The sequence below is a fragment of the Nipponia nippon genome, unplaced genomic scaffold, assembly GCF_047370975.1.
Source record: "Nipponia nippon isolate SJK-2023a ecotype South Korea unplaced genomic scaffold, ASM4737097v1 scaffold_4, whole genome shotgun sequence".
Classification (NCBI taxonomy): Eukaryota; Metazoa; Chordata; class Aves; order Pelecaniformes; family Threskiornithidae; genus Nipponia; species Nipponia nippon.
In genome coordinates, this window is record NW_028262358.1 from 12257185 (window position 1) to 12371088 (window position 113904).

The window sequence follows — 113904 nt, forward strand, 5'->3', positions numbered from 1 at the left end:
CCGTTCGGTGTGGCAACCTCTTTGCTTCTGTAATGACTGATTTCCAGAACTAAGTAATTCACAGGACATTTCTGAGTTACTGGAGCAAATTAACTGGCATTCTTTCTCACCTCTTGTGCTCTTGCTAACTGGCAAATGAAAGGCACAGACAGGCTCCCTGTAACTTTTAGAAAAATACTGGTGAATGACAAGTCAACATTTTGTACGCAATCTATCCATCTGGTACAGCTCACTTTGAAATAGCCCCATCAGTCAAATAAGAAAGGAGAAAGTTTGGTCCAAGATCAATGTTTTTTATTATTTCAAACTCAGACAAATATATTTCCGAAGAACACTAACAATTATTTTCACAAGCATATTAAAAATATCTGCCTTGCAGGAAAGGTTATAATACTAAAATTCATGCTATTCAGATCTCAATAGCATAATAGCAAATTAAAGACATTTTCAGCTGTATAAATCACTACACTATAGTGGACAGTAAATAGTATTTCCTGTTTTTAGGGCAAACAACAATCCAGTGGCAGTGAATTTACCACAAAATACATGTATTGTGAGTACAGCTATATCTAGCTTTAAAAGGCAAAAGCAGATCATCTTCAGCCTCTCCTGTTGTCATTAAACTTCTCAGCTATTTTCTGCAGCTCCAAATCCATAGCAGCCAGGTTTTCCACTTCTTTTTCCTGTGAAAACATAAAGAGTGTTTTAACACATCAAATAACGTTGGCAAATGTTTTGTTCCATGAAAATGAGAGACAAAGACCATTTCTGAGGCAGACATCTCCTGCTACTTACTGGTCCCTGGGCAGCTTGCTGGGGTGGGAAGTGTTAACAGCAGTGCAGCACATACTTTGATTTGTGCAATTTCCTGCTTTTAACTGAATTAGGGCTGGGGAAAGCATCAAAATACTTGTTCTGAGAGCTGGATCTAATTACAGCTTGACTTTTAGCTTTAAAGCGCCATTATCTAGTAGTGACCTCCTGCTATCTCACAGCTGCTGCCTCCTGCACCATGCAGTCACTTCTGCCCAGGTGAAGCTCCTGTAGGAGGCTACAGCCTTACGATCACAGTGCTTCTGGCTTATGACACACAGCAAGCACAGTGTGCAACAAAAGGAACACCTCCACATTACCAGATGCTAGGGAGAAAAAAAAATTATGCAGCCAATTCTTGTTTATTGTGATGACTTGCTAACACCATTTAACCTCTATATAAATTAGTATTAAACCTCCACTGCTCCCAGCTCCGCTTTATGCAATAGATACAGTGACATACATGAGGAGCATCCAGCTGATGCGTGTAGACGCAGTTTTCCTGGACACCGAAGCAGAATGGGAAGTCCAACAAGAAAAGGATTCACATATCTGGGAACCACATGCACGAACTGGGCTTACAAGCGCAAGCAAGGTAATTTGTAAATTGCAAGCTCTGCAATTACAGCCGGGAAGTCAATGGACAGCTGAATTTCACTCTCAGTGTCCAACTTACTTTTCAAATGTACATTTTAAACAACCCCACAGACCAAGTGGTGCTTGCTAGTTACCTGTCTGCCCCTGCTGCAACAGGCACCTTTGTTTTATTAGTCTGTAAAACCCTAAAGGGAGAGGTAGGGCCCAAACAGGAATAAAATCTCCTTTCTCTTCCTGTCTTGCAGCAGACAGAAGCTAATGAAGATGCACATTGTCTTTATTTTACAAACTGTGCCCTAGGGTAGTTCCAGTGAATTCATTCAAAGAAAGATTTTTAAATCACTGAAGATCTGTCTCTCAATGTGACTTAATCTTGTTTGTGTTTTTCCATGCAGTTTACCAGCTGCCTTGGGAATGGATTTAGAAATGTGCATGTAAAGTCAGCTTCCCCTAGCTTTTCAGAAAAACACCTGCACACGTACCTCCTCTTCTGTCAGAGGCCTCTGGCTCCGACTTCCTCTGTCATTCCTGATCACGTGACGCCTTTTCGCGTCTTCTCCAGAACTGTACAACTCTGGAAATTCAGCTGATTTCTTCCTGTAATTCAGAAGTTGTGCAAGTTGATCCATCTTGTTGTATTGCCTTTTCATATCGTATCTGTTCATTTTGCTAAGATTCCTCTTGTCGGTGCGTCCGTGGTTCAGGGCACTTAGGATTTGCTTTTTCTCCCACCAGTCATAGTCATTATATTCAGGGAAAAGACTCTTCTCGTTCAGGGTGGGCCTGCCTTCCTCTTTGCCCTCCAGAAGCTGCTCTCCTGTGCTGTCCCTTTTCTCAAAGTGACGGCTTTTCCACCACAGCAGTGGGTAGAAAGGGCTGTAGGATGCCGTGGTTCTCTTCTCATTCTCTGCAGGGAAATGGCTTCCGTACTCTTCCCTCTCTGCATATCTTCCCTCCTCCATAGTCTCCTCTTCATTTTCCATCTGATCACTGCTGTGATGCTTCTTTTCTACTTCCTCCTCCTCCTCACTGTTGCCAGGGTAGCGCTGCTGCTCTACACTGTCCTCAGTGCTGTAGCGTCTTCTGGCCTGCCCTTTGCGCTCTCGAGTGTACACTTTCTGTGACCCTTCGTCTTCACTGTCCCACAAGCGGTATCTCCCTCCAGCACGATGCTGCTTCTTCTTGCTGCCACCGCTGAGATACCTGTCCAGCTCTTCCTCACTTTCATCTCCAAGATACGTCCTTCCCTCAGGATGGTGCCTCCTTGCCTCATGTGATCCATCACTGTGTCTCCTCTCCTCTCGCCATTTCTCATTGCTTTCTTCACTGTGGCGATGCCTCTTGTTTTCTTCTTCACTGCTCTCTTCACTCTGCTGCCACCTTTCTCTGTACTCCTCGCTTCCCTGGTCTGCATGCCTCTTCTCCTCCACCTGTTCAGACCCATGCCTCCCATGATAACCACTCTTCTCCTCATGCTGCTGCTCAGACTCTTCATGATGTTTCTGATAGTGGTTCCTTTTGTCCCAGAGATGGGCCTCCTGTGTGTTTGATTGCTCAGCTAGTTCCTCTCTCTCGCCACCATGGCCCCTCTTCTCTTCAGAAGAGTCACCCATTCTATGCTTCCCATGATAATGTTTGGGTTTGTAGGGCTGCTTTTCCTCTTCTGTTTCTTCACTCTCATCAGATTCTTCATGCTCTTGCTGATGGGAGAAATCACGTTCCTTAGACTCATGGTGGTATTTTTCACTTCTGTCTTCCTCTGCCTCTCCCTCTTCACCTTCATGAATTCTTTTGTAAGGGCTCTGCATTCCCTCCTCCGAATGCCAGTGGCCTATGGGGCGCTGATCATTCCCATTAGGTAACTCCTCTGTGCTCGCACCTCCAGAGTGGGACTTGTTGAGAACAGCATGCTCTACCTCTCCGTCATGACGGTTGCTCTCTTTGCTTTCTTCTTCATTGTGGTAGCTCTTCTCCTCCTCTCTTCTAATTTCCTGATAGTGCTTCTTCTCTTCTGTATGAAGTCTCTCTTCTTGAATAGGTGTGTGGTGTCCATCCTCCTCTTCCTTGTTTTTACCTTCCTCGTGAGCGAGTTTCTCCTCATCACGTCCTTTCATGTACTTTTTAGATTCCTCTTCTGCCTGACTTTGTTCTTCCTCCAAACTCCCAGTATGATGTTTTTCAAGCTCTACTGGGTCTTTCAAATGCCTCACTTCAAGTTGTTCGTTTTCACTTCTCTCTCTGTCATTTCTACCACCTACAATAACAAAAGCAGCATAATGATGTAATCCAACTCTCCACTGAAGCGTTATTTCAGTTTAAATACATAACTGGCTTCCGAAAGTAGCAAGAAGATTTGGACAGAATTAATTTTTTAATTCTGCTTTTAAAATTAGTCATTTTCTCATATTTTGTATGTTTGCCTGGAAAATCATTAACTAATTTTTTAATTTTTAATTAGGCATTTTAAAAGTTCCATTGAAACTTCCAGAATTATTTTTCCTCTTTGGATTTTTTCTTTGTTTGTGATCACATTTAAATATTTAATTAACTCTCATTCCCATTAAAAAAAAATCAATGGGATCTGGAGTTGTGTTCAGTTCTTTGGATGTCAGGCCTTATCCATCACATATGCTTATTCACAAAAAAGACAACCATCTATTTCAAGCTACTCGAAAATATCTGGGGCTTTTAACAAATTTTAAAAGTTCTAAATTGACTGAAAAAAAAGAAGTCTGTAACTTTGCAATAATTATGTTTAACCAAATCATGCTCCTTCCACTATTTCCAAAATGCTAAATCAAAGTCTGACTCTGACCACAATGGTTACAGTATATTTCTATGAAGACATTTCTGCTTCACTTGTGTCTGAGTAACATCAGGAATAGATCACAAATCCTGAAAGTTTTCAGACAACAGCTGTACAGATTTAAATAGTTCATTATTTCTGAAAAGCTTCTCATTATCTGATATTCTTGGAGGAGATCTGTCTAATGGCACAAATATGGTCCTTACCCTCTCTTTCCAGTAAGTGTTTTTTCATTTTCCAAAACATTTCTGAAACTAACAATGTCATAAACAAAGCTCGATGCCTGATGGCATTCAGCATCTCCTAGAAGTTTGGGGATGCGTTCAACACAAATACGCATATTCCCAAAGCCCAAACCCCACCCTCTTCTGATGACTGTATAATGCCATGCATTATTCCCTCTATAAACAACCAGGACACAGATGGGTTTCATTATTGCTTCTTGCTGGCAGGTAAGTTCAAGAGCCTTTTTATTGCTCTGTAATCAAATAAATATAAGCAGAAAAGAAAGATGTGCATTCTGCAGTTTGGCACAGTGTCAAACTTAACCACACTTCACTACAGAGAGTAATCAAGCATGCAAACAGGCTTACACCTCGACATTGAGGCAGCTAAGCACCACGCTGCAGGAATGAGCTCATCTGAAATGAGCACTCCCACAGCGAGCTTTCAACACATGTCTCCAGACCTCCAAAATCAGTACTACAAACTTAAATGGTTTGTGGCCTGAGCAGAAGACTCCTGAGCTGGGTGCAGATTCAGTTGCCACCAGGCGCAGGAGCCCTACTTATTTAAGTGGCGGTTATCTGAAGCCAGTTCCTACCCTCTGGGATGCATTCAGCATGTGGTTCAAACCCGGTCGCATTTTTTTGACCTCTCAGGCTACCTAAAGAGCTTGCCTAGTTCTCTGACTCTCCAGGTGGCTTAAGTAGAGAGCCACACATGTTAGCTAAGAATCCCTGACAGTTACCAGGTCAGGCTGTTTGCTCTTTGAGCAAGACAGACTAAACAGAAGGAAATCAGAATTTTGACACTGAAATTTGGAGGCACCAGTTTCACACGGGCTGAAATAACAGTTCACCAGCTCCAACACAAGAGAGAATCCATCTATCAAATTCCTTTCACAAGTTCAGATAACATTGTACTTACTCTTCTTCAGGATTTCTTTGCATTCAGGATTAATTGGTGGTGCATTTGGCTTAGATAGAGCGTTGGACAGAACTTCCACTATGCACCGTGTTACCTAAAAGAAACAAAATGGGAGGAAAAATTCTCATGGCAAAAATGAAAATCCTACTTCTGACCCAGTTAGTGAGGAAAGCTAATTTAAGATTAGAGTTCAGCCTAATATTTATGAGTTTTGAGTAATCCCCAGCTCTACCACAACTTCCTGTGCATTTGGGCAACAAGTGCTTTGCTCCTCACTCCCATACCAGTAAGTATGGTCAAGTTGTTGGTTGTGAGCAAGCGCTCAGAGCGTCAGTGGTACGAGAGTCTCAGGCTGACAATCTCGGTGGCTGGATGGGAGGAGACAATCAAACATTTCTATAGCCATTTGTCTTAACTGTTTTTAGTTATTACCAGGTGTTTACTAATCTAAATAATCACACTGTCAACCAGTGGAGAGGGTCTGATGTCAGGTTACAGGGTCTGAGAGCAGCTAATGGCATTTATTTAATCAAACAGGTTAAAAATCTCTTTCCAAAGCAGGAGATGAGAGGACTGCATTAGAAAGTCCATTACATAGTTGGTAACTGTAGATATTTCATCTTTCCTCAAAGTTACCATCTCACTTTTTACACTCCAATAACATGTACTATCAAATAATACTTCAGATCATTTTTTGGGCAGCTGTACAACGTAGAGTTTCAAAAGTACCACACTGATACAAGAAGACAGCTTCCATTTTCATCAAATGCACTGAAGCGCATGCAGGTAATCTTCTGACAGCTAAAGGGACTCTGAGTTCCACATCACCAATGATCTCTTAAGAGTTTACCCTTAGGAAAAAAAGCATTACCCTGAGAGTTTAAAGACAAAACATGGAGAGCATGTGACTGGTATTTTCTGAAGTTTGCTCTGACATACAGCTACTCACCATTTCTTCAATATGGTCTTTTTCCACTGGAACTGCACTGACACCTAGAAGAAAACCAAACTGTTACTCATTAATCCTAGCAACAAGCATCACTGACAGGAGTCCTCAGTCAAACTGGTCTGATGGGTTGGCTTGAGTTTTGTGTTGGCAGGTCAGTAAACCAGATACATTTTGCATTATATCTTTTCTTATTCGGGATGGAAAACGCAGCCTAGCATGAGAGAAGAGGCATGTTGACATTTCTATCAGAAAAAGAATATACACCAAAAAACAGAAAGCAATATTTATATTCCAAGACCGGAGCTTTACTACAAGTCAGGTCATCATGTAGTTGTACCTGTTTGGTGGTAAAAAAACCAGGAAACAAGCAAGGCCTGTTTGCACCCCAAGAACCTTTTGGCTTCTGCAAGGGGCTCTGAGTGCCCCATCACCACCTCCCCAGTAGGAGAACATTCTTCAAGGCTTTAAAGCAACTACTGTCCCAATCCTACTGAAGAAATCCTGTCTTGGTTGGATAGGAGGTGGCTCCTGGAGGGAAGGACAGAGCCAGAAGGGACAAGAAAATTTCCATTCACTGAGTGGTCCATTATCACCCCAAGAAGTAAACAAAAAAATCAATCCCAGTGGAAAACACTACTCCGGAAGGAAGCAGCACAACCCATCTCTCTCTCTCTCTCTCTGTGTCCTGAGGACATGTGGGGTAATTAACACCTCCTTGCACCAGTTCTACCATACCTGGTCCAAGGTATTTGCTTTTGGAAAGAAGCTGTTGCAAATGAAACCTCCATGCTGTTTTATTTTGCGATCACTGCTGCAATATGTCTCCAGCTGGTTAATGAGCTTGCTGCTGTGCATTACTAATAAACCATGTCAATTCTCATCCACCTTGAGATTTGCAGAAGTGAAGTTAAGTCTGCCAGCCACACATGAGTATATAGAAGCAAGGCTTATTGTATCATGGCTTCACAGACTTACCATATGGTATATAATCACAGTACACAAACGTACAGCTTGGAGTGCAGTTCTGAAGTTCTTACACAAGTCAGGATATTCTTAAATACATCTATTTATATACATGTCTCCGCAATACTGCTTGGTTGGGACAGTGAGAGATCTTCTGTAACAGATGAACACAAAGCAGATTATGGATACAAAGGGGGTAAACAAAGGTAAACACCTTACAGCATCAGGAAAACTAACACGGCCCCAAGAAAGTTTCCTGCAGAGCAGACAGGAATGCGTATCCTTGCACTATTGAAAGCAGCAAAACCTTTCTTCTTTTCTGTGTCTGCAGAGGAAGCAGGCATCCCCTTGAGCAGTGACTGTGTAATAACCGAATACAATACAATAATAACTCTCTTGATATTTCTACTGTCCTCTATTTTTGCTCTCCCAAACACATATGTGCTTCTCCAGCCCCCATCTCTTCTCTGCGTATACAACTGCAATCAGAGAAGGGAACCCACACAAGGATAGCACAGAAGGGATTCCCCTAAAATAGCACCATATCTCTACCCCATCCTTTCCCCAGAATGCCAGGTGGTGTATGGGGGAAGATGGTGCTATACAGAGCCAACCCTCTCCCCCATCTTTTGTGCTCAGTGCTGACTGAGCCAGGCTTTAAGTTACTTTATTTACTAACCTAGTATGCAAATAACTACCACACTGCACAGCGCTGATGCCGCTGCAGTCTAACCTGCCTGCATCCTCCATCTGAGCATGGAGGATAAGGATGTACATACACATGGGGGCAGGAGACTGGCAGCAAAGTCCCTTCTACTAAAAAAAGTGTTATGCACTAAAAGGACACTCTCCCAATCCCACAGGGGTTGGGGACACTGCTCTTATGGCACGAGCTGCCCACAGTCACCACTTACATGTAAGCAGAGGGGATGACCCGCTTCATTGCCTCTTCTTGACGAGGCTCCTCTGGTCCTCCAGCCCACGAGAAATCATGACATGCACACGGGCAAACATCTGGTTTTGTCCTTTTAGTGATGCTGCCATAGCACATCTCCTGTGAGTTACACCGAGTTGATGTGATAAAGCACAGAACAGACAAACTTCTGAACGTCTTTTGCTCTTAAGAGATGCCAACGTCGGGCTGCCTCTCGAGCACTATGTCAGTGGTGCAGAAATATACAGTCAGGTTGTACTCACTGCCTTTGCCCTGTCATTCCAAAGCTCCCGACTCTCCAAGGAGATTTACAGATAGGTTAATGACCATTAAGCAAGTGCTTGCTTAATGATGAAAGCTGACATGCACAGACAAAGAGGAAGCATTAGGCTATCATAACAATGTCAGAAGAAGTAAATGATATTGGACATGTCACATTAACCTGCCCGGAGGAACAAAATGAGTATCCAATTCATCCCAGAGCCTGAAATAATATATTGAGGCAGCTGCTCTGCCAGAGCCAAGATAGGAAGCCCATGGGGAGCCAGCATGCCTCACTTTAAACCAGTGCTGGCAGCGCTAGCCTGTGCCAGCTGGCAAGAGCTCCCTCGGGGCCACCTGCCAGCTGGAGATGGCTGACCAATGCCTCTGCCTTCCTCTCCACATGTGCTCAGGAGGGGTGAAGCCATCACTCCGGCACCACCGACACTGCCGGGTGGCAGGGCACCCACCCGCCGGGCTTCCGGGGACACAGCAGACGGTACAACCGCGGGGTTTCACAGCAGAAACAAAGTCACAGCACACACGGAGATGGAAATCCTTCCCCTGCCCATGCAGAAAACCAGACCACAGACCTACAAAGTAAAGCAAAGCCCTGGGCCTGCTTCCTCCTCCTGAACCAAATCTGCCCAGGCAGTTACAATCAGATTATTTGATTTTGCAGAAGTGCTGAGCGCTGATGAAGATCACAAAAAAGGATGAGAAATGCACAACAAATTCACGCAGCGTTTGCTTGCATCTCCAAGATTGGGACAGATCTTTTGGTGGGTCCCTGATGAAATCCCCTCATGGCTTTGTTTCATCAATGCTGATGACTCAGTGCAGTGCCATTGCTCATCAAAATGTCAGCAAAAACCCTTCCTAGGAAGGATCACAGAAACTTTGGCATATTGATTTGCAGAAGGAGCACTAGAAAGTTCTTGAAGTTAATGTTTCACTGATTCCCAGCCCCAAACAAACTCCACTGATTCTGACTGACATTTGAAAGCAAGATAGCCAAAAAGGATGCAAAGAGATACCTGACCTGTTTGATGGCATAAACAGGAAAAAGTATTTGGTAAGAAATGGCCATGGGGTCTGTGGAATAAGTCTGGTGAGCTTCTCTGGGTTGGCATCCCTCCCCCCCACCTTCTACCCTCCCCTTTGATTATAACAAAGGCACTTGAAGGTAGTCAACTTCATTACAGAGTTTCTGTACAAGTCCCAGAAGTGTTTCCATGTGGAGACCTCTAATATACCTAAAGCTGAATTACTCAACCCAGAATGACACCGATTCTTTCAAGAAATGATGTAATACACATAAAAAGCTATAAAGCCAAGCGATCACCTCATCCTATTGTGTTTAATCTTCATTTCACAGTGTGGTTTTAATATTTAATGCCACAAGCCAAAAAAATTTTCTGTTAGTTAAAGCAACAGACCTACTACTTCCCAATCACCTCCCAGTATCAAGCACCAGCTGGCAAAAATCTAGCAACACCGCTAGAATAAAATTATACCGAGGAGTCTTTGTGGAAAGAAACCGTATCGGGGGAGAAAAATAAGTTAAAAGCACCCGACCAGCCCCGGCGCGGCGTGAGGCGAAAGGCCGGACACCGTCTGCCCGGCAGCGGCGAGCAGAAGGGGGCGGCGGCCGGGGCACAGCGCAGGCAGCCCGGCGGCCCGCCGCCCCCTCAGCGCTCCGCTGCCCGCCGCTGTGGCGCTGGCGCCTTCCTCAAGCCCCGGCCCGACCTCACCCTCCCTCTCACCGGGCCGGCCGGAGGGGCGACCCCGGGTGACGCAGGGCGGGCCGGGCATGACGTCATGCACCCACCGATGGCGCCACCCCTCCGGCAGCGGAGCGCTCCACCGCTCTTCAGAGGCAAACCCTTCCACCCCCCTCAAACCACCCCGCAGCCGGTGGGGCTTTTCACTCGCCTCTCCCTCACGGCCAGGGCGGGCTTCGCCGGACCCGCCGCTGAGGGAGCTCAACGGCCGCCCTCCCCTCGGGGCGGGTCGCGCCTCCGCTCCCGCTCACCTGCCAGGGCGGCGGCCCCCAGGAGTAGGAGCAGCGCCAGCGGCCCCATGCTCCGCTCCGCTCGGCTCGGCTCCGGGCGGCTCGGCGGCTCGCCGCTATTTAAAGGGGGGAGCGGGGGCGGAGGAGACGGGCGGGGGGCGCCGCCGGGAGCCTGCGTCACTCCGAGCCCCCGGGGGCGGCGCCGCCGCCGCCCCCCCTTGTCCTCTTCCCCCGCCGCAGGCCGCCCCCTCCCCTCCCCTCCCCTCCATCCCGGCCCCCGCGGCTCGCCAGCACGGGGGAAGTTTCTCCCAGGCTGAGAAAGCCGAGCTCATTTTCCCTTTCCTTGCAACTACCACATCTCTTCCTTCTGCCTCCCCCCCCCCCCCCCCCATATTCCTCGTACCCCATTACATCTCCCCGCCCCGCCATCCCCTCAGAAAAGAAGAAAAGCGGGGTTTCCCTGCCCCTTTCTCCTGCTCAGAGCATGCGGCATCATCCTTGGGTCTTTCCCACCGTCAGAGGATGCTGAGCCTCTGCCTACAGGGAGGAGGTGCGGTAATCCATCCCTCTGGAACAGCTTTCACAAGAAATCACCGCTGCATTTCCACATCCATTTCTGATCTAAGCTTTTTCAGGTGCTGCTGCAGCCTTTTTTTCCTGCAAGGTTTCTGTCCCTTCCACTCAAATCATTGCCCGCCCCTGCACACAGCAAACCCAGAACCAGAGAACGACTGGAAAGTGATCCCCGCACTTATGTCATCTGGTGAGTGAATGACACGCAGTGCTCCTCAAGAGTTTTACCAGGGAAATCACTGCTTTTAGCATCTGTCTCCACAGGCAAACCTCTTATTTACTGTGATTTACTCTGGGGAGCCAGAGCAAACCTACAGAGATCAAGTTTTACATAATTTTCTTAAACAGCCCCCACTGTCCTGATTAGTCCTTGATGGACTGGAAAGCACAAATGACAAGCTATGATGAGCGCTCCACAGAGCAAGTCTGAACACTCCCCCCAGTTCCCTCCAGAGCCAGGCAAAGACGTAAGACCAGGACTTGTTTTGCTTTTCCTTTCATTAACTCTCAGAGGGCCATCTCCAAATTATTTGTACTTTTCAGCTGTTGTTTTTTGTTCTCAGTGCTAAGCAGGTAACCCTTTAATTGCCAGTGTTCATGGAGGACAATGGATCTATACACGAAAATGGCAGTTATCTCTGTTATCATTCTGTGTACTATTATATTGTGTATTAACACCAGGCTGCTATAACCATATATTCTTTAAACATATAAAACAGGACACAAGGACACAACACTCCAGTAAAACTCACATGCAGCTTCATCTGTGCATAAGGAAGCCAGGAACTTCAGCTCCATTTGAAGCTTGTTTCAGAAGACAGCCTTCAACTCCAGGAGGCACAGCCAGATACCTTGTTCACCTTGCATTCAGATTACCATTTCTGCAGAACAACAGAACCCGGTTACCCGGCCACCACGAAAAGCAAATCAACACTGCAACATCTTCTCTGCTTCCTCAGCCTCCCCCTCCTGCATGCCGTTCCCGTACTGCCTATACAAGCCCCATCTCCCCAGGCAGATGATGCTTTGGAAATCACCAGCCTTGACTGTGGGAAGTTGAGAGCCGGATTCAAAAGACTGAAGAATTTCACTGGCTTCAAGGCCCCCATGTCCTCCCCCGTCTGAGTGAGGATTCAGCCTGGCCTCAACTTCCTCAGCTGCTCACAAGAAAGATTTTTAGGTGAAACATTTGCCATTTAAGCGTTCCCTGCTTCCCCAGGCGTATAAATAGCACTCTCTGGTTATCCTTGTGTAACTGCTCTACTCCAGCATTTGCTTGGCTATACTTATCTTGGACTTGACAGTCAAAAGGGGCAAGTGATACAAAGATGCTGAATAAAAATAGGCAGCTATTTTAGTATCTATGAGGTATTTGTACTAAATAACTGTATCGCACAAGTCCTGTTGATAGTCGGTAGAACCACTACTGCGGAAGCCTTCTTTGCTGCAGAAGAGACAGCTGAGATTAAGCAGTCCCGCACCCCTGCCTCATGTGGCTTCTAATCCATCCCTTGCACCACAGCAGCAATCACTAGGGCTTCATGGCTGTTTTCTCTGTGCTGGTTGGTTTATTTATATTTTACTTGTAGGATTTCCCTGAAATGCTCCCTCACCTCAGCACTGTGTGGGCTGATCCCAAAGAATCAAGAAGTCTTGTATTTGCCATTGATAAAAGAAGATGTTAAAGTACTGCTGGGGCATGCTTTGCCATCAGTTATATCAGGGTCTACTGGGAGCACATGTTAATGCCTTCAGATTTGATCAGAATTGAGGTTACAAAGATTTGCAAGTTTTGCAGGAGGTCACCCAAGAGGTCCGTGACAGAAGCAGGGAGAGAACTGGATGGAGTACATCTAATTCCATCTTCAGCACCTAAGGGTAGGATTTCAAAACATGATCCCACAGACTTTTCTGCCAGCACTGGAAAACCAGACAAAGAGAATCCAAGCACCTTGCCTGCAGTTAATTAAGTCAGCCTATATTTCCAAAACAATGTCGCTTCACATGGACTTTTACAGCCAGGTATTAGCTGGCACGAGCTTCCCCTCACATTAGGAAAGAGATGTGACTGCATTAAGTGAGGATTACAGCAGGCGGTGGCATGTTTCACTCGATCGGTTGTGAGTGGCACACACCAACCTCCCTTCTCAGATGTGTCAGAATTTCGATTGCAGTGATATACATGCCTCATAATGTTGTGACAATCTACCACTTTATGAATAAACAGTATTTATCCTGCTGGATTCTCTCAAATACAAAAGCTTTTTAAAAAATACACATTTGGCTCATGCTAGAAGTTAGCAGACAAGCGAGTTTCTGTGTCTGAGCTCCTAAATTCAGAGGAGACTGCTCGGGGAATATGAGGATTGCTCTCCTCTAATCAGATGTGCTAGTGGGATTATCTTCATTCTTGGATGCCAATTAGTTTTCATAGAATGAAAATCCTGCAGCCCATTTCATGAACAAACTCATCTCTTTCATTCAGAAGGTGCTAAGGGGATGGATCTGGAGAAAAACATCAATCAAATCTGAAAAGCCATCACCATCTATCCAGCGACACCATCTATGCAGCTTCACTAATGGCAGCAAAAATCCTTTCAGAGGTCCATGCATATGCAATGCCCGTTGCAACATAATGGCTGGTGCGGTTGCACAGATGCATAGGCTTTGCTTTCATTATACATTACCGTATATATATTTACCCATAGCTCACTAATACCAACTATTACAGTGGCTTACAGCTGGTGCAACATGTAGTTGAACCATGCCACAGGAATTCAATTATCATCTTAGTAGCTCTACAGTGAGGCAGGATCAGGTGCCCGGCTCATCTCTCTGTTCATGTATGGTAATGGACTTCAGAGGAGTGAAAATCCATCAGACACATCCACTGGAGAGGGAACAGGCCAGTGCTCAGCTGGATCTCGTCTGTGCTGCATCCAGACAAGGGGCCTGGCAAAGCAGCAAGGACAACACTTCAGGGGTGCATATGCCTGTATACACCCCAAAATCTTTGCATGCCTCCAGCCAAAGCCTCTGTGAGAGGTGGCAGCCAGAACCATGCTCAGACCTCCTCCTTCTTATTGAGCAAAGACTATTTATCCTGCACCAGGCACCTGCAGTGATGCTGATGAACGGAGCTTGCTTGATGAGCTATGGGAGGATCTGACAAACGACAGGGACAGAGGTATCAGGAACAGTGTCTGCTTGAGCTAAATCCATGTGAGATGAAATGATACCGCTGTTAGATAAGGCAAAATGCTTCTAAGCACACTCTGCAGCAGCCTGTGCTTGGGTGGATTGGGCTGGTACAGTTTGTTACTTGTAATGGGTGGTCAGTCTGCATATTTCGGCTTAGCCTCCCTCTCATCCAAAATCAATTAGTAATAAAAAAATGCACGCTCATAGGAGAACTGAATCTACAGGATGCAAATCACCTGAATGTACTGAGATGTAAAACCACCTAATTCTGTATTTACACAATAACCAGCTTCCAATTTAAATCTAAGATGCACATCTTTTTCCTCCACTGAAATATTTTGGGTCATTTTTCCCCTGAAAGTTAAACACACCTGTCACTGCCTGTGGCCTTAGCTTATCAATGAACTGCCCAGCAAACTGAGATCCAGTTGAGAGACAGAGGAGCTGTGAAGAGACCCTGTGTGGTACAGGTGTGTAATTTCTGTAGCGTGGGCAACTATCTTTTTTTCCTTTCTATATTTATACAGTACCTCACACAGTGGAGGTTTGTTCATGCCACGTGCTCTTAGGCAGTACAGAAACAACTGCTAGGAACTGACTGCTAGTCTTTAGTCTCAACTTCAAAGAAAATCTAAGGAATCTGCAGGACATTTCAGCTTCAGAACCAAGAGAATGTTAAAAGTTCAGGTGGACTCTTCTCAAATTGTCTTTCTCAGTCTTCTTTAAAAAAAGATGATTTTCCTCACTTGTAACCCTCTGACCTTCCATGCAGGATCCTTCTAGCTCCAGCTCTTCAGTGATATATCTATATCACAGAAATAAGGTCAAATGTTACGTGGCCAAACTGAAAAGAGTTTTAAAATATGCCCATAAGACATGTAATAATTGTTAAGGGATATTAAAAATATATGCACAGACTCTGCTATGGTCTTCTGGAAAAAGCCCTATGCCAGCTGATATAAATCTTCAGGGCCTCTGTATACACTCACAGGCTACAGAAGCTCTAAAGGTACCACCAGAATGCAAAAAAAACCAAACCAAACCAAACCCAAAAAAACAGCCAAACCCAAAACACAGGTAAGTGAGAGAGGGAAGACCGAGTCTAAACACAACCACTTCCCTGACATCCCAGGTTTTCCACATGAACATCTTCACATACGCTCACACACACCTACCTCCCTGCCCCAGTCATTCCTCCCTCAGTGTTTGTCAGCTCAGATGGGAGAAAACTAGATTATGCTGCAATACAAAAATAAATACACAAATAAAAAGCAGACTTTGGGGCCTATAGAATGAAGGACAGTTTTTCCATACTGTACTGTGAGCATGATTACCACTAAAAAGCAGTGCCACTTCCTAGGTCCTTCCCTGACAGCAACTTGCCAACCTTGCTTGCTCCAGGCAGTAAATGCAACTTAGCTCTTGCAGTTACACTGGTATGGCATCCATGGGAAAGATGACATTGATGTGAAACAACATGCACGTTTCCTGCCCTCCTACAAGAGAAAGTAGGAATTTGCCTAACAAACACCATTGCGCTGCCGGGATTTTTAGTCACAAGTCTCTTTGTGTTACCCATGCTGCCACTTCTCACCTGGGTATAAATTCCTGATTTGCTGTCATAAAACGATGTGCTGGAGTCCCAGTCAAAACCTGCCACTCCAGATGAACCGATCATCAAGCGAAAATGCAGCGTTGGATCCACGGGAGCCCTTACATGATTACTCATGGCTTTATGAATTCAGCTATGACTAAATCCTCTCCTAGCCTCAGCTGTAATGAAATTGCCTTGCTGACAACAGGAGCAACCTCCACAGCCCCAGATGCCTCCTCCTCTGCAACGGGGTGGGGTAACAGCACCCCAACACCTTCCTCACCAGAGATGAGTCCTGAACAAAGAGCAATAGCACCCCTGAAAGCTGCCAGTGTGTCTTGCCCAGCCCAACTTTCGGATGCTTGGCACCGCTGCAGGACCAGAGCTGCCAGGCAGCTGATGCCCAGAGAGCAGCCTGAGAGCTGTGGCCCATCTCACCCTCCGGTCTGGGCACAGTGGAGCTGCACACCTAGATCCACCACCTCCCCCAAAACACCCACAAAACAACCCCTGCCCGACCCCCCCAACATTTTTTTTAAAGTACGTAATTAACCACACTGGTAACCTCACTGGTGAAGAAGTTTGGGGCTTGTGCAGTAGACGGTAAAACAGGATGGAAATTTCTTTCAGCAAGCAAATTGCTGACTTAAGGCCTTGTATTTTGAGTGCTGCTTGTCATTAAGCAAAAATTGCTTTTACAGTTGCCTTTGCACTGCAAATAATTTCATTTAGGCAATGAAACAGCCCCATTCAATGTTTCTGCCTGCATTTTGTCAACTGTGTATGTTCCATTTCATATTTACAGACTGGAGCACTAGTCTGGCTTACTTAGTAATTCGTTTCTTTAAATATTTATAGCACTTTGACTCTCAGCAAGGGTTCTGTTTGGTAAGAACAATATTGTTCTGTTGTTGATACTGTCATGGAAATTTCAGAGGCAAATTTCAATTTTGTAAGATAAAAATATATAGATTTTTGCAACAGACCGTAACGATTTCAAAGGAAACTTTTTATTGCTGAACAATGTATGTACTGAAAAAAAAAAAAAATCCCACTATGCCCTTGCACATAATTCCAGACTGAAAAGACAGTGCTGAGAGATCTGTTTCATGACACCAGTATGCACACGGCGAAAGGAATTGCCAAAGAAATTTTCAATCACCTCTTTTTAATTGCCACTGGCACTAAAAACAGAAACCTAGCTGCAAAAAGACCCTATGAAAGAGAGAGCAAAACCTGCAAAATGCAAGAGGAGTTTTTGCTAAGATCTCTTCCCACTAGAAAATCCTTTTTTTTCTTTTGCACACCCTGATTTTAAGACTTTTAGGCTCTCCGTGTCAAACACTGTGGTGCTTATAAAAAAGGCTTAAGAGGCTTAAGTTTAAAGGCAGCCTTGGGAACTGAAAATACCTGGCAGATACTCCATCAGTGTAAATTTGCCTCATTCCATCGACTTCAGAGACTACATTCGAATGATACCAGCTGAGAGCCAGGACCAGAGAGCACATCCCTGGACTGTCACTTTAGGCTGTGCTGTAGACGTGTGTGTTTTCAGGCATTCCCTCCTGGGTAAGACGATAACTACCTATATTTGTGATGTAGGGAAAATTTTCCAGAGGCAAATGATAGTTATAATTCCTCTGCAAAATGCCATACGGACAAGGTAGGGCCTGTCAGGGATGTTGCCTTCCTCACACACAACCACCCTGTTCGCTGGACACCACCATCCTCCTGCTCCTGATTTTTTTCTAGTCTCATCTCCCTCGTTACAACTCCAAGGACCTCAGACAGTTCACCCTGACAGCGAGGCAGAGGAACCAGAGGAACCGCATTTCAGTGCTGACCTGATGAAAACACCCTCAAAACAGGCAAAACACGCTCCCTGCCACTGCAGCATGCCAGCTGGGAGAGCAATCCCCCCAGCCTCTGGAAAAGCAACCACCATAATACGTAAAGTCAGTAGGAATGAGCAGCTGGGAGTGAGAACAATCAGTGGAAAAAAACCCAACAGATAGCGGCTCTGCAAGCCAAGCGGCAGTAACTGCTTCTCCTTGCAGGAGAAGTGTCCAGAGTTTGGCTCCCCAAAAGTGAAGGCTTTCAAACGCAATCTAAACCTTCCCTCCAACCCTGAAATAACCAAGAAAGCACCTCTCAAGGATAATCAGAATCTTTTCAGAGTAGAAGAGCTATTCTGCAAGAGGTAGAATTAATGACACATGAATTCAATGACTTTGAATGTGTACCCTTTCTCCCCAGGGATCCCAGCTTGCTCCTGCATCCCAGCCTGGCCATCCACCTGCTCCAGTGCCCTGTCCCCACCTCCCTCCCTCTTGTCCCAACCGTTTTAGTTGGGCATGGTGCAGTCTGGAGCTGTGCAAGTACTGACTGGCTGACAGGACAAGTGCTGAGCAACCGGCTGGCAGGATGGACATGAGCTGACTTACTTAATTGTCTTTCCCTCAGGGAGGCATTAATTTGGGTCTCTCTTCCCTATCCATCTCCCAGTAACATTAATTTAGGTCCTTCTCTTCAAACACGGATGACCACAAACCTTCTGGCTTTGCCACCTCTGTACAAACAGGCAGCACTGGCATACCAAAGCTCCAAGCACAGATGATACACATGGACCCCATGGCCCCACGCCAGGGCCACCGCTCTGTCCCTTCTCCAAAGATCTCTCCCTAGTCAGAGAGAAGAGCACGGTCTGGCAGAAACTCACCTCCACATTGCCTGGCACTCATTCACGATCCCATCCATCTAGCTGGTCTCGACAAGAGGTTTATGACTTTGTGGCTGTCAGAGAGCAGATATTGGGTTCCTGTTGCACTCCCTGGAGAAGCACCAATTTTCAAGGAGCAGCTCTTACTGCAAGCAGCGGAGGTTCACTGCAGCTGGCACCTGGCAGCCTACAGGCAGGACCAGGCAGAGAGCAATGGGCATCTTTGCTGACATTCAAAATCCCATCACACGTCTGCCTCTGCAGCTTTCCAGCCAAAAACCCTTGCAATGTGCTGCAGGCCCCCAGCCAGGGATATAGAGCCAGCATACAGCCTGCCAGGGAACACAGAAAAAAGCCTTTTCAAGATTAAATGCCCTCACAAGGTGGAAACCAGCAGATGCCAAGAGCCATGACCTGTTATTCAGGGGTACTAATGTGGGAACCTGCCACCACTTCCCTCTCCAGACCTTGCAAAGGTGGCTTTGACCAGCTGGAAGCCCAGGCCTCATGGGAAGGGGGCGGTGCCAGCTCTCCCACGGGCCCTTAGCACCTTTGCTGCCATTTGTGTTGGGCACTACCTGGTCCTCAGACCTGTCTCTTGAAAAAGCAACTAAAGGACATACTCCTTGGCACAATCTGTCTGGATTTCCAGTCAGTGACCATGCCTACTCCCTTGGGCTTCGCCCCATATCTTAGCCTTAAGCAATGCCCCAGGGTTTCCTCATTCTTTCTGCTAGCAGCTAGTGCTGGCCACGCTCAGACAGGAGGCGCTCAGGGGTGACTCAGTCCAGCCACTCCACGTGACGTTTGAAAGGCTGAGCAGAAAGCATTTTAAACACTTTGGGAAGAAAACAAGACATGTGCTGGTGCAAGCCCTTACAAAAGGCCCAGCATCCAGTTATAACCCTGGGTGTGGAGAGGTGATGCAGCGGGAAAAGCAGAAAAAGTGACCGTGAAAGAGACCTCTGCTACCCTGGACATGGGGAAGAGCAAACCATAGTGGGTGACTTTGCCAGCTCTCACACAAGGCATACTGAGCCTGCAAAGTATCATGCCCTGGCGTTGGGAAGAGAGTTCCCACATGCCTCCTCCTCCATGCAGACCCATGTTGGGTGACCACCTCAGGGAGGATATTTCAGCTCAAATGGGTCAAGTGTGGCAAACTTACACTGGGAACAAAGTTAATAGGACACTTTCATTCAAGGTTAGGAGCACCCGATGCTGCCCAGCCAGCATGTATGGATGACTGTCCCACGCAGGCTGAGCAGCCCTGAGGACAGCCTGGGACCGCCCCAGCCCACAGGCTACTGTGCTTTGGGAATATATAGACAGTTATTCCGTGGCCACCTTCAGCTGTGTCCTGACTCTCTTGGGTGCCAGCCCACGCCCAGAGCAGTGACGCTCCCTCAGGGACCCCCCAGACCCAGGGAGGATGAGGGGACAAGGATGCAAAAACATGCCGGCCTCACAGAGCAGATGCTGAGTCGCCTCTTAAACAAGGGGGCTTGGATCACAGACACAAACCCATAATATTTCAACCTCTAACTGCAGCCTTTTTAGGGGAGTTGCTGTTAGGCAAAGATGTGGGTGCAAATGCCCTGTCCTCTCACTCCTTCTTTGAAGCTCTCAGATACCCAGAACAAGCTGCTGGGAACGCAGAACAAACCAATTTGTGAAGGTTACACTGAAAATGCATTGCAGGGCATAGCATCGATCTCCCCTATCCCCACCTCAGTATCTTTAATCACAGAATAATCCTGTTTCCCTGGCAGGAGGTGCTGATTTTAGTACCAATTTAGCAGCATTCCTGGCCCATGTACTGCATATTACCCAGAAATGCAGTCATTACAGATAACGCTGGATAGTGTTACCTGCCCTGAGGTTGACTGACATTTCCCGTTACAACAATCTGCCTTCTAGTGCGAGTGAAACTTTGTTCAGCTCGAACTGAGGTGAGATTTTCCATGCCAGATGTTCTTTCATTACAAGACTTTCCCTCTTAATTCACAGTGCCTGCAAATAAATAGGCCATTGCAAAGGCAATTTAAATAAAGGTCTGACCTTTCAGCCATGAGTTTTCTGGCTTTGGTTAGCTCCAGCTTAATCACATCTTATTATTTCATGCTCTGTGTGCTATGTGCCAGTTTTTAGTTTTAAGGAAGAAATGCTGGCATATGTGGTTGGCTAATAGATGTGTGGGGAAAAATAGTCATTAGGGAAAGCCCACAGAACAGGGTATTTTTAAAATGAACTTTTGTGTTGTGGGAAAACACATGCCCCACACAAAATCACCTACACTCAATAATGAAATAGACACATTTATATAGGATGTATACTGCCTGTTAGCAGTATAGCAGTATAGCAGTATACACCGATGTTAGCAACTATATGTCCTGATATACCCACACATACCAAAACACCTCAAACTCATGGAGAAAGATCCTCTGCTGGTGTAAATGGTCCCAGCTCCGTTCACAGGCTGGGACCTACTTCATTGATGCCTGTTGAGGATCTGCTCCGGCACCTGCCTGCTGCAGGAGCTCAGCTTTCTCCCTGGCTGCCTTTCGGCTCCAGGATCAGGCAGGTCGTTGGCATGAATCAGTGCCTCCCACTAGCAGCTGCGTGGGAGGGAAAATAAAGATTCTGCTGGAGTAGGCATAGATACCAAACATCCTGGAGGAGCTCCAAGCCAAGGAAAGCGGGGAATGACTTAGTAGCAGGAGGATTTGTCAAGGATGACAAAATAGTTTGGATCAGGCATTTATATAAGGTTCATTCTGGGAATAGAGAGGCAGTGCTCACTGCCTGCCAGACTTAATCCAAAGATGAGCCCCAAGGCAACCCAGGCGGCTGGTGCACATGGGCAGGGGGCTTTGTGCCTGCAGCAGTGTGAGTCACCCCTCTGAGACACTGAGGGACGCTGGTCCAGCTCAGCTGGAAAATACCCAAGCCGAAGTGGACACATCTCAAACAGACCTCGGGTGGGCTCTGGATCTGGGCCATGCAGCAGGGAAACCCCTCGGGCACTGGCTGTCAAGTCCTCACCATGTCTTGTGTTCCTCCTATTTGGCAATGACGGATCCATTTTGGCCTTGCTTGTCATACCCTACGGGGCTGATGTTATTCCCCATCTTTTACTTCACTTACACATTTCACTTGAAGATCTTGTGGGATCTTGTATACCCCCAGCCCTGAAGGGTGTTGTGGGTTTTAGGTGTTGTCCTAACCCAGGCTCAGAGCGCTGCTCCTCTGCTGTGAGCCAGGACACTTTCTTGAACAAGCAGAAGGAAACAAACCCTTGGAATTTTTCTGCAGTGGAAGGCACCAAATGCCTTTGCAAAAGCAACCTCCACATACTACCAGAGCGTACAGGGGGATGAACAGAGGTGACAGCGGGCTCATGGGAAGCCCAAGGCTCAGGCACAGCTTCCTGGGAATAGCCCTGGGAAGGCACAAGGCACACAGCTGCAGTGGCTCACGCCAGGAGACGGAGGGGAGGTGGGTGGAGGGAACACGGGCTGTGGAGGGGACACCTTTGCTGCTTCAGGCAGGGTCATTGCAACAAGGGAGGAAACAAATGTGACTTGCACACGTGCAACTTTCGTAACAAGAATCAAGAGTCCCTGTTCTCCCTTCTGTGCAAATTGCCAGAGCCGCAGCAGTATGATTTAGGGAAAGCTGGGAAAATTCTCTCCTACAGCTCTTGAAGAGGGCAGGAAGCAAAGGGCAGGAGGGCGCTGAGAGGACCTGGGATCATTCTGCTGGGCAGCTCTGCCCTGGGGTCACACAGCCGGCCCTGCTGAGCAGCAAGTCGTGCTTGGCCTAGAGCAAGGGAGGGATGTTTCCCACTGTGCAAAGGTGCCACTTGCAAGCCATCCTGCCCAAAGCGTGCAGACAGCACAGGCAACAACTGGCAGGAGAGTTTCAAGGAGACTATAACTTCAGGTGTGTTTTTTTGCCCAGTGGCTAAATGTTCAGTGGTTACAGCTAGGTCTGCTTTTGACAGCTGAACCAAAGCAGCCCAGCTGTCTACTGAGCTCACGGTGGTGGAGCATGTTCAGGTACAAAGTGGTCCAGCATCGCCTGGTTCCTCGCCTCCAGGGAAACAGGTTATTTCCTGCCTTAAATAATGCAGTGGAGAAAAAATAAAATGATGGGATGGGTCACAGAAGCAAACAAAGCGAATGGAGAGAAACCAACAGCAAAGGGCCTCTGAGAAGAAGATGATTTGTGCTTTGCCGAGTGCTGAAACCACAGAAGCAACAAAGCTAAGTGCAAGCCAGGCAGATAGGAAAGCACTTCAGCCCCTCAAAAGGAAACACAATTTCTCAGAGGTTATTGCACAGGCTGGGAAGAAATCTACAGAACATGGGGACATTTCTGTGAGGGCCTTGTACCACTCTTGGTACTTAAACACCCAGAAAAAAATGTTCTTTACCTGGAAGAAGCCATCATCTATCCACCCACGGATGGCCATACTTCTAGGCAACTATTTCAATCCTTCCGAGGGCAGCTAAGCAGAGTTAGATCAAAACTAATGAGCCTCTGACTGTGCTTCTGTGGCTTCTTCCAGTCACAGAAGGCAAAAAAAAAAAACCCACCCAAAAGGCAACAGGGCTGAAAATCCTTGAAATGCTTGAAATTTACGGAATAGCAACATGACAGGAGACGGCAGATATTTCGCATAGTAACAGATATCCAGATAGTGTAAACTCAGCAGTGTATCAGGGGTCACGGCAGCAGCAAAACTGGGACATGAGCATTGGGATCAGACATGCCTAAGGGCAGGAACATTTGCATGGGCGTGTTCATCCTTTTCCATATGTAGGGATAGGGCACAGGGACAGTTAGGTCACTTCAAAAGCATTGGGCCTTTGGAGTAAGAGCATGGGTTGGTTCATGTCTTTGACTTCCAAAGAGGTGAAAAATAGCCACAGTGCAAGGCCTTTCTATATGTAACTGCTACAACCAGCTGAACTCAAATATCCTACATATAGATTCCCTCCCATCCCAGGAGGGAATTTCAAGCTTCATGAACTTTCATTTGTTTTCTAGGAAGGTGCCCCAAGCACATGATTTCTGGTTTTATGCACAAAGGCCACAAGTTTCCTCTCCTTCATTTTGCAACAAGTGTGGGGGTTCTGTCTGTAAAGGCAGTGAACCTAGAAGTGTTTTGCAGTAGCACTTCCAACCATACAAAGAGCATCACTTTGGCCAACTATCTCCAAACCATATCGCAGGATGCCAGATTATCACCCACCTAAACAAGGGCTGAACTGAGTGTCATCCCCTATCCATTTTCCTTGTAGGTAATTTACCCTTTCTCAAAACTTTGCCTCAATCACCTACCGTGCAAATCAGCGTGGACACAGGAATCAGACTCATACTCCAAAGAAACCAAATACAGTTAAGACTTGTCCTCTAGACAAGACCTGCATCAAATTTATCACCTGCTCCAGAGATGTTTATTCCAAGGAGCTGTCTCTGCCCTTCCTTCTATCTCAGTGTGAGACACACATCTATTTTTGGCAGGCTTATTGGCATGAGCTGAATATTGTACCTGGAAGCGAGCAGTGCACAGAAGAACTACAGGCACTCCTGACCGTGAGGGGCGCAAACTTTTCAAAAGACTGTGTGTTTCAGTAGGACAGAGCTTACCATATCCTCTGCAAGATGCCAGCCAAGATTTGTAGATGTGAGTCATGATCCAAATTTTTCAGCTGCATCCAGTCTGTTCTGCCTACATAGCTCTTTAAAATCGAACAGTTTCATGCTCTCCTCTGCCGGTATCTACCTTCATGCTCTTTCAGCAGCCACCTATTCTCTGTTTTGTCATTACTTGCATCTCATTTCCTAAAGCGTTGAAGAGTAATGAGTCCTCTTATCCCTTTTCTTGCTGCATCAGAAATTTCTAATACAAAACCTGGGATGTTAAAAGCGGTGTCTGTGCAGCTCCAAGAGCCCAGAGGAGCTGAAGCAGAAGAATGACCTCTCTAGAGGTGCCTCGCCTCCCTTTTGGCCCCCAGTGTGTAGAGAAGCAACACAATCCCCCCAGAGCGGGACCCCAGATTAACCTCCTGCATGGAGACGCACCTTCCAAACTAAGATTCCCTCATTTTGCCATCATTTAAAACCCTTAGTAACAAATGAACAGCTATTCCCTTGAACGTTTTCTAAATCTCATTCAAAAAGCGGATAAAAGACAGCAGCTCAGGTTTTTCCAGGCCCCAGGAGGAGCACCCTGTGTGCATCCTTTCTTCTCACAGCCCCAAACAGGGGTTTCCAGGCAGATACCTCACATTTGTTATGAGTGGGGAAGGCCACGTCTGGCTCTGGGGCTGATCTAGGGTCAGACTAGAGTCCATTAGGACTTCCTTTCTCTTCCATCAAAACCCAGCAGGTATCTCTCAAACATCATCAGCAGCAGGACTCTCCTAAAGAACAGGACCTTCATATTTTGCTCCAAGCTTTCTTTGTGGAAATTTTATGGGTTTGGCTTCTTTTTTTTCCTTTTTTTTTAAAAATCATAGAATCATAGAATCGTTTAGGTTGGAAAAGACCTTTAAGATCATTGAGTCCAACCGTTAACCTAGCACTGCCAAGTCCGTCACTAAACCATGTCCCTAAGCACCACATCTACCCGTCTTTTAAATACCTCCAGGGATGGGGACTCAACCACTTCCTTGCGCAGCCTGTTCCAGTGCCTGACTACCCTTTCAGTGATAAAATTTTTCCCAATATCCAACCTAAAACTGCCCTGGCACAACTTGAGGCCATTTCCTCTCATCCTATCAAATCTGACTAGGGGACCAGGTGGTTTTAGAGCTAACCCAAAGCACAGACCAATTCATAACCAAACCTAATACAGCAACTGAAGGAATTCAGATGCAGTCCTCTGACATTTCTAGCTCTCTCTTTCTGGGAGGTTATTTCCCTTAAAATGTCAGTTAAAAGGTTTTGCACAGCAGCTCATATTGAATTGTGTGGAACAGCATAAATGCTGGTGAAAAATTATAAGCAACAACATCTGATTCACACTGAAGACCTTTCTTCCTCCCTGTACATCCCTAGCAATAGCTCCCTACATCCGTCAGTATTAATGCCCTTGTAGTTGTGACAGATCTGTGGTGGTTAAGCAATGTGAGCTGGCAGGGAGAGGCTGGTACTGTTACTGTAATTATTGATAGCACACTCAAAAGCACATTTGTTTTTTCCAGCTCTATTGCTGAAGCAGCTGGTATCACCTTTCTCCATAATTTTTGCCCACAGGATGTTTTTCTCTGGATTCTGACAGGGCAGCACCTGCAGATATATTTACTACTACAGAAATGATGCTGGATCCTCATCTCCACTCCTTTTTTTCCCCTAGCACCATTAACTTGAGCAGCTGGGGGAGCAGTTGAGGGTCTCCTCCAATATTCTGTGTGCCCTCCAGCATGTGTACAACACCCCTGCCATAAAAACAAGCAAACACATCAAGCAGAACCACCAAGAAGCCAGATGTATCAGTTTCACAATGATTCAAGGACAGCAACCTAAACTCAGACAGTCCCAGTATAAATCTATTTGCAAAGAGAGATTGCACCAAGTCCAAAGATCTTGGCCATAATTTGCAGCCAGCTGGGCCAGCAGGGCCTCTTCCTGCTCTGGTTAAAGTCAGCAGCCAAATTTCCATTGCCTTTCCTGGAAACACCTGCAGAGCACAGCAGCCTTGCCAATCTGCCAGGGGCAGCGAGGCAGGAATAGCAGCCCCATGTGAAACTGCAGCAGGGAATCTGACTTACATGAAACACAAACACCCATGCTGGGATCTGGCCAGCACGGAAAGGGAACAGATAAGAGGTCTCATCAGCTGGGCTGGCAGAGTAAGAGCTATCTCCAAACTGAAATGCTGAAGATCAAATGCTAAAACTCATGCAAGTGGTGTGGCTGTACTGGAGTAACCACATTACCTGGGAACCTCGATGTTGACCCCAACTGTCCTTTCTTCTTTCTGCTTTGCTAATGTGCTGTCACCTTCTGTATATCCCTTCCTCTTGCTCTCTGTGCTGCCTTGAACACATCCACACTGGAGAATGAATGGCTTCCCCAGCCAGTGAGCAACATCACCACAGCAAACCACCCCTTCACTGGACAAACCAGTGGGTGGAAAACATGCACAAAGGCACACGTCTTCCTGGCAGAGGGAGTAAAGCAGCAAAGGAGCCACTGAGCCAGGAGGCCTCCAAGAGAGAGACCTTAAGTGGTTGTATGGGGGTTCATTGCTCTGTTGCTGACTGACATCAGGCTCTTTGGTCTCAGAGAGATCTGTTTATTTTAAAGGGAAAACTCCTCCGGGGATCTCATTAGCACCATCATGAAAGACAGAAAGGAACTGGAGACTAGCGGAGAGGTGACGGTGGGCAGGGAAACAGGACAGAAGCGCTGTCAAGCTGCATTTAAACTGGCAGGGGAAGGAGCCTGGGAGCGCTCTGCCCTGTTGGGACAGCCTTGCTGCCCCAGGGAAGGGCTGCCTCCTTACCCTTGTCTGCGGGGTGAGTGGGTGAGGGATGGGCGGGCAACATCCAGGAGAGCAGCTGCCCAGAAGCTCAATCCATGGCACCTACTCACCCACCTGCACTCCTGGGGCAGTTTTCCCCCTGCCAAATCCCTCCTCCCCCTGTGCTCTCACTCTTCCTGGGGTCTGTCCTTCTCCTCTCTCCCATCACTGGCTAGACACTGTTGTTTGTGGGGGGCAGCAGCTCTGGCCAAGTTCGTGCCTCTACAACTGGCAGCAGAAGACAAGGCACCCATGGCTGGTTTGCAGTGGTGGACCATGGCTGGTTTGCAGTGGTGGAAGGTGCACTGGCATCGTTACACAGCCACCTCACTCTGCAGTGCTGAAGACTGGTCTGACACAGGATCCTGGCGCCGTACACATTTTAAGCTGATTGCTCCTTGAAAGCTGCTTCCACCTTTCTGAGGACTCCATTGCAAGAAGGGGGTGAAGCAGTCTGTGAAAGAGCAGTTTAGTGGATCCAGAACATGGGTAGATTCCCCTCTGGTAGGCTGAGAAAAGTCACAAAAGCAACACATAAAAAAAGCAAAGAACCCACAAAAACAGGAGGAAAAAAAAATCCAACTTAGTTAATTTGAAGCAACACATCTTAGTTATAACTGCAAATCAGCTTAAGAAATTCAAACAGACATAAGTTAGGCTCCCTGTGCTACTGCTCACCAGACGTAATATTTGTTATTACAATTTCTTCTATGTAGCACCACAAAATGCCAAATAGGATTGTGCTTCTTTCAAGAACAGCCTGTTCAAAGCAATTGGTGAGTCTTGCCTGGAACACCTGGCAAAGGGGAGGGATACATTCATCTCCCCGTGTCTTGAAGAAATCGAGGGGAGATGTATATCAAGGAAATGAGTAATACAAACAGTTTGGCTTTCAGCAGACTTGGAAATATATACAGCAGGTTCTAGCACAGGTTTGTAAAAAATTAATTAGCAGTGAGTGGGAAAAGGAGTGATGAGTGTTATTCTCTGTGCTGCAGTCTTCTTTAACTGAGTAAAAGTGACTGCACTATAAGATCCCAGTGAAACACCTCCTAAAATTAAGTGTTTCTCCAGAAATGGAGCTGTTCATTTCACAGTAGGAATCATCAGGTATTCTAAACTCTATCATGTTTCATTATCATTAAAAATCAATGGGATTTTGGAGCCTAATTCATCCAGCTGAGCTCTGCTCTGCTTCTGTAAGCACCTAAAATATGAAAATCTGCCATAAAATAATGAGGTTTATTCTAAATTTTAATGAAAATCTAACAATAAAAGCTTGGAGAAGACAAAGCTCAGAATCTTTCCAGAAGGTTTCTTTGACTTGCAAGCCTCCCAAGCAAGCTGTGAAACAAAGCAAAAACTACATCATACATTCACTCCCAGTTTCCACAAGCACAAAGCAAAGGAGAATTAGGCCTGCCAAATTCATATTGATGCATCAGACCCACAGCACTTTGGCAGTGACCAAAACCAATTGCTGGCAATTAGTCCTTCAGGTCACCTCTTAATGTCATAGGGCAAACGATAGTCATGACAACTCAAGCTGGGCAACCAATGCATTAGGCGAGTTCCCACAGCAGCCAGTGATGATCTTGACAACTAAAAACAGAGCAAGAAAGTTCTGAGTATAAACAGCAGCAGAGCTTGTTAAAAGAAGCAAAACTTTGCTGTAACCAACCAATGCCAGATGATCCCCACTGGAAAGCAACCACCTCCATGGTTCAAACACCTCACAGAACATTTTCCTTCATCCATCAACACACCAGGAAAGTAATCACAAGGTCTTGTGCAGTGCCAACAAAGATAATAGAGTGTACTCAAGCAATGAGCATTGGCTTCCTCTCTGTGAAAGTTCTGGGCTCAGACCCCATGGTAGCAGAAATCAGCAGGGACTAATGGGTAGGGAGAGAACTGGAGAAAGCAGCATTGCCCCTACAGAATTAACCAAGCAACCCACAGTCTTGGGCATGCCAAGATGTGAGCTCTGCTTTTCCTAGTTACTCTGCATCTTACAGCAGTCAGCTACCAGGGCAGCTGGCACCAACTCTGCATCTTCCCTATGGATACCTCTGCAGAGCCCTTACTCATGGAGGTATTTCGGGTTGCTCTTAAACCAGCTCACAGGAAAAAAAAATCCCCGTTCTGCTCAGCTGGCGTATTTGAAGTGTTAGAAACACCACTAAGGCGTTAAAGCTTTTCCTTCTCTTTTTTTATCCCTCCTGTTAAAAAAAACCAAACTGCTCAGAAGCCGTATTTCTTCTCTCTCTCATGCACACACACACTTTTTCTGTCGAAAAAGCTCACCCGCGTTGCAGTCATGATCTGTGGAATCACATGTCTGTAGGTAAACATGCACAGCTATCAGGCACCCCCGTGGAGGCATAGGTGTTACAGTATCAGTCAGATACAGAACAAAATCTTAAGTTTCCTTCCTAGGTCTGGGGCATACCATGCCAAGCTCGTTCAATCAGTCTGTTACAGTCAACAGCACTTGGACAACCACGCCTACACAGGGGCTGAATTTGGGCTGGGCCACTGTTTAGCTGGGGTAGGGACATAGGTCAATTTAAAAGCCTGGTATGTAAAAATCATCGTGTTTGATGTCCCAGCAACAGACGCTGTATCACCCATCACCCATCCCGATCAGTCAACACATCCCAAGCATGGGGTCCCCAGATGGTCCTTATGCGGTGCTGCCTTGCAGAGGCCAAGGTGGCAAGGTCTGCTCCAGATGAACCCCTCCATGGAATATGTGGTGTTGAAGGTGGCGCTAAGAGGAACAGTGTCTTTCCAAGAAAGTCACCTCTTTTCGGAGTAAAGCCGGGCTCCAATGACAGAAACAAACCAGCACCTTGCTCACTTCTCATGTGGCACATCAGGGCTATGTTCTGTCCGTGTTTGTTTCAAGAGGAATTGCAGGACGTCATCTGAGAGTCCGGGTGTTTTCTTTCTGTCTTCCAAGACAACTTCTCCCTCAGCTGGCTTTGAAAAACAAGCAGTAGTGGGGTGGTTTGGAAAGATCTTACACCCATCTCTGTTCAAGACCACCTGGGCCACTTGCAGGCAACGCGATGCGTATTTTGTTCCATCCCGGTTTGCTAGCTCTGAAATCTTCTGCAACAGACATCGTGATGCAGCTTCGTAGGTGGGATCCATTCTGTCTGGCTGTTTTTTGCAATACATTTTGTAGAAGCCATCAAGAGATTTCCTGACACTGGTGTCTTCCGCACTGTCACGTTCATACATCCACGAGAGAGCAGCATCGTTAGGTTCAGTGGGCTCACACAGCCCTGCTTTTGGATAACATCTCGCGTTTGCTTCCTCAGAGCCTCCAGCAGAAAAGCTTGCAGGAACTGCAGAGGGTAGATTGTTCTCTCCTGCAAGCACAAGATCAATGAAACTCATTAGTCACCAGGTCATCCCTGTGGCAAAATCTTTTTTTGTCCCCCCTCACTGCAGTCTGGCAAACAGTCTCTGTGCAGGAGTGAGCTAAGTACTGCATTAAACTCAGCTGGATTGCCAGAGGGGCTTGCTGCATAGATTCATACAAGATCGGCTGTATTTAGGGATCTCATAGCTGCCCCAGCCTCACCCTACTGCAGTGATTGAACCTACCTGGTAATACACACTTCCTAGCTCCTCTCAGTCATACTTCCAAAGATGTGGAAATTGGGATCTGCTGTTGCTGGAGACAACAGCTAACCCACAGGAAAGTCTAGTCTGCAGCTGAAGCAGTTCTGCCTCTGTTTCCTTTTTCTCCCTTTGTCCCCGGGTCTAATTCCTCCCTTTTCATAGTTCTCAATTTTATTTTTACAGCACAATGTGCAGTCCTGTCCTTCAGCTTTCAGCCAGATCTAGAACCTCAAAACCAACACTGTTATGGTGACTGCATAGGGTTTGGGAATGGGGATTGCGAAAAGGGACCTTGTGCTTCCCCATGAAGTCTGATTTTTGCAGTCCAGCTGCACTAAACACTCTCCACATCCTGCAGGAATTTTTATAGGTAACATTTATGTAAAGGCCAAGGACTTATTCTTGCCAAGCTCTTCTCCTCCTTCCTTGCTGACCCACATCTCTGGATAACAGTCAAGGCTATGGTTCTCCTGCTCCAATGCAATCAAGGGGGATGCTTTATACTTGCACATAATTAATACAGCATCAGCACAGAGACTCTTGGCAATGACGTGACCAGGATGATCAGCAAGCCACACACAGCTTCTAGTATGAAGAGCCTCCACAAAGGGACCTTGAATTGGGGTCTGGTACCCAGGGAGTGCCTCTAACTGCAATCTCATCTCCAAGCCCGCCAATGCCAGCCTGTTTGCCAAGCACCTGAGTCACCAACAAGAAAATTTTCCAGGACTCAGCCAGAGGTTGCACAGCCGTCATCTGCAAGTTATGTAAGCAGGATGCAGCGAGTCAGAAAATAGCTTGTTCTTTTCTAATTCTGTGAAATATGAAGCAGAGTGCAGTCCTTCATTTCAGTAAGAGACCATGTTCAAAGGAAATCTCAGTGTGGTGGCAGAAGGCTGTTCTTTCCCTCCCAGTACACAAAGAGCTACCCTCCCCTTCCTGAGTGGTCAGAGATTCATTAAAAGGAAATTAAGATGTCTGTGCAGCCATACTGTACATTGCCTCTTTCTTCTTCCCCCTACTTTTTAGCTTTGATCTTTCTTTTTCAATTTCACTTCATCTCCAACTCTGCAATTTTAAATAGAACTTTTCCTGCTCTTGCAACATGTCATGTCCAATGCAGTACAAAGAAAAGCTTAGTGGCCTTCTTTTAACATCAATATATGCCATCAGAGTAGTGAATCAGAGCTAATCAAAGAGAACAGGTCCATTTTGCCTCAATAATCTCTCCGCCTTGGTGCCTATGTTAAGTTAGAACTGAAGCCTCATGCATCTCTGATAATTCAATCAAATGGCACTTGCACTCAGGCTCCTGTGGCAATTGCAAACCCTTGTGCCATGTTGTCGTCTTGCTACTTCTTACACGCAGCTCACAGCCGTATTTTGTAAAAGAGCAGCAGCTGCCTCCAGCTACAAATCTCAACCCTACGTGATCCAGGAAGAGCAAAATCCTCTTGGTTTCATGGTGTCAGGGGAGACCTTTGCAATGCTGTTCTACCTTTCTCCCGCGATCTTAGGTTGGATATTAGGAAAAATTTCTTCACCAAAAGGGTAGTCAGGCACTGGAACAGGCTGCCCAGGGAAGTGATTGAGTCTCCATCCCTGGAGGTATTTAAAAGATGGGTAGATGTGGTGCTTAGGGACATGGTTTAGTGGTGGACTTGGCAGTGTTAGGTTTATGGTTGGACTCCATGATCTTAGAGGTATTTTCCAACTTAAATGATTCTATTCTATTCTATTCTATTCTATTCTATTCTATTCTATTCTATTCTATTCTATTCTATTCTATTCTATGCTAAGCCAGTATGCCCCATAAGGCAGCCATCCTCTGCTGAAGCACAATCCACTGAAGAAGTGACTGGTAAGTATTTCAGGGGTATATTTAGGGGTTTGATTAGCCAGAAAGTACTCAATTATATTATTGGGAGAACAGTTTTCTTTCAGTTACTGATTAAAATTTATGTATCTCTATTTTTTAACAGTAGGCCCTATCCTCTTAGTGGATTATTTTTCCAGCAAAGCCTTCTTAAGGCAAGACATGAAAAGTTAGATGCAGAATTCCCGGAACCAATCTATATCCCATGAAGTTGCACCTTTCCTGAGCTTTCCTGACAATTTTCCAATACCTTATCAAACTATGTGCTAGGACTGAACTTTGTAAATACACTCAACCCTTTTCCTCCCTAAAAGCTATCAGTCAAGGTAGAGGTCCTTCCTCGACACCCTCTAAAGAGCCGACACTGCTATTGTAATGCACAAATTTCCTGAATGATTTATAAACCAGTGGGCACAAACCCAGTAGCTGGATGCCTGCAGGGTCCAGAAAGAGCTTCTCAGCTGGGGCATACGTACAGCACACAAGCACGCCACGTAAGCCAGCAAACATGCTGCTAAAGGCAAAGGCAGCATTAAACTAATGAATCCCTTTCCCTCTTCATGCACCTGCACCCCTCAAGAAAGCTGGAATTCCCTAGTAACACATAGCAGCGTTGCTTCAAGGCTTAGACCTCTCTGGCTAGCTCTCATGAGCAGGAAAAATGTAGTTTTGTAAACTCTTTACCCTTCCATGGCAAACTTAACAACACAGCTGTCACACACACCCTTTTGTTGGCTTGCCCCAACACCTACAGAAGTCAACGCAAAGATGAGCGGGGCTGAAAACTCGCACTCCATTCGCCTGAAATGGAGTTTCATCACCAATCTGGCCCAAATTATTTTTAGCAATTTTCACTCATTTATACTACCAAGCATGTGTTAAAGGGAAAAAAACAAAAACCAAAAAAAGCCCCCAAAACTGAAACAGGTCATTACTCATGTCTTGATTTCATTCTCACACGATAGATAATCACCAGTAAGAATGCATATTATTTTGTCTGCACCTCCACTCCATGCTAATTGAAGTTTAGCACTTGCAGCTTATTAGTAAAAGACCGGGGGCTGATAAAAGGATATTCTTTGTGTTTATAAACCCACTGATGAAAATTTAAAGTGTCCATCTGGTACAAGCACATAACCCTACCGCCCGAAGCACACAACCGAATCCTGCTTTGTCTACAAAAGCAGCTCATGTAGCAGTTTGAGTCTCTCTCTAACTGTGTTCAAGCACAAACAGTCAGAGTGTAAAATAAGACATCTCTCACACAGCAGAGCTGTTTGGCTAGCTTTCTGGGGAAAGAAATCCCCCCCAGTTCAGGCGGGCTGCAATCCCTGCAGCTGCTAGTGCTTCATTAGAGCCGGTGTTGCTGTGATCTCTGTCTCTGTCCCTTGCAGAGGCTTAGCTGGATGCCAGCAGCTGCTAATTCTCTAGTTACAACATCTTTAACTGGATTTGTCCAAGCCTCCTGCCCTCTCCCACACTGTCTCACTGCCTTCCGGGGACCCTGCTTATAAGACATGTGGTTGCCCTCCTGCCCAGACCACAAAGGCGCATCCTATTATCAGGGTCTGGGAGATTTACACTTTAGATGTGAGCATGGGAGAGCTAAACCACAGTGTTTGTCATCAGCAGTTCTATGAAAATGGCAATTATATCGCTTGTTTTAGGGCAGGAATCATTTGCCCTAGGGCTTAGGAATGACTCATCCCTGGCACAGATGGAGCTTGAGTCCAAGCCCACTAAAATGAATGCCAATCCCATACCTACCTCAGAGCTGCTCTAGTGCTCTCCGGTGTAAGACACCACTGGAGCAGGCACATTCAACAAGGGCAGCAAGCACCATCTCTAAATGGTTCAAGCCCTTGATGCCTTTCAGCCATTTGATTGATCACATACTGTGGATAACTTGGAGCAAGGGCTGAATTTCTCTGGGAGCCTCTATTGTGCCACTCTAAACAAGGACCAAGAAAACGATGAGACTGAGAATAGTGAATCATTTTTTTGAACAGAACTAAATTAATCTGGAGACATGCAAATTGGCTTTATGTTCACAGCAGTGATTGAAGTTCAACTGGATGTTAGTTAGATGATGCTAGAGCACATCCCTGTGTTGTAAAGTCAATGATAGGACTATTATCCAGAGTATCTCAGAGTGATAGACATTATTCAGGTACTCAAATCTGAGATCATGTACTGAGAAAACGTGCCTGCTTCCTGCTACAGCCATCCTGCCAGCTGTGAAGGCCTGAAGAGACCATTAGGATCAGCTTGTCTGAACAAATGTCCTTGAACAAAGATTACCAGAGAATTGAGCAACACAACAGTGGAAAGGAAAAACAAAGGAAAGGAGAGAGCTAGATGAGAGAGAAACTCTTTCCTTGGGTGAGACTATCCCAACAGTCACCAACACTTTACCTACTCTCCCTGGGAGTAGATGGGGCTGAGCATAACTGAACACAGCTTTTTTTCAGAGTAGCTGAAGAGCAGAAGCACGAGACATGTGAGACACAACTCCAGCTATTGGCTCCCATGTCAGAGCTTAAAATACTGCCTTGCTCGAGGCACCACCATGATTTTATGCCAAGTTCAAGATCTGCAAGAGACCACAGACCCTGCCTCTTGGCACATCGCAGTTAATTGGTGCTCCCAAACTTTTCCTCAGAGAGGAAGACAGAAGACTGTCCTCTGTCGGTCACAAAATCAGCCACTTCTTGCCCTGGACACCCCATCTACCCTGGACACTGCAACCTATACCTCAGCATGCTCTTTCTGCCCACATGAGTCTTCTCCCCACTGTGACTTGTTACAGTTAAAGTCAACACATTCTCAACATCCATGGGCAATGATGAGTCATACAAAAAGGACAAAAATGACCAGTTGTTTTGGTTGATGGTACCCATTAAAAAAGGGCCATTCAGAAGTTCCCACAGATTTTATTATTTCTCTTTTCTCATCAACCTCCCAGGATGTACCTGGGGTGAAAGCAATCATCCACAAATAAGAAAGGGTCCCTAATTTTGTGGTTGCTATTAAGTGATAAGACAAGTGCACACAGATGCCATCCCTGAGGGTTGCTACAGCCGCCTCACCACTCCTAGAAAATCCTTTCTTGCCTCTCCATCAGCCATGTCCATATGGCATGGGAAAGCTCAAGCAGAGGTGATACTACTTGGGCTTGAGCAGAGCTCCCAACTGACAGCAAATCTGTGCCAAACCACGACATTTGGGGGATGCGTCTATCTGCACAGGAGGCAAGAATAGGTCCCATGTCGCAGCAGAGCTCCCTACATGTCCATGCACCTTACAATTACATGTGTTGAGCACTTGAGACAGCTAATGCAGAGAAAACCATCTGTATTGTCCTTCCACCTGGCTGATTTCCAGTGGGAGTGTGCATATCGTCATGGTAAAAAAACCCATGTGTGAACTGCTGATTACATCCCTTTACATGAAGTGGAATATATTTGCATTGTATGTTTCCATTACTAATATTTAAATTGGAATAGCACCAAAAAAACAAGTATCAAAAAATCAAGTATCATTCTGCTAGGTGCTGTACAAACACCTATCATTTTGAGTAAATGACAGATCCTAAAGCCTTTCTTGTATAGTATTGAAGAACTATGGTAGAGTTTACAATTTCTCTGCACACATCTCTGCCCTGCAGAAAACAGCTGCTTTCTTCTTGCATCGTTGTTTGGGAAACCTTCCAGCATTTAAAGCAAAGGCAAAATGGAATTTTCAATGACATTATCATTCAAAAAGACTGTTGTAAACAGGGAAAATTTTTTCCTGTGGGTATTTAAATTGTGAACTGAAAGTGAAAATAAGAATATAATAAGCCTTGCTACTTTGCTGTCTCCCTGATGACACACAAACCAGCCTTTTCATGCCATAATATGGAGTGGGCTATAGCTCACAAGACAAGATCTGTGAGACTCTGCTTTACACATGATGTAACTAGCTATATTCTTCATCTACCAGCCCACAGGAGAGGCACATGTTGCTGTGTCTGATTGCTGAGGAGCTGGCCGGGAGCTGTGCAAATGCTGGCTGCTCTGTCAGGAGACCTGGAGGAGGTGAGCATGGGAGGGTGGGCGAAAGGCAGCAAGAAGGGAAGGAAGAGGCTGGAGAAATTTCGGGTATGGAGCAGAAAAGGGAGGCAGTGATGGAGGAATAGCACTGGGGATAGCCCAGTATTGAGTCAGGCTCCCTGCTTTTTTTTTCTACCTGCTGCACATTTGTGGTGTGAAAAGTTGGGGGGGCTTTAATTTGCGTGGGATAAGACGTAAGCAGTTATTCTGGGGAAGCATAAACCCTTCCCTTTCTGTCTAACTCCCCTAGGAATTTGAAATTCAAGAAAAATAAAAAGCCTGGCAAATGGTAAAGTGCTTTTGAAATGCAATAAGGAGGCATAGCACACCCCCCTCGACACTCTTCCAAATGTCACACTTGGTATTAAACTCTGCCCTGCTCCAAGAGCTCACAGCTGATGCCTGCTGCTACTTTTAAGACGGCTAGAAAACTCAGTGAAATGAAATCTTTCAGAGAACGCACTAGTTAAACATGCTAGATTTAATAAACCACAGAGCAAGTCAGCTACAATATGAACTCCTACAAATTAACACTCTTTATTTGCTGAAAGCCAAGAGATAGGCACCACTGTCATCTCACAAACCTGTTTCTAAGCAACCAAGCCCCATGGTCCAGGGCAATAGGTATGGGCAGAAGCAGCGGCAGCATCATAAAAACCATCACTTGCGGCTGTACCCCAAGAGCCTGCTGACAATATATCCTCAGCCAGGCCCCAGAGCAATGGGCATTGGATGTAACTGTCTGTGAGCAGCTGCTGTAAGTGAAACAGCATACAGGAACATCTCTCATTGCAAAGATCCCAGGTATCTCTGAAGAGATGGGCAGCAACATAACTGAGGTGTCTGAGATTTTATTTTTACAAGGCAAGTTCCTGCCTTGGAGCTCATCACCATTCTAAAAATAGTAATAGCAAAGTTAAGAACTCTTCAAATAGGTATATTTAGAGTGGTTTAATTTACATGACTCTGTAGCCAGCAAAAACCCCTAGAGCATCCTATTTGTCTCAAACTGTGATTTTAAAAAAGCTTCTTAAGATCTAAGGTTAAAAATTCTACTATCACGAGTAACCTTTCTCTGGAACATAAATAATAAAAACCCCTGTTTATGTAGCTGACAACATTAACTGTCAATTAAAGTTATTATCCAGAAGATGAGGGCATCAAGGGGCTTTATTAAACTGCAAGTATCTGCTGATTTCCTATTACATATACAGTCTTGGGAACTGATAGCCAAACTCCCCTTGTCTATGTAACGCTAAAGGCACCAATTTCCAAAAAGAAACTCTGACAAGGCTTCTTAAGCTAACTGCTCAGCTTCCAATTAGGCATTAGGACAGCACGGGGAAGCAACTGCAAGAATAGCACCATGCATGTTCATGGGCACAGACACAGCAGTGCTGTGCTAGACCAGCCTGTCCTTAGGCACAGCAAAACATCCCAATGGGCTTTCAATCTTTGACAGACGGCATCCAACATGAGCATCCCCACGCCAAGCCTCTGCGTCCTCTGTAGGTAAAAGTAAGAACCATCCTCTCTTGTCAAGTCCCTTACTCACCAGGACCACAGCATGGCTCTGCCCACGGGGAGGATTCACACCATTTGAGTCAAGTTTGATCCCTTTCCTACTGTGAGCAGGCAGAAGCCTTTTATTAAAAAGATCAATTTTTCATTCTTTTCATCAGTAACTTGCAGTGTTGCTTTTTTATACATGGAAGGCTCTAATTTAGCCCCAGAGCATATTTGTCTTTAAGCTCATCCTATTTCAGAATAAAAGCAAAAGTCTGGTCCTTGACACCAGTGAGAAACAATTCTGCCTGCCTGATTCACTGCTTAAGATTTGTAAAGAATTTTATGAAGGAAAACTGGGGTTTGTGTTTTATGGTGCATGAAGGAGCTTTCGTACTTTATTCACATTGCACAGCTAAAGCAAATGGTAGCTGTTTCCCTTCATATTTTTTTCCTGTCTAAAAATTATAAATTCCAGTCTGGTCTACTCTGTTTTTTCCAGCTGACTCTATAGAGTGAGGTCTTCATGAACTGTCTTCTGACATAAGAAAAATTTCCCAAAGAACCCTAATTAACTGAGAGGGAAGGAATTTTTATTCAGCGTCTGGGTCTGGTTACTAGCTAGTTAACTCCAGAATTCAGAAAAGGATTTGCTATGCCCACCTCTTCAGCTAAGAGCTGAGAAAGTCCTTTGGGAACCTGAGTCATTCAAGGAGACCTCTCGAAGAGACGAAGAGGGACTGATGAAAGGCAAGATTCTTCATAGTTCTAAGGTAAAAGGCGAGCAGAGAAAAATCCTTCCTCTTTCTGGCAAGACACACAAAGGAAAGACACTGTACTTTTAGACATTCTGCAGATGTTGACATGCAGAACTGATGAAGCTGTGAGCTGAAATTAAAAGAGGACTTGAACATCTGTCTGGATGGCAATTAGTGATCATAGACAAGCCTAGCAAAAAAAAAAATCTGGAAGAGTCATTAAATCCCATTCTTCGGGGCTTTAACAAATCCTCTGCTAGAGGCAAGAATGGGGCCCAACAGGCAGCACATTGGATGCCGCAGACACCCGTTTTGGAGGATGGGGATGAAATAGAGGGGGAAACTGCCTCTTATTCTGAAATATTCAGTAATGGCTGCTGCCAATGACAGGAAGCAACTCTAGATTACAAGTATTACTGAGTAAGACAATATCACTGTATTTGCAAGTATTAAAAAGAAAACAAAACCCAAAGCAATATCCTTTCTCGATATATTACATACTTTGTCTTTCATTCAGAGTCACACGTTTTCAGTACTCAAGAGGACTGACAATCCTCAGCTGATGCCTTTGGCAAGAATAAGAATAAGCAGACAGCTCTCACTGGAGATCAATAGCTCAAGTTTCAAGATTATTTTACAAAAATTCTACCTCCTGCATCTCCTTGCAGAGTGACATGCATGACAGTTTGCCTGGAAAAACAAGAATATGATGCTAGCTAAAACGGAAGAGGAAGAGCCTATCATGACAGTATTTCTTTAATGAGAAGAACAGACTAGAAGACCAAAATATATAAAAATCAGCAGAAGATTTGCTTTATTTACAGATTGTGTGAAGTTGGAAAAGGAGAGGTGGGGGGCATTGTTCAGTGTACACTGCCGTACACTGCCTTTCCTTGCCATTATAGCACTTGAAAGTCCAATTCATTACAATGTTAGCACCCACAAACATAGATAGAGCTTACGCTGCAGAGATTCACATGCACTTCAGCTCTGCTTCCAACCAGCTATGCACAGCTGTGGACACAAGTGACATGAGAATCATAGGCAGAAAGGCAGTTTCTAGACCAAGAAAATACTGCAAAGCAAGGTATTTTTAAAGCATCCTTCTTGAATTGTAGGTAAAATTATACTATTTGCAAACACTGTTGAGACCAGGAGAGTTATGACCACTTATACCACCATTAGCCATCTTCATGGAAGGCCCTGCACTTGGAGGCCTGAATCCTGATGTGGAATTGATGCTTGGGTACCACACGGCATCTGCTGTAAAACTGCTGTATGGAAGAGAAAATGCTCTAAAAACTGTGGAGGTTGAAAAACGAGTCAAATAAGGCAGATGAAGGTGAAGACTGACTTAAATATAACTTCCTCCCAATCCTTTACCCCCTCCAACCCGCACAACTGTATGTCACTTAGTCAAATGCATCTGTGTGAGTTTGTTCAACTTTCTACCAACTTATTATTTAGGTTCAGATCCCAAACCAGTGGATTGATTTTCAGAAGTGCTGAATACACAGATGCTCTTACCAAATTTAAAAGAAGCCATAGAGATTTGAGCTCTGTTGAAGACTATGCCACCTAAGCTTTCATTTTACTAATTCTTCAGCAGCAGATCACTACAAGTTGTACAACAGAAAATCAAGAGAGGTACCTTTTGGTTCTCCTATTTTACAGTCCTGATCTTTCATTTTTGTCTAAGGCCAAAAGCATGAGTGTGGGAATGCCACAAGAAATGCTTACAGATGGACTGATTCTCTCTAGATGTGACAGAAATAGCTGAATGTGTGCAGTCTGTCCCTCTTCAGATCAAAGCTCTTCACCTCCGGTCAGGATTGATCTTTCACCAAGAACAACGGAGGAACACTTGCAGAGGTGGTTTCCTGAATTTATTTGCAGTAAGATGATTCTAAAACCATGGTTCTTGTCTGTGTCACGCTCCTGAAAATATGCTGCATGTCAGACAAGCACAGAAAGGCTTGCACTTCTTTTAGAAGCAGGAGTAGAAAAAAAAAACCACAAAGAAATAATCTTAAAAAGCACAGGCAAATAGCAGGTACAAAGGTAAAGAAATCTACTCATATTTTGGTGCAGATTTGAAGGCAGAGTGAGGCATTTTCCCAGTCTCCCTGCAGGCCTGACGTGGCTGTGTGCATTGAACAGGCTGTGCGGAGATGTAGCCAGTCCAGAGTGCCTCGGCACAGAAAGAGCAGACCTACGGCTCTGTCCTCTCCCCAGCCCCACCATGTGGGATGTGGAATCACACAGCTTGGAGCTGCTTTCTTCTGCATTGCCAGAGGAAGCTTGTGCATCAGCTATTGGTCAAAAATGAAAAACCAGACTCAAAAATAAGAATGGAAGCAAGATACCAATCTCCAGCTATCAGCTTTCCACAGAGTAATAAATGAATCATCCTCATATTGAAGAAATCAGAGAGTCAGATATATCAAACAGTCATCAAGGAAATTTTCAAGAAACAGAAAATGCAATTTCAACAGAGCAAGCAAGATACACAAGTTTAATAACTTGGAAGTATTTGCTCATCCCTAGTCTGTGGCATTTTGGCTTGCCACTTTGAAAGTACACTGAATAAACATTTGAACGATCTAGTTTTGCTGCACTATTACTTGAAATCAAGTAATGAGTAGAAAGATTATTGGACTAGAGTGACAGGCACATTTATGGACCATTCACAAATCTGGAAGCTTGAGAACCACAAGGCCTTTTTCTTAATTACCTACATGCTGTTTTGGGAATCACTGAAAATCTCTTCCATCAAAACCACCTTGACAGAAAATTAGGTTTTGAACAGCAGTGTTTTGCCATTTAATCACTCAGCTTTCTGCAGGAATTGCTGTGTTGCTAATAAAACAAGCACCTGAAAACTGAAACCAGAAATGGTTATCACATATGAATTGCATTGGAAATAAATCCTCAGGCCCTTAATGGGCTGCACGCAGCTGCCAACTTTTCTCAGGCGGTGTCACGGCTGTGGGACGCTATATGCCTCCAAATGGACTAAAAAAACCTGAACGGCACAGGAGAAGGAAGAAAGGAGAAAGGAGTATGACTTTAAAAGCTAAAAAGGAGAAAAAATCACTGGGCAAGCAACTAGAGCCATCTACATTCCTATCTCCTCACTTTGTCCTCTCAACCACTCACGGGAAAGGCTTGGCAATACAGGCATTTCCTTGCTATAATTCAGCTTTGCCCTCTAAGGCCAAACAGTAAAAGGTTTCAGTCACTCAGGATTTGTTTGCATCCCTTTAGCTGGCTGCATAGCCTATTAGTCCTGCTTTTTAAGAAAATTTCTTAGCCATGAGCAGAGCTGGGTGCACTCAAACCTCTTAGTTCTGCCCCAAACCAAACATTTCACCTGAATTACTAGTGGACACAACTCTCGGTAAACTATGGAGGTCACTGAGAGCCCAAATCCTGTTTAAAAAGCAAACAAAATAAAACCCCATGTTTCCCATCCCATATTGAGTATTACACAACAGCAATTCTGCACTGGGATGGCTCTGCTGAGAGACTGCACAGACTTTATCAGGAAAGAGTCTGGTGCTGTTTGTGAACCACTTGCTCGGACAGTTTTTCAGTAACACCTTCAACTACTGACGAACTGTGGTTAGTGATGGTTACTGCAACCACATAATGTTTCTTCACTACAGTTTTATGGCACAGATGTTTTTAAGCCATACAGAAGAGTCCAGATATATTAAGATCTTGCATTACCTACCACACACAGCTTGAAAACATTTACACAAATACCTGTGAACAAAATAATTAATTCATTCCTGCAAAACAAGGCAAACAAAGGGACAGATAAGCGAGATCAAGTTAGGGCAATTCAGATTTTCCTCTATTAAAGTAAACATTTTTCACCCACCTTAGGCCATGAGATTGCCTAACTGAAAATACCTACTTCATTCAAAAATAATCACACAAGTACCAAGATAGGGAAAAAGATAAAACTCCTTTTAAAAACATAGGAGAGTTAGGGCTTGTTACTGCAGAGATCTACAAACACTGTAATGTATGTTTTTCATAATCCATCTGATATTTGCAAGTGTAAATATTTGCACCATTTACAAACAGTAAAGAACAACATCCCAACTATTTTTCAAGGTGATGTGAAAGCGTTTGTATGACTTTCAATAGAGTAGTGAGATGAATTATGATCATGTTTGTTTACAATTTGTTCTCTGAATGTGGGCTAGAGAGACTACAGAAACAGACACCCAGATACTGGGAAACACCAGTAAGTTCACAATTTGTAGCTTATTGATCAGACTCTCAAAATTGCCTGGCTCTTTTTGCAAAAGTGAAGCAACCAATGTTACTGGGACATTTAGCAATTTCCATTGCTCTTTTGTCATCTGAATGAGAACACGGATCTCCACATGCAACTCCTTCTCCCTCCAAAACAACACCAGAGAGGAAAAAAAGACAAGAAATAAAAATTATGATAATAAACATGAGTAAAACTGAACAAACAGACAATCCACAGATAACAGGAGTTCTCTAGAGTGTTTCTGAGTCCAGACAATCAGTGGCTGCAGCACAAGTGCTAAATGCATTAAAATTATTTTCCTAAAACCGACACAAACTAAAACCAACCCAGCTACCTGGGCATGTAACCAGCTTTCTGCACCAGGAATCTCCAATCAGATGGGTTTAGATGTATCCTTGGACTAGTGATGGGGATTCTTTAAGAAACAACAAATTCCTTCAATATGGTGGCCTTGCTCAAAGTCGGGTTTTTTTAACTCTGACCTCAACCACTGAAGATACCTCAGCATCTTGCTTTTGGACATACATTTTGAAGAGCATGGGGAAGGATAGCATGCTTGTGAATATTGCTCTACCTGTTGAGAAAGGCTTGCTGGCCCATGTGAAAAAATAATCAGAAAAGAGAACATGTTTTGGAATGAGTCTACACTGAAATGGAAGGCAGAGGTGTATATAAATTAAACCCCATCAGGGTGCTGTTTAGTACTCTGAGAGCCAGTTAACTAGACAAGGTGAAAAAGCCATTACAAAGTGGAATGTCTCTCACTGAAACACAGAGCAGAACAGTTACAGAAGCTGAAAACTCAGTTCAATTAACAAAATAGCTTCAAATCCATGGAGCTCATAGTTCCTAGGTAAGTAGCACCAATCCAGGCCCTGAAATTATTCAGGGAGCCTCTGGGAGCAGGTAAGTTTTCCAGACCCACATGCACAGCCTGAACCAATGGGCCACTTCTCAGTGATGGAGAAAGGAGGGTTAACACCACCTAAAAATTTGGCATGATAGGGCTGTTCAGATTTTGCTGGACCATTTCAGATCTTGCTACTTGTAGTCAAATTATATTGTGGCTAAAATTAATACAGAAAACTGAAGATTATTTTCATAAAACTGTGAAACTTGCTCATTCCAGCAATGAAAATAGCTGCCAACTTCAGCTATTAAATCTCATTTTCAGACAGGTGTTTGAACAATGGAAGTTGACACATATTTTGGAGTAACATTTCCTCTCCTTTTATAAATGTCAGTTAATTAATGACTGGTCACCACTCCTGGCAAACATTAATACAAACATAACTAGTAATATTAATCATATTAATATAGTCATTCACTTATTCAAAGAAAAAGGCAAATATTTAACACAATGAATGCCTTAATATTGGACATCTTTATCCAGTGATAAAATTGGATATGTATGATATGAGTATGATATAAAACAGATCCTTAACAGTGAAGGTAGATTCCATTTTTCAAATAAAATGGTAAGTTTACCACTATTCAATTTCTTACATCTAGGCTGGAGATATTCCTGACAACGGTGTTCTAGTGCAAGCTAAAGTCTCCTCATTCTTATTTGAGATTGGTTAGTGGGGTGGGATTTGACAGTCCAGATAATTTAGCTGATCGTATATTCAGGTAATTGTCTTTTCATTTTTTTTAACCCCCAAAATTTATGATCAGCTTAAGAATTTTGTTTTAAAGGGCCTAAAGAAAACATAATTCAAACAGATTGGATTCTGTGATTGTAGTAAATACATCTGTTTTATTTATAAATAAAGCCCAAAATTCTGAAACAAAGACTTCAGTGAACATATTTAGCTCAAGTTTTAGGATTGATTTTCAAGGGCTACTTAACAGTTTTTTTTAGATTGAGTGTGGACAACATGAGGAATCCAAGGGCGTAAGTAATTAATCTGTATTCCGCTACCTTGACAACCCGCTTCCTTAATCTCTTTCATTTTCTCATTTCCTCAGTGGATTGATTTTTCATAAGTCATCCCCAAAGCCTCCGTACCCTCCTAAGGGAGAACATTTCTGCAGAGTGTATAGACACTTGTGCCTCTTAAAGAAGGTGTAGCTACAGGTATAAGACCATACCAGAAAATGCTCATATCCAGGAGTGACTTGGACATGAATATTGTTAACTTACTAATAAGATGGGTAGGTTCATTTCCCACTAATTAAATTAAGTCAGGAACAGCTGTCAGGAAATAAAGTTGACATTCAGGGGACCCTCATCTCTGAAGTTTTAAAACCTCTACGATCATAGCACTGGAGTCCTTCATTTCCTCCACTCTACAAACAAATCCACTTTCCACTTTCACATTCTTCCACTTCCTCTTGGTCACATTCACTACTGAAGGTTAATTGTGACTCTTAAGACAACAGGAGATATATCTAACGCTTTCTTTCACTGGAAAATGTTTAATGCATTAAGGGCACAGAAAAGGCTGGCACCCTTGAGCGAGCAATTGAAACAGGATAAAATAAAGGTCACTGAGAATGAAAATAAAACAAATATCTGTCTGTCTGCACAGAGGCTTAGTTGTGACCTTAGTGCCCCCCCTCATCATTCTTTATAATAAAAACGTAAGAGGCCTGTCTGCTGCAGCACAGACTTGAAAAAATTTAGAGATTAAGGTATTCAAACAGAGGTGGAGACAAAAGGTGCATTTTAGTGACAGCAGCACTTGTGATCTAATGGCAACATACAAGCACAAACAGGGCACAAAGAGCTAGCAAAGTGAAGCCATCCTGAAGAATACATGCAAGGTTAATCATGAGGTGTGATCCTGTTCTACTTTTTAAACACAACTGCACCATCACTGCCATGTACTATAGAGTTTAAAAGATCTTGGGGTTTTTTTCTTTTTCTTTTTTTTTTTTGACCTCCTGTGCAACAATGAAGGCTTATTCATCCTCCTACCAAGCCATGAGGAAAAGGAGGCACTTTTCGTTATTTAAATCTGCTCCTGATCAACAAAACACTGACACTACAGGAAGCAGAGTCAATCTGAAGACAGCAAAGGAGTGGTCTGTCCTGGAGGAGCAGGGATTGTGCAAAGCAGGAAGAAAGACATAAGACGTTTGCTACCTTGCAAAGAGGCTTGACAGAAATGATGGCATCAGCCCATGCTGCCTCCTTTCAAAGCCTCACTCTTTGTGGCAGCGTTCACACTGTGCGGTCAACTGCGTGATGAGCGTTCCCATGGCTGAAACAGCGCATACACGTGAGGTGTGATGCTCGCCTGGTCCAGGCTCCAGGGAAGCCTTTGGAGCAGAATCACCACAGCACCGTCCACACCTGCCCTGGCAGCTGCAATCCCAGGGAGGAAGCAGGCTCTGCTGCTCTGGACCACGATGGAAGTGGCGCTCTCTCTCCAGGTCTGCCACTGTCCACCCTGCAGAAGTCATTTCAACATGGAGGGGTGGGATTTAGTCCCCCAGGAAACCACAGTGTGATACTGAGCCATACTGACGGACTTGGCAAATCACACTGAGGAAAATCTCTACTGGAAATCTTACAGTGGAAGTCCACTGGGAATTTCAGATGTGGTTCTAGGAATTAGGTGCCATCGTCAGTAGCTGCTTTCTAACATCCACTGCCCATCTCAGTGGGGTCCCCTCTACCCTCGTGCACTTACACACGTGTCTCACCGTGTTTGAGAGATTAGACTCCCAACACAGATTTTCATAGATTACAACCAAGGTAGCAGCGGTGTTTATTTTCTCAACCACATTATAGAATTTTTCCTCATGTTGCAAAATATGAATTTAAAGAAAATTTGAAACAAATGCAAATAATGTCAGTTCTTATGTTTGTACAAAAAGCCCTAAGCTTTTTAAATGCAATTTATGTGAAAGGAGACAAAAGGATTTTGTACTCTTTAGCAAAAAACAGCCCAAGGAAAAAAAGGTGATTGAAAAGAAATTACATCCTGGCTACAGGTAAATTATATTACAGACAGCTAGTTGTCCAACAGGAACACTTTGGACTGTGATACACATCAAAATAAATTTAATTACCCTTAAAAATCAGAGAATCTGCAAGTTTGCCTAAAAAATAGGAGATGAGCTTTTAATTGTTTTCACTGCAGACACAAACAAAAGACACTGATTAACTTACAGGGCTCAAGAGAGGTAATTATTTTGCAGCAGATGCATCTGTAAGACCAATTCTGTGACAGCTCCAGATTTAATCTGCCCTTGTTTTATGAAGACCATCTGCACGAATTATTTTTTCCCTTAGATTTTAGGTTTTGAGATGAACTCTGCTCAGACAGAATGCAAAACTCAATTACAGCCCAGTATCAGGATCTCCTGATGCTAGAGACACATGCTACAGACTAAGTCTAATGAAAGCTCCCTAGCTGAAAACAGAGTTTAATTTCCTTTAAAAAAAAAAAACAAAACACATCCCCCAGTTTTGTAAAAATATTAAAAAGATGACTGAAAACAGATGAACAGATTACTGAGCACATATGAAAGGGAGAATATTTTAAAAGTTTTTTGCCTGGAAACAAGCTAAGATGTATTTAATAAAATACCCTCTTACAGCTAATGTGCTGTTTCATTCTGCAATATTCTCTACCCAAAAAGCAGAGCATCTAGGTAACAATATTCTGGTATACTGTAAATCCACAGACTTGAAAAAGTGTTTAGCAAGAGATGCAAATATCTTCATATCAACTTTCCCAATGCTGTTTCTCAGATCATTGCAGACTGCAGCACTGACATCCTACTCTCTCCATGCTCAGGAGTAGCAGGGAAGGAGAAAAGTGCAATATCATCGCACAGTAAGCGCCGACATTCGTCGGCACCACCCCAGCCCATCCTAACCTGGGTGTTGAGTCTATCCCCAGCAGCCACTAGACTTTGCAGTGCTCCCACACTGGCCACCCTGGCAGCAGGACTGGGCTGGGGGCTTCTTCCAATAAGGGCAAAGCAGACTGCACTGAAGAGCTGGCAGTCAAAGAGATGGGGAGACACAGAGGCCAGCATAAACTAAGGCCACAGCTTAAGTCATCAGACAGGGCTGCAAACTCGAGCCTCCAAAACACTGACCCAAGCTCCCTCCCCCCGATCACCTGCCTCACAAGCTGTTTAACCGAAATGGCCGGCTGCAACCCAACACGCTGGCTCGCTGTCACACTCATGCGTCATCTGGCAGATCCCCTCGGATTTGCTGCCTCTCTGACCTGGACTGTGCTAAGATTTTCCTGTTCTCAGTGTGCTCCATGCTGCATTTCACATGGGGCAATACCGGACCCCAGTTCACCAGCATCTGTTTTACGATGGACTACCAGACCAGCTCAGGGTTATTTGGCTGGCTTTGACACTGGGCATACCCACAAGCAACTCAAAGCCCCCAAGGTGTAGGGAGCACTCCAGGTCCCAGCCAAGGAAATAGTCATAGGGTCAGCACAAGAGTTGACTATGAAGAAAAAAGCCTTAGTGGGCAGAATTAAAACTGGAGTCTCCAGAAAGGCAGAGGAATCCTTCTTTGGACAGCTTTCCCAAAGATACTTTTAGCCAAAAACTATCCATGTTCATTCTTGATACAGTTGTGAGGAGTTCAACTAAATTTAAGGCAAAGGGCTATTTAATCAGTAGATGGGAAAAAACCTGCATCCCTCTATCTCCTGCCTCAGGCCAACAGCGTATCAATATTACCAATATAGTGTCTGTCAAACAACCTGCATAAAAATCTGAAGTATTTCTCAAACCTATTTGCCCTCACCGTCATTTTAAAGGTCCAAGGCTCAAGGCAGGTTTCCACAGTTTTGACAAACAAAAGCATTAGCTGTATGTGACCACCAAATGAGTTCATGGCTGCTTCTGAGAAACCTAGTCATCTCCCAGGCAAGGCTTGAACTCTTCCCCAAGCACCCATACCCATGCCACTCCACGAGCACTCATCTGCCGTGCATTTAGTGCCTGGAGCTCTACACAGACAGGAAAAGTACAGTAGGTTTTATTTATTGAAATTAATCCACTGAATGAACTATACCATCCATGTCAAGTCTTCTCTAATGGGCACTGAGCAGTATGATTTCAAGAGGCATCCACAGATTAAGACACCGTACAAAATGACGCGATCAGTACTCACTTCCATGCTCTCCTTTGGATGCACATGCTCTGCAGGGTGTTGTGCTCTATGTCATCCAGCCCCAAGAGCGCTCTTTGTATTAAGGTATAGCTAAGGTACAACAGATGGTTTACTGCATCTCTTTTGTCTTAGTTTTTTTGCCTTTAAGCAGGACTTAACGTGCACCAATGCACATTTGGGACAGTGGTATTTTTCAAAGACCGCATTGAGCTTTAGCGAATATTTGCATGAACGTTAATGAAACCAGAGATGTTCCCGCCAACACTACCAGAGGAAAAACAAAGATGGTTTTGGGCAAAGTGTTACAGAAAAGGACAAGAGTTAAATGAGCATAGTCATGTAGATGATGTTCTAACAGATGCAGAACTGAGAACATTAACCTCTTCTCCAGGTTACTAACAGCAGCAAGAAGAGACAGGGACAACTATATTAAAATTTTAGTGAGTTACCACCAACCAGCTGTAGTTCTAGATACAATTTAAGTTCCATAAGTAGTTAAGCTCTTGCCTACTTAGTTATGTTCTGCGATGACATGTAGTAATGGTAACAAGCTATCTGGCAAGACCAAGCAGCACCCAGCTCGTGGTCGTGGTCATGGTCCAACCATGAGAAGAGGAAGCAGAGACCAAAGAGTGCTACTTGGCACACCACCTCCTTTCCTGTTTTGGTTCCTCTTACTGTTGCAGCCTTACTATCAAAACAAAGGCTTGCTGAAACCTGCCACGGGTAAGGGCAATACACCCTTCCAGGTGCATTACTCCTCAATAACTGGACTCCAAGTAAAGTGGTCTAGGTAGGTGACCATCCGGAGTATTGAGTTGACAGCTGATATACCAATATTTCCAATGACATACACTCTATAGTCCCTACAGTGTTTATTCTGACAGCATGACTCCTCTTTGTGCAGACAGGAAAGGCGCAGAGAGGGAAAGCCTGGCAGGTACTGTACGCAGCAGTAAGCTGTCCAAGCAGAGCAGTGGGGTGCCCACAGCGTTCACCCAAAGCTCGAGTCCTTGTCTGGTCCCTGCACCCCTGAAGAAGATGGGCTCTCCTTCTGCTTCATTGCTTGCTCCCTTCTTTCATCACAGGTGAAAACGCAATATTGGACCCAAGGCACATGGATATTCAGATATGTATCCAAACTGTCCATATATGTTTCAAGCAACAGGCCATTTCTGTTGCTCATTCATTAGTCACTAAAGCAAGAGCAATTAGGGATATTATGGTGTCCAGAAGAGAAGTAAAATCCATAGGAACATATTGGTTCCTCAGAGAGCAGCAGAAACAAATGTTTTCAAATTAGCAGTAAACATCGTTTTGCAAAAGGAAAACCCCAGACACATTATCGGATGTAACAGCTTCCAAAACAGCAGTGAAGCCTGATTACTTTCTCATGCAGTAATCAAGGGAGGGAACTAGATTCCTGCAACAAGCCAGTAACTTATTGGCTGAGAAAAGCTATGGAGGTCTGTTTGAGAGATGAACAGAAAGGGCGGGCCCAGCTACTGCCTGGCAGGGCTTCAAAAATCTTGGAAGATTCAGAGTAAATCCCTTCACTAAAGCTGCTGAACCAAACCAAGCTTTCCATGTTCTCTCAAATTTGGCCACCCAACTGTTTTGGGATCACTCTGGTCTTACCAATATCTACTCCAAGGTGAGCAGGATCTTGAGGCACATAGAATTGTAATAGTTCTAAGGAGGCCAAATTTGCCCCTACTTGCAGCAGTACAGCTCTGTAATACTGCGTTCCTTTCCATGGCTTAGCTGCACAGAGAATTTGGCTAAGTTTGACCACTACACATTCATTTGGTACCAGTTCGGAAAGGCAAATTCTGTTTTTACTGCACAGCTGAGAAAAGGTGAACTGGCAGAGACTCCTGCCAGATCCTTTCAAAAGGATTTCCTTCTGAAATCATCTTACTCTTAAGAAGTGATTAGACTGGTTTGTTGTTTATTTTCTTAACGGGATGATCAAGAATGGGGAGACCATTGCTATGATCCCAGAAAGCACAGACTGCAACACTTCAACATAAAAGCAGTTAGACATTGGCATCTAGAAACAGCACAGTAGTTTTGTTCTGTGCTACAGGCAGGAAGACTTTGGTCAGCTAAGGATGTAACTAAGCAGGTTACTAGTCTGAAGTATTAAAACCAGCCACATGCTGTTCTTAAAGGTGGATTATTGCCTGAAAGATACCATTAGGTTTTATATCACCTCATTCTATGACCAGCTCTTCAGCATGATGTAGAGAGAGCAGTTGACTAATCCATAATTGAACAGGAAGGTTCATCTACAAATATTTCATTGCCAGGTATTGTGAATACGAGAGAAGTAATGAAGAATTTAAGTGAATATTTTGTGCATGTGCGTGGGAAGAGCATGGGCAAAACCAGCATTTCGTTTTCTGCGTGAAGACTCACATTTGCCAACACGTGTTCGCCCTCTTTCCCCATGTGGTCTAACTCATCCTGGTGGGTATGCATTTCACAGTTGCTAATTATACAGCATGATGCTTATGTTCTGAATATCAGATCCAACTTTCAACCTCATTTTTGCTTTCATCCTCTGCAAAAGAATGATTCCTCTTCTTTCTCTTAAGAGAAAAAATTTCAGAGCTAGATCCTCATCAGGAGTAAATTACTAGCTCCATACCAGCGGACTGTTGAGAGCTAACAGCAATATGTGATTTCTTAACAATGCAAAAATAATCTCCCTTTATATTCCAGCTGGGCTGAAGAATACTAATATTCCCTCACATTCAATCTAACACAGGACTGAAACCCACTGGCGCAAACTCAGTGACTCAGCCAGTGGAGCTAACTTCACTTCTGGAATGCTGCCACAGGCTCTGCAGATAACATGCGCACACATGCGATTAGACAAGTGCCTCATATAAAATAATAATTAACAGCAATAAGAAACATCCTACCACAAAGCACTGGTGCAGCATGAAATGGATTTTCTCAAGTTATTTTATTTTGCATCTTCTGTTGCCTTCATTATATTTTAATTAAAACTGCATCAGGAGAAAAATTAACCTAGGAATAACCTCATTAGACATCCAGAGAAGAAGCAATGTAGAGCAATGTTAAATTCAGCAGGGATTACAGATGATAGCTCTGTAGATCAGGTTCTGCTTCAATTCAGCACTTCAGCAGAAAGTTCACCCCTTCAAGAAATTACTGACAGATTATAAGATATCACAAAACAGATTCCACTTGTGCCATACCATGACCAGGAGTAAAGATGATATATTTCTCTGCAATCTTTATAGACCATAACTGCTTAAATCATTAAATTCAGAATAAGTTTATATCATGAAGAGTACAGAAGGACTTGAGGCTAGGCACCAGGTCAGCATATTAAGCGTAAGCGCTCCTTACGTCTGCACAAATTACTGTATTTTTGAGGTATGCTATCTGTGGGTTATCCATTAAGAAAGTAAAATACCACTGTAAAATTTACTCATGCACAAATACAACCTAAGCTGTGGACCAAAAAAAAGTTTGTCCCCTCCTCCAACTCTCCATTGCCTGCTTCTCTACTCCAACAACCCCCTTACTTCAGTTTCTCTCCTGCTTCTCCTTTTGGGCAGGTTATCCAAGGATTTATTTTCAAGTAACTACTTATGACATACAGAGTATTGAAGGCAAGACTTGTACCCATTTAAGCATTGGTATAAGCTTTGCTATCTGCAGAATGGGAATATCTCTTCCCCTTTTATGAAAGGGAAAGGAAGGAGGTATCAGGCAGGATCAGATCAGAAGTATATCTAGTCTAGTGTGGCCCTCCACTTGTGGTCTGTTCCAGGTGATAACAGGGAGATGTGGTAATGGGGATATGTAGGTGTGATCTGACACTTGAAATTAGGCAGCAATTAGTACAAGCCTTGAAACACCATCCTATGTATCCAATATCTCAGCAACACTTGTGTCAGCAAGAACTATTGACTTACCTTGCTCTTATTATCGAAATCAGTGTATAATCCCCTTTCTTAATACTGCTAAGCTCTTAGCCTCAATAATTTCCTGTAGCACTGGGTTTTATAATCTAATTACATGCTGTGTAAGGAAGTGCTTGATTTTGATTCTACTACCCTTTCTTTTCCTTGTCTTCCAACATATGCAGAATCAACATTCATACTCCTCTCTAGGTCATTACTATTTTCTGGATTTAACTGTAGCAAAAAAAAACCCCAAACAACTAAGTTTTGCATAATTCTTTGAGATAGAAGTATGCGTATAAAATGGACCACTATGGCAATGCCAAAGTCCCAATTTATCTAGAAAAAGTTATAGTGTACTTGCCTGCTTTCCCATGCTTACTTTTTTCTCGTTCTTTTTGTCTCATCTTTTCAGATTTAAAAAAAACCAAACTTTTCCTGTCAGGCCTCACAGCCTGTAAAAAGCTGGGACCTCCTTTAATACTAACACATATCACATCATTACTTAGAGATGTATAAAGCAGTCTGTGGGCATTTATGGAAGGTAGGAATGCAAAGGGCTTACTTTCTTGACAAATAACTTTTGGAATAAGATGATCTCTGTAACATAAGTAGCGCTATCTTTATAAAATAGAGTCAACTTGCAAAACTCAAGCCGCCACTTGCTCCCACCTCTACCCGGGAAGGAACATAAACAGAGCACAGCTAGAAATCCCTCAACATGCTGAAAAGAACAGTAAGCAGCATATAACACAAAATATTGTCATTTGCTTGCCAGTGCTTATTACAGCAATAAGTAACCAGCTGCCTGCTACCCTTCACATACAACCTTAGCGTGGAGGCTCACTGTAAACACAGAAGCACTGCTCAGCCTGACAGCATTCCATCTGTCTGTGGAGGAGATTTTATAGGAATATATATGTGCATGCATAAGCCAGCCAAAGGGCTCAGCTACTATGAAATCTACAGCATGCAACACCAAGAAGGAAGGGGGATGGGGTGGTGTTAAACTCATAAAATGAAGGAAGAAATCAGATGCAGGGGGGCTCCAGGATAAAACTTAATGTACTATAACCCACACTGATGCTGAATCACTGGCCTATGTTGTTTTGTTTAAAAAAATACTGTGGATGATGAAAGTGTGCTGTATTTTATACTCACAGTCTGCTACTAAAGGGTTATGAGTCACTATTTTTTGTGCTTTTATGGTGTAGCCTCATCAGCTGCACACCAATGAGCTCAGTAAAGTAAACCAGAGAAACAGGCAAAAAAATTGAGGCCTGAATTAAGACACACAGAGAATTAGTTTAAACCCAGTGCCAGATCCCCCCCTTATGTCATTTATTTTTGTGATAGGTACCTGAGCTGGGAGGCTTTACAAATATTTCACCTGGACCCAATCCATGCAGTGTGGTGCAAGCCAAAGGTTACAGAGGAGATACTGAGAAAAGCAGGTGAATGCAAAGGCAGGGACTAAATAACTACACAGAAACCCAGGAAAAAACTCCACAATGATCTCCACAATCCTGGGATTAATCCAGGCCATATCACTGCAGAGAGCAGGGACCTGCAGTCAGAAGATGGTAATAGCTGTCCAGGCAGTAGCACTATGTCCTAACTCGTCACGCAGCTATGGAGCATCCCCTGGAATGCTCCAGGCACTGGATCCACCGTAAGCTCTACTCATGCACAGGAAATGAAGGCATCCCTGCCCACAGCCTCCTGCTCAGCTCTTACTCCAAAATTGCTGCGGCAGAATTAGGTAGGAACAAGTTGCATCTTCTCACAGCAGTACGTCTGGCCTCTACACTAAGCAGACTCCTGGGAGCACAGCAAGGAATACAGCTTCTCATTTCAACAGCACCAGCATCCCTTTTTTCTCCTCCCCACTGCCACCAGCCACAGAGGATTCCCAGAGATATGTTTCTCTGCTGTCAATTCACAGCAGCTTCAAAGAAGCTTCGAAGTCAAGGAATAAATTCAGAAGCAATAAGAAACCATAGCAATCAATCAGGGCAGATGTATCTTATTTTCTCTTGCTGCATTTCAATGACAACTGTCAGTGCAGAGCCTTTTGGGTCTGATAAACTCTAGATCATTTTTCTAGCACATAGTCACGCTGTATGTCCAAGAAAAGGTTTGAATGATAGAGAGATATGTGTAGTGAAAGCCTCATGGCGAAAAGGAGAAAGTCAGGCTGTGCATAAATGATCACTGGTGTAACAGACGCCCAGAAGAGGCTGAACTTCATACAGAGAATTTAGGCCTCTGAGGGTCCTCCAAGGTGTTTTATCATAGAATCGTTTAGGTTGGAAAAGACCTTTAAGATCATCAAGTTGAACCGTTAACCTAGCACTGCCAAGTCCACCGCTAAACCATGTCCCTAAGCTCCCCATCCAGCCGTCTTTTAAATACCTCCATGGATGGAGACTCAACCGCTTCCCTGGGCAGCCTATTCCAATGCTTGACTACCCTTTCGGTGAAGAAGCTTTTCCTAATATCCAATCTAAATGTGCCCTGGCACAACTCGAGGCCATTTCCTCTCATCCTATTGCTTGTTACTTGGGAGAAGAGACCGACCCCCACCTCGCTACAGCCTCCTTTCAGGTAGTTGTAGAGAGTGATAAGGTCTCCCCTCAGCCTCCTCTTCTCCAGACTAAACATCCCCAGCTCCCTCATTCACTCCTCGTAAGACTTGTGCTCCAGACCCTTCACCAACTTCATTGCCCTTCTCTGGACACACTCCAGCACCTCGATGTCCTTTTTGTAGTGAGGGGCCCAAAACTGAGCACAGTACTCGAGGTGTGGCCTCACCAGTGCCGAGTACAGGGGCATGATCACTTCCCTAGTCCTGCTGGCCACACTGTTTTTGATACAAGCCAGGATGCTGTTGGCCTTCTTGGCCACCTCAGCACACTGCTGTCTCATGTTCAGCCGGCTGTTGACCAACACCCCCAGGTCCTTTTCAGCCAGGCAGCTCTCCAGCCACTCTTCCCCAAGCCTGTAGCATTGCATGGGGTTGTTGTGACCCAAGTGCAGGACCCGGCGCTGAGCCTTGTTGAACCTCATACAGTCGGCCTCGGCCCATTGATCCAGCCTGTCCAGGTCCCTCTGCAGGGCCTTCCTGCCCTCAAGCAGATCAACACTCCCGGCCAACTTGGTGTCATCTGCAAACTTAATGAGAGTGCACTTGATCCCCTCATCCACATCACTGATGAAGATATTAAACAGAACTGGCCCCAATGCTGAGCCCTGGGGAACACCACTTGTGACTGGCTGCCAACCGCGTTTAACTCCATTCACCACAACTCTTTGGGCCTGGCCATCCAGGCAGTTTTTTACCCAGCAAAGAGTACACCCATCCAAGCCATGAGCATGAGCGGCTGGGGTTAAACCACGACACGAGGTCAGGCTGACAGGCCTGTAGTTCCCCGGATCCTCCTTCCGGCCCTTCTTGTAGATGAGCGCCACATTTGCTAACCTCCAGTCAACTGGGACCTCCCCGGTTAGCCAGGACTGCTGATGGATGCTGTTTTGCATAACAGAGCAGGTGAACCTGACAAATTCCAAGGCAAACGCCCTACTTTTAGAATCAGACCAGGACAAAAAGAAAAAGAGTAAAAATCTTGCTAATAGAGTAATGAAGATACATCCTTCATTACTGTACGAGTTCACTGCTTAGGCCATGCAGGTACTTCATACAGACTCATATACCTTATCTCATGACATTCAGAGACGCTCAAGAAATACCAGTATTTCAGCACACAGTGCTCTGGTACATGCTGCTTACATAAGCTCTCTGTGTCAACTGGTAGTAAAAGAACATTCTCTGATTATTTATTTATGCAGCTCCCAGGGGCTGTTTGCTATCTCAGCAGTAACTATGATGAATTACATAAAAGCACCATCAGAGTGGGAGAAACACTGATGTACAAACATGCTCCAACACGTGGCGTGATGCAAACTGCTGTCTTTCCGTGGACTGCACCAGAAGGCAAAGCTTTCCAATGTGAGCAGTGAGGCTGGGTGCAGGGCAGGGGACACATACATCCACCAAAGAGGCACACACTTCAGAAAATCAAGCAGAAATGAAAGCCACTGTCAGCAAAACAGAGTATGTAAGAGAACAAACATGGAAACCAGAGTTTTTAAAGAGACTTGAGGAGTCACATTTCTTATTTATGTGTTATATCATCAGAGTATCAAATCTCCATCTAAACTACAAACACTGCTCGCAACTGGACTGAAGGTGATATGCCCCAGAGCATCTGATTAAATGTGTGAAACTCAGGGTTTACTGGAAGCTCTGTAGCATCGTTACCTGGGTTCTTTGCCTTGAGTGCAGCTGCATTTCAGGCCAATGCAGCTATACTGCTTCCCCAAATGCCCACGCTAACCTGGGTGACCCACACAGTGCCACGCTATCAAAGAAATACCCTGGTGGGCTGGTACAGGATGGCCTCAGCATGGCTTTCCAAGCCAATCTGCCCTTTTTCATTGTTTTGTCCTAGCCAGACATCCTTCATGATTTAAATTGAGATTTTTAAGCCATTTTCACAGATCTTTACCACCCACATGTAAGTGACGCAGCTGACAAGCTGAGACACCAAGGCATGCTCTGCAGACAGCAGGGAAGGGTAATGCTGGTTTTACATAACAAAGTTATCACAGGCATTTCACATTTTGCCACTTGCTGGCTGCTCAACACAGCTATATACGTCTCGGGTCATTTTTGCAGTATCTGCACTATGACAAGACCATAATACCAAGCTGCAAAGAGCAGCTTTACTATACAAGAAAGGAGCCAACATCTTGGTAGTCCCACACAAAAGCATCTAACACTGATGAAAAGATGTCATGAACAAGTGTCCAGGTAACAGGAACAGTCACACTCCTAAACAGCTTTCCCCAGTTATTTCAATTACTTAAGGATTCATGGCATGCATTTTCATTTTTCTTCAAGAAAAAAACAGGTATTTTGTGGAGATGTTTCAGCTGTACAGCATTTCTTGCACTCCACAGTGATTGGAAACATTCAGGTGCACACCAACATGTTTCACAGCTGCTATTACTGTATTATTATAGCACTTTATTATAAAAACACATACCCTGGCTTACAGGCCTCATGATTGCTTTGGAGTTTCTCCTCTCCAGCTCTTAGGGAAAATTGGAGTTTCACTGAAATTGTTTCCTACAAAAGATTCTCCTCTTCCTTAAAAGCAGAACTAAAAATGGGACAAGTCTAACCTGAACACCCTACAGCTGGGTCTGCAGGAGTTATAGTCCAACCCCTTTGTGTTCCCATTCTCCTCTGTGGTCTTTGCCCGTTGTGTAACTCTCATGTCTGTGAATCTTTTAATGCAAATTTCTTGCATGATTTTAAAGCTAAAAATACACCCTAGAGGTTTTGGGTTTTTTTTAAAAAAAAAGGAAACCAAACCTTTTTCTCCACAGTAGTAGAGAAAATGAACTTCTTTCTTTGCCTCTCAGTATTTCAAATAGAGCACTCACTGCTCAGACATACATTGAAATCTGGTTCATATTATCTTCGTTTAGACATATACCAGCATGAAAAACCCAACCCAACTTCTACAGGAACACAGCATTGCAAGAGGGATGGAGAAATCCACTTGCTGGATTTCACATCAGAAAGAAGCGACGAAGGGAACCAGACATTCAGTCTGCTGTGGGGAGGGGGCAGCTCCCAATCCAGCACAAGAGTAGATTTGGAAGGATGTCTTTATCTCCAGGACCCGCTCTCAGGTGTCACAGCCTCTGTACATCAGATCATGGAGAAATCCTGTCAAAGCTTTGGTGTTGTAAAGAAGGGTCACTTTATGAAATCCTCTCCTATGGGTCTCTGAAGAGAGATTCTCAAAGTTGGGAAACAACACAGCAGAGAAGGAAAGACTGTCTTCCTGCAGCACGGCCTTCCTCCAGACTCTGCAAAGAAGCCTGGGAGAAAAAACAATAATTGCGTCCTTCTGCTGCACACAAGTGGCACCCAAATTCACTGCTACATCAAGAAAGCAAAGGACACTCTCCCAGCCCTCTGCACTTTGCTTGGTGAAATAGTTTTTGGATACCTGGATCCAAACAACATGAACACACTAATCAATAGTCACTTCTCAATGGTAAGAAGTACAGCTATGGAAAGTTGTCTAGGAATTCAGCACATAAAAATGTAACTTGTCTGAAAAAGAGGAAATGTACTACAGTTAAAATGGTAACCCAAGGTGACCAGTAAAGAGGGAATGCTGTCCAGCTCCCACACACCCGTAAAATATTCTCTTCATCACTGCCATTGCTATCCATCTTCCCATAGCCTTCCAGCCCCACAATTACAACAGTGATTGTTCCTAGAGCTCCACAGCTTCAAAATAATGACAAAATTAATCAAAACCTATTAGCTAGAGATTGAACAACAAAACCCATTTTGCACAGGATTCCTGGCCTCTCCCTCAACCTCACAGACACTTTAATTTCCTCTTTCCCTCTCCTGAATCCTGCACTTTCATTCAACTCATATCCTTTCTACTGGCACTTCAGCACCCTCACACAGAGCCACAATATCGCTGAAGGGAACAGAGTTGGGCAGTGAGGCAGATGAGGATCTCTGCAAGAGCAGCCTGTGCTTTCGATTCTAATCATGTGAAGGAAATGGCTCTGCTGCTTGCTCAAAGACAGCACCTAAGTGAGAACAGGTGGTAAAAACAGTCCCTGGGCAAGACTGAGCTGATGAATCCAAACAAGGCATTTCTCTCTTTTATAAAAAAGCCTGCTCTAGGTGAACCTGCTTTAGCAGGGGGGTTGGACTAGATGATCTCCAGAGGTCCCTTCCAACCCCAACCACGCTGTGATTCTGTGAAAGATCTAATGAAACTTGAAGAATTTATACTACAGCTTTGCACTAAAATAACTGTCACAGGAAAATAAGAATCTCTAACCCCCATCTCCCTGCCTGTGACAAGCCAGAGGCTCATTGTCATGGCAGGCCAGGCTCCACTGCTCTGGAGCACTCAGTAAATCCCTTGCAGCCACACACAGAAGCACGGAAGAGTACCAACACCAGTGTGTGAAACTGGTATCATGGGCATTAGTGCATTTTGGAGTCATGCTCTTGAAGAACTAGACAAGGAATGATATTTACTTGCTGAAATATCGTCATAGGCCATGGCTTCCATGCTGGCTACCCAGAGACATACCAGATGGCACACAGACCTGTTAACACAGCCTTTCCCTGAAGATTCTGGAGCCCAACTAAAGACAATTTATAAAGAAATTTGTTTCAAATGGGAGCTCAGCGTAGTGAAGGCAGCAATCTCGAGCAGACATGTGTTTTACAGGGGACTATTAACTTCAGTAAACACTCTGCTCCCTCCAGCAGCATCTGCTGACTGCCAACATCCAGCATCCAGTTGCTCCAGGACAGATCCACTTCCACTGGTGACTCTGAGGGGTGAGGAACAGACCTAATGTTTTTGAAAAAGCTGAGCAGGGCTGCAAAGGCAAGCTTCAAGCACAGAAGAAAGTTCACACCGCATACCCGATAAAAACCTATGTATGGAACAGGGAAGCACCCATTAAGGAGGAACCCAAAGCAAGGATCAGCTTTTCAGCCATATTTGCACTGTATTTTGCAGCTTTACAGAGCCAGTAGCATTTGCCTACCCAAAGACACCCTTATCCCAACCTGATATCAGTCTGTATCTTGGTCAGCAAGAATTCTTGAGGTCTTCTTGTAATACCCTAGAAATTCTTATTTGTCTTCATAATATTTAATGGCGTCATGGTGGTTACAAACGATGGCTGAAAGGCACAGACTTTATGGAGTCTAAACTTGTCTATCATTCCTCTGTAAAACACATACTTGAATGGTTTCTGTTCCCAGTCTACAATTTTCCATCTGAAAGGAGTCCACATCTGCACTTCAGAAGATAGAAAATGATTCATAAAGAACTGAACAAACTCTTGTTCTCTGTCATTTATTTACAGGATTTAATTCCTTCTTATTTAAACAGCTAATGCTCACTAACTGGCCTGGTAAGATAAAATAGCATTGGCATAAGTATGTACAACATTGGCTCACAGCCACCTTAGGAACAATTGCCATAGTGACATTACTGCAGTCTGAATTAGATTAGGCCACAGCAATGGACAAACATTGATAGCTATGACAAGAGAAATAAAAGCCCAGGTTGGAATGACAGTTTAGATAAAGATAAAGAAGAAATGGCCCACAGGGACTCTTACACCACAGCCGCAGGGCAAGGCGAAATTAAAAGTCCCCAGTCCCACTGGTGGGCAGATGCAGCTCTATTACAGGTCCCACTGTCTGGCACTGATGTGTGCTGATAGCACGGCTGTTATTGCCAGCAAATGAACTAGGCCCCTCTCACACCAGACAACTGGTAAAAGATTAATGAGATCTGAAATAGATATATATTGTTTGAACATGCCATGTGTGCACTTCTTAGAATTTTACAATATTGTATAGCTAACAGCCAGACTGCTGTCGTCAGTGTAAAGCATTCCTAGTCGGTAATCTCCAGCAGATGGAGCTTTAAGAAAAGCTACAAATCCATTTGTTATAATAATGAAATTAGCTATATGGCATCCTGAAAGAAGGTACAAGCTTTTGTGCACCCTCCTTTTTGAAATGAACACCAATAACTGTTTGTTATCATGACATTTTATATAGATACATAGATTCCTCTCCTCACTTGACATTCAGTAAATCCCTGCTCTGGCTACTGAAGTATGATCACATTTATTTTCCTGAACCTGACTCATAGGCCTGTCTGACCTTTTTAGATCACTATAACACTGTCTTCACGTTTTAGTTTTGCCATTTTAAGTCTAAGCCAAATCCTTGAGCCTTATAACCAGGAAGAACCAGAAAACCACCTTGGAAAACACAAGGACTACAAGTACAACAAACATTGAAGGCAGATGCAGAGCAAACATTTTATTGAAAACTGTGCCAGCAGGGTTTTGGAAGTAAAGCCAATAAAACCCATGAAGTTTCCTGAAATAAAAGTCCAGCAATAACAGTTGATTTAAGGATCATGTCGAAGACTCAGCACATAGCACAGGGTGGGAGGATAGCATTTAGGACTTATAGTCTTTAATTACAGGTTGACAGAGTAAATATTTCTGTGCTGTTTCGAGGATGACCTACTGAAAGGTCTGTATACTTTTTGGGATATAAAGGACCACGTTACCCAGAATCCACAGCTGGTGGGTGGCTGTATGGGGACAATGGAGACATGCAGGGGAAAAAACACCACCCAATTTAGCACAGAATAGGAGACAAGGCCGTGAAAGTGTAAAAGCAAGGAATATTATAAGGGAAGGACTGAACAGACTGTAGCGAACAAAAAGACCAGGAAAAGAGCAAAACACAACTTGACCTACCTGCAGGGATCCTAGACTTATATTACCAGGTAGTAAGAGACCTTTCAGGAGAGCACCTTTTCAACACCACTGTCCTAGTCCAGGCACAGTTCAGCACCCGGCAAGGAAAGACTTCCCTTCCTCCAACATAGGTACCAAATTGGGGAGAAAAAGAGAGAAAAAGAAAAAATCTAGCAAAACAATGCACAAAGAACTAAAAGCAAGGACAGACTGCTCTGAGCCATGTCATAGACACCACACTGTGCACTGTTCTTGCGCCAACATCTCTAAAAGATCACTGACAAGCTAGAAAGGACACACAGAAGGATAGTCTAAAGCTGCCTAAAGTCTTGGAATGGCTTTTCTTTGAGATAAAAGTAAAATACACCAGGTTCCTTTAGCCTGGAAAAGTACAACAGGGACAATGTGTTAAGATGTCTGTAAGACCACAAAATGGCTTGGAGAAAGAAACAGCAGTGATCATACACTGTTTCTTAGCCTGCAGGAACTCAGGAGATTCAGGGGACCAAAGGAAGCAAAAGACACAAAACAAAGCCAGTGGTTCCCCACAGTCTCACTCCCACATTGAGAGAGATAGAGAGGTCCAAAAGCAGTTAGACAAATTTCTGGAAGGATCATTCATCAGGAGCTAGTGACACAGTGATATGCCATCTGTGGCTCCTAAACCAGAAGTCCTGGAAGCTAAAGGCTTGCAGGGATGGGATCACTTCTGTGTGTACTGCTCTTTAAATATCACTGCTACCTGCTGCTGAAGACAAGTTACCACTCAAGCGATCTTCACTCTGACCCACTTTGGGCATTCTCATACTACTCTGTCCTGCATTTTCTTCTTTGGAGATGCTTCCTGTTGTATTGTGTGTCAATTAAAACTGACAAAACCACTTAAATCCAAAGTTCATTTGTGCGAGGCCTTGTCAATCAGACTCTGACACCTCATGTCTCCTGACAAGTTATGTCAGTATTTGCAAATGAGGAGTCTGAAGCATTTAAAAGAAATCTCCACAAAGTGAATGGTGTCTGAAAAAATAAAATAATCTGAGACATTTTTGCACATAGGAAAACAAAACCTCACTAAATATCTTTTAGCAATGTAAGGGATGCAGCAGCATATATTCAGTTAGTAAGCCTTGCTACGTGTAAGCACACGTAGCAACTCGGTATCCAGGCTCTAGATCATATAGTGCACCACAGCAACTCTGCGTCATCTTCACAACATAGGGGCTTCACATTTAAAATGGAAAATAACCTAGAGAGTTATGAGCTACCTCAGAAACACATCTTGTTCTCAATGGTGAATGAGAAGAATGTGTTCTCTGATTCATGGCTTAATGGTTCCACTGGAACTATTTACCGTTTCTTACTCTGAATCTTGTTTCACCTTCTCTGACCAAACAAGGACGAAATAAACTTCCTTCAAAACTTTAAAACAACAGGTTCTTTGTGCCTGGGTCAGACAGGTACAAGGTGCTGCTGGGCTTTGTTATCCCAGAAAGCAGCTAGAGACTTCACTGTCCTTTGTATAACAGATAGCTATGGAGCACAGCACAGTCGCTGCCCCATGGAGCTCATCAACCATGTGAGTGAGATGCACAGAGCCCACAGGTACAAGAAACAGAGACCACAGCAGTGAAAAGCCATGCCCAAGATCACACACCAGACCAGCAGCAGTGAGTGAGACCAATTGGATAGGAAAGGGACTGTAAGAAGGTGGGATAAGAGCAGAATTCGGCTTTGAACCAACACATTCAGTCTTAAATGTGTGGCGTATTTGTTTGCCTCAACTCACTAACTGGTATAGAAATTCTAGGTATATAATCACCCTTTAAATACTTGGCAATATCTTTGCAGAAGGGTGATTTCAGGAAAAGAAAGACGACTGCCTCTGGAAGTCTGGCTCAGATCAGATCATTGAAGTGCTGGAGCGTGTCCAGAGGAGGGCAACAAAGTTGGTAAAGGGTCTGGAGCACAAGTCTTATGAGGAGCAGCTGAGGGAACTGGGGTTGTTTAGTCTGGAGAAGAGGAGGCTGAGGGGAGACCTTATCACTCTCTACAACTACCTGAAAGGAGGCTGTAGTGAGGTGGGGGTCGGTCTCTTCTCCCTAGTAACAAGTGATAGGATGAGAGGAAACGGCCTCAAGCTGCGCCAGGGGAGGTTTAGGTTAGACATTAGGAAAAACTTCTTCACCAAAAGGGTGGTCAAGCATTGGAACAGGCTGCCCAGGGAAGTGGTTGAGTCTCCATCCCTAGAGGTATTTAAAGAACGGATAGATGTGGTGCTCGAGGACATGGTTTAGTGATGGACTTGGCAGTGCTAGGTTAACGGTTGGTCTCGATGATCTTAAGGGTCTTGTCCAACCTTGACAATTCTATGATTCTATGATTCTAATAAGTTCTTTGCTATTAGATTTCACCCGAACTACTTCCTGGGTAAGAAACTGGCAAATCCTAAGGTGTGTGCATCTTCAGCCACAAGGTTTCCCCCCTTCCCCATCAAGACTTAGCATTAAATACTAGAAAGCAGATATGTATCAATGCAATGCACAGAAAGTTTTTAGTTCTTCAGGGAGCTGAGCAGCAAACTCCCTGGACAGTCAGGGGAAGCGCAGTCACTCAGCTCTTGGCAGGGCTGTGCTCTATAGACCCAAACCAGTATTAGCTGGCATCAGCAAGGAGCTCTGGATCAGTCCCTAGCTGTGAAAGTTACTGTCTAGTACCAGAAACAAAAACTTCATCTCTGTCATGCTTATTAGAGCTGGAGAAGCCCTAAATTCAGCACCATAAACACATGCATACATACATCATTAAAAAGAACCTCCAAACCAGTACCCCCATTACCTTCCACAGATATTTAGTCTGTTGCACTTTATTAACAAAAGGTAACTCATTACACAATGGCAATTTGTTACAGGTCGGGCCCACTCCTAAAGCTACCATGGGGATAAGCCACCAGCTTCTAGCTCTACAGTAATCATGCAGTAGTTTGACTGTACAAGCCTTTGTACAAGGCTATAGCATCCAGTTACAAATTTGATAGGCAACTGCTTAGGATGGGCTTTAGGGGGGAAACAAAACTCCTGCCAACATTTAGAACCACTTAGAAACTTAGAACATTTAGAACCATTTAGTAACCACTTCACTGTTTAAAGTTTGATGGGAGCACCCCAAACTGGAAATCAACCCACTCTGTTTCTGCCCCTACATAGAGAGGCTGGCAAGGGTTTAATGAGCCTACACGCTCAATTAAAAACAACGAATGAAAGCAAATGATAGTGATGGTCCCTCAAAGTCACTCTCAAATATACAAATTCCCAGTTCTGTATTGTGCCAGCACTTTTTAGGGATTTGGGGATAACATGCAGAACACGTATAATGCTCCTTTCCATATTGAAAGGCTTGGTAATTAGATTGGTGGATGGAGCTGAAACTGTGCGCCTAATGAGAACAAACCTACCAAATCCTTTTTTTCTGGGAAAAAAATATGAGCTGGGTAGCAGAAGAAAACACTCTGATCAGAAGATGCAACTCCAAACAAGTCAATACAAAACCTCAGACTACAGCACAGTTGTTCCCCAGCACCTCCCAGAGACAAACTCCCAGGCTGTCCTTTACACACAGAGCCGCAGAATCTGATCAGACAACTTCAGTGCGTAAGCACAACTCCTTGTCTTTGTTACTGAAGCATTTCCTCTGGACTTCATTTCTAATTATTAATGGTTTAGTACAAACTGTTCATTTTCAGAGAACATTTTGCTGAAGCATTAAACTCTAAAAGCCAAGTCACATGTCTCACTTTTTCCCCTTAATGATACAAGTATAGTGCTCTAATTCTCCCTAAAATAGGACTAGTTTTTTTCCTCAGACTGTGAAGAATAAAGCACTGTCTTTTTCTATTCCAAGATTTATTTTTGGCTGGATGCTTATGTAACACATTACTGAAAAATTAATTTACAAAAGATGTAAGACCTTCAGCAACTCAGTGGTGCTAAGTGCTTTATTTCTTGTGTTGTGTGGTTTTCCTGTATTCCTTTTACATAAGGTACCATGAATTCCACTTTGCAGCTTCATTCAATATTCAACAGAACTGGGCCACAAAGAGATGACTGGAAAGTTAATGCTGCCAAACTCACCAGAGCCATGTAGATACCTGACCCAAGGGCCTGCTCATGACTTCAGTGGAGCTGCATAAATTCAAGTCCACTGAGCATTTGCCGCATTGGATCACAACACCTATACAAAATGATTAGGATTTGAAACATTTTGCCTTTTTTTTTTCCTCTTGAGAAGACTAGAGTATTAAGAACAATCTATTATTTTGATCGTATCTGAGAGTGTACTTGGTTAGAAATCATTAATGAAAAAAATATACATTCACTTGAAAATAGGTGCTTCTTTGCTTTTCATAAGTTAAACAAATCACTCACCTTGACAAATAACTGGATGTTTATACCAGTATCAGGGATAAAAGAGAAAGTTGCTAAAAACAGAGCTTTTGGAAAGGCTAAAAAAAATGACAGTTGCACCCCCAAAAATCATCATATAACCAAGCTTTAAAGACTCTTCATTAACATAACAAAATCAGATCTCAGCACAGCTGTAATTGTAACAGACAGAAGTAGGAAGGCTATTCCCAGACAAAACCAAATACTTCACCAACAGACAACATTAGCCACCTTATGCCAAGATCCATTCAGTAAACAACGTGCAACCAACAGTCCCGAGAAGTATTCCCACATCAGCCTTGGGGATTGTTTAGCATCATTTCTCAACAGCAGTAAACTGACACAGGACTAAGCTCAGTACCATGACATACAACAGTGACATACAACCCCACCAGCAGCTGAAGGAAAGAAAAAAAAAAACAAAAATAAACCAAAAAACCCAAACCACTAGCCCTCTAAGTTCCAAGCATGCAAGGCTGGTAGCATCAGAAATGGGTAACATTGCTCACTAGAGGGCAGCAGGAAACGAACCAAAATAAATTAAAATCCAATAACTCCCAAAATAGGGTTCATGATCTTCAGCAAGGCCAAGGTAGTTATGCACAGGTCATCTAGCTAAAAAAACCCCATTAATTCCAATGGTGTTTAGGATCACAGTTCAGACTGAAGAAGGTTTGCAAGTGGGAGAGCATGTCAACTTTCTGCAATCAAAGGAGACTCTTCGTAACAGTACAAAGCACCTTTGCACAGCACCCTCCCCTTCACCTCCACATCAAGCCAAAAAATAAGATATTCTTTGGGCAATCTATAACTTTTTGGTAAAGAGAGACTATCAAATTTCTGTATCTAACCACGGCAGCCAGGAGTGCAAGTACCAGTCCTTAGCTCAGCTTTGGCTCAGTCTGAAAGTGATTGAAAATATCACGTGTGTTTTGGATTTACAAAGTTAACATAGACCACTTAAATGAGAATATATATAAAGGTTTTTAGCCTTCAGGCTGTCTTCAGCATGGCCAGACAAAAACCCATTTTTGGAAATTCTGCTACTTTTGGTTAACAGTTGTAGCTGAGACAGCCAAGCTGTAATTTCTATACCAAGTAATGAATGAATACAGTAAGTTCTGGGCTGAACTGAACCTTCAAGCAGCCATCAAGTGCCAGCCCTGAAAGGTTGCTGCTGACATGACAAGTACAGCCTGCTCCTTTCATTTTCAGCTTCTACGTCAGCACTTGTGCACAACTCCCACACAGGAAAAGCCCAAACCATGCCAGATTTCTTCAGTAAACATGACCCACTGCTGCAAAAGAGATTAAGCAACTCTTGACGGGCAAGTGGATATGGGAAACAGGAGAAAGCATTTAAGGACAAGTCAGAGCACATGCACCAACATTAGCATGACTCCTCAGTTGCTAATAAAAGACATAACAACCCACTGCAAAACTAAGCATGTAAATTCACTGGGTACATGTAGCATTTTTTTCAGAGAAATCACAATCACCGATAGAACCGAGAGCTGTGTTAACAGGCTGGATATCTCTGCTTTGTTTAACACACATGCTTGGTTGATTGAAAACCCATAAAAGAAACCGGAACAGCACAAAAATCATGATGGCTTTTATTTTTGAACTGGGATAATCTTGTGATCAGGTGTCCTCCTGATGTGAGCAGCAATTTCAGCAGCAGTGCCGTGGCCCAGACTGACTGATGTGCCTGGAGCTAGTGAGTCTCCAGTGAAATGGTTCTGCTCCGTTTCGCCCAAGCTCTCACGACTTCTTCCAAATGGACTATTTTTGAAGGCAACCCACAAAACCCACAATTGATTAAAAGGAACCTACAGCCCTGGGTCCCCGCTTTTGGAGAGGCAACTAAAAGCTGAACACCCCCAAACTGGCTTTTATTACTGATTTCTTTAAAAAAGCTACCCAGCTTTTAGATACACACAGGCCTGTCCAGTCATACAGGGAACTCTGTTTTCCTGCTCCACCCCATCTCTCCAGCATCATCCTTCCTCTCCTACTGTGATCCTTCCTCTATTTGTTCTGTTCCTGTGACTACCTTTTCCGTGTACCTTCCCCTTCCACTGGATGGAAGGGAAAGGTACCACCCATCCATGCTCCCAAGGACACAGCTTTTTAACTACTTTTCATTACAAAGAAAAAGCGATTAAGGGAGAAGCTACAGGACAAACAAGGAGATCGCTAGCCCCAGGGAACAGCCATGAAGGCAGATGGGGCTGAGCTCTGCCCATGCTTCAGACAGGCAGTTTCCCAAGCACGGTGCCACGGCTGAGCTCTCAAACGCTGCCTCCAAGCTTGGTAGCATCACTTCAGGGCTGTGCTGGCAAACCCAGCTCTGTCAGACCACGCAGCATGGGCAGAGCCCAGGACCTTGCCTGCACCACATCCATTGTCTATTCTCTAACCCTTTTTTAGGCTCCAATTTTTCCAGGCAAAGACTATGTTTCCACTGTCCCTGATATGCTCTGGTTCAGTGCCCTACAAGAAAAAAGAACATTGCCCATGACTTATTTAATTGTGAACAACCTTTTTTAGCTGCCTTTCAACTATTAATCCAAATAATTTAAGGCTTCCCCACACACACACACCTGAGTGCTGCCAAGTAAGAATTTTTGCTGGAAACTTTTCTTAATCCAGAGGAAGTAGTAAAGTGTTGCTGCAGCATTGTGCAACTGAGTGATGCAGATTAGAATCACTATAAACAATTATTTTTTTATTATTTTCCAGTATGGGATTAAAAAAAAGGAAGCATACTGAAAGGTTCACTGATCCAATTCAATTTTCTCTGTGTATCATCACTTAAACACTTGAACTCACTATGACAATAAGCTGGAAGTACGCATGTGTGTTGCAAGAGCAGAACACTCACTCCCGCACAAATCGTAAACCCACTCATTTATACACAATTTAAGACATTTAGTAGCATTCCCACAGGACTACTGTTTTCTTGCCTAGGGATGCCTGCTTTAAGGAGGCCCTGTTTTCATGGCTAATGGGTACTATCTTCTGCTATTACAAGTGATGGAGCCTCTCCAGACTAGTAAGACCTATTACTAGTGACTCAGGCACTAGGAATACCTCCATATCCATTTCCAGCTCCTGAGGCTGGGATGGCATGATATTTCAGTCAGTCTCACTCCAGTTCATGTGACAGATGTCAGAAAACACAGCCTGTGCTGTCAGTCTGCTTCTTTGCTAAGGAAGCTATCCCATTCCCAGAGACCTAATGGCCTTTTGGAAATGCTTTTGAATCACTAAGGAAGATCCCCACCCCTAATAAAAAGCTTTCAAGTTTGATGAGAAGACCCATCATCCATCCTGCCCAAGCCCCAGGATGCAATCTTCCGGTCATACTGTGGGGTGCAAGCCATAGCCACCCCCACTCTCCTAATTTATCTTGTGTCACAGCAGCAGTTTACAATGTCTCATGAGAAAACAAACAAGCAAAGGACTTTCCTTTCCCAAGGTATGTTTGACAGAACTTGCTTGTCCAAGAACATCTGATGCAGGCAGACTGTTTTTAAAACGGTCCTCCTGCCTCTTCTGCCACACTGACCAAACTCAATGACTTAGAAAGCTGAAGTTGCGTCAAAAAAGAGAGTTTAAGTGAGTATGTGTATTGGTTTGATGCTGTTATAAGGAGAAGGAAACCGAGATGTTCAGACCATGAACGGAGTTCAATGTGATACTTGGTTATTTCACTCGCAGGAGCACAGGGGAAGTAACCATTTTACAGCATGCATCCCACACTTATGGCCAAGTAGTTTCAGTTGCGAGGGGTCTCTAGAACAAGCAACGAAGGAGAGGGTTCGTAGGCCTGATCTGCCTTCCTCAGCACACCTGGAATCCCTGCTGACACAGGGGTGGGTTGGAGACAGCATGGAGGCAGGATCTGGCCTCTCAGCATACCTTGGTACTGAGCTTCAGCTACATATTCCACACATGCACGTAAATGACTTGCCCAATCCTGTCATTTGGATTTAGAGCTGCCTATCTTCATTTCTGCATATGTCACCGCTGCTATGCCTCAGACCAGTCTTAGGACTGCTGAGTGGTCATGCAGTTCTTCTGTGCATCCCATTCATCAGGGCCCAGTTGCCCAGAGCCACACTAAATGGTGTTTAAGCAACTAAGCTGCCCTACAAACACTGCAGGAACTTCCTCACAGCTCGCAAAATTTCTTCATACCTGTGACACAGGGCCTGTGAAATCTGAGTAGACAAATGCCTTCCAGCCTGTCTCACTGTTAGAGGAACTTCCCCATCCTCCTCTCCCACGACAGCGGAAAAGGCTTGCTCAGGACATTCCTCGTAATAATGGTCACCATTCTTACGCACAAAAAATAAAGCAAAACCTCAAGCCAGACAGGCTATTCCTCTAATGCAATATGGATTATGGAATGTGATATGGATCATGGTTTAAAGTAAAGGTAACAGTAGAAGATTTGCATCATTAGTAACATAAGACACATGACTTCCTGGTCTGCATAGGAAAACCAAAGCAAGGATTGCTATCTACTGTTTGCAGATTTCATTACAGTTCTGGATGTCCCACAATTAGAGGTGAAAACAACTGCGCCTGTAAGTAGTCAGCATCAACATAGCTAGATTAGTTTGGTAGATCCCACTGCTTAGCTGTTTAGCATGCAAAATAGTGGAATTCCCACTGAAAAACCTCACATGTCTAATTCCAAGCCAACTCCTTGGAACTAGGCCAAAGTAAATCACAGAGTGCCAGAGGAAGAAGAGGAGCCAAACCCTACTTTTACACTACTTAAGACTCCAAAGCAACCAGAAATGTCATTGGTGACGTTTCACCTGCTCAGGTGCATTGACAAACCATCTCCACGCATTATTTGCTGATCAGATTTTACCCCCTCCCCCAATATTAAATATAATTACTAAACATTCAGCCCAGCCAGTATGAATATATGGCAAGAAGTGTCACTTGGCCAGTCCATTTTGATTTCACACTTCTTGCCATATATTCACACTGACTGGGCTGAGGGGTGTAGTAATCAGAACGTGCCAGCTATCCCTTGATCTTCCCAGACACACCATTACTCCTGAGAATCTGGACTAGTGGCTGACCTAAAATGCTAGTGCTGCAGGAATCAGTCCTCCTTCAAGTGAGGAAACTGCTGTCTCCCAAGAGTTGAACTGAAGCAGGTCTCATCACACTTACGTCATTAGCACAAGCAAACATTCACTGTTATAATTCCAAAGTAACGGGCTACAGAGGCCACATCCTGAGCTCATGACTGGAAGATACATGATGAGCACGTGAAGAACGTAAGGAAAAGTTTAAAAACATTTCTTACTGAGTATGGTAATTTGAGACAGTATTTCCTACTGATGCCTGGAGGGTTGCTCTGTGGGTTAGTTCAGGTAACTCTCTTTTTCTGAGAACACACTAAACATGAAAAAACAGTGTTGTCAAATCATTAGCAGCTGATAGTATCCTCTGAACTTATCTCCTGTATCTCATCAAGCCACAGTTCACACTGTTCACACTGTATCAAGCTGGAAGAGACTGTAGTTCTGGTAAACTGTGTTTAAAGAGAAGGCACCAGTATCAGACTGCTGTTACTCAGCCAAACGACACACTGCCTAAATAGATAATGCACTGGCTGAAGAAAGAGCATGTAGAGAGGCGGAAGCTGTTACCTGTTGGCAGAGAGGGAAGAGTATCCACAGAACAAAAAAGCTCCTCGCTGTTTTCAGAGCTGTGTGGAGGCAGAAAGCGCTCCGCTAGGTCACAAACAGAGGGTAGGTCCAATACGCTGCTCTCCTCCGAGTGATGACTTGGTGACATCTCTTTTCGTTCCATGGTCCCACTGCAGAGACACAAATGCAACTGAGCTGGGTTTTTAGAGCATGAAAATGTAAGCAGAAGTCAACACAAATGATCTGGTATTTCTGCACTGCTTTATGAGCTGAGAGAAGCTGTTCTAGCATACTCATACTTCATTTAAGAAAACAAGAGCAAATTTAAAGATGTAAAGGAAGAATAAAACCCATAGACAACAGCCCTCAGCCCTAAGTAGGATAACGAGGAGTCTACAACAAATCTGGCTTTCCTAGAGGTTTCCCAGAAGGCCCCAAAACTAGAAAGCTATGGAGTATATTCCCTTCAGGGAATATACTTTCCACTGATGATTCCAGAAGTTACAAGTTAAACCCATGCCTCCTGGCTCTGTTCATGAAGTTCATTCTACTCACTAGTATAAGGAAAGAGCATCTTAAAACTTGGTAGTCTCAATCTCACAGGGATGGCAAGGATTTCCTGGTGTGGAGACACTAGGGCAGCTGTGTTGTATACTCTGTGCACAGCACTTTAGAAAGCTGCAGTTGAAATATTCCCACTTCCCAACACCCCTCTCTTGAGCTCCCTGAACCAGTCCACCACCGCAGAGGGCAGGAACACACAGCTGGGTGGAGAGCGGGGCAGGGCTAGTGCCATCCAGCTCTACACCAAGGGCCACAGTGGATGGGCAACTCTTTTGGACAGGATGAAACTAAAGTGTTCCAGTCCAGCAGCTCCAAGCACAGCCACACAAGTGTCTGGGGCAGGAGAGGAGTGAAAGGCAAAAACTTCGTGGGTTACCTCACAGAATAACGGAGAGAAGCAAGTGGGAATCCTCAGACTGAAGCATGGTTAGCACTGATTCAGTAAGTGGGGCTCTCTGTAGACCTTGAGGACAGATACCTGCAAGGAAAGATGCAGAAGAGCCTCAAACACCCTCAGTTTTCACCTGATACCTCAGCCACTAACCTTTGGCCACCCCGCACAACACCTTGTGAGGCAGCTGAGACTCTCCGCTAACGGTAAAGGCTCCGAGCAGAGCACTGTTGTACTCTAGCTCACACCTCTAGCAACACCAAATGGAGCAGGAATTGACCCAGCCCTTACTGCAAGGCCTTATGCCAGAAGGACTTTCAGGCAGGAACTTCACTTAAACACCCACTGAGCACTGATGACGAGATTGAGTGGGGTAAATGTGAACTGACATTGTGGGGTTTTCCTCTCACTCAAGTAACAGATGAAGCTTTTTATGGAAAAAACATGGACAGAAAGAGTGCTTCTCGTGAAAGGTGAATTTAGTTCCCAGGATTCCAGGAGATTTTGTGCAAGTTTCTTCCTTCATCTGTTTCGTCTACCTATATGAAATAAATAAAAGCAGATTGTGGCTATCTGCACTGCCCCCTTCACCAGCTCTATCCTTCTGCTAATTTGGTAAAGAGTGATAGGACACAGGAACCAGATCCAGTGATCAGGCAATGGCTTGGGACCCTGCAGGCTCACATTTATTTCCTCTTCTATAAAATGAAGAAGGCAACACACTCTTCTATCAGGGGTGTTGTCAGTGAGGAATGTTACAGCCACAGGGGCCACAGAAATCCATAGAAGGGATCAGTACTGAAAAATGAAGTAAATACCCCCCCGCAGATTATTTTTTTAAAAAACACCATTCCTGAGGTGCTTCTGTGTTGAGTAACCTTGTAGGTAAGACGCACCTCTGACCTTTGCAGAATGCTGACTAACTCGCTAATAAACAGAGCGGAGATGTTGGCTGTGATACTGGAGGAGACCAGCTGCCTTGCCTTGGAGGGACAAGCAAGGTCAGTGCATTCACAGAAAGTTTCCAGGAAAAACAAAGCGGAAGGTTAAAAACAAAACAAAGCACACAACCCTCTGCCCCCCAACAGTCACATCAGAGGGAAGCTTCTCCTCCGTTGCTCTTCCTGTCCCAAAACACAGATGATCTGGGCATAAGGAACACAGAGAAGGAGAAACTTTCCTCAAATATTGTTTTCATGATTTGTGCTACTTTTCAAGTACATGAATATTTTGGAGAACAGAACTGCCTATTTCAGTTCTTGGTCTGGGAAAAAACCCACACCAAAAACTCAACCAATCCTATCCCTCCAAAGGCAAGTGGGAGGTTATAGCAAGATGACCTGCTGGTGTGGTACCACAGAAGCTTAAGGCTGTCATTGATATGGGCTTCTGTGATCCTGGTTGTCTCTGCCAACGCCTGTGCCGGCCTCCTTCCTTGTATTGCCACAACAAGGATAACAACATGTGCAGCCATGTGATGATCAGGTTCAGCTAAAACAAATCACCTTTTTTTTTAAAAAAAAAAAGTTTTCCCTTGGATCAGCTCCCTCTAGTCCTCCAACGTTTCAGAGCGCAATTTGACCGTGCAAGGCAGCATAAGTCAAGGCTATAGTAGTTCTACTCCCAAAACTGATGGACAGACTTGTTTGTGAGGCTAAGGAAGACCTGGACCTTCAGGCACATGGAAAAGACACACTATTACCTCTGTGCCATACCTGGGAACAGCACTGATGCAGAAGCAGTCCCCTTGGACAGAGTCCAGGAACAAACAGTCTGTCACTGCTTCAGGATCCCCTCCTTCTTCCTTCATGGTTTGTCAATCCCAGCTCACTGGAATGAAACAAACAGGTTGGTTACATGCTTTGCATCAGCTGATCAGGCTGACGGAAGGTGTGACCTTTCAGAGCACATATGCCAGCCAATGTCAACAGTCAGTCATCACATACACCGCTGTTTGTCAGGTCTGGCACAGAGAAAGGTTTTTTCTAGGCATTAGAAATAGCACCTCTACTGATGCCCTTGAATCTTTTGACAGTGATGGAGATCTCCTGGAAAGGTGTCAGTACACTCTAGAAATAAAACCAAGATTTTCTTTACAAGAGCTGCCAGATGGGCTGTTTATTCAAAGCCTGTAAAGCAGAGAAACGAATTACAGATGGCATACTTCCCTCCCTCTTGCGGAGGAGCAGTAATTTCCCCAACAGGTTTACCTAGCAGTGTTTTGACACCAACACTGATAGCCTGTGCTGCATCAAATCTCAACCAAGAAATGCATTTTAAAAGGGCCACGAAACCTGGCCTGCAGAGCAAGCCACAGGCCCACGAAACCCAAATCCTGTTTCCCACCCTCTGCCATTACCTCATTATTTTCAGCGAGCAACCAAGACAAACATACTTTCTGGAACAAACTGGTTTTGCCTCCGGACCACCCTCGACCAGCGGCACTGTGCTGCAACAGGGAATTTCCCGGACAAATGCACGCCGCCGGTCCTGCGCAAACACGCCAGATCGACAGTTTGCCACAGGATGTGCGATGGGCACGTTGGTGGGTGCAAGGCGCTGCCCTTACCGGCTGCCCGGCTCAGATGGTTTGGGGGGGGCACAGGAGACGGGGTCTTCTTCCTTCCAGTCTCGTTTCTTTCCCCCTTCCCTGCAGGCGGAGAAATGCCTTATTTCTATAACCGCTCCCTTGGCAGCAAAGGCAAACGAGAGCAACACAGGGCAGCCCCCCACAGGCCTGGTGCCAGCCAGGCCCCCCCAAAGCCAGAACCCCCCACGGCCTCGCGATGGCTGCCGCCTCCGCCCCCGCCACTTTCTGAGGAAAAAAGCAGGCTGCAGCACCCTACGACCAGCTAAACATCGCGGAGAGGAAAAAGGGGAAAGCCAAAATCACGCCAGGGCTGCTCCCCGCCGGGCCGTACCCCCACAGCCCCCCTCAGACCCTCCTCTCCGCTGCCGAGCGGTAGATGACGGGCCCGGGCAGGCCCCGCCCCGCTCCGAGGCCGCCGGTCGCCATGTCGGCGAAGGGCAAGGCGAAGCGGGCAGAGCCATCTTGCCTGCGGGCAGGCGCCGCTGGAGGGGCCCCGGGCACGGCACTGTGGCGCGGGGCGCGACGGTGGCCAAGCCGGCGCTGACACCGACCCGGGCGGCAACGGCAGGCGCGGCGCTCCGGGCCGGCAAGAGCGTCTGCGCGGGGCGGCGGGGTCGCCCCGGGGGGCTGCTGGGCCGGGGCGCCCCGCGGGGCTGCGGGCGGGCTTTGTGTGGGGAGGGAGAGGCAAGAGCCGAAAAATACATACAGAGAAATTGCGGGGGGGGGGGGGGGGGGGGGCACGGCAGGCGGGGAGGAAAGCAAAGCTGTTTCCACTCAGGTTTTCCACAATTTAACTCGGTTTTAATTCTCTGGATTCGGAGGGGAGAGGTTTTGGTACCTCCGGCCCTCACCTGGGTGTGGCGAGGCAGCAGCGGGGCTGCCAGCGGCGCCATCCCGCAGCTCGCACAGGGGCTTTTGCCTCGTCCCGCTCGGGAGGTGGGTGGTTTCCACCACTGCTGTACAAGCCCTGGCCCACGGCGCAGCCTGGAAAAGCCCTGAGGAGTGGTGAGTGCAGGGCTGTGCTTGGTCCGTGGGGTGACAAAAACGTAGCAGGGCCCAGACAAAAAAAAAAAAACCCGCAATTCTCACTTGGGTTGTCAGCAGGTGGGTAGGCTGTGAGTCTTTCTCCTAAGGCTTACGGAGCCCATCTACAATTATTCATGTGCAGGTCAAGGAAACAGGAGGCCAGTCGTCCGCTGCTGTGCGCCATGGGCGTCCATCGTCTCCCACATGGCATCGAGCTTAACCGGCAGCACAGTGGAAGCTTTGCAAGCCCTGCTGGAAAACAGAATACAAACCACACTGAATTTGGGGCATACACATCACTTAGGCACATGGCACAATTGCGTGCTGTGATGGCTGTGACAGACGTGGTGACAAGGACCCCAGTGGCAGTCATGGGGGAGCAACACGCACATCCTGACCCTCTAATGGGTGCCACACGCTGGGTGCTTTCCCAGCAAAGAATTATTGCAGTGCCGCCTGACAGAACGTGCGTGGCACAGCCAGACATCCCGGGACACCGCCGCCGGCAGAGGTCAGGGAGCAGCCCCTTCTATTGTTCCGGCAGGCAGTCGGGCAGGAAAGCTGCTGGCCGGCCTGTGGAGGAGAAGTGTTGCCAGGGGAGAGCTGGCTGCGCTTCTTGGCACACAACACCACGAGTGAGACTGGGAAGAAGCTGGTAGTTTTTTCCAGGAGCCTTTGGACTGCAAAGCAGTGATGGCAAACTGATGTGTTTAGAAGGAAATTTAAAAAAGTTAAGGGAAGAAAATAAATTTGAAGTTCTGTCATTGCCAAGAGGGTTTTGTTTGTCTCCCAGGCGACCTGGCTCGAGCCAGGGAAGGTTCCCACAGGGAGAGCCTTTGAGTCTGCTTTTCAGGCACAGCAGCTGTGACTGCCTTACACTTACAGCCTCCCTCGAGCCAGGCCTGTGCTTTTGGGGTCACTGTGCAAGTAGAGGTGCAAGCCTAGCTACCTCCTAGGCTGTAATTAAACCCAGACACTGCTCTAGTGCCAGGCTACCTCTTGCCACTGTCTGTCCCCAAGAATTAACCATCCCTCTGGGGAGTGGGATGGCCCCTTTTTTATGAGCTGGAAGGCAGCACTCCATCGCTTCATTTTCTTGAAGTGGGGCTGAGCTGGGGAATGCAAAACAGCTGCAGATCTGCCTTATTTAGCTATGGGAGCATATGCAATATTACAGCATCCAGCAGCCAGCCATCTCTCTGATTTCACCTCGCTGGATCATCCCAAGTCTGCCATCAGAAAAGCTCTGGCAGTGGGGAACTTGGTAGGTATTGCTGGCTCCTGGAAAACCAAGGAGTTCCAGCACACAGAACTGACAAGGAAGCTGTAGTGCTTATTAACAAACATCTCCAGCTTACCAATTTCTATTTGTCATAGTAGGTGGACAACCAAATCTTTGAACTTATCTTCATTTCCCTCCTCTCCCTCAAAAGGGAGAGGTTCTGTGCCCTCCCAACAGAGCAGTGCTCTCCCCTGGTCCCCCTGCCATTATAATCTACAGTCTTTGCCTTTATTCCTTATGGACTGCATTATCAGCAAAAAGATTACATTTGCCTACAGTATTCAAAGCAAGTCTGTAAGTGTGTACTATGCTCCTTCTTTTTATCAGTGTGTTAACGTTAGCGGCAGCAGCCATGTGTGAAGTTGGTTAAAGTGGAAGGTACATGCAAGCCAGGAAACACAGAATTAAACCCCAAGCTTGACATTTAGCAAAGATCAAACTACTAAGAGTCACACATAGGGAAAAGGAAATACATTTTCTGACTATTGCAGCAATAGCTCTGTTGCAATGTGAGTTTTCAGAGTGTTGACAGTCTCAGGGCCAGAGTCTTAAGCTGTACAATTTCATGTCGTTGAAGCTAATGTGTATCTGCTGACTTACCATCTTAAAAACTTCATACATAACATGAAGAAAAAAAGTCTGTCTTCATAAAAAGCAGAACTAGCAAGTTCATGTCTTTTCAGTCCTTTCCCACTGTCACACCACAGGGGAGCAACTCTGTCTACTCACTTCCTTCTTTCACAATAGATAGAGCTGAATTTAGTACATGAAAACAGAATAACAGCTGAAGAGCTTCTATTCAGCAGGAAGTGCCCAGGGCAGAAGAGATGAGAGGCAGGAGATGAGAGGCAGGAGACACGAACAAGGTTGTTTTTCTCACTGTTGAATTATACAAAGATTGTTCTGTTGTTTAATAGAAATGATTAAGCCGAAGTTTGTAGTCTACATACTTAAGTGTTTTGAGTTCACTTCCTCACAATGAACTAGCCCCTTGTTCTCAAAACTGAAAGCAAGAAAGAATATCAGTATATTTAAATTTATTATTTGCATGCATTTTACTTCCCAGCTCTAGAGACTGTTACTAAAATGGATGGAGGATCAGGCTGTGCTGGATTCCCATTCTAAAGTTCCCCTCAAGCCCTGCAGACAGTGCTTTAGTGGCCTTTGCTCTGGAAAAGCCTCTTTTGGTTGCCCCAGGAACAAGCGTTTTCAGGCTTCAGGCAAGCCAATCTGAGAAACAGCTCTTCAAACCCATGAGATGAGAAACTGCAAGCAGCAACTCGTCACTTCTTCCAGACCAGTAAGGTTTGCTGGTGGTACTGCAAATAGCAAAGTGTAGAGGAAGGCTGGAAGAAGAGCTCTTTTCCACCACCCCACCACCCCATAAAAGGTAAGACACCTGGCATTCTCAAGTAACTTTTCTGACAATCATCCTCCCCTCGCCTATAGCCATGTCAGCTCACCTGCAGAGGCAAGAGGCTGCTTGTCTCCAAGCTCCCAGGTCTAGGCATATTATCCATCTGATTCCTACCAAGGCCAGACCTGGATTAACATACTTTGGGGAATATACTTGCTTACCCAGGAAAAAAAACAAATGATACCTGTGCAACTCCAAAATAAAAGGTTTGGTTGCCCTAAAACTCATTGATTTATCCATCTGTGTTATCTGATCAGATGAAGAGCATAACCAATCCCCACAGATGTGCCGCAGTTAAGTTTCCAGGACCACATAAAAAGTCATTTTGTGTTTCATGTTTTGCCACTTCAAAGGCAATCATTCAAACCAGCAAACCTCCCTCTAAAGGGTCAGTTCCACTTAAACTGAAATACCTCTCCTTGTCATCACTATCTCCAAACGGTGATAACTGCGCCGCTAATGCCTTCAAGAGTTTGGACTGAACTATCATAGAGCACTTACTGCTGATTCAGGTTCCTGGTTAACACTGAGGTCAACATATAAGCTATTCTCTGTCTCACGCATAGTCAAGTAGGCATCTACCAAGTTGCTCCAACGCCATAAACTGTAATCCGGTAACTGTACTTCTCTTCAAGACAGGTTAAGGTTACTAACCGCAAGCAGTCTGCATTACAAACAGTGGGTCAGCCAGGCATCCGAAAAGTTCTTGGCCTTCTCTCCCCTGGCCATAAGACAAGTAATGCTTTTTGCTTCCTCTTTCACTAACTAGGAGTTTAAGCCTTTTGCATGCTGAGATCAGCACTAAGTACAGGCAGTTTCAAAGACCAAATGTTATTTCTGCTGTACCACATGCCAGTAAATTGACTTCTTTTTTTTTCCCCTCCCAGGAATCTGTTACTGTGGGTCTGCCAGCAGTATCTGACTTTGTGAGGTGCCACTTCGAAACTCAACATGAAATCATGGTAGCTACTTCATACCATGTCTTAGAATTTTGTGATTTCAGGAGAAACTCACTCTTTCTTCAAAAAGTAGTTTTCTGTGGCAGAGACTTGAAAATGTCAATGTCGGGAATGTTCCAGTACAAGCAGGAGTCAAATTTTTTTTCTTACAATCCTATACCAAATCCTGTCTCTCCTTTGAGAGCCTTTGCTGGAATGGGTGCAGAAGCATGGCTCCTACCCCTTTGATTGATACTACCTCTCTTCTTTTTTGGGCTACCCTCTTTGCACCAGCTGTTACTTGAATCCACTTTGAAGGAAAGTTTTTTTAGGATGCTAACATTATTATTTTTGTTCTGCTTAAGCTTTTACCACAGTGGATGCAGATGTAGGGCTCTGTGAGGCCTCATTTCCTCCCTATAAAGAGCCTTTCTGCATCACCATTCACTAACCATAAAACAAAAACATTATGTGACTCAAGGATAGACACAAAGCACACTGTAACTCAGCTTGTATCTTGCACCTAAGCACAACTTGGGTCTGTCTTAACTAGCATTGTATTTTGTTCTTCCAGACTTCCCCTCTTGCAACGTATTTTTATTTAAGTCTCCACACCCACGCTCTTCCCTTGCATTCCTGCTACCCAGTGATTTTGTACATCCTAATTGCTCTGCCTGTGCCTGTGACACAGCTGCTGCCAGCTGGCAATCCTGCGCTTTGCAGCCATGATGAAGGAAGCATATAGAAAGAGCAGAGACATTTGGAGTACAGGACAGGTCTAATCTCAGCCTCCCTTTGGGGCAAAATAACCCTTTAAGCATTGGTTTATCCTCTGCTGTTTATCCCCTTTTTTTCTTATTTCTACCCTATGAACCGGGTGTTCTACATCCTCTTCGGCTTCTTAGTCACCATACACACCAGCCAGCAATGGGACTCTAATTCTGGCAGGGAGCGTGTGTCTGAGTTTCCAGTTCTTGTACTCCTTGGGATCTGGATGGAAATTGTTACAGCTGGACCTACATACGTCTATACACACATAAATATCCACCAAGGATTTGTCATGTTCTCATGCTGTTGGGCCTTTAGAAAATTTCCAAAGGATGCTTCCAGCCTCGCTTGAAGTGAATAGTCCCAGGAGAACAGGAAATACTAAGTCTGGCTTCTTGTCTGGATTTTCCAGTGCCTGATATAGTACGGAAGTTCAGCAAGAAGCGTCAACTGCAGTATTCATGCACTTTTCTCTGCTAGAATTCCTCTAGTGCTTAAGAGCTGAGCCACCTCCCCTGGCTTTCTACACTGCTAGGGTCTCTCCCCTGTCTAGTAACAGACTTTTGTTACAGCAAGCACACCAGCTCCAAGATCATTACCTATCTATCAGATTTGATCAGAGTTCAAAAGTAACTTGAGATGAGCACATCCACACTGGCTTTGTTTCTCCTAGAAGCCAGGCTCAAAATAAACAAAAGAATCTCTTTCATCTAAAAGGCTAGCATTCTGCAAGTGGGGTTATGATGAGTAGAGTGAAACTGAAGGCCAGAGAGCATGGGGTGCTGGAAGGAAATCACCCTCTGCTCACACGTTATCTGCTCCCCCAGCAGTTCTCTTCACTCTGTTGCTTCAGGAAGCTTCTAACTAGTTTTTGCAGTTGTCAGCATATCATTTTACTTTGACTGTGTTCTCATTCATAAGGCATAGGATTGACAATGGCTTTGGTATTAGTTTCACACATCAATTCTAGGAGAGCATCTTTATAACTTAAAATGAAGGCTCCATTCTGATCCTGCTCAGTGTATCTTGATTTGAGATGACAGTCTTATTACCTGCCCCATACATTATGGTGGGGTGGGTTGGGGCTTTTGGGGGGTTTGGAGTTCTTTTGGAGTAGTTATACTTTTTCCCATAATTTATTTTTATGAGGTTATGGCTGCTAAAGTCTGGCCCTCTGCTAAGGTCCATTCAAGAAATGTCCATTTCTAGTGCCTGCACTCTGGCTAAGTCACAGCTAAAGGACTAAAGTCCATCAAAAAACAGGCATGTATCAGTGCCCCTGCGTGAAAGGGGCACTGTTGAGCTCTCTCTGCAGAGACGTGCTGCTGATGGAAAGTGGCAAGAAAATGCTGAGAGAGGTGTTGGCTTCCAGCTCTTCTCCAGTACTCGACCTGGGCAGGGCAGGACTCTTTCCTGAGCTGTGAAATGCTCACAAAGTCCTGCTGGTTTCCCTGGGAGGCCTAGCAGTTATGCCAAGGGGAAAGGAAAGGCTTCTCTTCACTACTACCTTTTTGCTTTGGGCTGTTCAGCAGTAGGAGAGTGGTTTTGGGCCTTCCTCTTCTGAGCTGTCAGCAGAGTAGAAGCACAATGGAAATTGTCTCCCAGCCTGGAGACCGAGAGGCAAGAAAAGCTAAACCTAGCAGAGTGACACATTAATGCATAAACTGATCTTCCCCTCAGTCTGCAGCAGCCTTCCACTTGCTTGCAAGTGTTCACATGAGCTACACTGATCCAGTGTCACCAACACTGATAACATGCTATCGTGCAATAAATCTACATGATCACCTCAGAAGGAGCACCAAGCTATCACACTCACCTCCAGCTAGAATCCTCACAGCTCCAAAAGCCCCCACTACAACCGAAAGATTTAGTCCAGCAGTGTTTTTTCTTTAAAGAGATGGGATACTTGTTGCTGGTATTTCTGGTGTCCTTCTAGTTGCATTTATTCATGGCCTCCAGTTACTATAGAGAGCCCATCCTGTAACGCCTGGACAGGAGGGGACTGTTTGGAGCAGGAAGAGCCATGCAGCTTCCAGGCTTGACCCACTGCTGCTCAGCCTGCTTTTCCACTCCCAGTGCTGACCAGCTTGGGAGAAGGAAGATGAAAGCTTTGGACTTGGGCTGAGGCAGGAGAGCCCCACAAGACCTCTGCCCTGCTGGAGCATGATTTCATACACGTGTTCCTGAGTCAGCTGGAGACAGCCTTGAATTCCTTGCATAAAAGCAGCGGACTAAGACTGCCTTAGGCTCTGCATATGAACAAATACAGAAGAGGCCCTGCCCTCTGGCCTGAGGCTTGTTTCCTGCCTAAAAGCACAGATACATTGCAGATAGAGCGCTGCTCTTTGTCCTTAGCCTCCAGACGTAAGCTCCTTAACTGCTTTTCAGGAGAGCTCCCTCCTTAATCTGTTATTTTTAGATTAGCTATTTTTAAGAGATTGCTTGATGCCCTCTGTATGCCTACTTAGTCGGAGGTTTTTGATGCTCACATTTCTCACTACTGCACTCTCTGTTTTATCTGTGGTTGTATCACACCAGTTAATATTCTACTGACTGGATCACAGTGTTAGGCCTGGGCATAGGAACAGAGACCTCTAATTAAAAAGACAAATACTAAAAAAAATAAAAAAACCACAAAGCTGAAGTGACTCAGTCACTAGCTCACATTACTCTGGGAACAGAACCGATTCCCCAGGTGGAGACCTCATTTCCAGGGTTGATGCAATCTGCAGGTCCTGGCCTCTCAGCAGTTTTTAAACCAGGCTGGACTAGGTAGAATTTGGCACATGCCTAAGGGCTACGTTACGCTGACAGGCAGGTGGATATTCCTCTTGTACTTTCAAATGTAACTTCAAACTTTCAACCTTTCCCCCTGAAAAGCAGGGGAGCAGGGAGAACCTTTTATTCCCCTGCGAAAAATTCGAGTTTGCTGATGGAAACAAGCTACCAGCTGCAGTGAGCTGCTGGACCAGCATCACCAGCTCCCAGTGCTGGCCACCTCTTCTCAGCATGATGCAAGCCACTCGTACTGACTTTCCATCCTGTCCCCACTGCCAGTTTCTCATCACCCCCAATTCAGACAGATGGCCCTACCAGACGCTTCAAGGGGCACCCCGGCTACACACAGCTTTGCCTTTGCATGGGCATGACCTTCTTCTGCGCCCCATCCAAGCTTACACGGCAAAGGCTTAAATGAAAGAAGCACGGCTAACTGCAGTGCTTGGCTCCTCAGGCTGGGGAATTTTATGCGCCCCTTCCTTATACAAAGAAGGAAACAGAAGTGTGCCCAGACATGGGTACCATTGTGTTTTTAGTAAGGAACAACAAGATTGGGTATGATGGAGTTTATCACCCTTCACTCAGCCCAGGAGAGCATCTTGAGTGCTCTGTTACCCAGGCTTGCCTGTTTTGCTGAAGGTTTCCATTAGCTGTCACCAAGTCCCTGATCCTAAGACAGCAACAGTCCCAGTGTTTGTTAATGTGTTACGATTTTTTTTTTTTCAAATCTTGGAGGAAAAAATGTCAGAGCCATGAGCACAGCCTGAAACCTGAGAAGCCTGAGCTGGCTGTGGCTCTCTGCTTTGATCAGGTCTTCGAAGCCAAGGGAGGGCAGCTCTAGAACCTGGCAAGCCACAGCTCCTCTCCCATAATTAACAGAGGGTCTGTGGTGTTTGTGTTTAGAGGCATCAGAAACAGCTGGGAAGTAGGATACGTCTGTCTGCTACTCAGCTACCTGAGCAAAGAAAATCCCCATGTGTTCATGAAATACTGTCCTGGCTTGTTACAAGCCCACAAAACCCTATCAGGCTGTTACTACCAATTTTTCCTCCCAATGGAGACAACCGTGCTGGATGCCAGGTGCTCAGCTTCACACAAATCTCCTTTCTAGGTGGAGAAGACAGCAGCCTTCTGCCTCTTCTGCACCACAATTGTGCCTGGAAGTTACACAGAGACCAAAGCATGCTGCCAGTCAGTGCAGCTTTGCACTGCAAGGCTTTCATACCCCAGCCCAGAAGATTGAAGTCAAATGTTTCCAAGTCTCATGATGACTGAACTGACAAGAAATGATGGATTTTTGGAATGCAGACATTTTGGAGGAAACTTTGCAGCTTTTCAAGTTGCTATTAGAGTAGATGAACTTCTATATATAATTAATATATATATATATTCAACCTGACAAAGGTAAGCTTATCAGCTTTTTGCTAATTATCTCAAGGAAAACCAGTATACAGTAGGGCTTCTGATGCATGATCACAGCATCAATAATCAACCTCTGCAAGAAAAACACTATTTCCCAACTACACCAAAGAGGAAAACGAAAAGGCTTGGTTATATCCCAGAAGCTCCAGCTTGTACTGTTCTTCTGACCCACATTACTCAGGGCTTGGCATCAGAGGGCAGGTATTACTCATCACAATTTTTGCTGCAACTCTGAAAGATTCAAGCCAAGAGTTCATTCCAAATAGCAGCACCAGTACAGGCAAGCAAGCCAAGGGATTTGTAATGTATTTTTGAAAACAAACAAGGAACTAACCAATAATTTAAAAGAATGAAGTAACTGCACTTAGGCCTCCAAATCACTGCTGAAGCTTGTATTTAAACTGAGCATAGGTTTATCATATTTTTAATGTGGAAAGCAAGGGCTGGAATGGTTTCTATACAGTATCCATTTTTACTTTTGTACTGTGGTTTCTTCTTACTAGAGCTAATGTACCTTTCTTTCTTCATTTATCCTATGGTGGGAAGTACTTGTTTCCTTCTCCAGCTGGAGTTTTGATACACACACAGCAGCTCAAGTCACTTGCAGCTGGGAGAGGTAAACCAGTTCCTACTTTGACCACATGAAAGCCTGTGACTTTCTTTCCACCGTCACAATGTTGTTCAGAAAGCAAGCCAGCCCCTCACCCTAGTGCTTTAAGTGGTTGTGCCTATTATGGCAAAACTGTCACAGCCAAACCATGCACATCTGTAGCTTAGAAGTGAGAATCAGGTATTTTTACCTACATTTGACCTTTTAAATCAGAAATTAGAGCAATGGTATATTTAGCATTTTGGTGGGATCCTGAGTCTAAGGAACAGCTGCTCTCTGGAACAGCCTTTCCACCTGCCAGTACTGTATTGCCGTAAATCAGTCACTTTAGGTAGCCAGGACTGACAGTTGGTAGGTACCACACAGGGACACGGTGGGTAGGAACCAGAACTGGATCTCCACAGAGCTGTAATTTCTATGACTCGCATTATTTAATAGCAACTCACCATCAGGCGAACCCGGAGTTAACAGCAACTTCCCATAGATCAGAAAGAAATCTTACCATTTTAGAGCACAGTGTGTTTCAGTTTACAGAAATTAAAACAGCCACATGATTCTTGCAAGACCATTGCTCTGGCAATACATGCATCCTCCCTTCCTCCATTTCCCCCCTCGCTTCCAGTCCCCATCCACCAATTTTTGAGGAAGAGGATAGCGTTGGCAAAGCAGGCTTTGTTTCCTTTACAATATCCTCATTATTCTTTTAGAAAATCCCTTCATTTCTTGGATAAATTAAGAAAGTATTTAGATACTTAGGGTAACAAAAGTGCAAAGCCATAAGAACCTGAGAAAGGCTGGGAGGCGCGGGGAGAGAAATTTGATATAATGAAAGTACTGATCCAGGTTTTTGGGTTCACATGAAAGGAATTCCACCTTCCACTTCCCTCATGAACGTCATGTCTCATGATGCTTCCCTCCCACTCTTAAACTCTGCATTGGCATTTGCTTAGCAGTTCCCTGGCACTAATACAAGTTTCCATAGCAAAGGATGTTAAATGAGACTGTAATCACAAACTTGAGGAACTACCAAGGACTGAAAGGCAACTAAAACAGACATGAAGCAGCACAGAAATGCAAAATATCCTTGGAATATCCCTTCTGGGAACTCCCTGTGAGCACTGAGAAATGGTGGGGAAAATATTCCCTTTAGAAATCCTGCCTTAAGTAGAGCATCCAGAAGTCTATGAGCCACAGTTAAAAATGCCAGACTAGATCTGAAGTCCAAAACTGTGACTGGATCAGACGAGATGCTCTGTATCTACCTAAATATCAAATCCATCTAAAATCTTGTGAAAACTTATGCTAATGGGATAAAACTTAAAAATCTATGAGGCTTCCCCTGCAGAGCTTTAAGTGGAGCACTGAAACCATTGACCATCAGAGCTCGAGCTGGCATTGGCTGGCATGATTCATGGGCTTCAGTATAAAGAAGGCTTCAGAAACGAATGAAAGCGCTATTTACAACTCTTAATGCCCCTTAAAAGGGCTTCTGTGTAAGAGACCCCCACCTATATTAGTAGGAGCCCATCACTCAAAGCAAAGTTTAACCCTAATGGCAGCAGAAAGAAGATATTCCTTCCACAGGGAGATAAGACAGTGATGTCTCCTTGAGTGCCCAAGTAATTTTCAATCAAAACTGGCAAGGAGGGGAAAAAAAAAAATTACTTTTACAATTTTTTAAACAACTAGCAGGTCTAATGCTTCTTAGTGGGTGGGATTTCCCATCACTGAGAGCTACTGTGAAGTTTGTAGGGGTGTATATACCTCCCCTCCACGTGTATTGCAATACTAGGGCTGGTGCTAGTCTCTGTGCCATTCGTGCTTAGCACAGAAGGGAAATTTGAGTCATAAGGAGTTAAAGGTCTAAAGAGACCATGGGGATGGTCCCAGTGGGACAGCCATCCCAGTTTTAAATGGGAACAGGGGTAGTGGTAATGAGAGATGCTGGCAGAGAGCTGTACCTTCACATTTGTCTCAGGCAGGTCCAAGCCCAGGATTACATGAGATGATTGCTGCATTCATGACTGCATCTCAGCCCCGACCATCATGGTCCCTGGGCTGCTAGGTGCCATTTCACAGCTAGCTGCCACCAAAACCAGCAGCCTTACCCTGTTACTTGCACCCACTGCAGTGTTTCCCAAGCCCCTTGTTTGAGCCAATTCAGTGTGCAGGACCACCAGCCTGACTTTTCTCCCCCCACGGGAGTTAAGTTTTGTGCTAGCTAAACCATCTCACTGTGGAGCACTAGGGGTGGCACACAGGGTTAGAGATGCTGCACAACCAGCTTTAGGGGAAGAAGCTGTTCAGCACTGGGGAACCATTTCATCACCTCCAGCATCTTGCAGGACCTCACCCTTCAGTGCAGCAATGATGTCTCTAAACACTCACCAGCCAAGTGCTCTTGTCATTGCTGGTCAGCAAAACCCCAGGGGCTAAGGCCTTGCAGTTCTGCTTACACCTTGTAGTCTTGCTTACACCCTGCATTTACCATGGCTCAGGATATTCATGCTACATGGCCTGCAGGAAAGTGGATCATAAAGACTGCTGAAGGCCACAAAAAACCCCAAACCAAACACCTTGGGTTCAGCTGCAACAGCCAAGTCTTTAAGAGATGGGTTGCTGAACTGTCACAGGAAGGGCAAACCCTAGGGCAGGGAACAGAGCACAGCCAGATCTGCCCGTTCTGCCCTAAAATGGCCATGGACTACATGCTGAATCAGCACAGAGAGGTCCAAACCAGGGCCAGCTGCCCCTGGTGAGAGGCAGTGATGCCTGCTCCAGAAGATACACAGCTACATTGGGCCAAGAAGTGAGCAAAGGATGGACTTCCACAGTCCAAAAGGTGGTGCCAGCAAACCCCTTGCACTGAAGGCTGTGAATTGATCCCAATAGCTACCCAAATTTGCCCTTCCCAACTGGGGTACAATCAGCGGGACAAAAATTGACCATGCGGAGATTGCTCCTTGTTCCTGTTGTCTAACGCTATCTCTCAGCAGGAAAAACATTACCTCATTCAGGACAAGCATGATACTAATTCATTACTTTGAGACTTTTTCCTGCTAATGGTACATTTAGGTGCCCCTGAATCAAATGAAGTGCAGAGGGTTTTTACATTAGCACGAATAACAGTTACCCATCCAGTTCCCTTGTGTAACTACAAGATGCAAGATTCATCTGAGTTTTCCCCTTGAAAGTACATTTTTGTGTTGTGTAAGCCTTTAAAATTACAGATAAGGTTCCATCTTCCCAAAGCCAAGGACTAGCATACAACTGCCTCCCAGTAACACATGCTGCTTCTGTAGTGCTCCAATTCCTTCTTCAAAGGCCTAGCACACTTTAAATTAAGCTATGACCCACTCCCCCCCCAAAAAAAAAGTAGAATGACATATTGTTTACATGGTCTCTTGCCCATTAAGCTTTTAGGTTGTTCATGCTGTCTTATTTCAAATATGATTCAAGACAGTCATTTTACTTCCCTGCCAAGAAATAACTGACCACTCATTCATTATATTGAATGCCAAAGAGACTAGCAATCCGTAATGATGTAATATAATAGCTATTTTTTAAAACACATTTAAATACAATTTTTGGACAACGTTAAGCCCAGAATAGGCTCTAGATAATGTGCCTCATACCTCTGGGGATGGTATTCCATTTCTGGAGGTAATACAACTTTTGAATTATTACAGTCATTAACCTTGACTATAGAAGTTAATACGTTACATGTCAGCATAAACTTTAAGCAGGTACACATGCATAGGTACTGGACAGACTTGAGTAAGATAAAGACAGGGAGGGTAAGGGTCGTATGATTGGTTTTAATCAACACTTGGACTTTCACATTGGTTTTTTACTAGGACAGAAAGTCGGGTTCAGTGGCCATGCTGCTCTTTAGCTCTTTCCTCGCCCTGTCCCCCATGACAGCATCAGAAGTGGGCAAATAGCTTGTCTGTCTGCTCATAGCTCTAGTTCATGCCATGCTGCAAGGGATGTTTTCAGATCACAGACCTGTCCTTGCAGCTGCCCCATGTCTAGAGAAAGGCCAGAGGGGTTGCTTGCTGGTGGAACAGCATGCGAGCTGCCTGGGAGCCAGCTGGTATCTGCTGCCATTTGGGTTCTTCCTTACTCCCACTACATGGGCTCGTCAGACTTGGCAGCCACAAATCCACAGGCTCTGCCCTAGGTCTTCCAGCAGCACATGCCAACAGGCAAGATTGTCATCCTATGAGTATTTGGTTGGAAGGGACCTCTGGAAGTCTCTATTCCAACTTCCTGCTCAGAAGAGGATGATTGCCAGTGCTAAATCAGATCAGCTGCGGCTTTCTCTAGCAGATACTTGAACCCCTTCCAAGGATGGAGGTTCCCCCAACCCCTCTGATGATCTGTCCCAGGGCTGCACACCTTCCCCATGAGGAATTTTTTCCCCAGCATCCAACCTGAACCTCCCAAGCCATAAATTGTGACCTTTGCTTCTTGTTACACCATCTGCCACCACCAAGAGGAGTTTGGCTCTGTCGTCTTTTCAACTGCCCTTCAAGAGGTTGGAGGCTACTATTACATTGTCCTTCTGCCTCCTGGTCATGCCAGGACTTTGTTGCTGGCTCTAATGATGGGACATTCTTCACAAAGGAGGTCACCAACAACATCCTGCTGGATACTTGTGAGCACTTGGCACCTTTCAGCTGGAGTCGCCAGTATTTGCAAACAAGCCACGTAGCATCCACGAAAGTGGGTGTGTGTAGACAGAGCCAAGCAATCACATGCCTTGAGTCAGGGTGCCAAGGGCAAGATCCTCTGCCAGGAATCTCTTAGCAGCTGCCTATTCAGTTCCCCTGCATCCCTCATGGAGGGGAGGGGTGGGAGATAGTATTTCTTTGAGCTAAGAGGTTCATTAAGCATTACCATGTAAACAAAAAATACAAAACCTGTAATAAAAACAAGAAGCATCAGTGAAGGATGTCTCTTTCCAGGACCAGGTTAGCTCGGCCATATTCACAGAAATCTTGTGCAATGACGTGCCAAAGGAGACTGCTGTGGAGCTAAGACCAAACACACATCATGGGGCAAAGGTCCAGTGTTCAGGTAGCACTCATCGAAGAAGGGGGGAGAGCATTTCTCCCCATATGAGCGTGGACACCACCACTAAATACTCCCCAGTTTTCGTGACAGAGCTCATGGAGTGCCCTTCTCAAGAGGGGAGGAGGAGTGTGCAAGGTGTGCAGGCAGGAACCAAGAGGAGAGATGGGATGTGCAAGGTAGGACATCAGCAACCCCATGGAGAAGGTGTCTCAGCCAGCATGGTCACCTAGCTGGCAGGTGAGAGGTGTCTTGTTCTGAGGGTGGTTGCCACAGCAACATTTTCCTCAAAAGGTGAATGTGCCCAACAAGAACACGTCTTGGTTTCCTTAGTGCAGACACATCACCTCCTCTGAGGGCAGCCAACAGCTATCAGAACAACTAGTACTGCCTTTTAGACATGGCTGGGGGCATGCTGACCCACATGACTTCTAATCCTGCTTAGTGTGCACAGCCTCAAGGAGAAGGGATCAGCTGGGCCCTACAAAAGGCCAGGCCCTCTTCTCCTGTGCCTCCAGAGCCCACGAAGAAGGAACTGATGGAAGTCAAACATGCCCCAAGAGATCCAAGACAGGGGTCTTGCAGCACAACAGAGCACAGGCTGGAAGCCGCTGGCATCAAGGCTACCGCAGGCACACAGCACAGCTTTGGTCCTCAGCTACCCCCCAGTGCTGAAGGGTGAAGGGGACCAGAAGCAGGCAGCAGGAGCATCTCAGTTCAGAGAAGAAATGGAGGAAAACTAGATAAAATGGTAGAATATTCAATAAGGCAAGGGGAAAGGGAACAGCAGCAATATTTAAAATAAAATAGACAACTGAAGGTGGGCAGCCTACCTTCCCTAACCACCCAGGACTCCGCACCTAAGTCCTTCAGCCTCCTCTTTGAAAGCCATTGGTCCTTTATTCAGGACAAAATTCCAGCAGCAAGAAGCTAAAGCCTCCCCCAAGGCTATTTACAAACACTGATAAACTCCTTCAGAGAGCTGAATGTGGCTCTCCTTTCTCTTGTAGGAACCTGCCTCCCCTACCCAAATCAGATGCTAAAGGCAGGGCCACAATTCCTTAACCCTTTCCAGCCTTGGTGTTCTTTGAATGCCAACCGGACAACATGCCTTATTTACACATTCCTGCAGAAAAAGGAGAAAAGGGATGTTTGGATGTTTGTATCCTTGACAAAAAGGTGTTTCAATAGGATTCAGAAAGGTCTAAACATATTCCCCACCTAGGATTGGGCTGCATTTTAGGGACAAGTCAGATCCCAAGGGTGTGTAATTCCTGCCTCCCAGGAAGGAGTCGCCTCAGGCTTCCAACAAAACATTAGGCTGTGATTTGCAGAGAAGGAATTTTATATGTTTTTTGTGAAGTGACCTAGGAAAGGCTGTGCGGCTCCACTAGTAGAGTGTGTAAGCCACCACTTATCTATGGAGTGACCTAAACAAGGATGTGATGCTCCCCTGCCAGATAATAGTTTGCTTCAGTGATTTGCAGTGATTCAAACAGAGGTGCTTGCCTGGTGGTCAATGTTTCACAAAATTTGGGTTAGGATCTGACTCCCAACCACCTTGATGAAGCTGTTTATGAAAAGGAAGAGATTCTTACAGACTGTAGTTAATCTGATACACTAATTTTAAAATTATGTCTTTCTGTGCCCTTCCAACTGCAATAATCCCAACTGTACTTTGCCAGCTGAGAGGAAGATAACGTAATGCTGAGGAATGAGCAAAGGATGGGATGGTTTGACTCTGCACTACTGTGGCCTTGGTAAAGTCATTTCATGTCCTTGTGCCTCAGGTCCCTGTTTGTGAAAAAGGAGTGAACTAAAACCTCCTTTCTCCCACAGTGCAGTTATTCTGCCTGTTCAGATGGCTAACTTTTCAAGACAGGGACAGTGCCAAGCAAAACACAGCCCATGAAGAATAATAAGGCAATTATCAATGTCCTGCATTCATTGGCATCAGTTTGCAAAAGTGATTTGGTCATTATAAATAGCTGTGGGCCCAAGGCAAGAATCACAGAGGGCCTTGGTGTCCAGAGATGAGGAGAAAGCTGCTTTTATATGAAGAATTTATAGATGATCAGTAAGATAAATCATCTTTTATTTCCCAAACAAAAAGATTACATAAAATCCTGAACTGTCTTATTTTCTGTAACAGGAAATAAATCAAAGCAAAAGTTATCAATCTGAGACACATATGATTAAAACAGATCTGGGAAGACCAAAAGGAAGAAACCCAGAGATAGTTATAGTCTTGTTAAAGAGATAATGAGTTATCATCAGGATACTTCTGTAAACGCAGCCCATTTTCCACAAGGTGCAAAATACTGTCCCCCAGGAGTACAGCTCTTACAAGAAACACTGAGCAAAGGTATTGAGCTCTTCTCCCATGTGCTGGGCACTGGCTTGGTCCCACTACATGGTTCAGCCAGACTGGAGCTGCTCAGATCTGCCTCCTGGCTAAGCAGCAGAGCCCCTATCACCCATCACATGCCCTGAGCTGAGCTCAGCCGTAAACCAGGTGCTTGGTTTGAACAAGAAGGACTTTTTCCTCTTCTAACTCAGATGTATTAATGAAGAAGGAATTATGTTTGACTTGGAAATTATTTCCTTATTTCTTGTGTGTTCACTAGTTTCTTCTAGGTTGCTAATCTAAGTGCTGTGGATCACATGGGAGAACTCATTATATGACCAGTAATATTGATGCTAAAAGATCCATAACTGGTTGATGTCAGCTTCCCCCCAATTTCCACTTAAGCAACACTTTAAACTAGGTTAGAGCATTAATTAACTTTTGTATGAAATCTTTCCTCAGCCCATCCTGCCTCCCATTGGGTAGTTAATTAAAATCTGCACCAATATTAGGCTTCTACTTTACAGCAAAAAAATTGCTAGTAATTATCCTTTGGGGGAAAAAATTAATTATGGGTTACTATGTCTTAATGCTCAGCTGCTCTCCTGTAGCTAGAAGCCAGGGTCCTCTCTGTCCTGCTTGGGTTTCCTGAAGGTAACTGGGTCACAGGAACAGGCTTCACCCTTTGCTGTACTTCAGCTTGACAAATCTTTGTTGAAGATGCTCTCCTTAAAACAGAGGCTAGTTTCTTCTAGCTTTCTTCTTGGAAACTGGCTCCCTGAGCACCTTACAAGGACACAGCTGACCTTAGAAAAGTTTGAGTTCTTACTTGCAATGAGCTGGGCTGTGCATTTGTGGAGCAGTAAGGGAGATTCATCTATCTTTACTTGAAATGACAACAGTGTAGGTCCTGGGTCTAAGTAAGCTGAGCAGATTTTCAGTCAGTGGAGGGCAACAAGCATGTCTGACTTGCTGCTTATTACATCCTAAGGAAAACACCTAAACAATTCAGAATAACACTGTTCTAGAAATCCTTTCTCCTCCCTTGATGAGGAGGGGAGGGTAGAGGAGATGCTTGGCTGTAGATGGATATTATGTGCAGTGGAACAAATCTTACCCTTAAGAGCATCCCTTTCTTCCTGGGTAAAGTGATGTTTGTGTCCTGTGTTGTCCCTGGGAGAAGCGTGGCAAGGTCATTGCCTGCCTGAGGGTCTTTTTACTTGTGAGATGTAAAATATCTATGTGGCTTCAGGAAACTGTAGCTGATATTCTTGGTCAAGGAAACAGTCACGTCTTCCCTGAATACACAAAAAGACAATGTTTATAATTAGTGGCTTGAACTGCACTGACCTGGGTCTGGCAGCTCCAATTCTTCTCCTAAAGTTGGCCAGCCAGGCTGCCACTCCTCCCTCGCTTTGCAAGGATGAGAAGAAAATCAGCTGGCAGCTATTTCCCAGAGAGACCATACTTTTTGAAGTCACCCATCATGACAAGAAAACCTATTTATAAATATATCTGCCTTTGTTTTGTAGGGTGGGAACACAAAAAAAGTTGTTGCTGAGATTATGTCTGTGGGCTTAAATTTGGCATCCGAACCCTTTTCTCAGCTTTGAAAAAATCTAAGAAAATACAAGACCTTATCACAATTTTAGATGTTAACTGCCTGCAGCTGAACTCCAAAGATGTGTAGACAGACAACAAAAGCAAACGAAGAGTTTGGGTTTTGTTGGTTTTGCCTTGTTTTTTCCGCCCCTGTGTAAACTGTAGCCTCTTCAGCCTCTGTCTTCATCTACTTCCTTCCCTGTTGTGTGTATCTGACTGCGAGCCCCAGTAACTACCTATGCAAATAACCAAATGAGCTGAATTGTTTGCTGGGAAAGATCTCTGCTGCAGCTGCAGTTTCTTTCAGTTTGGGAATTGTGCAGGCCAATCTGGGAGCTGTATTAGAAAGTAGTTACTTCCAGCAACACACATGGCAAGGCTTGTATGAGGCAGCACAAATTTTTGATGCTGGTTCTGGTCCATATTAGAAGCAGAGGGAGTTTTGCCAGTGAGCTCAACAGGAACAGGACTGAGGTTTTGATGAAAACCAAGCAGAATTGTTTAATTCACCATGAGATTTTGAGCATTTCTCAAAGTGGCCTTTCCCAAGTTTGCAGTCTTTCACCGGCACTCCAGCTTGGGGCAAGAGGAGCATATGATTTTTTTTTTAAAACCTATCCCTAACTCATTTTTGTTACCTGGCAGGCAACATTTCAGACATTTCTTGATCAGCTTCCAGAAACTAAGGCATGATTTCTCATGAGGATTGCTGGCCGCCCACTGCAGGCTCCTCCGCAGGTGTGCCCCAGATGCCTATTGCTCACAAGTATTATCACACCAAGTTAACACCCACCGGACCTTGCAGTGTTGACTTAGCAACTTCTGTGCAGCAATGCTTAGGCAAGAATCTGCTTCCTTGGGATAGGTCTGTGCCACTCAACTGACAAAAAAGTGCTGATGCTGACTAATTCATTAAAAGTATGCCAATAAAATGTCACTTAATTCCTGACTGGTGAATTTAAAAGGTGAAAAAGCTATTTCCCGCTCTGGATGTATGAGGAAGAACTGAAGAGATCAAACAAGATAAGTAAACTTAGAAACACCATGGCAAGCAGATGGGCTGAACTGGGGATTAAAAGGACAGATGTACTGGAGGTTCTCCCCTAGCTGGCCATCAGCACAGTTTCCCTGCAGCTGAAGGAACTTGCCCGCGTTGCACCAGAAAACTCCTGGCGTCTGAAGGTGTGCATTTTGTGTTGACAATACACTTGAGTCCTAGAATCAAGCACCGTTTTCTCAGTTCTTCATGTGTACCTGTTACTGGCAGTATCCAAAGGAATATGCCTTTATGCAGCAGCTCTGGGACTGACTGCGACAAATTTGCAATCGAATCCTACATTTTTGTCCTTGCTAAGCCTGTCCCACTGGTAACTGAAGTCCTAATGCTAACATTCCTCTTCCTTCTCCCTCCTCCTCCTTTCTACAGAAAATTGCTGGCAGTTTTTCATGACAGGTTGTATAAATACAATTTCCTTAAGTGGAAAGGGGATTTATAAACTACCATTTAAAAGAGCAGTCCCTTAGGAAAATCCGTGGCATTGCTGCAGAGCAGAGATCCGCTTGGGGTGAAATAATGCTCTGTACTAGGAGTTAAACCCACTTGGACCATTAGGTAGTAGTAACTCTTTGCAGAGGCTGTCTGTAAGTCTCTGCAAAACAACAGAGACACCCATCTGCCTGCCTGTCACATGGAGGAAGCATGAGCATTAGACATCACTGCCTACAATTCATATTGGGGTTGCTTTTCTTAAGCCCACAGAGCACAGTGGCCAGGATGCCACTCTCAAGTGCTGCCCCAGCACAGCTGGAACCACGGAGCCCAAGTGCTGGATTCAAGCTCTGAGATTTCTATGAGGGGTCTAATGAGACTTAGAGAGCTTTCTGGGGTCTAAAAGCTGCCTAAGTTGCCATGTCAGCTTTCCTTTTACCTTTCAACATTTGTGTACTTTTCTTTGAGAAGCACGTTGTTTTGTTTGTCTGGAGAAGTGGAGGCATCGAAGGGGTGCAAGTGGCCTGACTGTGGGGTGAAAAAAGTAAAAATATGATGAAAAGAGTGAAACTACTAATATGAAAGTACACTCCTCTATGGTGCCATCACAGCAAACAATATGCATGTTTAATATTGAGAGAAAGGGGCATGATGTGCACTTCTGCTCATCCTTAAAGTGGTATTATGTGCTGTGACACAGCTCTGGGATTTAAAATGATCTCATCTTGCTCCTGGATGAAAGCAGAACACATTCCCCTGGTGAATCAGGCATTTCATTTGCATTTCTTTGTCTATCAAGCAAAAGTACAACATGGAATCTGAGACAAGTGATTTCTTTTTCCAGAGATTTTTACCAAATTCTCTTTACATTACAAACTCAAAATTAACCATTTTTCACCACTTTGACAAGCAAGAAAATGCACATGCATTTTGGATTGAGAGACTCATCTTATGATTTTTTTTAACTTGTCCAGGAAAACTGCTTCTTCTATTTGAAGGCTGTTCTATCTGTGTTCTCTGGTCTTCCTTTACCATCCAGCCTCCATGCTTACTTTGCTATCCTTATCCAAGACACAATTGTTGTTATGTTCGATAACTTAGAAGTGCAAAATATGATGTGGCATTTTGTCTGGGAAAATAATAAAGCATGTCTATTCATTGCAATATGAATATGATTAAAGACAAATATAGCTCCTTCCAAACTCTCAGCTCTCCGAAACTCTTCACCCATTTCCCAACTTCAAGGTTTTATCTGCCTTTGTGTAAGGCTTGGTCACACCACAAGAAAGAGAAGACACAAATAGTAGACACTTTAGAAGGAAAAAACACAGTTATAAAACACTGATTATCTTAGAACATGTTCTCTTAACACAATAGTTGCAAGGCAATGGCTGATGTAAACAATGATAATTACTTCCTCTTGCCTTTTGAATACAGGCAATTGTAGTAAAAGCGATACTTTACTGTTCATAAAGCAGTTCATGTTTATCTGTTTCCATACTGAGATATGAAGCACCCAAACATCAGAAAATAGAGTTAAGGTCTAGAAAGGAATGTATTGTTTCTATTTTCTAAATTAATTATCAATAACATGGCTTATCCTAGTGTTAAATTTAGACACAGCCATTTTGTGCATCCTTCTTGTGTCCTGAAAGCAACACGGTCATTTAGCTCTACCTGCTTTTCCAGATATAGCCCATCCTTGTGGTGTCTGAGCCACGTTCTGAAATTAATTCCTCTGTGTTTGCGAGAAGATATTACTCCTGAATTAATTCCTGTCTCCCCAGAACCAGTACCACCTCCCCATGTTACTGCATAAAAGGTGGGAGCTGGTGGAGCTCCACTCCACATCTCTCACATGTTCTCACTTCTTAAACACATCCCCTGCTGGCATTGTGGGCACTGATGGGAAAAACACCACTTCTCTGACTTAGTGAACCAGCTGGGACTTTTCTTCTGCAAAGGGAAACCTGCACCAGCTGGCTCTGAGATCACAGAATCACAGAGGGGCTGAGGTGAGAAGGGACCTCTGGAGGTCATCTGGGCCAACACCCCCTGCTCAAGCAGGGTCGCCTACAGCCGGTTGCTCAGGACTGTGTCCAGCTATTGCCCAAGGTAGATGAAGAATGGCTGCTTTAACCTGTATAAACATTAGAGAGAGCCCAAGGTGCCGAATAATCTGGCACATTTCAGCCTGACTACCTTAATTTAGTCTTCCTTCCTTTCCACATCTTTCCTGGTCAAGCTGCTCTCCTCTTCGGTGGGACTGGCTCCCGGTGAGGTGTGTAGCACAGTACAGACACAACAGATACCCTGCGGGGAAGAGGAGAAAGAAGTGGGCAGCATGATGCAGAAGTGACAGAGCCAAAGGCTTTGCCCTCACTGTGTGCAACATATCAACATGAGGTACGCGGGGCTCAAGGGAAAGGCTTTGTATTTTGCCGTTGGAGCAGGTAACACTTGGTTCCTGCCAAGTGAGCCTGATGCAGTTAGGAGGCTTTGTCTGAAGCTGGTGATGGGAAGGTGCTGCAGCCCTTGGCATTCAACCGTTTTGCAAACCCCATCATCAAAGGAATATACTCACCTGACGCTTCTGTGACTTACCCTGGCATTATGCATGCAACACCAGCCCTCTGCAGTATTGATTCAATTATCTGAAACTGCTGATGGAAGAGCTGCGACTTCACCCCTTAAATTGCTTCCTGGGAAAAGGTTCAGAAGATGTTTTATGGGCCCAGCCTTTCTGCCAGGTGGCAGGACTCTCCTGGAGAAGGAGAGGCCTGCAGGACTCGCCCCAGCGCCCTCCACAGAAAATATGGGAAAGCAAACAAGTGACTCCGTATTTTGATGTCCCATGTGTCATTGCTCTTCCCCTTTCCAATACAGTGTCAGCTCTGTTTGAGGTATTAAGGAGGGAGGGTGACTGCGGATAAACACCACCCCTGTGTGAACAAACAGGGGCCATGGGGCGATAAGTGTGACCCCCCTGGAAATTGCTACTGCTTAGGAATGAAGGTCCTCAGTTCAGCAAAACACAGGAACATGCGCTTACATTGGCCTTGTAGGCTTTGGTGACTTGGGACGAGGACAGGGTCCTTTCCCCTCATGACAACTGTGGGTACTGTCTCCACAATGTTCTCAACCCTTGTCCTCCAGGAAAGAGGCATTCAATGTGGAAGTCATTACCAGGTCCCAGAGGATGGGAGACCACAGTATTAAAGCCTAAACTAAAGCATGCTGAAGTCAACACCTACTCATTGATGGATACAGATGCTGGGTCAGGCCTTTAGCAAATAACTAATTACTTCTTGAGTTGGTGATAGCCAAGTGGAGTACTTGTAAGGGACTTGTACGCATGCTTTCCAGTTAATAATTTATTCACATGAATAATCCTCTGTCATGCAAACAGTCCTATTGAACACAAGGATTACAATACAATTAAGGGCTGCAGAATGAAGCCCTGAGATAAGATACAGAGTAAACGAAGTATGCTATTACAGCCATTAACTAATGTTTAGAAATAGGTAGATAATGAAGTCAGGATGGCCATGACTCATAAGGCTTCACTGCTTCCTGAGCTTATGAGCAAAACTATTCTTAGTGCAAGGTCATGGTTCTATTATTAAATACAGCTACTGTCCAAAAAGTTATGGCTGAGGTGGTAACCTACCTGTAACTGGGCAAATAAAGGTGACAATGTCATCCAGGGCATAAAGTTTTGGCAGGAACTCAGTGTTATTCTGTGCAAGTCACTCTCCCTACTGTCTTCTCAGCTAGTGCCAATTTTGCTTTTTATTTTTTAATATGCTTAATTTCTTTTGCACAGTTCCCTAAGAAAATGGAGGCTTACGTCGCTAGGCTATGTGTTTATATTTTCCTGTTTCCCAATACATTTTAAATCCATCCATTGGTTCTGGACAATATTGACAAAGTGTCAAGGGCCTTTAGGATCTGCATTAGGAGCCTTGTGGAAGATATTGTATTCAAGGAGTTAGTGACCATGAACAGATCGTGTCTGTCCTACCAGGTGTCGTATGCAGGGCTTGAGGAGCCTGTACATCAGCATGAGTAGCTGCTGCAAGGGAACCTGCTGGAGTGCCCCACGATGGCCTGTGCTTTGCACTGGTGGGTGTTATGAGAGGTGACAGTCCAGGCTGCCAGAAGTTACCTGGTTTTGTTTGTTACGCAGAATAAAAGGCACCACAGCATGGGAAGGAGGCAGAGCTTCTTTACGGACAGGATCTTCACAGCATACCATGGGAAAATCCATCCGGGGTCTGTCCAGCCTGAAGGGATGTAAGATTTACTCGCTATCTATATTCCTATTTTTATTCTATTTTATTAAAATAGCTATTTTATTAGGCCATTTATTGTTGGGCTTTTCTTACTGAAATCTGGAAAGAGCCCTGTACCATCTTGCCCTCTTACCCTCCCAGTGGTGTAGAACAGGACCTTAATGACCTAGGACATGAGATGCACAGTCAGGACAGGAGAGGGAGAGCTCATGTGCCACTGCTGAGGGAAAGCCTGCAGCATGAAATTAGTCTTTAAAACACACAAGTGGGAAAGAGATGCTGACAGTCAGACTTTTTTATGTTCATAGCCTGTAATATTTAAATTAAAAACACTTTAAATGTTTTAACTCAGTTAATAATGTTTTTACATCTCTGAGCAGCGCGGTCATTTTGTGCAACTGCATGAGTTGAAAAAAACAAGATATCTTTGTTTTGTTTCTGTAATAGTTTGCAAAATGCTTTCCTTATTGAAACAAAAAGCATTTTCTGAATAAGTATTTCTGCAAAAACATCTGCTGTGTGTGAAGTTATTTGACAAAACAAACCATAACTCTTTAGTTAGATTAGAAAATAAAGGTCTGGAGCATGTTGCAAAACAAAGTAAACAGAAATAAACAGGAAATAAATGACTGAGTAGCCACAACATATTGAGGTCAGTTACCCTTGCTTTGGCTTTAAACTGTGTCCTTTCCCATTGTGTATTTTTTCCAGGAATTTGTCCCTCCTTTTTTTGGTAACTTTGGTCATTTTTATCACTGATCTTGCATTTTTGTAGTGGTTGCTCTTAATTTTTCTTGTGAACAGCTTCATGTGGAGACAGCCACTGAGGAGAACTGTCAGACTTAGTTGGAGCGACAACCTACTTGCAAGTAAATCTGGATTTGTAAAACAAGGGACGTTGTCATCTTTCAAGTTATATACATCTGTATATATCTTCAGAAGCCTGGAGATGGGAGTTCTTACTTCCTCCCAGCAAGGAGAATAAGAGTCAGAATTTCTCCAAAAGCTTTCTTGGTTTGTATCTTGTCAGTCTTAAACAAAAAGTCTCATTTTGGGACATTTGCAATGCTGTGGGCAGAATAGGCACATTCTGCTTACAAGAGCTATTGGCTGAGCATGACAGAGACAGCCAAGAATATAGAGTAGGTGTAAAGTAATGGACACGTTCTCCTGTCTTCCTGCAGAAGTCCTTTTTGAGATCGCTCACCAATAGCTGTCTGTTTTAAACCTCAAGTGATAAACCTGTCTCTGAGCTGCTTTTTCTGCCACAGCAAGCAGTTCCCTGGCAGCTAAGGAGGATTCAACTTCTAGCTGCTGATGTCCCCACTTCTGCCAAGACAGCTCAAACATTCATCCAAGCTGGCTTTGAATTGTTTCAGGCCACCAACGCAACACAGAACTAACCTAATTAAAAAAAAAAACACAAAACAAAAACAAAAAAAACAAACAAAACAAAACCAAAACAAACAAAAAAAACCACTTTCTGACAGAGAGCTAGTATAGCTCAGTGAAAGGTTAGACAAGTGCCAGAGAGAGTACCAAGATCAGGTCGGAGTGCAAGACCAAGTGTAGAACCAAAATTCTGCAGCCAGATGTTAGACTGGCTTAGGCCAGGGACACCCTTAGCTTCTCCTCAGGCTGAGCTTTGCTCACAAGAAAAAAATTTTGTCCCTAGGGTATGGCTGCATTCCCAGGAACAACAGTGCAGTAAACCTAGGGTTAGCACATGAGAATTAATACCTATTTAATAAGTATAAAAAGGAAGAAATCTCAGTCACAGACGGGAGTCTGTACTTTTAAAGAATTTCATGTCAATAACTGAAACTTAAATTCTGTCATTATCAATACGTGCAGCAGATGGAGGAGAAACGAAAGTGACAGATGATAGGAAAAGCTGACTTTTTCCCCTATTGGATTTGAGGTGTCCCACTTTCTCCACATAAGTATATTCAGTACAGGCACACTTCAAGAAATGTGGAGTCTGGAAGTAGAGTACTCCAATGGACAATAAGAAGTGGCGTATTTCTGTCCCTGTTGGGTCCGTTGCTGTTCACATGGGCACTGGGAGCACTACTGTCCTTCCCTGTCCTGGGAAACGCTGGGCACCACCACACCTCAACCCCACATTATTGCTAGCCCTGACCTGCAGAGTCCAAAGGAAGCACTTGCATCACTACTATTGTTATCTGGCAGAGCATAAAATTCAGCCACACATTTCATTTAAAGCACAAACACGACCTTTGAAATGGGATTTTGAACAGCACCAGAGTCAAACCTTCCTGCTGTCATAGGAAGCTCCATCTTCCCTTATCTTAGGGTAGGTATTCCTCCCTGTTGTTGACATGAAAAAAAAAAGGGGGGAGGGAGGGAGAGAGAGAGAGAGAGAAAGAGAGAGAGAGAAAGACAACATTATCTGTGTCATATTCCACAACTGCTGTTGTTCTTCATTTGCTGACCATTCTTGTCTCTGACACAGTGAAATTGGTGCTGCCGGCAATAGGAGCCTGAGAAGTCTTGAGTCCAGTTTCAGAGACAAGGAAATGGAGATTGTAACACAAGAAGATTTTGTGCAAGAAGACGAGAATGGCTTGTAATTGGCATGCAGACAGAGCTAGGAGTTCACAGAATACCACATATACATTTATATATACAAAACCAACAAAAAATTATGTGTATAACCTACCATGTAACTTACGTTATATATACTCATAAAACTATATAACTTGTTTTAGTTATATAAAAAAACCAAACAAGTTTCATATTTGTAATCAGCTTTGGCCAGTTTAAATGTGGTGCTTTGATGGTGGGGTGCTTTAGTTCTTTATGTAGGTGTTTCACATAAAACATGTTTCATTTCAGAGACTATAAACCAGCTTAGATCAAGAAGCAAATCATGCTCAGGCACCTGCAAGACTAGATTATAATATGTCTCATTTCTAATCCAAATCTCATTTCTGCAATATTGTATTAGCACCTAGGCTTCTTTTGGAAAATTTTCTGTTGTAACATTGTCTACCACTGGTGCCAGATTATACATGAAAATTAACAGTTTTTGAAAATGACTGAATTTCCTACAGGACAAAGTGAAATATCTGTAACTATTCTTTTTCATGTTATAAATTTGATAATTGTTAACAGTAGCCACGTAAGGGTTTCATTTTATATTTATGTTAGTTTATATTTAGTGATGCTCTCATCCACCTTTCTGATATGTTGTCACATTTGCTACCAGGACACCTAGTCCTTGTATTAGGCAGTAATCTCCCCTAGTCAAAGAGAAATCTGAGCTATTGCGTATCTAGAGTAGCATTCCTCCCCCCCTACATACACCTTTTGCTTACCTTCTAGGCTTCCCCACTGTAGGTGTTTAAAAAGTTTTGAACACAGCCTTATCTTCTTGTTTAATTCTTATCACCCACTTCTCTGATGTGTTTCTATGCTCCCTGACTAACTGCTAACTTGTCCACAGAGAAAAATACATTACACTGTATTACAGTATACATTACAGAGAAAATACCATTGCACAACAGGCCTTTTTCTAATAATCCTTTCTCATCATTCTCCGTGAGACTGAGAGGCATTTGCCATGCTAATAGGAGTTCTGCTGTCTTGTAATTTTTATTCTTGCTTGGTACCTTCCAGTCTCTAAGCATCACTTTTCTTTAGTGCCTGTAAATTGTCCAGATTTCACATTAGATAATGATACAGCAATACTCTCAGCACCAGAGAAAAGGTCAGAAGAAGTGCATTTTCAAGAATAAGTGATTCTACAAAAAGATAAAAAAATAGCTAACAAGATATTGCATGCCTAATGCTGTGCATTCATTTGCATAATTTTATCAGTTATTTTTATTCACAAGAACCCATCAGATCCAGAACAACTGGAGAAAACCCAAGTGCAGTAGAATAAGGAGCGCAATTCATCTAAATACACACAGCTTTCATCAGCTGCAAGCACTGGTGTCAGTATAACCAGTTCACTGGAACTGATAATGCAAACTACGAAGGAGAAAGAACATCTATAATTTGATGTTCACAACCTTTATAACTACTTATAGTATGAATGAAGCTTGATTTATGGGTTAAAACTATAATTCTGGCAGCTGAAGAAAATATTACATTGGCTACAGAAATGAACGTAAAACCTTGAAGGCATTTCCTAGTGCCTTTTTAGTGTAGGTTTGCTATTGTATTCTATACATTAGCCTCAACCACTTTGTGCAGGTTTTGGCTGAGGCAGAGTTAATTTTCTTCACAGAAGCTAGCAAGAGGCTATGTTTTGGATTTGTGCTGAAAACAGTGTTGATAACACAGGGATGTTTTAGTTACTGCTGAGCAGTGCTTACACAGAGTCAAGGCCTTTTCTGCTCCTCACCCCACCCCACCAGCGAGCAGGCTGGGGGTGCACGAGAAGTTGGGAGGGGACACAGCTGGGACAGCTGACCCCAACTGACCAAAGGGCTATCCCACACCATATGACATCATGCTCCGCATGTAAACCTGGGGGAAGAAGAAGGAAGAGGGGGATGTTAGGAGTGATGGCGTTTGTCTTCCCAAGTAACCATTACACGTGATGGATCCCTGCTTTCCTGGAGATGGCTGCCAATAGGAAGTATTGAATTAATTCTTTGTTTTGCTTTGCTTGTGTGTGTGGCTTTTGCTTTACTATTAAACTGTCTTTATCTCAACCCATGAGTTTTCTCACTTTTACCCTTCTGATTCTCTCCCCCATCCCACTGGGGGGAGTGAGCGAGCGGCTGTGTGGTGCTTAGTTGCCAGCTGGGGTTAAATCACAACACACTTATTTCCTGCACTTAGGCAAGTATTCTTGACATTATTTACAAAAAACAGGCTGCCTAAGTCCGATTGGGTTTCACATCTCAACTAGTACAGCCTCAAGGGTACTTTGATATTCCGCCTATGGCACACACCACCTCCAGCCCAGCTTCATACCCTGTGTCATGGCTGGGAGCAAGGTACAGTTTTAAAGCAGCTTCCACAGTGTTTGGGGAGGGTGCACGCAGACAGCATCTTTTAGCTCTTTCACTCCTGCTCAGCGACTTCACCACAACAGTATCATTGCCAGAACAAAGACAAAGCAGTTTGCCAGGCAGTACTGGCTACGTACTAGCAATTCTTATTAAACTACTGTAGAGGAAAGGGGAAAACATCCTTTCCAACATGTGCACACATAGTTTAAATAGCGTTTGTGTTTGCACACTTGAAACAGATCTTGTAGCCTTGTCTTTCTGGATCTCTTGGGGACTTTTGGAAACAGCAACTTGATTCAGCTCAGGTTATATGATATAAAACCCCATTTCCTTTGTTTCTATTTTGTTGCTATGTAAACAAGAAAAGCAGACCACCAATCTTAACTTTTTGGACAGATATTTAAGAAGAGTTCTATAAACTCATCTACATGCTCTAATTACTGTACAGTTTTATATTATCTTAAGGAGTAGCTGAGACTTGCCTGCTGCGTCATGGCAAAGTATGACCTTATCTGATCCAACCATATTGAAGCAACTCCTTAAGGAGGAGGAGGAAAAAAAAAAGTCCACTGGCAAGCTTAATTAAATGTAGACTTTTTTCAGGTTAAGCCAAGACATAACAATATTCCCCATCCCACCTTTTTCCTACTTGCTCTACACTGAGCACAAGCTTAATCATCATTCTTAATTAGCTGGTTTTGTTTTATTCAGCAAGACCAAGAAGTAGCGCAGTGGAATTATTTACAGGAATAAAGTTACTGAAATTTCTATTTCAGTGAAAGGCTTAAGAACAAAGCAAGGTGGGGATCTCACAGGTTGAGGCAGAATAGAGCGCAGAAGACTTGCCTCAACACAAAGAGCAGTCCTACTGATGCAATCATGATAGCATTAATTGCTTAGAGAAAAGAATCATACAGCTAAATGAAATTTCATCCCTTTGAAAAGCCTTATCAATTACAGAATGAAGAACATCATCTCAGACTTCGACCAACTTGAGTTACCTTTAAAGAGAAAACTCGTCCTTGAAAGTTGCCATGAAAAATTACACTGTTTAGAATCAGCTGTTTCTCTTAATGCAGCAGAGAAATTCCTATTAACATTCTTTCCAAATGAATAAATACATACTACTTTAAGATACCTGAAGAATTAAAAAATTGCTTATTTGACAGAATGTCAGCTTTTAGCAGAAGTCAACCACATAAGTTTACAAGGAGAAAAAGATAATTTTGTAAGCATTTCAATTGAGCTGATTATATTAGCTTCTCTTATATTAGTGAAGTAGTAGGGAGATGTAAATCTTTAATAAACACATGAGTGTGCTGGTTTTGGCTATGGTAGAGTTAATTTTCCTCATAGAAGCTACTAGGAGGCTAGGTTTTGGATTTGTGCTGAAAATAGTGTTGATAACACAGGGATGTTTTAGTTACTGCTGAGCAGTACTTACACAGAGTCAAGGCCTGTTCTGCTTCTCACCCCACCCCACCAGCAAGCAGGCTGAGGGTGCATGAGAAGCTGGGAGGGGAGGCAGCTGGGACAGCTGACCCCAACTGACCAAAGGGATATCCCACACCATATGACGTCATGCTCCGCATGTAAGCCTGGGGGAAGAAGGAGGAAGAGGGGGATGTTAGGAGTGGTGGCATTTGTCTTCCCCAGTTACTGTTATGTGTGATGGAGCCCTGCTTTCCTGGAGATGGCTGAACACCTACCTGCTGATGGGAAGTAGTGAATGAATTCCTTGTTTTGCTTGCTTTGCTTCTGCTTTACCTATTAAACTGTCTTTACCTCAACCCTTCTGATTCTCTCCCCATCCCACTGGAGCAGAGTGAGTGAGTGGCTGTGTGGTGCTTAGTTGCCGGCTGGCTTTAAACCATGACAATGAATATTTCGTGAATCTTTTCAGGGCTTAAATTGCAATTTTTGGCTATAATGAATTACTATAGGAAAAGCAATAATAGGTTTAACTGGGTAGAGACATCTTCTGGAATAAACACTAGGCCTGAAAGAGACCAAGCGTTACGCTTCTTGTTCTTGACAAAAATTTAATGGTACAATTTTATAACATGACTCTGGCACCACATCAAAGACCCATTTTTGAAAAATTTAACACACTAAAGCATGTCTGAAAATGTTCAATTCTATCCAAGCTTTACAACAAATTACTTGAACTAACAAATCTTAAAAAGGGGCATGAGAAAACAAGTAGGCAATTACTTTACTAAACAGTATTTTTTCTGAAGTTTCTTCTTCCTCCTTTCTTCAGCTCACTGTTGATTACACCTGTAGAAGTGATGGCTCCTAATGTTTACTTAATTACTAAGGGTTTGTAACTAGAGTACTTCACATTTGTGTTTAACAAGATCCTCACTTTTCAACAAGCACTTTTGACCAACCCTCCCTCCTCCTTACTCAGAGGAAATCCTTTTATTCTTTTGGCTTCAAAATAAACTGCTATTGACTATAATTTCCTTTTCCTGTATACCTCCCCTTACCTTTTTTTCCTTTAAGCTGGGTACTTGCTGCAGGGTAATCTTGCAATACTCACATAAAGACCTGAGCAATTCAGAAGTATTACGTACTTTTCTGGTATATAACATTCGTTTTCCCCACAACATCCAGGGCTGTGTCACAAATTACTTATAAACATGGCTGGATTTGCAGGGGATGAATGAATAGAAAATAGCCCTCTATTTAAACAACAGATGGACAGCATAGAGCAGCATACTTGTAACAGCACTAACTCCCAATGCAAGACAAGATATGCAGTTTCTCTGCATACTCAAACTGCAGCTTCTTTGTCAGCTGACACAAGTTGTATAAAGCAGAAGCAAGTTACTTCCCAAACGATTTATGCAAGGTTACTATCAGAGTGAAAGGACTGGTCATACTATCACGAATCCATAGCTCTGCTACAAAACAGAGCACAAGCTCCCTTGAAAACACAGAGGAATATAGTTTCCCTTTACTTGCTAATACTTGGTTGGGTGATTTCCAGTGGGATACCCTTTTTATCATAAAATCAGGTCTGAGGAAGGCCACAGGGTTGTAGTCCCAAACACAACATTACCTTTTAGTCCAGCAAAGCTCCCTGGGGTCTTCACCCAACGGTCTCACCTACCCTGAAACAGAGACAAGTATCACACTTCAACTTTGTGTCCTGGTTTCCTCTGGGATAGAGTTAATTTTCTTCTTAGTAGCTGGTATAGTGCTGTGTTTTGGATTTAGGATGAGACTGATGTTGATAACACACTGGTGTTTGGTTCTTGCTGAGTAGAGTTTATACTAGTCAAGGACTTTTCAGCTTCCCATGCTCTGCCAGGTGCACAAGAAGCTGGGAGGGACCAGAGCCAGGACAGCTGACCCAGACTGGCCAAAGGGCTATTCCATACCATACGACATCATGCTCAGCATATAAGCTGGGGGAAGAAGGAGGAAGGGGGGATGTTTGGCATGATGGCGTTTGTCTTCCCAAGTAACCGTTATGTGTGATGGAGCCCTGCTTTCCTGGAGATGGCTGAACACCTGCCTGCCCATGGGAAGTAGTGAATGAATTCCTTGCTTTGCCTTGCTTGCATGCACAGCTTTTGCTTTACCTATTAAACTGTCTTTATCTCAACCCACAAGTTTTCTCGCTTTTACTCTTCCGATTCTCTCCCCCATCCCACCGGGGGGGAGGGAGCGAGCGGCTGTGTGGTGCTTAGTTGCTGGCTGGGGTTAAACTACGACTGTCCTTTTTAGCGCCCAACATGGGGCACAAAGGGTTTGAGATAATGACAGATTTAATTGGAATGTGCTAGATCGAATTTGTAGCTGTTAGTGCTGTTTAGCTATTATTAGGCAGGCTTCTGTGCTTGCCACAGGGCTTGCTTGCCTTATTGTATATTAGTCTAGTGCTCGTTAGTGGCTGCTTTTTGCTTTTGCTGCTTGCTGTACTCCTTATCATCTTGTGCCTGGGAATATTTTGATAACAGCAATGGCCATGCACCTGGGCTGGCAGATGGCCAGGGCATCGCTGCTCTTTCTGTGCTGCTGTACTGGACAGGCTGGAATTCCAGTGTGAACTCAAGTTGAAGGGACTGTGACCTGTGGATGAGCCCACACAGGAGCAGGACACCCTGAAGTGTCTGTGGATAAGCTCATGCCAGAGCAGGTATGTCTCAAAGTGTCTGTGGCCATGGTTATGTCTGTGCCGCAGGAGGTATACCTCTGAAGGGATTGTGGCCCAAGGAGAAGGCCATGCTGGAGAAGGTACACCTTGAAGCATCTGTGGCTGTGGATAAGTCCGTGCTACAGCAGGTACACCTTGAAGCATCAGTGGCTGTGCATGAGCTCATGCATTGGTGAGGCCGCACCTCCAGTACTGTGCTCAGTTTTGGGCCCCTCACTACAAGAAGGACATCGAGGTGCTGGAGTGTGTCCAGGGAAGAGCAACGAAGCTGGTGAAGGGTCTGGAGCACAAGTCTTATGAGGAGTGGCTGAGGAAGCTGGGGTTGTTCAGCCTGGAGAAGAGGAGGCTGAGGGGAGACCTTATCACTCTCTACAACTACCTGAAAGGAGGCTGTAGTGAGGTGGGGGTCGGTCTCTTCTCCCTAGTAACGAGTGATAGGATGAGAGGAAACGGCCTCAAGCTGCACCAGGGGAGGTTTAGGTTAGATATTAGGAAAAACTTCTTCACCGAAAGGGTGGTCAAGCATTGGAACAGGCTGCCCAGGGAAGTGGTTGAGTCTCCATCCCTAGAGGTATTTAAAGAACGGATAGATGTGGTGCTTGAGGACATGGTTTAGTGATGGACTTGGCAGTGATGGGTTAACAGTTGGTCTCGATGATCTTAAGGGTCTTTTCCAACCTTAACGATTCTATGATTCTATGATTCTATGATTCTATGCTGGAGCACCTCAAAGTGTCTGGCTATGGGTAAGGCCATGCTGGAGCAAGTTTACTTCTGAAGAGACTGTGGCTGTGGGCAAGGCCACACTGGAACAGGTCTATCTCTGAAGGCATTGTGGCCCATGGAGAAGTCCACACTGGAAGAGGTGCACCTCTAAGTGACTGTGGCTGTGGATAAATCTATGCTGGCAGCAGGTATACCCCTGGAGAGACTGTGGCTCATAGATAAGGCTCCACTTGGAACAGATAAACCCCTAAGGGACTGCACTCTGTGGATAAGTCCAAACCGGAGCAGGGGCAAGGGGAGGAGTCCATTGCAGTGTTAAACCCAATGGTCTGGTCCAAAGAGGAGAGGGGTGGAGATTGTGATGGAAATACTTTTAAATTGTTGTAACCCGGGATTTGAGTTGCATGTTATGGGAGTTACTATAGCAGGAACCCCTTGTTGCTAGCCAGGCTAGGAGCAAGGGGAGGAGTTCATTGTAACATTAAACACTATAACCTGGCCCAAAGGGACCAAGGGTGGCGATTGTAAAGGCAACAACTTTAAATTGTTTTGATCCATGATCTGAGTTGCATGTTATAGGAATTACCATATCAGGAACCACCTGAACCAATGGAGGACAAGCCTTAAAAGAAGCAGTGCAAGTGCAGCAGTGACCCGATCTGAGCTGGCTTTGGTGCCCAATAACTCCACGCAACATACCACCTCTGCTGTCCTGAGTGACCACCATCACAGATGGAGCCCAAAGTCATGGACTAAATGAACTCAATGGACATTTTGTGGACATTTATGGATGTTTATGGACATTTTACAGACATTTCACAGGGGTGGTGCCTAGACTAAGGGAATGATACCTGTGTATTGTATCAAAGGATGGGAAGGGGGGTAGTGGTTAATGGGGATGTGGGACCTGAGTGTGATGTAAATGGTATGGAATAAGGGGTGGATACTGTCCTGGTTTCATCCGGGATAGAGTTAATTTTCTTCTTAGTAGCTGGTATAGTGCTGTGTTTTGGATTTAGGATGAGACTAATGTTGATAACACACTGGTGTTTGGTTCTTGCTGAGTAGAGTTTATACTAGTCAAGGACTTTTCAGCTTCCCATGCTCTGCCGGGTGCACAAGAAGCTGGGAGGGACCAGAGCCAGGACAGCTGACCCAGACTGGCCAAAGGGCTATTCCATACCATACGACATCATGCTCAGCATATAAGCTGGGGGAAGAAGGAGGAAGGGGGGATGTTTGGCATGATGGCGTTTGTCTTCCCAAGTAACCGTTATGTGTGATGGAGCCCTGCTTTCCTGGAGATGGCTGAACACCTGCCTGCCCATGGGAAGTAGTGAATGAATTCCTTGCTTTGCCTTGCTTGCATGCACGGCTTTTGCTTTACCTATTAAACTGTCTTTATCTCAACCCACAAGTTTTCTCGCTTTTACTCTTCTGATTCTCTCCCCCATCCCACCGGGGGGGAGGGAGCGAGCGGCTGTGTGGTGCTTAGTTGCTGGCTGGGGTTAAACCATGACACTTTGCCTGCAGCTTCAAAGCTGCAGCATGGGCATTCCCACATCAGTCTGCCTCGGTGCCATTGCTGTGAAGATATGTTTGTAGCTGTACCATGAATGACAGCCCTTTTACTCATGCGACTGGGCAGACAGGGAACAGGACCTGCGCAGAGGAAGAGGCAGAGCCTACATGACAGCAGGGGGGCTCCTGGGAGCCCCAGCCCAGGAGTGTGGGGAGCAAGGGGCACCAGCTCCTGCCACACCGCCTTTGAATGGACAACGGTGGCCGCAGCCTGCTGGCAGCGCTGGGACACCTGCACAGGCAGGGCCTCAGAAAAACGCACATGTAGATAGATGCCCACCATCGAATCTACAGAGACCAAAACCTTTCAAGAAAGGTATGCTGCCTGCTCCTTCATATCACAAAAAAAGCCATTGTGCCCCGATGCCGTAAGCTCACAGCCAGCCTAAGCCATCGCAACCGAACAGTACCGCAAGGAAGCAGGGGTGCCCGTCCCCAGAGCAGCCCCGCGCTCTCCGGGTGGGCACTCCGGGGCGGGCAGACGGTCGTGGAAGGCCGACCCCCTCCCTCAGGCCCGGGGCTTTCGAGGAAAAGGCAGGGCCTCCCCCCGCCCCTCTTGCTCCCCCCTTGCCGGCTGCGGCGGGAAAGGCGGGGCTGAACTGGTGCCTCGGCAAAGGGAGGTCACGCGGGTCACCCCCTCCCCTCTTCGGCCGGGGGCAGCTGGAACCGGTTGGCAGCCGCGCCGCCCCCGGCTTCCCCGCGCTGTCAGGCGGCCACGGGCAGCGGCCGCGGACCCCGGCCGCGGGAGGAAGGGCCAGGGATCCCTGGCGGCGCCGCCCGCAGCCCCGCACAAAGGGTTTGGAAAGCCGGTGCCACGCTCGGCCAGGTCAGTCCGCGCCGCCGGCCGGGGGGACGCGGGGTCCGTGGGGGTGCGGTGGGGCTGCGTGGCGGCGGCGGCAGAGGGCGGTTGGCTCGTGCCTCTGAGGAGATCTGGGGGACGAGGGGGTCGGTTCGCGCCCCGGTGGCGGGAGGGCGCTAGG

General features: G+C 44.7%; 2 protein-coding genes across 6 annotated transcripts; both read right to left on the reverse strand.

Moving 5' to 3' along the window:
* Window positions 1-272: 272 nt before the first annotated feature.
* CHGB (chromogranin B) lies at window positions 273-18854 on the reverse strand. Of its 5 annotated transcripts, none has more exons than XM_087774479.1 (6): window positions 18574-18854; window positions 11812-11940; window positions 6315-6358; window positions 5366-5459; window positions 1893-3664; window positions 273-683 (listed from the first exon to the last, which is right to left on the reverse strand). In XM_087774479.1, exons 2-6 carry the CDS (start codon window positions 11855-11857, stop codon window positions 600-602), a joined length of 2040 nt encoding a protein of 679 aa, XP_087630605.1. In that variant the 5' UTR covers window positions 11858-11940; window positions 18574-18854; the 3' UTR covers window positions 273-599. The 5 variants fall into 5 exon arrangements, with proteins under 5 accessions (XP_087630605.1, XP_087630606.1, XP_087630604.1 ...); XM_087774480.1 differs by lacking the exons at window positions 11812-11940; window positions 18574-18854 and adding exons at window positions 7290-7431; window positions 8192-8302; XM_087774478.1 differs by lacking the exon at window positions 18574-18854 and having other exon boundaries at window positions 11812-12059.
* Window positions 18855-27649: 8795 nt separating this feature from the next.
* On the reverse strand, window positions 27650-76789 carry SHLD1 (shieldin complex subunit 1). Its single transcript, XM_087774483.1, has 6 exons — window positions 76740-76789; window positions 76388-76468; window positions 75534-75648; window positions 73804-73905; window positions 72864-73033; window positions 27650-30492 (listed from the first exon to the last, which is right to left on the reverse strand). Exons 5-6 carry the CDS (start codon window positions 73024-73026, stop codon window positions 29972-29974), a joined length of 684 nt encoding a protein of 227 aa, XP_087630609.1. The 5' UTR covers window positions 73027-73033; window positions 73804-73905; window positions 75534-75648; window positions 76388-76468; window positions 76740-76789; the 3' UTR covers window positions 27650-29971.
* Between the last annotated feature and the right edge of the window lie 37115 nt (window positions 76790-113904).

What these genes read in the sequence shown, in the direction of transcription:
- CHGB (XM_087774477.1), bottom strand. Translation starts at nt 10,556, where the DNA reads ATGGGGCCGCTGGCGCTGCTCCTACTCCTGGGGGCCGCCGCCCTGGCA. An exon ending in GGGGGCCGCCGCCCTGGCAG is followed by an intron (nt 6,359 to 10,507) that starts GTGAGCGGGAGC and finishes GTTTTCTTCTAG; the next exon opens with GTGTCAGTGCAGTTCCAGTG. An exon ending in GGCCTCTGACAGAAGAGGAG is followed by an intron (nt 684 to 1,892) that starts GTACGTGTGCAG and finishes ATGTTTTCACAG; the next exon opens with GAAAAAGAAGTGGAAAACCT.
- SHLD1 (XM_087774483.1), bottom strand. Translation starts at nt 73,026, where the DNA reads ATGGAACGAAAAGAGATGTCACCAAGTCATCACTCGGAGGAGAGCAGC. An exon ending in TCTTCCCTCTCTGCCAACAG is followed by an intron (nt 30,493 to 72,863) that starts GTAACAGCTTCC and finishes TTGTGCTTGCAG; the next exon opens with GAGAGAACAATCTACCCTCT.